Source organism: Hemiscyllium ocellatum, chromosome 1 (assembly GCF_020745735.1).
Source record: "Hemiscyllium ocellatum isolate sHemOce1 chromosome 1, sHemOce1.pat.X.cur, whole genome shotgun sequence".
Taxonomy (NCBI): domain Eukaryota; kingdom Metazoa; phylum Chordata; class Chondrichthyes; order Orectolobiformes; family Hemiscylliidae; genus Hemiscyllium; species Hemiscyllium ocellatum.
This window is the reverse complement of record NC_083401.1, coordinates 141285156-141429334: the sequence shown is the minus strand read 5'-3', so window position 1 is coordinate 141429334 and position 144179 is coordinate 141285156. Positions and strand designations below refer to the sequence as shown.

The following is a 144179-nucleotide window of genomic DNA, read 5'->3' as shown; positions in this document are numbered from 1 at the left end:
AAACCGTCTCTCTTGTAGAATTTATGCTTACCACAAAATATACCCCAGTGATCCAAGAACTTAAATCCTTGCTTCCTGCACCAGTTCCCCAAACACACATTTAAGTCCATTATCTCCCTGTTTCTGGCCACATCAGCCAGAGGAACTGGAAGCAAACCGGAGATAACCACCTTTGGATGTCCTGCTTTTCAGCCTTCTTCCTAGTTCTCCAAAGACCCGCTGTAGTATGTTCCTCCTCTCCTTCCCGACATCATTTGTGCCGACATGTACCACAACCTCTGGCTCTTCACCCTCATCCTTGAGGATTTCCCACACTCTATCCGCGATGTCTTTCACCCTAGCACCAGGAAGGCAACACACCATCCTTAAATCCCGTCTGCTGCCACAAAAACTCCGGTCAGTTCCTCTCACGATGGAGTCCCCTATTACCACAGCTCTGTGCGATGTCCGACTCTTCCGCTCTGGCTCTGCGCCAACTTTTGATTGACAGATATGGCCGCCTTACGAACTGGCAGTGTCATCAGTCTCTACTGTTTCCAAAAGCTTCAACTTGTTCCTGACAGGTACTTCTCCCGGTGCACCTGTCTCCTCTCTACCTTCCTCATCGTTTGCTCTCTTCTGCTGTCTTCTGGCATGATTGGTGTAATAACCTCGCTGAAGGTCTTGTCTAGAAAGATCTCGTTCTCTCGGATGAGCCTAAGGTCCTCGAGTTCTTTCATCAGCGCTGCAGTATGCTCAGTCAATAGCTGAATGTGCACACACTTTCCACACATATACAAGCCAGACACACCAGAGTCGTTGACCTCCCACATCAAGCACGTAGCGCACTGAACCAGCTGGGCTGTCATGTCTTCACCCTCTTCAACTGCGGCGTAATCACTTCACTCAACCTCCTTGTTAAAGACTCCTGAGCTGAAGCCTCACTCTTCGATCCAAACTTCCTTAGACCCTCTTTTTGTGGCAAGTCTGTGGATTCTTAATTTAGGTTAGAGGAGGAGGGAGGGAGGGAGACCCTACTTTGTAGGACCTGGGGTTTAGAACACACCCACTCTAATAGCAATCACTCACCTTCCCGACCGGCTTTGCGCTCCGCCTGAACCTCCACCCAGCTCTCTGTTGCGAAAAAAAGACGATGCCATGCTTTGCATACGCCCACCAAAACAAATAATATTTTTTAAAAATCTACCACAGCAAATCTTCCAGTTGCATTGAAGACCTCAATTAACGTATACCTTAGTCTTCTTTTCTCAAGGAAATACAAATGTAGTTTGTGCAACAAGATAATTTTAGGACATTTTAGCGATCAATGTAGGTGGTCTTGCTGCAAAGGATCACATTTAATTAAGACACTAACAACAAACAGAATTACCAGCTATTCATCTAAATAAACATAAGCACTAGTGTCCAATTATTTCCTTAATTTTTAATGAGCCTTCCTGTAGATCCAAAAGCTGCGGAAGTCTTACATTGTGATTCCAGTCTCTAATGCATTGGTTGGGTATTGTTAATCCATTAGGGAACTGGAAGGGAAATTATTTGTTTGCCATTTTTGGTGGTTGCAGTATAGAGCAGGTGGTAAGGGATTGGAAAATTATGCAAAGATCACTCTCAGTGTACCTATTCCCAGTCCTCATGATACGTAAAGTTTTAGTTGGCCTAAAGTACAATAGAACAAAAATTAAAGGAATAGATAATTAGCCAAAATAATATTCCATTTCAACTTGAAAATTGAGTTCATTTCTGGGCAACTTGCTGTTTGACATGGATGACATAGAATGTACACTTTAGTTCATGAAGAACTGGATTAAACACCTGAATTTTGAATGTGTGAGGGATATTTACATTGGAAAAATGAAGTAATAAAGATCTTCAAAGCAATGAATAAACCAGATCTCTGAATAATGTTTAAATATGAAGTTCCAAGCAAGTGTTGCAAGTCTCCTAGAATAATGTGCAGCACTGGTGAAATATAAATATATATCATGTATTTTCTTGTTTTTATCCATTTGGACTGGTTGGGGATGATATGGACTGAAGTATTGCAGGTAGGTGTCTCTATGGATCCTTGATAAAGTTTTGTTTGAAAATTGGAAAATCTCACAACTTTCAGAGCAGAACAGTCTCAACAAAGGGACATAAGAGAAGATTACGGCAGAATTGAGATGTACCTTCATACTTGGAAGCAGTAGATGCAAGGAAAAAAATAAGCAAAAGACTTGCAATTATATAATGTCTTTTAAGGATATCTCAAGTATCGTACAATTGCTGAAATACTTTTGAGATATAATCACGATTTTGATGCAGGAAAATGCCAGCCAGTTTGTGTACAAGCAAGCTACCCAAGCAGTAATGTGATCATTTTTCTTCTGATATACAGTTTGCGACATTGAGAATAACATCCCTGCTCTTCAAAAAAAAAGGTCATGGACATTTTATGTTCACATTAGAAAGCAGACAGACATACCTTTAATGTATCATCCAAAAGATAACCACTCTGACAATGCAGCACTACCTCAGTGTAGCACAGCAATGTTAGCATACATTTTTGCACTCAAGCAGGTAAGATAAATCATAAGAGGTTAATGTATACATTTTTGAGAGATAATGCTACTAAGCAGAATGACAAACTAAATAAGATGAAAAATGCTTTTACATTTAAAACTGGTCTTGTTTGCTTTTAAATGGCATGTGAGGGGAAGTGAAAATTAGTATGTGTGCATTATCTTAAATTATAGCTAACTATGTTCTCCTGGAGTTTCTTTGTTTTCCAAAGGGAGTTAAGAAGAAATGACCTATAAGTCATTTGTCAATTTTTTTTTTGCCTGTCGGGAGTTAAGAAAAGAGAAAGCAGTAGATGTAATATATAGTAAAGCTTTCATTATCTGGGACCCTGTTATCTGAATTCTCATGCAATTACCAATCGAAGGTAATACATTTCCTCTCTCAGAGGACTGACTGTTTTGATGTTTCTCTCCCTCCTTTTGATTAAACGCTTCTAATGTTATTTATGAGTGATCCAGGCTGCAACTGGCAAGTTCCCTGTGCATACTGGATACAAGGGAGTTTCCTGTATTTGGATTTCAAAAAAGCATTGATAAGTTAGCACACATTAGACTATTTAATAAGATAAGAACTTGTGGTGTTAGAGGTAGTATATTAGCACAGATAGAGGATTGACTAACTAATAGTAGACAAAGTGTTGGAGTGAGGGGGTACTTACCAAGATGCCAACCTGTAACTAGTGGAATGCCAGAGGGATCAGTGCTGGGGCCACAGGAATTTACAATATATATTAATGATTTGGATGAGGAAGGTAAATGTACAATAGCCATGATTGTACAGAACACAAAAGCTTGCAGGAAAGCAAGTGGTGAAGGTGACACAAGGAGCCTGCAGAAGGATGTAGGAAGGTTAAGTCAGTTAGCAAAATTTAGGCAGATGGAATATAGGGGGGAAAATGTGAAGTCATATACATCAACAGGAAGCATAGAGGAACTGTATTTATTTACATGGAGAAAGAATGAAGAAAGCTACAGATTGAGGTATTTTGGGAGCCCTTGTTCATGAATCAGAAAAGGCTAACATCTAAGTTTGGTGTGCGTTATGGAAGACAATTGGAATATTAGCCTTTGTTTCAAAGCAAATGAGATATAGAAAGTATGGGGGTTTCACCAAAATTGTAGAAGGCACTGGTCAGAGTAAAGCTGTAATACTATGAACAGCTTTAATCTAATCCAAAGAAAAGTAGCCTGGGGAAAGGTCATTAAACGGATACCAATATGGAACAATTGTCTTATGGGGAGTGATTGAGTAGGTTTGGACCTGTGCTCATTAGAATTTAAAAGCATGAGTGATACCCTTTTTGAAATATATAAGAATTCTTGGAGGGTGTGACAGGGTAGATTTAGAAAAGTTGTTTCCCCTTGTGGGAGAATCTAAGGCCATTAAGCATAATCACAGAATAAGGGCTCACATATTTCAGTCAGAGATGTGGGAGGAATTTCTTCTCTCAGAGATTGCTAAGTCTGTGGAATTATTTACCACAGAAGGCTTCTACTGAGCCTGGGTCATAAGGTATATTCAAGGCTGACATGGACAGATTTTTAAACAGTGAGAGAATCAAGGGTTATGGGGTAAAGTTAGGAAAATGAAGTTGAGAATTATCAGATTAGCCAGGATCTCTTTGAATGACAAATCATCTAGAGAAGCTGAATGGCCCACTACACCTTATGGTCTTTTGAGAAAGACGATGCATGAGGTTGTACCATTTAATGGGTAGGATGAACATAGTTGGGAGCAAAGGTTTGTTTTTCATAAGTAAAAATGAATATGAAGAGACTTTCCCAACAGCATACTTCTTAGAAAATCATTCATTGACAGAATCTTCACCATCAGTGTAATGAAATGAAAAATCATCTTCACATTTACCAACCACAGTGGTTATACACACTCTAACACCAATTGCTGCTTAAGTCAACTGTTATGGACCCCATTCCATTCAATAGGTATTCTTTATTCTACAATGTCCTGAGGAAACTTTCCAACTATAGTTGAAATCAACAATTGAATTTTCATACTTTTCTTTGTTATCTTTATGCATATACATAAGGTAATTTACTCCAGTTCTTTTCCTGATGACAAGTGCATGTACATTTCCCCAGTTCATTGTTGAAAAAGTCAGATTGGCATGCAATGAACTTACCACCGATTGATTTGGCCACTTCACAAGATTTCCCATTATTGGTTAATTTTTTGCTGGAGACCTTCTGAACCAGACAAGAAAGAGGTAGGAAAACAATTCTCAGGTTTTTGTGAAGTTCCAATACTCTCCATCTATGATTGAAACTTTGGAGATCCTTATTAGTTTCTTTTGCTGAGTTAGCGCACTGACAGGATAAGAACACTCTCAAGGGTATAAATATGAAAAAAATATTTACTTCCCTTGGAGATATCATAAATAATTTCATGTTCTGAATACTGTTTTATCTACATTATATAATAATAGAAAATGTTTAATCATGGGATGCCAGAGACAACTCAGTGAGTTTGCGCAACAATTCCAGCACACTGATTTAAAAAGTTGTCTACTCTTTGTAAGCAAATGTTAAAAATTTCACCATTCACAGTGAAATTGAGTTTCAGCACTGACAAAGAAATGTTAGTTCAGCAGTTTGTCCCATGGTAAAGTTAATGAGTACATCAGACTTTCCACCTATTTCTTAGTTCTTATTTTAAAGGTCGTAGTAGTATTTCTATAGTAAGAACTAATTTATATTCATGCCCTTTTAGTCAAAGGTTATTGGCCAGTTAAATATTTAACTACTTCAGGGAATTTCCAAATTGATTGAACATATAAATCAGCAATACAGTTCAATTATTATCACATTTAATTTGTCAATGTATTATGTTGTGTAAATGACACTATTTACTGTATTTATAGAAATAAATGGGGAAGAGTGCAGACATGACTAAGCATAAAATATTAAGAAGGACTGTTGTAGTGCTCTCTGCTTCTTAGGAGAAAGTTAGGACTGCAGATGCTGGAGATCAGAGCTGAAAAATGTGTTGCTGGAAAAGCGCAGCAGGTCAGGCAGCATCCAAGGAGCAGGGGAATCGACGTTTCGGGCATAAGCCCTTCTTACCCAGGCTCAAGCCCCATCTGCTCCAGAGGTGTTTAATACAATCTCTGAACAGGATTATTGGAAAATATCAAATGATCGGAAGGCAGGTAAGAGCAAAAGAAAACACATATGTCTACTTTTTTGCACAATTTCCCTACATAAAAAATTGAGAAACTTTAAGCATAAATTACATCCAGCCCAGATTGAGTGTCTGCAAATATTCATGCTGGTTTAAAAAATAATTATTAACAAAGTATGCCCACAGACTGAATTAATCGACACCACATGTTTCTGATAATCACTCCCATTTGCTGACAAATGAGAAGGTTCTTACAATCAAGCTTCTTTTTTAATGTTGTAAAGAACAGGAAATGGTTGTTAATAGGCTTTTAAAAATCATTTTCAGTTATTCAAAATGAAATTATTTGGAAGTGGTGGAATAGACCCAATGATCAAAAATGCTTTTTTTGTGTGATAAAAACAATTTCTTTGGCATTAATAAACCCAAATAAGGTTATCACTCTGACAATGTTATCAGAAAATCCTTGATATCAGAATTTTTTTAAATATTAATTTTAATAAATTATTAAAAATCAATATAGTATCAATTGACATTTATGTTCCCCTACGTTTTGCATGTACACAGGTTTCCTTATTTTACTCCTGAAAATTATGTCTCCATTTTTTAACTCTGCCACTTGTCTTGCAAAAATAGATTATCTCTGTCTATCATAAACATTGATTTAATATCTTGAAAATGTCCATCAAATCATCCCTAACCTTCTAAATTCTAAGGAATATAATCACTTCTGTATTTTCTCCTGGTAATTTAATTATTGAATTCTGAAGAACATATTCAGCACTCTTTCCAAGACCAGAATATATTCTTACTGAAGTTTGGTGTCCAGAACTCTTCATACTCTTTGCTGCAGGCTTTGTGTAACTAGGGCTTTGAGTAGATGCAACATGACTTATTCCTTATATTCTATTCTTTCTTTTCATTTCAATAGCCTGTAAATTTGTTTCACACCTATTCATCACATTTTAATGATATGTGTGTGAACCGCCACCCCATGAATCCCAACTACTTAAATGTATGAGGCCTCCACTGTTTCCAGCTTTTCTCCATTTAGAAATTGTCCCATTTGACCCTTTGTAGGTCCAAACTGAACAACACAGATTTGCTTATATTGAAGTCTTTAGGTCACAGTTTTGCACATTCGCTTTATCCATCTGTATCTCTGTAGCTTTGTGTTTCCATTGATATTGCCTTCATGCCATTTATGTGAACATCAAGATAAAAGCAGGAGTAAGACACTCAGCTCCTGGAGCCTGCACCGCCATTCAATGGCTGAGCTGATTACTCCACATTTCTAACTATCCAGTATAAGCTTTCACCCTTTCTTTTCAATAATCTATTTCTTTTCACTTTAAAATATTTAACATCTCTGCTTCCTACACACTTTTGGGAGGAAAATTCTAAAAACTTCAATAAGGCAAAAATTTTGCAAATCTCTGTCTTAAATGGGTGGCCCCTTATTTTTAACCACATTCTGTAATTCTAGACTGTCCCATGACAGGTTGCCTTTTATCCACCCCAACCAAATGCTGACACCTTGGTGGGAGGCATAGAAATAAAGAGTGCAGGAGCACAATCTGGTGAGCATCCCACAGCAACAACTCTGCATTGTCTAAGGAGGAAATACTTCAGGCTGTTCACACTCAGGGGCAACCAGAGATCAAACATCTGCTTAGTCGCAGGCAGGAGATAATACTATGGTAAATATAATTGGGGACTCCACATGCACAAGGAGGAATAGGAACAGCAGACATGTGTGTAGGACACAATGGTCCTCAGTGCCCAGTAGCTGCAATAGTGCAGTGAGTCCATAAAACCATAAGACATAGGAGTGGAAGTAAGGCCATTCGGCCCATCGAGTCCACTCTGCAATTCAATCATGGCTGATGGGCATTTCAACTCCATTTACCCGCATTCTCCCCGTAGTCCTTAATTCCTCGAGACAACAAGAATCTATCGACCTCTGCCTTGAAGACATTTAGCGTCCCAGCCTCCACTGCACTCTGCGGCAATGAATTCCACAGGCCCACCACTCTCTGGCTGAAGAAATGTCTCTGCATTCCTGTTCTGAATTTACCCCCTTTAATTTTAAGGCTGTGTCCACGGGTCCTAGTCTCCTCGCCTAACGGAAACAACTTCCTAGCATCCACCCTTTCCAAGCCATGTATTATCTTGTAACGTCTCTATTAAGGCTCCCCTTAATCTTCTAAATTCCAATGAATACAATCCCAGGGTCCTCAGCCGTTCCTCATGTGTTAGACCACTTGGCTTCCTCCATGGACAGGTTGATGGCTGGCATGGATAGCGAGGCCCAGCACCTCAGGCATTGGTGGAGAGGCACACAAACCTACACTCCCATTGTTCCTCAGAACCAAAGACATGGTGACAAAGGCAAGTGGAACCTGTCATGTGCTTCAGATGACCCTTTCTCCACAAGAAAATTGGTCAGTGATGGAGCCACCCAAACAGAGGAGAAACTACACTCAAGCCCCTCTCAATTTCTTTTCAGGGCAGTGCAAAGGTGGTCTATTCCTCCACCATCATGCTGCCAACTCCCTCTCCCATCCAAACATTCAGAATACAAGCTGAAGAGGGGCAAATCACCTCTGCTATAAAGCCCCTGATCTTAATGTGCCCTGTCTAGAATTAAATCCCCCTGGTTTCACCCCAATAAACCTTCAAATCTAATGGGCTCCAAAGCTGAGCAGGCACCCTCCAAACCAATGGCAGAACCAGGGAATACACCAAGACAAAATGGGAATAACAAAAGAACAATATGTATTGAATGCACTGTGGTGGCGCAGGTGATAATGGTTTTCACACGACTCCAGCTTATATATAGATGTTTATCTTTTAATGTACATATCGTTGTTAGTCTCTCTGTGTTGGCCCAAAATACATTGCTGCACTGTCTAGAATCTCATCACCACCGCAGGCTCAATGAATAGAGGCCTGGATTGAGAGCTCACTGCACCATCTAGAAGCAGGGGAACAATGTGTACAAATGGCGCTGGGTCATGCTGAGAACTTTGGCCTTCCTCATTCAACATTCTTAATGTTTAACTTCCTCTGTGTGCAAAGGTGTAGCTATGAGATGATATCAAACAGCATTTCTAGGCTGTTCACAACGAGCAAGGTATTTATTGTACACAAACTGCCAACACTTGCAGAACCCAAGATGCAGTGCTCAACATTGAATGCCATTCCATAAGTGTACAGTAGCTCCAACACAACTAAATAAGTGGCAGCCATTCTCTCATTGATTTATCAGGGCAACGCCTTAACAAATTAGAATCAACCTGCCTTGTTTAAAATTTACAAAAGCTTTATACTTAACTGTCCATCATCTAAATGATGTATTGTCCATATGAACACTTCTGCTAATCAGAGTCCAACTGCCAACCAATAGGCACTCAGCTCTCATACAGTATGAATGTTGCTTTTCCTTTACTGCAAATACTCGCAAATAATCCTGATAGTGCAAGACAAAGAAATTTGACAAAATTTTTTTTATCAAATGATCAAACAATAAAAGTACATTATGTTATTCTTCTTACTTGTAATTAACCTTTTGCATCATGTGATTGATCCCATCTTTCTTGACAACTGAGGCCCTTACTATATTTTATTGCCTGTTAAATGGGGAACACCACAGCCTATCAAGGTTGAACAGCAAGCTCATGTAACATCACATTCCTTTATTCCATTAAAAAAATGTCCTTATCAAACATACGGCAGAGAAAGTCTTACTATGCAAAAAATAAACTGTTTTTACGTTGGAGTAGCTCAGATTTGTAATGTTTCAGATTTGATGCTTAATGAACATTCTCTACATTGTGACATTAGACAGTCTGCTACTGCCTGAATGATTGAAATCTCAAATGAACAAATAAATGTTCTGTGATTGCCAAAAATGCATAGTCGTACCGTCTTTAATTGTGATGGATGGTTAAGAAACTAGCCAAAGAATGCAGATCCATAGATACCTAAACTTAATGATGAAACAGCCCAATGTCAGTGTAACAAATAGAGCTGAACCATTTGGAACCATATTTTGCCAGAAGTACCAAATAAATGATCAATCTTGCTAACCTCCAGATGTTACCAGAATTACAAATGTTGTACTTAGTCTTTCAATTCAGTTCACATGATGTTAAGAAATTGTTAACATACAATTTATGTTATACAATATTTCTAGTTTAGTACTGAAGATTTGTACACCAAAACTATTTGCTCCCCAAGACATACTGTTCCAGTATACCTGACAACATTGAATGTTTGTCAAGTATACCCTGTCCAAAAAAAATGGACAAATACAGTCTGATCAATGGCCTGTCAAATAGTCTTAAGTCAATTATCAAAAGTGATGGAAGGTATTGTGCATAATGCAGTTAACTGGCAATTACAGCTCACAGATGTTCAGTTGGGATTCTACTCATGCTACTCAGCTACAGACCTTGTTATAGCTGTACTTCAAACTTGAATAAAAGAGCTGAATTCATTATGTGAGGTGATGGTGACTGCCTTTGACAACTTGGTAGCATTTGATTGAAACTAGAAGAAGCCATAATAAAACTGAAGTCAATAGAAATCAGAGAGATCACTCCTTCGTGGTTGAGGAAAGTGGTTGTTGGAGGACAATCATCTCAGTCCTAAGGCATCAATGCATGAGTTCCTCAATGTAATATCCCAGATTTAAACATCCTCAGCTGCTTCATCAATGACAGTTCCTTCATTGTAAGGTCATGGGTGGTGATATTCACCAGTAACATGTTTATTGGTTCAGAGGCTTGAGTATCCCCTCCCCTATCAGCGTTCTGCAAAGACCACTCCCTTCGTGACTCCCTCGTCAGGTCCACACCCCCCACCAACCCAACCTCCACTCCCGGCACCTTCCCCTGCAACCGCAGGAAATGTAAAACTTGCGCCCACACCTCCTCCCTCACTTCCCTCCAAGGCCCCAAGGGATCCTTCCATATCCGCCACAAGTTCACCTGTACCTCCACACACATCATCTATTGCATCCGCTGCACCCGATGTGGCCTCCTCTACATTGGGGAGACGGGCCGCCTACTTGCGGAACGCTTCAGAGAACACCTCAGGGACGCCCGGACCAACCAACCCATGGCTCAACACTTTAACTCTCCCTCCCACTCCACCAAGGATATGCAGGTCCTTGGGCTCGTCCACCGGCAAAACATAACAACACGACGGTTGGAGAAAGAGCGCCTCATCTTCCGCCTGGGAACCCTCCAACCACAAGGGATGAACTCAGATTTCTCCAGTTTCCTCATTTCCCCTCCCCCCACCTTGTCTCAGTCGGTTCCCTCAACTCAGCGCCGCCCTCCTAACCTGCAATCTTCTTCCTAACCTCTCCGCCCCCACCCCACTCCGGCCTATCACCCTCACCTTGACCTCCTTCCACCTATCACATCTCCATCGCCCCTCCCCCAAGTCCCTCCTCCCTACCTTTTATCTTAACCTGCCTGGCACCCTCTCCTCATTCCTGATGAAGGGCTTATGCCCGAAACGTCGAATTTCCTATTCCTTGGATGCTGCCTGACCTGCTGTGCTTTAACCAGCAACACATGTTCAACTGTGATCTCCAGCATCTGCAGACCTCATTTTTTATCACTGGTATAGCCAGCAATAGTTGCTTAATCCCAATCGCCCTGAAGAAGGTAGTGGTAAACTTCCAGTCCTCCTGATCACAGTGCTGAATGAATGACATAGATATGGGTGGTTTGGAAAGGAATCTGCAGGTGATGGAGGCAGCAAAGATCTACCAAAACGTACATTATGTTTGAGTCAAAATCCTGGAATTCCCTCTCTAATAGCACCATAGGTGTATCTACATGGTCACCAATGCTTCAACAATGCAGTTCACAACCACCTAGCCAAGTGCACTTCAGGCTGGGTAATAAACACTAGCCTTGGCAGCAATGGTCACACCTTGTGAAGGATTTAAAAAAAGTAATTGCGAATAATACCACCAGCAATTCCTCAACTACATCTGAAAACCTCTGCCATCATTACTCCCTGGATGATAAAATCAACATATCAGTTTGGTAACTTAAGAATTTTTTGAGTGCAACTAAATAGCAATGATATTATCTAAACCAGTATTCTATTTTATATGAGGAGTTCTTAACTCCTGCAACAGTCTATTCTATTATTGTTAATCTGGGAGAATGACCTGTTCTTCCCTTGTCGAAGAAAGCGTGAAGAATGAGGGGAAAGAAGTTTAAGGCATTTACTGTGGTAAGAATATTTTGTTCTGGCGCTACCTGCTAATGCATCACAGTGTTAAGCTGCCATATTAACTAAAGTAGGTTACTCTACCTAACAAAGTTGTCGGGTTGACTGTACTGAAACAAAATCTGCCAGATTCCAACACAATAAAGCAGGAAGATTTAATTATCCATTTAAATATGTAGTATCCGTTTGCAAATAAACACTCATCTATTCCATAAATCTAGAAATCAGCCAACCAGCATTTTGCTGGAATCTTTTAAAGCTCACCCCAAAAAGAGAGAAGATCTGATCAATTGAACATAAACCTAAAGAATATTGGTTTTCAAAGACTGCTGCAGCATTAAAATGAAGTTATTTGTTCTGTGTTCAATGTGGAAGCATCAGGTATCACATTTACGTAAGCATGTATAATGGGCTTGTAACCAACACAGCTCTTAAATCATTAACTAAGCAACAGTAAGCTCAAGAAATGTTGTCATGTAGGAGAGTGTGTAGATGCATTTCAATTGTAATTATCTTCATCACGTGAGAAACATGAATAAATGTTGCATTTACTGTCAGGCAGGGACTGAGAAGGTTGTGTCAATCTTTCAACCATTTTTTCTTGGGAATTTGAGGCATCAATTAATGTATACTTGCATGCTGAAAGGATTTAAACATTAATGAGGCTCTCGTCTTGCTTAGCCTTAGGAAAGTAGATGGCTTACTTACTTTAATTATAATTAGCTACAAATGATTTTAACAATGCATTTTAAAAGATTTCAGAATCAGGACATCAGACCCTTTTTGGTTTTAGTAATAAAAATGAGATTCCTGTTCCATTCTATTGCAGTCACTACACAACAAAATTGTTGTCTTTTGTCTGAACCATTCTACTGAATGCACAGAATTCTGCTTGTTCCTCTAGAGACAGCTCAAAGTGCTCTGCAAACAGCAATCACTAGCTTATCTATGTTAACCCTGAAAGTATGTGTTATTGCTTTAACATCACTGACAATGTCAAATTCCAGCTAAATTCAGTAGGGTAAGGGTTACACAATAACAATTGATACATTCTTCAAGCAGATACATGGCACAGTTATCTCTGGTCTCAAGTGAACACTGATATTAGATGATACATTATTTTCAGTTAAAGAGACTTGTATCATCTAGCAGCAAAAAAAGAAGCCTGATACTGGGAGGAAATAAAACCAATAACAATGGGCTATTTTGGTAATTTTCTTGGTAGTTTTAGGCTGTCATTCTTTGTCTTAAAACATTAAATTGTACAACTTTTCACTTACATTTTAGTGTAAAAGTGTTATTTTAGTATTGTTGCAATGATGATGCAATACTGATAAATTTATGTTTGTGTCTCCAAGGAATAGAAATAAATGGATTTTGTGTCATACTGATTACCGATTGTTTTGGCCCACTCCCAAAAAAGTAGTTAAAAGTTTCAGTCACTGATTCATTTGCAGTTATTTTGCTAAGTTTGATAGTTCTTGATTAGACCATTAGGTGGGAAGAACAGTGCAGTACCATCCCATCCATTTTGTGTCTTACACTTGCTTAACCTGTTGGTTATTAAGTGATCTAATTTAATTGAATTATCTGTTAACTACTCACATCTAAGGAAGTTTGTTCATTTGAAGTAAAGTTTAATTGTTTTTCTTTAAAGATATCAATTATTTTAGTACCTTGATCTAAAAGTTGCATTTCCTGTCAGATATTCTCTGTACTGTAAACAAGCTTTGCTTCCTTCTGTAGCTGGCTTTATTTACTCATGCAAATAAATCATCAATCCTCTTATAGGATTAGGGGAGTTAGTTTTACACATTTGTTGCCTGAGAGGGATCGGGTGGGAGGTTCTCTGTAAAAGTGTGAAACTGGATATGTCTATGGAGAACAGATAAAGTACTTTACACTAATATGTATAAAGAATTAGATTAACATGTTAATATTTCTCAAATATACTAATCAGTTCTGCTGAGCCATTGTTTACTGATTTGGTATAGATTTCAGGAAATTTACATGATGTGATTACATCCTTGTTGGTTATCTACACACTGGAAAAACAAACTCTGCTGCCTTGCTTAAAGTGGCCTTTTGAAAACCTCTGTTTAATTAGGATTTCCATCAATCTGCCAATTTGAATAAATTTGAGACTACCAACATAACCGGAGCTGCAAAGCTTCTACTTATTCTTAGCTTTCTCCAATCTGCTGCTGGGTCCAGTGGCAATTAGAGTAAGGCATTGTCCTGGAGAAAATAGCTCACAATAGTTGTCTTTGAGTTGGGGTAAGCATTTCTGGCATTGTGACATTATTTGGGGCATTTGAGTTGTTCAACCCTTTTTCAACTGTCAAAGGCAAAAGTACCAGACATTTAAAATTCCACAGCTCCATCCTCCTGGTCTCAATTCAATTGATACAGCTGGAAAATGTGTGTGTTCATGTGTATATGTGACTGCTCATTGCATGAGGGCAGATTGGATTTGATTGCAATGCCTTTCATGTTGAATAGCCTTCCAATGTTCATTTGCCTGAATCTACTGATTGGCTGGTGAGTTTGAAGGCATAGATGCATTTAAAATACAATGATTGCTTCTCCCACCAATGTAGCTTAGTGAATGCTGCATTTTGAAAACATTGAGGGCAGGGCCAGGAAGGGGACCCCATCCATCCAAAGTCCAATTAAGGCTCTTATGTGGTGACCAAAGCCTACCTTGGTCGTTGGTGAGATTTTAGAGTCCACATTGAAGGATAAGAATGCAGTGTATATGGCCATACTTGTAAAATAGGGTTGAATCAGCATGGTGAGTCAAGGTGAGATCATGCCTGATAAATCTGTTAGAATTCACTGCGGATATAATGAGCAAGTTAAACAAAGGAGATTCAGTGGACATGATCTATTTGGTTTTCAAGACAACCTTTGACAAGGTGCTACACAGCAGGCTGCAAAATAAGATAAGAGGCTGGTGTTAGGGGCAAGTCACTAGTGTGGATAAAGGATTGGTTGACTGGCAGAGAATAGGAATAGAGGAGTCTTTTTCAGGAAGACAGCTGATGTCTAGTGGATCTCTGCAGTGCTGTGTTGGGATCACAACTACATTCATGAAGCAACCAAGGGTATTGTTGTGAAGATTGCAAATTACACAAAGATAGGTGAATGGAAAGGTGGGCAGGCTGCAATAGGACTTGGACAGGTTAAGAGAGTTGGCAAGTAAGTGGCAGATGGAAGACAATGTGAGAATGTGTGAGGTTGTACAGTTTGGTAGGAAAAATAAAGGCATAGACTGTAGTGATTGTAACAAGTCAACTAGGAGGACTTCATAGAATATGTGTTCCCTGACTGGGGCTATTAATCTGTCCAGTGGGGAGTCCTGGTTGACAGATAAAAAGAGGAGTGTTAGACATTCTGACACTTTGAGAGCTGGCTCTGAGGGAGCTGGACCAGTGTCAAGAACTTCATATGCATAAGTAAAGAGTGACTTAGTGGTGAGATACTGGTCTCTGTAGAGTTATTTCAGTGGCAATGAGAATAAAGCATTGTCCTGGAGAAAATAGCTCACAATAGTTGTCTTTGGGTTGGGGTTAGCATTTCTGGCATCGTGCCATTATTTGGGAAGTTTAAGTTTCTTGACCCTGCTGAGGCAGTTGGTTCAGTTCTCACTGATTGTAGTGAAAAGCTCAGGACCAGGCTTGATGGGGTTGACAGAGATTTCCCCATATTGGCTTGCCATTTTCAATTAGAAAATGGCTGCCTGAGGGAAATCCTAATTAAATACCCAGAAGTCTTTAATTCTAGGGAAGTCGAGGGACTATCAAAGGAGCCAAGGCATTTGGAGTGTTGACCAGGGAACAATTCCATGATTCTGCAAAGCCTGCCAAGTACTATTTGTCTTCAGGGCAAAAGTAGAGGCAGAAATCAGAATGCTGGGAAGAGAAGGAATCATCAAACCAGTCCAGTTTGCAGCACCAGATGTACCTAACGTAAAGCCCAGTGGGTCAGTTTGCCTTTGTGGGGATTTTTAAAAAATGGTAAACTGCTTTTTGCAGCTGGATGATTACCCAATTCCTCACATAGAGAATTTATGCAAAGCTGGCAGAGACCCTTTCCTTCACGAATCTGGACATAAGTCATGTGGACTTACAATTGTGGTTAGATGAGTATACCTAAAAATATGCTACAATTAATAGACATAAAAAATTGTATGAATTTATGAGACCATTATTTGGAGTATCATCAGTCTGTACAATTTCCCAGCAGCTGATAGAAAACATTTTGCAAAATCTACCCAAGGTCACCATTTATCTTGATGACATGTTAATAACAGGAAAGATCAATAAGAAGCACTTACAGAACATAGTCATAGAGATGTACAGCATAGAAACAGACCCTGCGGTCCAACCCGTCCATGCCGACCAGATATCCCAACCCAATCTAGTCCCACCTGCCAGCACCCGGCCCATATACCTCCAAACCCTTCCTATTCATAAACCCATCCAAATGCCTTTTAAATGTTGCAATTGTACCAGCCTCCACCACATCCTCTGGCAGCTCATTCCATACACGTACCACCCTCTGTGTGAAAAAGTTGGGCCTTAGGTCTCTTATATTTTTCCCCTCTCACCCTAAACCTATGCCCTCTATTTTTGGACTCCCGATCCCAGGGAAAAGTCTTTGTCTATTTATCCTATTCATGCCCCTCATGATTTTGTAAACCTCTATAAGGTCACCCCATAACCTCCGACACTCCAGGGAAAACAGCCCCAGCCTGTTCAGCATATCACCATAGCTCAAATCCTCCAATCCTGGCAACATCCTTGTAAATCTTTTCTGAACCCTTTCAAGTTTCACAACATCTTTCCGATAGGAAGGGGACCAGAATTGCACACAATAATCCAACAGTGGCCTAACCAATGTCCTGAAAAGCCGCAACATGACCTCCCAACTCCTGTACTCAACACTCGGACCAATAAAGGAAAGCATACCAAATGCCTTCTTCACTATCCTATCTATCCGCGACTCCACTTTCAAGGAGCTATGAACCTGCACCTCAAGGTCTCTTTGTTCGGCAACACCCCACAGGACCTTACAATTAAGTGTATAAGTCCTGCTAAGATTTGCTTTCCCAAAATGCAGCACCTCACATTTATCTGAATAATACTCTATCTGCCACTTCTCAGCCCATTGGCCCATTTGATCAAGATCCTGTTGTTGTCTAAGTTAACCTTCTTTGCTGTCTACTACACTTCCAATTTTGGTGTCATCTGCAAAATTACTAACTGTACCACTTACGCGCACATCCAAATCATTTATGTAAATGACAAAAAGTAGAGGACCCAGCACTGATCCTTGTGGCACTCCACTGGTCACAGGCCTCCAGTCTGAAAAACAACCCTCCACCACCTTTGAGCCAGTTCTGTATCCAAATGGCTAGTTCTCCTTGTATTCTGTGAGATCTAACCTTGCTAACCAGTCTCCCATGGGGAACCTTGTCGAACGCCTTATTGAAGTCCATATAGATCACATCAATCCTCTTTGTTACTTCTTCAAAAAACTCAATCAAGTTTATGAGACATGATTTCCCATGCACAAAGCCATGTTGACTATCCCTAATCAGTCCTTACCTTTCCAAATACATGTACATCCTGTCTCTCAGGATTCCCTTCAACAACTTGCCCACCACCGACGTCAGGCTCACTGGTTTATAGTTCCCTGACTTGTCCTTACCACCCTTCTTAAACAGTGGCACCACATTAGCCAACTTCTGACACCTCACCTATGACTATTGATGATACAAATATTTCAGCAAGATGCCCAGCAATCACTTCTCTAGCTTCCCACAGAGTTCTCGGGTACACCTGATCAGGTCCTGGGGATTTATCCACCTTTATACACTTCCAGACATCCAGCACTTCTTCCTCTGTAATCTGGACATTTTGCAATGTCACCATCTATTTCCCTACATTCTACATCTTCCATATTCTTTTCCATAGTAAATACTGATGCAAAATATTCATTTAGTACCTCCCCCATTTTCTGCGGCTCCACACAAAGGCTGCCTTGCTGATCTTTGAGGGGCCCTATTCTCTCCCTAGTTACCCTTTTGTCCTTAATGTATTTGTAAAAACCCCTTGGATTCTCCTTAATTATATTTCCCAAAGCTCTCCTGATTTCCCTCTTAAGTATACTCCTACTGCCTTTATACTCTTCCAAGGATTCACTCGATCCATCTTGTCTATACTTTACATGTGCTTCCTTCTTTTTCTTAACCAAACCCTCAATTTCTTTCATCATCCAGCATTCCCCATACCTACCAGCCTTTCCTTTTACCCTGACAGGAATATACTTTCTCTGGATTCTCGTTATCTCATTCCTGAAGGCTTTTTCCCATTTTCCAGCCCTGAGGCATTTTTCTTAAATATGTGTTCCACGTACCCCAAGTGACCTACTGGGCTACAAAGTCAATTAGACTAGGGTCATACCTATTTGAAGATAAAGTGAGGGCGAGGGTGATCAAAGATGCCCTGTCTCCCACATCTGTCAGCCTTGGAAATGGTCATAGTTTTCAGAGAAATGAAAAAACAACTATCATCCTGTGATTCCAAGCAAGATCTGGTATTGACATGCGGTGCCTTTTTGTATGGAATCGGGGCAGTATTAACTTTTAGGTGGCCCAGTTGGGAAGAACACCCAATTGCTTACGCATCTAAGACTTTGGCAAATAACAGCATAAATATGGTGAGATGAAAAAAAAAGGTTCTGCAGTCATATGTGAAGATGGAAGTTTCGCCAATAGCTTTATTGATGTAAACTTGGAATAATAATAGACCACAAATCCCTACTAGGTCTATTTAAAGAGGGCAAGGAGTGCCACTCATAGCTTCAGGCCAAAGTCATCCGTGGCACTAAAGTGCATATAATTACAAGCTGAAACACTATCTGGGAGGCAAGTATCAAATGCAGATACATTGAGTTGCCTCCCACTGGCACATACACCACCGGAGGTGCCACCACTGGATGAGTCTGTCATGGTTTTAAATTTTCTGGACACACTTCCAGTCACAGCTGACAATATCAGACCTTGGATGCAGAAAGATCTGGTCCTAACAAAACCACAAGACCTGGTGGTGGAAACAACCAGAATTGAAACCTTTTTGGATCCGGAGAGACCAGATCATGGTAGAGGATGGAAAATTATTATGGCGAGCAATGGATATTATGACTATCCCGTGTAAAGGTCATTACCAGATACTGTCTGAACTCCAAAATGGTCATTCAAGATCTACAAAAATGAGGATATTGGCTAGAAGTTATTCTGGTAGCCAGGCTTAGATGCAAAAATAACTGCATTGGTTGAGCAGTGCCAAAGGGACAAACATTGCCACCAGCAGATTCTGCCATATTCATGGGAATAGAATAGGGTAGATATGAAGAAGAAGATTTGTAGAGACTATGACTTGAAGGCACAGCCTCAGAGTGAAGGGATGACCCTGTAAAACACAGATGAGGAGAGCCAGAGATTGGCGAGTCTATTCTCCTCATTGCTGCGGAAGGCTGTGAAGGCCAAGTTCTTGAGTTTGTCATAGTGATGTACAGCATGGAAACAGACCTTTTGGTCCAACTCATCCATGCTGACCAGATATCTCAACCCAATCTAGTCCCACCTTATTGAGTATATCTAGGACTTGATTCTTAATTAAGACTTGATATGTTCCTGATTAGTAAGGGTTTCAAGGGTTACCTGAGAAGGCAGAAGAATGGGGTTGAGAAACATTTCTGCCATGGCCAAATGGTGGAGCAGACACGATGGACCAAATGGCCTAATTCTACTCCTACAATTTATAGTCTTACATCACCTCTTGTACTTTCCATTGTTCCCCTAGTGACATTTGTTCAATCTTATGATCAGCTGTGCACAAGTCATCTCTCATGTCTTCTAGGACTGCCACTTATGTCCACTTTGCTTCTAATGAGGCAGGTCAGAATAAAAACGCTCTCAGTTTGATTTAATCCCCATACTCCGCCTTCACTTTTTGCACACAAACATTGCCCTATTGGGCCTTGCTTGTCACTGGTTCCCTGGCCATGTGGGTGTTTTTCCTGGTGGTGGAAACACTGAATAAAGTTATATGCACAATTGTGTCTTCCCTGAGTCCCTGCACTTACACATACGCAACATAGATGCTGTGGGGAGAAATAAGCTATGCAGCAGTAGAGTGGGGGTAACAAAAAAAGCAGGAAAAAAAGGTGCCCTCAGGTTTACTGACCTGCCTGAAATCCTACAGGTAAAAGGGGTGATAAATTGCATATATAAGGCTTTCAAGGCACCTTCAGATCAACCAATAAATCTTTATCAATGGAAAATGATTCCATACCATTAACATGCAGCTGGTCTGCAAACATCAAAAAATTATCTTGTATAAGATATTGAGAATGCTGCCCTGATGCCTTTATTTTGCACCACCCAAGTCTCCCAGGGATATTCACACCTTGAATTAGGGTGAGATTGTTGTTTTATTGTCAAGAACTACTAAAGCCATGGCTGATGATACATATGAGGAACCCGATAACTGACTTGCAGGAAAGGTACAATCCCAGCGACATGGTCATGGAGCAAACCATCTGAATACTGTATTTAGATGCATTGGCAAAACTAGCAACAACAGGCTGTCCAGAATCATAGTGCACAGTATCCTATAGCAGTGAGGACTGGAGCTGTGGCAGCAAATCTGTTTGCCGTATATTTTTAGAGGAGGAGTCGCAATAAGAGATGAGGGAGGAGCCTGATTTAGCCAGGGTGGTTCAGCAGTTAGTTGTTGAGGATGCTGGAACAGATTCATTCAGGCATGCTCCAGCTAATCTGAAGCAGTGCAGCTGTCTGACACAGTAGTGTTTAATTCAATGCACTATCCCCGAATCCCCGCCCTCCCCCACTCCGAACCACTCCCTCCCCCAATCCCTCTCACAGCCCCACAGTCAACAATCCATCCCTGTCATTGACACCCATTGCTCTTCTCCCGTTCTGGTCATACCATCTTCCTCATTTGGCTGAAAGTCACTTGGCAGGTGGCAGGCAACAATGGGAGGACAAACAAAAATTTGTATTTATGTAGTATTTGTATAGGATGGGACAATGGACCTTTCATGGCTCGTAAACATTGAACATAAAAGTGACAATTTAACGAAATGAAAAACAAAAGGGTTGATTTTGAGTGAAAAGGAAATGATAAATTGGGTAGGGTGTAAAATGGACAGCTGACTCACTACTTGCTGTTTCTTAATCTAGAACAATCAGACATAATGTTAAGGTGTTTTTAATGAAACAGGGAAGCTTAGTAAAAAATCTAATAGGAGTAGTTGATATTTTGATGGGCTTCAGAGAAGAAATAGTGAAAGATTGTTTTCAAAAGTTGTTAAATTGGTTACAAAGGGCCATAATGTAGTGGACAGTGAAGAAGTTTCTCACAGAATACAACGATATCTTGATCAAATGGACCAATTAGCAGAAGATTGTCAGATGGAGTTCAGTTTAGATAAATGTGAGGCATTTCATTTTGGTCAGGTAAACCAGGGCAGGACTTGTACAGTTAATGATAGTGTCCTGGGGAGTATTGCCAAACAAAAAGACTTAAGGGTGCAGGTGCATAGTACCCTGAAAATGGGAGTCACAGGTAGACAGGCTGGTGAAGAAAGCATTTGGCAGCCTGCCTTCATTGGTCAGTGCACTGAGTGTTGGAGTTGGGAGGTCATGTTAGGGCTATACAGGACATTGGTGAGACCACTTTTAGAATGCTGCATATAATTCTGGTCGCCTTTCTATCGGAAAGATGTTGTTAAACTTGAAAGGAAGAGAAAGATTTACAAGAATGTTGCCAAGACTGGAGGGTTTGAGTTATAAAGAGTGACTGGATAGACTTGACATTTTTCCCTCCATCATTGGAGGCTGAGGGATGACCTTACAGAGGGGCATAGATAGGATAAATAGACAAAGACTTTTCCTTGGAGTGGGGGAGTTCATAACCAGAGAACATAGGTTTAGGGTCAGAGGGGTACAATTTGAAAGGGACCTAAGGGGTGGGGGGAATTCTTTGACACAGAGGGTGGTGCACGTATGGAATGAACTGCCAGAAAAAGTGGTGGAGGCTGATAAAATTACAACATTTAAAAGGGGTCTGGATGGGTATAAGAATAGGAGGGGTTTAGCGGTAGATGGGCCAAATGCTGGCAAATGGGACCAGATTAGTTTAGGATATCTCGTTGACATGGGTGAGTTGAACCGAAGAGTCTGTTTCCATGCTATATATCTCTATGACTATTAGTGAAATATAGGTTATGGTCCTGCTATGGCCAAATCATGTCTAACATTTTTTTTTGAAAGCTGGATTAAACTTTAATAATAATATCAAAGTATAGATCAAAAAGCAGGTAAGCAGACTTCCACTGGATCACAACTATCACTGACTGTACATATGTATAATTGAGCGTGCATGCTCTTCACTTGAACATTGGGAAGACAAAATCCTTTATTTTTAGTCCATGGCTAATTACTCAAACTTAACCAGATTGCAAACACCTCAGAATCCTGTATGACTTCAAATCCTACAGGCTGTCCCTCACTAAATCTGCTTCCTACCATCTTAGAAATATTGTCTGCTTCAGCTCCACCTCACTTCCACAGATATGAGGACAATTATCCCATTTTTGTCAATTTCATACTAAATCTCCTCGTGATTTTCATTGTCAAGAATTCAATTGACTATAACTTGGTCTATTTTTCCATCATATTATTCTTGATCACTTAGCTCTGTGTACTTCAGAAATTGAATCTAATATCCTCAGACTTGTATATGGATTCTTCATGTTTAAACACAACTCTTCCTGCTTTACTGTGTTGTCTTTCCTCTGAATCTAGCTTTCTAAGGACCTTTCAGCTTATTTAAACCCACTATGTGGAACTCCCACACTATAAACTATTTCCTTCTTTCCACATTTAAAAGTCTCATTTGAAATTAGACATACAGAGTGAACAAAAACAGTCAAATAATTTTGGTGCTTGTTTCAGGACATACTCAATGCTTCATTTCTATTGAAATTAATTAAACTAAATATCCATTGGGGTATGTAACAGGTAAATGACATGATACAGCTTGTTTCGTATTCCCTCCCAGACACCCCTAAAATCCTACCTCATGACCAGACCTTCTCTTTCCCTTATACAACATCTCTATTAAGATTTAGCAACCATTTCCTTCCTCTGTGAATTGCCTTGGGATGTTTTTCCACAGTCAAAACATGTGTTGTTGACATCAATGCCAGAAGACTCGTACCCATTATGGTTTGATAGCCCTAGGGTTAAGTGTAATATGAGATAGGCAACAAGATGGAGTTAAGGACACAATCAGATTACCTATGGTTGTATTGATTGGTACAGCAGATCTGAAAGACCAAGTGGCCTATTATTATTCTTATTTATAATTTTATGATTCTTACAAGTCTTTGCTGGTGTCACATACCAGAGATGTATCAATTAGTGGTGTTGTGATCCCAGTTATTGGTAAGATCGAGCAAGTCAAATCTCACCGTGAAACCTGGCTTGATGGACCTTTTTTTTGTTTACTGGGAGGACAATCATTAAACATACTTAAAAATAGCTGCTGAGTAGTTTTAACAAATCAGCATTAAAACTTTGTTAGACAAAAGCAAAATAAAACTACATTACATTAGAGGAGACCTATTGGAGCACTTCTCATTACAAACATTAAAAATAAAGATTCACCTCTTTTACCAAAGCATCACTCTTACTGACACTCAAATTCCAGTAAAGAGTTACCCCTAATCCAGGCTAAACATGTTGCTTAGTTGGCATGACTGTAATTGGTTTATTAATTTGGTAAATCTCGGTGCATTCATTTGATGCTATTTGTTGAGATAATATCTAGCCCCAAGATCCTTAAAACAAATTATAATCTGAACTTGCATAGTTCTTAACAAGCATTCCATAAACTCAAATCTTTGACCTGTAGCCTGTCCATTGCCTTCTGCTGTTGCATCTTGTTGACTTTAAATGAACCTGAGACTTGTCCTTGCCCAGCTTGGAGACTTCTTATAACAACATCTATTCTGTTATGGGCTTTCTACCCTGTATGAAGCTGCTTCTGGTCTCCTCTATCTATCCATCGCTCTCTCTCTCTCTGTCGGAAAAGTCAAGACAGCCTATATATATGACTCCAGTCTGTCATCAGTGTGGTTCACTCCTATGTGTTTTCTCAACTGGCTGAGCCAACCATCTTTTTAAGGACAATTAGAGATAAGAAGGGCGGTAAGGACAAGCCAGGGAACTATAGACCGGTGAGCCTGACCTCGGTGGTAGGCAAGTTGTTGGAGGGAATCCTGATGGACAGGATGTACATGAATTTGGAAGGCAAGGACTGATTAGAGATAGTCAACATGGCTTTGTGCGTGTGAAATTATGTCTCACAAACTTGATTGAGTTTTTTGAAGAAGTAACAAAGAGGATTGATGAGGGCAGAGCAGTAGATGTGATCTATATGGACTTTAGTAAGGCATTCGACAAGGTTCCCCATGGGAGACTGGTTAGCAAGGATAGATCTCATAGAATACAGGAAGAACTAGCCATTTGGATACAGAACTGGCTCAAAGGTAGAGGACAGAGGGTGGTGGTGGAGGGTTGTTTTTCAGACTGGAGGCCTGTGACCAGTGGAGTGCCACAAGGATCAGTGCTGGGTCCTCTACTTTTTGTAATTTACATAAATGGTTTGGATGCGAGCATAAGAGGTACAGTTAATAAGTTTGCAGATGACACCAAAATTGGAGGTGTAGTGTACAGTGAAGAAGTTACCTCCGATTAGAACAGGATCTGGCCGAGATGAGCCAATGAGCTAAGAAGTGGCAGATGGAGTTTAATTCAGATAAATGCAAGGTGCTGAATTTTGGGAAAGCAAATCTTAGCAGGACTTATACACTTAATGGGAAGGTCCTAGGGAGTATTGCTGAACAAAGAGATCTTGGAGTGCAGGTTCATAGCTTCTTGAAAGTGGAGTCGCAGATAGATAGAATAGTGAAAAAGGCGTTTGGTATGCTTTCCTTTATTGGTCAGAGTATTGAGTACAGGAGTTGGGAGGTCATGTTGCGGCTGTACAGGACATTGGTTAGGCCACTGTTGGAATATTGTGGGCAATTCTGGTCTCCTTCCTATCAGAAAGATGTTGTGAAACTTGAAAGGGTTCAGAAAAGATTTACAAGGATGTTACCAGGGTTGGAGGTTTTGAGCTATAGGGAGAGGTTGAATAGGCTGCAGCTGTTTTCCCTGGAGCATCGAAGGCTGAGGGGTGACCTTAAAGAGGTTTACAAAATTATGAGGGGCCATGGATAGGGTAAATACGCAAAATCTTTTCCCTGGGGTTGCGGAGTCCAGAACTAGAGGGCATAGGTTTAGGGTGAGAGGGAAAAGATATAAAAGAGACCTAAGGGGCAACTTTTTCACACAGAGGGTGTTACAGGTATGGAATGGGCACCAGAGGAAGAAATGGAGGCTGTTTCAATTGCAACATTTAAGAGGCATGTGGATGGGTATATGAATAGGAAGGGTTTGGAGGTATATGGGCCGGGTGCTGGCAGGTGGGACTAGATTGGGTTAGGATATCTGGTCAGCATGGTTGGGTTGGATCGAAGGGTCTGTTTCCATGCTGTACATCTCTATGACTCTATATCCAACAAATAGACTTAGCCTGAAATGTCCCCATCCTGTGAAAATGTTAAAATACAAATGAGCTAGTAGTCTTGGGTCATTGGGTCATGAGATGACTTCATGAATCATGCTCAAGTTTAAAGCAGGTTTGTATCAATAATAGATTCTACACTTTGGTTAATGTTTTCCCTGATGTTATAAGAAGGAAGTAACAGTCTCATGCTTACCAAGAAAAATTATAAAATGATTGAGCTCATGGTACTCTAGTTCCCTGAATGTAGAGAAGAATTGTGGGCGGCACGGTGGCACAGTGGGTGGGCGGCACGGTGGCACAGTGGTTAGCACTGCTGCCTCACAGCGCCTGAAGACCCGGGTTCAATTCCCGACTCAGGCGACTGACTGTGTGGAGTTTGCACGTTCTCCCCGTGTCTGCGTGGGTTTCCTCCGGGTGCTCCGGTTTCCTCCCACAGTCCAAAGATGTGCGGGTCAGGTGAATTGGCCATGCTAAATTGCCCGTAGTGTTAGGTAAGGGGTAATGTAGGGGTATGGGTGGGTTTCGCTTCGGCGGGTCGGTGTGGACTTGTTGGGCCGAAGGGCCTGTTTCCACACTGTAAGTCTAATCTAATCTAAAAATTGACATAACTCAGAGATTCAGAGGTTTTACTGAAGGGATTGTTGGAATGAGAGTGGACAGTGAGCTGTTTAACTTTGGAATAGAAGGTCTAAAACTGATAGGATGATACCACTTGTCAATTGTATCTCTGATTCTTCCAGTATTAGTGCTCATCATTCTGCAGCCTGCCAAAAATGGGAAACTAGAATTTAAAAACGCCAGTTTCTATGGATTCTTGAAATAAGGGCTAGTTCTTTTCTCAATTGATCATTGTCTGGTGGGTCTGTTTGTTTTGAGGGAAATAAAGGAAATGTGTGGTGAACTTTGTTTTGGAGCATAAGCATTATTTATCTATGGAAATTTCAGAATTAACTTCTGAAAATGTTTTCAGCTTAGTGAACTTAAATGACGATATTTGATTTCTGTATCATGGAGACAAGATTGAAAAATCTATCAGAATTTAGATTTGTAGGAGGTAGTTGTACAAATATGCTGCAGGACAGTTACGAAATGGGCTAATACTTCTCAAATTTCATCATCTGGGAGTTTCATGGACTGTAACAAGTTTTAAACAAAACTGTCTTAAAATGGCAACAGCAAGCAACTGACCACACAGATGACACAATTTACACAAAATAAATGTGGAAAATATTCATTTAGTGAATTAGATTAAACAGAAATTAACACTTTTATCCAAAAAATACTGAAATTAGTCCAGTATCAATAAATTTAATTCCTGTTGGGATTTACAGCCTATCATAGTTACCTGTGTGGTAAACTAAAGATAAAAGACATCATCTGCAAATATAAAGGTTGGAAACAATGAATTCAGACATTGAAATTCAGAAACCAGCTATATTTCAGGGAATTGTTTTTAACAGAGCTAAGGAGATGGATTTATGATTAGAACCAGCTGGCGGAAGTACTTTCTTGGCCTCCCAACAAGAAGAAACAATAAACAGAAAGGACAATACACTGCTTGTTGAGAATAGAAGACATGAATTAAACAACTGTGATCTCAGGTAAAAATCTTTACACTTCAAAGGTGTCTTTAGGGTATTAAACTGTATATTTTTAAATTTTCCATATGAACAGACAAACAAATGAAGAAGGCGTAGAAGTAGTAGTCTATTTGTTCCCTTGAGCCTGTTGTGTCATTCGATAAGATCATGGCTAATCTCATGTATTTTGAATTCCCTTCAATCTTTGATGCTCTTGCCTAACCATTTCTGCATTAAAAATATATAATGAGCCCACCGTCATTGTCTCCTGTGGCAGAGACTTCCAAAGTTATTCAGTCCTCTGACAGAAAAACAAATTATCCTCATTTCTATCAAAAAAGGGTGGCTCCTAATTTTAAAACAATGATCTCTGGTTCTGGTCTAAGCACATGATGATGAAAAATCCTCTCCACATCCATTTTCTGTAAAGGATATTATTCCTCTTTTAACAATGTATTCCTCTTTTAACAATAATAAAAATGCCTCATTTCACTCAGGAAAACCTTATAATTGGTTTCTTACTGATGTGCTGACATTGGGTAACTATGTTTTTATCAGGCAGAGGTACAGTCTTGTTCTGGGAGGACATAAATCTTTTGATAACTGCACCTCCATGGCTATGTGCAATGGAGCTTGATGAAGTGGGAATCAATTTGTCTGCACTGACCTGGCCATCACAAGTTTAATTGGGTTTAAAAGTTTTATTTACCAAGAATATTTAGTTATGATTTATTCTTTTCTGTCTTTAATTACAGATGAAGAATTGCCTGACTTCATGATCATCTTCCTCTGGATGGAGGTATGGGGTGTTTTTTTGCCAACTTCATTAACATATGCATCTCTGAGAGCTTCAAGCAAATCTTTCTGTACACTCATATTCTGTAGGACACTACAGACCAAAAGAACCCTGGAAGCTCTTAATGGGTTCAACCAGATTTGTCTAGTACCTAAAATAACACTTTAAAATGCTAGTTGTTTGCACTGTGACACTTTTTGTATTCCCATGAGCCTTATTTGTTGAATCCAGTCAATGATTACACCTTCATGAATATAGGCAATATCATAGATTAAACACATATAGATCAGAGTCATCTGAGATATTACTGTGAATACACACATGTTGAACATGTTATGGTGGTATCCAGTGTAGTGTATATTAACTTACAGGGTAAAGTGACTGGCATTGTGCAACTACCCCATCAAATTAAGTTATTATTGTTCATAATGTTGAAGAATATGTAATACATCCAAGGGCAAATAAATGTAGCCTATACCTTTGAGGATGTTGCTGGTTTGTAGAATGAATTGTACTCTCCTTTCCATGGGTCCTGTGCTGAAACTACACGATTTGCCTAAAGAGGGGATCAATTACTTTACTTGTACAATGATGAATTGCTGCCTGAAAGGATCAAATAGCAAAACAAAATAAGTGGTCAATTAAACTATGAGAGGCAATGCACTTCTCCTTATTGAAGTGAGTTGTAGCAGTTGGTATGATTACATAATATCTCTGAAGGATGCACAGCCAAGCAGAACATTTTGTGTAAAATCTTTGAGGTTTACAGATCTAATGGCATAGGTATCTGCATAATGCAAGCAGAAGTCTGGTGATGCCTCAAAGTTTCTTTAATGTCACCTCTTTCGTAACCTCTTCTTTCTCTTCTGCATAGCACAGAAGAAAATGATTCCAACTAGGAATCCCCTTCTCCAGATCAAAATGTACCTTTGACCAGTGCACACATAAACTACAGTAAATGTTTTAATCAACAAGGAGAAGGGAGTCAACAAGAGTAAACAAAATAAATTGTTGCATGTAAAAGTTTCACAAAACTCATGTACTTCAAGCCTTCTAAGTTCTTAAATGCTGCTTATATAATCTCTTACATAGCAACAGTGTTTTGAGAGGTCAGCTTTGGGTTGGTAACTGGGGCAATTTCATAGACATTGGTTATACTCTCCTGCTGTCATTTACTCATGGACCTCAATAGCTGATACTGCAGAATGATAGGTTCTAAATAATTTATTCAAATTATTCAACCTTACATTTCAGTATTTTGTGACTATTTTACTCATTGTTGTCTGGATCTTCCACATTGTCGCAGAAGCTAGAAAATTTCCCCAAACTTTTCAAATTCCTACTTTTTCAAACTATTCTCAAATGCATATATCTGATCTTCATTTCATAGTGTCTTCTCAATCTTTCCAACAACAGAAAATCAAAGATAGTTTAGATGTAATTACTTTGCATAATAAGTAATTAGTGAATCTAGAAAATAGGTTGCCAAAGAAAGATTGACAGCTTATTTTCATAAAAGAAATGAAGAGTGGATCATTATGAAAAAATAAATATAAAGAAGAACATGATATTTCCTAGATATTTAGATTAGCCAGATGAAGCAAAATAGCTTTTATGGGTCCTGTGTATTTTTATGTTCCTAGCCATAAATATTATTTTTATATTATTTTGTCTGGAAAATCTTAACATTGTTAGTTATCATAGTTGTAGAAAGTTAGCATTAATGCTGTCCACATCTAATTATTTGGCACTTTTTGACGCTTTTTTGTTGAAAAAAATGGAGCATGTAGTATAGTGGTGGAAATTACTGGTGTAGCAGTCCAGAGGCCCTGATTAATGCAATGGAGATCAGAATTCAAATCCGATGATGCCAAGTGAGAATTTAAATTCTATTAATTCAAAAGGTAAAGGGGGGGTGGGGGGTGGCCCAAGGGGGCTGAGAGATAAATGGGAGAAGGGTTGTGGTGGGGGGGAGGTGGTGTGTGGTGGTGATAGTAGCTGATGATGTGATAGGTAGGTGAATTTGGGTGTAAAGATGATAAGGTCACCCCCAACTTCATGTACCTATTGCATCCTTAGCTACTTCCCTGCCCCTCCTCCCCCCAGCCCCACCCACCTCCCATTTTTCTTTCAGCCCCCTTGGGCCACCACCGCATTCCTGATGAAGAGCCTATGCTTGAGATGAAGATTTTTCTGCACCTCGGATGCCATCCGACCTGCTGTGCTTTTCCAGCACCACACTCTTGACTCTGATCTCCAACATCTGCAGTCCTCACTTTCTCCCAAAACACAATCCATTTGTATCAAACTGCTGCAGTGAAGTGAAAGTAACTCCACCATATAGACTGCCACTGATCATCTAATTTAGTATCCTGTTCCTACCCTGCCTCCCCCACCCCCTTTACCTTTGATACCTTCAGCCCTAAGAACCATATGTAACTCCTTGAAAACACTCAATGTTTGACCTGAACTATTTTCTGTGGCAATGAATTCGCAGGCTCACTACTCTCTGGGTGTAGAAATTTCTCCTTATCTCAGTGTCATCACCTTCTCAAGGGAATTAGTGTTGGACAACAAATGCCGGCTCAGCCAGTGAATGAGTTAATCCAAAGAATTAATTAAAGAAAACATTCTGCAGTCAAACAAAGATCACTTAGCAAACGAAGGTTAATGCACAGTTAATATCCACCAATATTTATGCTACCTATCTAAGCAAGTCTCTGTCATCATTGATCTTGGACTACGTGACATCATGGTTGCTATGATATGTCCTGATCTGCTTATATTTCTAAAGTACATTCCAGTGCAGCCAAATGAGCTGGTGTCATTTGGGGAACTGAACAATATCATGCTGTGCTACACAGTGAACTCTTTATAAATCATTCATTTAAAATGTCATGGAGCTTAACTGACATCTTTCCTATCTTTTCCTTCCATTTCTTCCTAACCTTATATTGTTTTAGATTTCAACATAATTCTCCATTATTATTCAAGTTATTTTGTATCAAATTAGAAAACAGTGATCTAGAAATGTCTACACTGGACTTGCCAAAACTACAGGTTTATTCTGCAATTGGCCAAATTTTCGAGTCAATAAACTTTAAAGTTAGCAAAACCAAAATATTGCGATACTATATCTGAAATCTGACAACAGGTCATTGACCTGAAATATTGGGCTGATCTTACACTGGTGTGTTTGAAGGCAGAGGGTTGATAAAACCCAGCAATGGCCTGCCCCCTGCCTATGACACTTGCCCTGACCTGTCTGAAATTGTATGGTGGGGTGGGGGAGGTGGTCTCCCTGCTTAGGCCAATTGAGGCCCTTAAAAATCTGCTATACCCAGAGAGGAGCTGTGCTTAAAGAAATCAAGAGTTAGAAATAGAGCTGTCTCCCCAGTTCTATAAACCACAGTTCCTGGAAGCACAAAATTTAATGTCTTTTGCTTACTGTGTTTGAACCAGATGCTTTTGTTTAAGATGTTACAGTTGGGTCTGGTGATGATGTTTCCACACCACTATTGCATCGGAAATCCCTCGGACTTTGGACCTACCACAGTGAAGTAAATGAACAGTGACAAATTCTCCAATTTGAAATGATGTGTGACTTTTAAGAGAACTTGGAGGTAATGTTATTGCCAAGCATCTTCTGCATTTGCCTTTTTAGATATTGGAGATCAAGTGTCCAGAAGATAGTGTCAAAGAAGTATAATGGACTCAGTTCATTCATGGACAATGATTCAATAAATATCATGCAATACATGTCGATATTTTTCATGTACAGTAAATTTTCATTTTTTAAAACTCTGATATTATTGATTCTTACTACTTTGAAGTAGTCTTTGAACTAGTCCTAGCAAAAGGACATAAAACAGGGAGGAATGTTTAAGTCCCTGGCATGGTGAGAAGAATGACAGATGGATAAATTTACTTCAGTGCAAGGCAAAAAAAAAATCAGATGCTCACCTTTGAGATAAACATCAGCAATCAAGTTCTTCAGAGGGCAATGGATCACACCGCCAGTAGTTGGCAAGAAGTCTACATCTATGTCCTGGCATCTAATTAAAAGCACAGTTTGCTGGGATGAAGCTTAACCTTCCCAATTAACTTCTATCCAATTGAGAAACTCAATGCTTCCAAAACCCAGCAGCAAAAAAGCTGGCATGTAATTGGAAAGTTGTATTTCTTTGACCACCTCAGATTAAGTACTTTCCACTTTGTCTCTATAGTGATCTGGCTTTAAATGATGCTTGCAGTCACTTGCGCTACCATTTCTTCAAGTGCAATCAACATGCTCAAGTCGAGTAAGGTAGCTCCAAACCCAACTAGCAGATGGCCAACAAGGAGTTACTTATGGTTGAAGGGCACGTTTCAGCACACATTGCAAAGGGCTACTTGTGACTGAATTGCATGGAACTGTGCAAGTGAGCTTGTCTGTGTCTGTATGGCATGGAACCACAAAAGCAGTGAAGGGGCTGAAGAATAAGTTGGGCAAAGGTGTTCCAAGTGGGGGATGTGCTGCAATCACTTTAGAGGACTGGGCTCCAGTCAGTCTGGTGGAGTTGGAATGGGGCTCCAATCAGTGTGAGATTTAGGTTCCAGTCAGTTCAGGGTATGCCATGTAGACAGTACCATTATGCCAAGGCCACATTTTTATGCTTCTGCCTTCAGTTGCCCTGAAGATAAGCTGATGTGATTGGTATGTGAAGGCAAAAAGATAAGCTGATATAATTTGTATGTGAAGATGTCAGTACCGTGGGCAATGCACACTGTCATCATACGCATGTCACAGTGTTCACAAGGAACTGTTCTTTAAAACTATTTGAGGATGCATGTGGCTTGAGGAGTTGACCAGGTGAAGTTTCTCTGAGGCATGATGTGGTAACTGGCAGTGTGAAAGTCCACGGGATCCTATGAATGTGAGGGCACAATGCAGAGATGGCACTTACCCTTGTGGAGGGCAGGAGACTGTTCACCTACTTCCTACTTCTCTGATTCCTACTTTAAGCCCCTATTCCTATCCAACCTTGGTCCAGGCTGGTCCACTCTGATGACTGGGGCTTCTTTCTGCCAACGGTGGGAAAGAAAATTTCTTTTCTGCCTGAATTGAGTGGAGCAAAGTGCCTAGAAAGGATTCCATCTTCTGTTGTCTCACAGTCATCTCTGGATGGTCTGCAGTGTTGAAATGGCGGGAGTGGGGTGATGGGGTTATAATGATGATGTCAGGCAACAAGTGAAAAGGTTGGGCAGGGGGATGGAGCCTTTAAATATGTCTCCAGAACTTTTAACCGCACAATCCGCTGGTGGAAACGAGAACCTCTGCCTGCCAGCTGCACGTGAAATATAATGTGGTGACTCATCCAGAAAATTTGCCACATCCTTGGTAGGAGCGACACCATCTAAGAAGCCTGCCACCATACTATAAAGCCAAAATGGGAAATCCTGGATATGGTCTGAACTGGTATGCCAACACAGCAGTTGGAGAGCAGTGCTGAGTGCTCAGATGTTTCAGTCACTTTTGAATTCAAGAAAAGATGGAATAAAGTGGGACATGCTTTTCACAACATTACCTGTCATGTTCAAAGTTTTTTTTTAAATTATCAAATTTTTCAAGGGGTTGTTGAGTGAGTCAGTGGGTGAAGTAGGTGACTGTGACATTTGGATACAAATAGTTATGGTGGTGGGGGAATAATTCAATAGGAAGATAATTGCTTCGGTTTTGGGGTAGCTTAGTGGGGATGGTAGTCAGGTCAAATAAAGGTCAGTGGGATAGCTACGCTGGGTCAAGTGGAAGATAATTCATGAGGTCAGTTGTAGTTGTTAGTTCAGTTACACTGGCTAAGCAAGGCATTGAACCAGGTATTATTCAGTGTAACATTTTCATAATAGGAACATAGGTAAGTCCCATATATTTGTCCCACATCCCTTGCACTGAAGTTATTGCTGGAGACTGTCATGGAGTGTCTCAGGCAGCAGAAGTCAATCCATCACAAATTAAATACCCCAAGCAATTTCAACACATGAGTGTAGGATGCCCACAGAGCTCTGACATTACTTCCCAATGTTCTCCCATCTCTGAGGACCAGGAAACTGGAAGATTTGGGAAATGATGTCTGATATTGGAATGTCATATGTGAATTCTAGGTTCCTCAATGCATGAAAAATAGGCAAGTATGATCAGATCCATATTTTCCTGCAAAGATTTGGTTTAAAAACAATGCCTCATATTGATTACAATACTGTGCTCCTTGAATACATTTGCGTTTTTCACTTTTTGGCAAGACTGATGTCAACAGCAATGCCAGTCAAGAACTTACTTTGCAATTAATAATTGTGTTACATAACTTGAGTATTGCTGGAAAAAAAGGCATTTTATCCAAGCTTTTAATCTTGCCTTCATCAGGATAATTTCAAGAAAACCAACATTTATAGTTAAGAGAGAAAAGTAATGACTGTTTGGCAAGTGGACTTTGATGAATAGAGGTATTTCCATGATGAATGCAGCAGTTAATGATGATTGATTGTTAACTGCCAGGTTTTTTTATGTTTTACACTATGCGGGCTGATATTATATGTTTCTGTATTGGCTACATAGCATAAGAGGATAAACACTTGATTAGCTGGCATAATTTTATTAATCTCTGCTTCCTCCCTCAAAAGAATAGTTCAAAGTATCACATTACATTCTTTGGGACATTTTAGAGCAATGTAATTTTGTGGACAACATGTACTGCTGGTTACATAAACTCAAGTGAACAGGGTCAGAGCAGCCAAAAAAAATGGCTCCCTGCCTATTTATGCTGGCCATTGATCTCAAAGGGGCTTTCTGCTGGAGTGCCTGTCTCTTGTAGATGGTATCGCCTTTTAATATGCTGATCACATTATCATCTGCACATAGAACACAATAACTTACTGATAGCCTGTAGTAAGATGGTATTGACAGCCGTAGGATTCTGATATTTAAATGTTAGAAAGAGTAATTCTAAAACTTGATTTCAGTCTGAAAATATAGTCAGAATCTCTTGTCAATGCCAGTTTTAACTCATCTTATCCCTCTTCCTATATCTTTAGAACTGTAAACGGGGAACTCTGAACTCAAAATCTCAGAGCAAAGCTGTACTCAAACTTTAAATGTCAAAACTGGTGTGAAGCAAATCACACAAAGAACATTCAGATTGGGAAATTTCTCAGAGGGCCCCTTAACTCAGCCAAGCACCAACATTTATAAACCATTACCCTGGATTCAGTCTCGATAAGGGAATGTTTTCATATATTGATCTAATTTTCAGCTCCGGAGTAATTAAAGTTGCTGCTGGTTTCCTGTAGCTCCATTTCCTGTAAATCTTCTTACATTACTCATTTTCAAGTTAATTTGTAATCCTTAATTTTTTTAATCACAAGTCACATATCATGTTTCCAGATGTTGTTGATCTTGGTCACCTTCTTCTAATACAACCTTGCATCTTTAACTATTCCACCCATCTTTCTTCTCAGAATTATGGTTGTTCATCCACTAGCAGGTTCTGATTCCAGTCATTATTCAGTGAGGACTGGTTGTCTGTGGTGTCTGGATGATCTGTGTCACCTGCCTATGTCTAAAAAGTCACCACTAAGCTCACCCAGGTAAAAAAAAACCGTTGCGCAAAATGGGTGACAGTAAACTGACAGCTCATTTTACCATCTGCCCAATCTTCTTTCTTATTGAAATCTAAGTTACTCAAGAATCAAACAGGCAATTGATTAATTATTGCCTAACTTGTATGACTTTCCACAATGAATTTTACCGCTTTCATACCAGAAGTTACAGACTTAATTTTTTTCACGTTTTAAATAGAAATCATTTATACTTTTGATTGAACTGTATTAACATTAGTTTCCCAAAAGATGTCAGTTTCAAATAACTTCCCTATTTGATATGTTTATATTGTTTTATTTTTTAAAATTGCTGTTCTTAACATCAAAGAAGTGAGTATAAGGAAGTAGATGTTATACTGCAACTACACAAACCTTGGTAAGACCCCAGTTCAAGGACTGTGAGCAGATCTGAGCATCTCACCTTAGTAAGGATATATTGACCTTGCAGGGAGTATGACAGAAGTATGCAACTATGATACTTGGACTTCAGGGGTTGCTTGATGAGGAGAGATTACACAAATTAGGCTTGCTTTCATTATAATTTAGAAAGTCAGGGGTGATCTGATCAAAGTTTTCAAGATAATAATAGGAAATGACAGGGTAGTTAGAGATAAACTAATTTTACTGGTTGGAGATTCTAGAACTAGGAAGCATAGTCGAAAAATTAAGGTCAGATTGTTTCGGAGAGACGATAGGAAGCATTTCTTTGGAACGTAGTAGAGGTTTGAAGCTTACTTCCATAAGCAGCAGTGGTTGCGAGGTCATTTCTTAACTTTAAATCTGAGATAGATACATTTTTGTTGAGCAAAGTCATTTAGGTATATGGAGTTAGGCCCAAGAAAGCCATGATCTCCCTGAATGGCAGAATAAGCTTGAGGGGCTGAATGGCCTACACCTGTTCCTACGAAAAGACTTGTGTACCTATGATGTTGTCATTTTGATATGCTTGTTAGACTTTGGAATTTTGTAATCAAAATTCTGCAGGGTCTGCCCACTTGCTAAAACAGGAAATTGGCCAACAGCAAAGGAGTTCTTCATTGGGATCCTCCAAAAAGGCATTGTTGGAGACTGCAAATTAAAATTATTACTCAACACATTTTTCCAGTATTTGCATTTTGTTTTGGAACATGTTGCTTTCTAAAATATGCAAGGGTGCTGTTTTCTGTGACTTTCTTAAGTCTCTGTGATAAAAAATTTAAAAATGACCAGGTAAATACTGATCTGACAGAAGACAGGTTACGCAGAAATGTATGAAATGGATGAGCAAGTATATGAAGGACAATCATGTTTACTGAGCTTAGCTTATTTTAGAAAATGGCCAACCAGTGGAAGCAGCAACAAAATAATGAAATGCTAATATGGGCCAATGCATGCTACTCTGAGAACTCACAATGGGCTATTGACAGGCAAAGAATTATGCTTTATACCAGTGAACCTTTCATCACAACACTGGTCACTTGTTCAATTTCTTTGCCGCTCAGGACTAAAAATGTAATTAGTCATCACCCTGCAATATTTTCTTCTTTACTCCTATATTCTGAAAGAAAAATGGACCAAAGTTATCTTCCGATCCCCAGCTACCTTAGTAGGTTCAGAAATGTTCAAGTAAATTTCAGTACTTGTCTCATTGTTTAGTAAGCAAGCCAGTAACTATTAGCCACAGACATATGGCTCCTTTCTTACTGTTCAATTTTCTAAATTTGAACAGAGATCTGTTCTATCAGTTTACTCTTTTGCTCCAATACATGTCCAAGTGTCCACCAAAGTTTCCAGGTTGAGTACTAGTGCTATGGAGGACACAGATGTTCACTTTTTGGTACCAGAATATTAAAAAAGGTTCATGGAATTTAACGTAACAGAACCTCTACTGACACCTCTAAAAGGATCCACTGAAGTTCACATTGCTGCCTTCAAATCTCATGGCTGTTGTCACTTCCGGTGAAGCACTCCTCCATGAAACAATTTATGAATGCTCTGACAGGTGAGCAAAATGGTGCTTACTGATTCACCACTTACCCATGCTCCCGGTCAAAGGTGATTAAGATTTTAAAGAGTTTTTGTCATCACTCCAAAGGTTGTAATTTGCCTACATTGTTTGTATAAAGGTGGCACAAAGATGAGTGCAGGATAGCAATGTCAAAACTACTGTCAGTGTGTTGAGTAAGGATTTATATTATGTGCTGTCTGGGACTGCAAACCAACCATGTTCTGACAGATTGATTGATACTAAAATGGTAATAAGGTGCATAAAGGTAAAATGCCATCTTTGTACATCTGTTATCTGGGCAAAGCCTAGTGCTGGCTTCATTCTGGGGTTAGGATTCCCAAATCTGGGTATCTGCCTGTTAGGATCAATAAATTATTGTTTTAAAAATGACAAAATTTGAAATCATGATGACTTGCTAAAAGAAAATCATAAATTTCCTTCGTTATCAAGATAAACAAAATTAAATTGACAATAATACATCAGAAAAAGAAAACAAGATACAATATCTATCTTATGCTCTAACACACTTAACACGTGGTAAATAAAAATTAACAAAGGGTGGCAAGTACAAACAATGCAGATACCATGGATTTGTTCCTGAAGAAGTTATACCTGAAACGTTGACTTCTCCACCTTCTGATGCTGCCTGGCTTGCTGTGTTCTTTCAGCCTCCTGCTTGTCTGCTTTGGATTCCAGAACCTGTAGTTTTTTGTTTCTAACAAAGATAGTATGGTGGCCAGAATGGGAGTAGTTGTAGTTGGTGGGGTGGGGAGTTGTCACTGTCGGAGAGTGGGGCCTGTCAATGTAAGTGACTGTTGGGGACGTATCTCTGTAGTTACCAAGGAGTATGATTTTTCTATATAACATTTCCTCAGTAACTGTTCGGGTAAGTCTAACGGAATTGTTTGAAGTCTCTGACTCTAATTAACTCTTTTTAAAAGGGCAGTCGGAAGTATAGAAATTACCTCTCAGAAGTAAAATGTCCTAGGCAATTCTAGAGTCAACAAGTCTGGATTTCCATGAGGTCCTGACCTGCATCTTTGGTTTCCTATACTCTGGAGACTGGAGGATCTGGGTTAAAATGTAATTTTTTCTCTTGGATTAGACAGCCTTAATGATACACAGTGTAGTGGAAATTAGAAGATGTTGTTGAAAATCTGTTGCAGTCAGCATAAAAGCCAAGGACCAATTTTAACTCTAACAGCTATAACATTGCTGTTTGTGGCCTGCATCAAGGTTCAGGTAATGTTTATAACAGGTTGTGTATCTTGGTTACAGACTCATTAGTGAGGTCAGGGTATTTGAGAAATTGGTCCAGAGGAAAGCTGCATATTGTCTGAATATCCGGTGTGGAAATATTATCCCATACAGTATCCTCCTTTGATGTCAACACTGATTTGCATTGTCCTTTAGCCCTGAAACTGTCCCACTGTTCATGATTGCAACCAAACTAGCTGAGAAGTGGCAAATAGTGGCACATCAGTGAACTATTGTTGCTCCTGGATGAAGTGAACTTTTGGAATGGTGAAATTCATCGTATAAACCAGAAGTGAACCAGCAATCTGAAATTACAGACCAATAAATAACCTGTAATTAAATTGTGCAATGAAACATCATTAATAGGTTTACCAATGTAAGTTAAAAAAATGTTTTCCACAGCAGTTTGACATAAAATAGTTAAATATTATCTCTTTGCACTTGTCTGCCCAACATCAAATACATGTTAGAGCACATTGGAATGCTTCTTCATGAACATTATTTTTGGACAGAATGAAAATCTGGGCTAATTTTGAAATTGGTTGCAGCAAACATATCTTGTTTAAAATTTCCCAGTTTCAATGCTTTTAATACATTCTTTTTCTTGCTCAGTCTATCTAGTGATGTAGCAATATACCAGGCCATCTTTCACACACATTACGATGAGTTTTTTTCTTTTTTAAATTTTTTTTATTGTTTACCGCCCCCCCCCCATTACCGCCTAACTACAGTAGTACTTATCTTTTCCCACAGCACCCATGTTGTGTGTGTGCAGGTGTGAGACATAGTGAAAGACACAAGGTGCCCGAACCTATATTCAGTTTCCATCACCAGGAAGAAAGGAAACACCCAAGTGGCCAGTGACAAGCAGTGCCCTACGTGATCAAACAGTGAAGGGGAGGGCAGGGGTTAAATCAAAATAGAATTGGACGGGGAATGATTGGCTGTAGCAAAGTACAATATATATGATACACCTTGTCCCCTTGCAATTAAACAAGAAAAAAAAAGGAACTGTGGATGTTGGCAATCAGGACAAAAACCGAAACTGCTGGAAAAAAATTAGGATACACTATCAGTCATAATCATAACCTGAACCTGGAGTCAGGCCATTCAAGTAGTGGGGGTTGGACAGGATAAGGAAGAGAGAGGGTGAGAAATTGATAAGATGGAGAAGGAACCTTTCAGACCCTAAAAGGGTCCCTTCAGTCCTGAAGCATGGTCACTGGACCCAAAATGTTAACTTTGCCTTCTCTGGCTGTATCTGTAGAGATAAGGCAGACTTAACATTTTGAGTCCAGTGACCATTCTTCAGAACTGAAGTGATCCTTTTAGGGTCTGAAGGGTTCCTTCTCCACCTTATCAATTTCTCACCTTTTTTCTTCCCCTATTCTGTCCACCCCCAACTATTTGATTACTCCCTCTCCCCTTTCCTTCTCCATTCCTCTTCTTCCCATCCACCTTACCACCACATCTTATTTGCTCACGGAATATGAATATTGCTCACCAGGTCAACATTTGTGCCTATTGCTGACTGCCAAAGAGAAAATGATAATTGGCTAGACTCATTGTACTTGTTGGGGTGCAGGGGCAACCACAGTCCTGTTAGGAAGTGATTTTAACCACTCCCTCCTTCCATTTTTCCTCCCATAAACACCTCTTACTACTCCTTACATTCCTCTAAACTTCATCAAGCTCTTTCCCATTTCCATTCCTGTCCACCTTTCTTGCTACCTTTTTATCCTGTTTCAGCTTCTTTCCAGGATGATTCTTGTTCACTTCCTTTATCCCCATCTTCTTTTTTCTTTGCTTCCCTTTACCTACCCTTTCCTACCTCATCCTTTCCTTTCCCAACTTTTACTTTTGCACCTTCCCCAATTCATGCTATTCCTCCTCCAATTTATTTACTTATATTCAGCCTTTCTTTCTCACTTCTCCTCTTCCAGCCACACATGCATTGTCTTCCAGTCCCACACACTATTCCTCTTCAACTCATCTCCCTCCCATCCATCCTTCCCCAACTCCTCTTCCTCTCTTCATTTCACTATTCTACCCATCTCTCCTTTGTTGCCCATTTCTGCTCCAGTTCTTGTACATCTCACAGACTAGATTAGATTACTTACAGTGTAGATTAGATTACTTACTGTGTGGAAACAGGCCCTTTGGGCCAACAAGTCGACACCGACCCGCCGAAGTGCCACCCATCTAGACCTATTCCCCTACATTTACCCCTTCACCTAACACTATGGGTAATTTAGCATGGTCAATTCACCTGCACATCTTTGGACTGTGGGAGGAAACCGCAGCACCCAGAGAAAACCCACGCAGACACGGGGAGAATGTGCAAACTCCACACAGTCAGTCGCCTGAGGCGGGAATTGAACCCGGGTCTGTGGCGCTGTGAGGCAGCAGTGCTAACCACTGTGCCACCGTGCCGCCCTTCATTGTTTCTTTCCCACACTTTCATCCCCCTTCCACTTGCCCATCTTCCCCCGTGCTCCCTCTACTCCATTCCCCATTCCTCTCCATCCTTTACTCCTTCCCTCACGGCATTACTATTCATTCCCCACTCTCGCCTTTTCCCTCATCACTCTCCTCAAAGCACTTTTTCCTCCCCTATTCCTTGCCCAATTCCACTCACTCATCCCTCCTTCCAATTCCACGCGTCCCCGTACTCCCACCTCTCTCATCTTCCCGCTCCCACTCCATCCAGACTCCCCTTCTCCCATATCATCCAGACTTTCCTGCCCTCACACTATCCAGATTCCCCTGCTCCCATACCATCCAGACTTTTCTGCCCTCACACCATCCAGACTCCCCTTCTCCCACGCAATCCAGACTACCCCATCCTCAGACCATTCAGACTCCCCCGACTCCCACTACAACCAGACTGCCCCACCTCCCATTCCATCCAGACTCACCCCCACCACTATCTAGAACCCTCCACCCTAACACCATCCAGACTCCCTCCACTCCCATCACTCCATCCAGACTCCCCCACACTCTATCTAGAATCCCCACCTCCCACTCCATCTGGACCCTCCCCATTCCCACTCCACCCAGACTCATCCCCAACTCTATCCAGAACCCTCCACTCCACTGAGATTCTTCCACCTCCACACCATCCAGACTCCCCACACTCCATCCAGACTCCCCCACTTTCCATCCAAACCTCTCAACTCCACTCCATCCAGACACTCCCGACGTCCACTCTACTCAACACCATCCAGACTCTCCTGCTTCCCCCAATCCTTGCTCTACACAATCCAGACTCCCCCAGCACCATCCTGACTCTCTCCTCTGCCCCGCATCATCCAACCTTCAAACTCCACCCCCCCTCGCACCATCCAGACTCCTCCCAACTCCAATCAGACCCCCTACCTCCACAACATCCAAACTCTCCCCAACTCCATCCAGATCCCCACTGCCACTCCATCCAGACTACCTCCACCCCAATTCCAGTCAGACCCCCCAACTCCACCCAGACCCACACTGACTCCACTCAGTCCATGCACCCCCCATTCCATTCAGTCCTCCCTACTCCATCAGAACCCCAACACCCCCCAACACCATCCAGACTCCCCCCACCTCCCCAATCCATCCAGACTCACACACTCCATCCTGACCCACCCAGCCACCACTCCTTTTTAACTCCTTCAAACACCACTCCACCCACAACCCCACACCCCACCCCGTTCAGACTCCCCTGACCATCCAGTCTCCCCGTCAACACCATCCAGAATTCCCCCACATCCAGATTCATTCCCACACCATCCAGACTCTCCCCTTATTTCTACTCCATCCAGGCTTCCCTCCCCCAATCCATTCAGGACATGCTCTAAAATACCATTCAGGCTCCCCCCGCTCTCCTATCCCCCACAAACACCATCCAGGCTCTCCACCTCCAAATACACCACCCAGGCTTGCCTCCCCCGCATAACACCATCAGGGTTAGCCCCCCACCAACACCATCTAAACTCGCCCACCCGCAACATCATCCAGATTTGCCCCCATCATCCAGATTCACCCCTTCAACATCATCTAGACTTGCTCCCTCAATACTATCTAGACTTCCTCCCCATCATCCAAACTCCCCCCCCCACATAATCCAGACTCCCCCTTCTTCAACACCATACAGACATCCCCCCATCATTCAGACCGACCCAACATCATCCAGACTCCCCCAACATTATCCAGAATTCCCCAACATCCAGACTCCCTCCCGACATCATCCACATTTCCCCCATCATTCTGCCCCTGCCCCCACCCCCCCCAAACATCATCCTGACCCCTCCAACATCCAGACTCTTTCTCCAGTTTTCCCAAACACACCCATGTTACCCTCCTCAGCACGTGGTCCCTCCGAGCTCCCGCTGCTTCCTCCGCCCCGTACTGCGCGTGATGTCAGAAAGGGTTGGAGGCGGAGCTCGCGCTCTGACAGGAGGTCGGTGAAGACCGGAGCGAGAGCGGGAAGAGCTCGAGGGTGCGCGCGGGGAGCCCGAGTTCAAACAACGGACAGCCGGTAAGAGAGGGGGCGGGGAGGAGAGGGGGGAAACAGGCAATCCTTCCCGCTCGGGCGGGGGCGACGATGTTAGGAGCTCCTCATCATTAATCCCCTTCTTTGGCGATGCCGCCGCGAGACAACTTTGTTTTAAGAGAACCTGAGCCAAGTCCAGTTACCTGTAACGGTCCCGGGGCTCCCGGTACCGGACATCCCCGTTCAGACCGGGGGTTGCTCCTGAGTTTATCCGGGAGGGGTGAGTGGGGAACGGGGTCCGAGTTTCCCACCGAGAAGTCCTGTTCAAACTTCTCGAGCAACAGGTGAGCTGCTGGGAGAAGCAGGGCAGCAAACGGAGCCGTTAAGGATGTAGCCGGCTCGGTACCGGAGTCAGAGAGAGGGAGAGGGGGTCTGCCCCTCCGTCCCAGCTCCACTGCAACACGTTATGTTGGCTCAGGTCCCGGGATCTTTCCGCGGGGACTGTTGCTGGATGTGGTCGTAGGGCATGGTCTTCCCGTGAAACGGCACCAACTCCAAGATCAGCATTTAAAAAAAAAGACAGTTCTGAACCGCCCCGTGGTTTTCCCATTCTCCAAAATATAAACAAAGCTTATCCTTGACACAGGGTGCACCTGCCTGGAAGCGGGAGAGCTCTCGTTTTGCAGATGCACAGCTTCATGACCAGTTGTACCTTGTCATTCGATTTGCATCTGTACTGGTTGCATCATCTCTTATTTTTTTTGGAGAGCTCGGCAACCTTTTGTGTTTGAAGCACTAGCCTTTGCGCCAGGTACGAAGCCGCCCCTGTAGTGCATTCATTGGAAACTTCCTGAAGGTTGTCTGACAGCTCTTGCTCTCCAATGCTGTGCGAGCCAGTTTGTTAACCTGGCTTCTTGGATCTTACAACTTCCCAGCTGCTGATGTGCCATTGAAATTGCTTCTGTGTTGCTACTGAATCAATAACGCATTTGGCTGTTCAAGTTAAATGTCGATGATCTACTGGTCGTGTGTGGAAACGTGAGCATGTGCAGCTAAAAAAGCCCTATCTTCAGAATCATCATTTATCACATTGCTCCGCTTCACTTTCAAATACTATCAGTGTGTGAACCCTGAAGTACCTTGTTGCACTTTAATCAACTTAGAGCGCCTAATATTCTTTGAAATGCCGCGACTTTTGGATTAACAGTTGTGAAATGTTTGTTTGCAGTATCTGATACATTTACGATGGTTGTGATTTTTCAAGTCTAATTTCATATTTGAAAGCCTCTTCAAGTTATTAAATCAATTTTGAATTACTGTTGAAAATGATTTTATCCCCTCAAATTTTCTGGCAGAGCTGGTTAGCCATCTGAGGTTTTTCTTTCCCCAACAAATGCAACCATTTACTTTACCCTATAATTTGTTTTCACTTCACATGTTCATTCAGTTGACATATGAAAGTTGTGATTGAATCTGTTTCTACCTCAATATCAATTCATTTTTTTTCCTTATTGCTTCTGTTTCTTGTGTCACACACCACATACATTTGTCCTTTAGTTTATCAATATTCCAGTAATATAAAACAGTTTTCTTTATTTCTGCATATTCTTCATGATTTTATATACCTCCATTAAATCTATTTTCCTTGCTCTAAAATAGTAACTTTTAAAATTTTTTTAATCTAAGATTAACTAACCCTGCATCCCCAAAACCATTGTAGTAAATTTCTTGTGTCCTCTCCAAAACATTTGTTCTTCCTGACAAATTCAGCCATAAATGGGGGCTGAATTATTGTTTATTTTTTATATAGGCTGAACATAACTTCCTGGCTTTTGTACCATCTATATCTATTCATAATGCTCCTCTGTTTAAAGTCCAGTGACCAAATGCATTGTAGACTGTTTTGGTAATCGGTCTTAACTACCTTCAATATACAAAGACTCTTACATTCACTGTCTTGGCATCAAATGAACAAATGATCTCCAATTATTTAAAGAGGGAAAGTACTTTGAATTTCTACTCTTGATCTAACCAGCTGCTACTACTTGGTATTTATGTGTATGCTCATGAGCACATAATCTGTATTGACGCTGACCATTTTTTATGATTCTTTCCTGACTGTCAATATTCTGCTGCTGTTTGCAAAAAAAATGCAGCTTTCCCAAGTTTTGTTGTAGAGTTGCAGTCTGTATCCATTTGTTTACGTGGTTGGCTGCTGGATGTGTCGTTGACTGTTCTTTTCATTTGTGCTATGGATGCTGATCTAATAGTGTGTCCAACAGCTTTCCTTTGTTCCTGCATTTTGACAACAGAAAATATTGTTGAATCAGCTCTAGTTGTGTTGCATAGAACACCACGCAGAAGCCTATACATGCATGAATTTGCAGGCTTGTAGAGTACCATAACTGCTAAGAATGAAAGTTGGAGGTGGCCTGGGGCTACATGTTGGACTCTGTGGGTCAGCAGTTGCAGCTTGACGAGCTGTAGGCGTATGTGGAAATGTACTGCAGCATGATTCTCTAAATTCTGGTGGAATAAGGGAGGGGAAAGTGGGGATTGGGGGAGAGATATGTGGGTGAAACTGGAAAGAAATAACTTTTCTAACTAACAGTTGCTTGATTTTATAATTCAAATTGGAATATCAATTTATTCTGTTTTCAACAGGGCTAAATAAAAACATTGTTTTTAAATCGGCAACTATATTAAAAAAAACTGTGCTTCTAGAACTGTTATAGCACTAGCATTTTTGTCCATGTGGTATGGACACCTTTTGCCACCTTTGTGGTATTTATAGTGTATTTACACAAAGTAGTAATTAGATATACCAAATGAAATGATGTAAGCACCTTTGCAAGAATTGAATTAAATTGTTACTTTCACATTTGTTGCATATATACTGAGGCAAAATGTAACTTTTATAATTTTGTTTTTTTTTAATTAGAAGGACTTACTCTTAATATTGACTAGTATTTGTATGCATTTTAGTGACTTCCATTTCAAATGTTGCAATATTACTGTGGCAATATTGTTTTTAAATATGGTGAGTTGCCATATTTTAATAAGGAGTTGATTGTACTGGACAGGGTCCAGATGAGATTCACTAGAATGTTGCCTAGGCTGGAGCAACTTAGCAATGAAGAGATACTAGGTAAGTTGGGGTTATTTTTCTTTTAGCAGAAAAGGCTGAGGGATGATTTAGTTGAGGTGTATAAAGTTTGGAGGGTCACGAAAGATTGGAGGCTTAGAGGAAAGACTTTTTCACCCATAGCATGGTTGGGATTTGGAACACTCTTGTCTTGAGAAGGTAGTTCAGGTGGGATCCCTGATGTCCTTTTTAAAAAATACTTGAATGAGCACTTGAAGTGTCACAATATTCAATGCTATGGGTCTAGCCTGGGAAAGTGGGACTGGTTTAAGTAGTAATATATTTTTGGTGGTATACATTGGATTGATTGAAGGGCCTCTTCTGTAGAGATGATTCTTTGGAGAGGGTAATTAGGGAGAAACCTTTCCCTTTAAAGGGCCATTTCACAAGGGGCAGAGTTTTAAGGTAAAGATTGACAGGATTTGAGGACATTACCCTTCACCCAGAATTGTGGATACCTGGAAATTCCTGCCCGAAAGGATGATAGAGGCAGGAACCTTCAAGACATTTGAAGAACAATTTAGACGAGCACTTGAAAAGCTATAGCATGTGAACCAAGTATTTCAAAATGGAATTTAAATAAATGGATGTTTGACTGGCACAGACTTGCTGGGCCAAAGATTATCTTACTGAGCTGTAAAAAATTACTCCATGGCATACTCCTCAGCTGTTTGATATTTTGTAACTCTACTAATGTAGCTTTTCTTAAGTTACAGTTTGAGATGTACATTGAAAATATTATCAATTGTATGCTCACGTTTTTACAAATGATTGTGAACAAGGAAAAAGACTCTAAGTTGAGTTCAAGTGACCTATTTAAACCTTGAATGAAACTTGAGTGATTCCTTGGTGTCATTTGAACCCAATGATACATTTGTATTTTTACCTGCTGTATGATGTTTTTAGATGCAGCAGTTGTAAATAAGACAATGCTAATATAGCTAAGTATTGATAAAATTACATTGAAGTTGTAAATCTCTAAAGGATTTCAGAGCAAAGTATGGTAATTACTAGAAGGGTGCCGAAAGAGATTTGTTTCATTTCCTAAGTAACTTGATAAGTAATAGTTTAAGGCCTGGTAATCATACCTCTAGATTGGGCATTTTATTGTTTACAATTGGAATACAGATATTTGGAGCAGAGAGAAAATAATATCAGGGCAGATATTTGAGCGACCAAATCTCACAGCGTCATCAAAGCATTGTTTCTTTTCTTGATTTTTAGCTCTGTTATGCTGGTATCAGCACATCTCTACATTCTTCCAGAGCTACGCTGGTACAATATGGATCTGGATAGATTACACCACCAGACTGATACTGATAAGTTAGAGTGCACAACATAGCTGGCTATTCTTGTGTTACCTGTTTGTGATTTAGAATGGAGGAATTGGATCTGGTCAGTGCTGGTAAGAGTTGCACTCATCTTTGCATCTCTTGCATATATCTCCCTTCTCGGGAGTAGACCTGAGGATTAGATGTAATTATATATCCAAACTCATTGTGGGCACTGATTTCTTCTTAAAATAGTTGGTTTGGAGAAGGGTCATTATTCTCACTGATGCCACTTTTTGTTCATCATTCATCTGACAGGGAACGTCAGAAACTCTTAAAAGGTATTCACGGTGATGCAAATTACACTGTAAATCATGGTGATGAATTGATTCTAGATTTTTTTTCTCTTTCCTGATATTTTAGGGAGCTAGATTTTCTTCCATGTTCCTATTGTAGTTCAATTAACAACACAGTTGAACCCCATTTGTAAAAGAACAATGATTTAGTCCAAAAACATTTTGATAAAAGGTAAGAGTTGAAAAAAGATCTAAAATTATGAAAAATTAACTGAGAGTTGGCCTTGTCATGAGTAATTGCAGTTAACATTTCAAACCAGTGAGAAGAAAATGCTGCATAAAAGTGACTCCTTCTTGGAAAGGCATTAGTAATGTTTCAAGATATTTTGTAAGAAGTTGTTCCAGTTCCTGTAGATTTACCTGTTGCTTTTTTTCATCTTTGAGTATAATTTAAACTACAGAGCTGAAAGAAATGTATCAGTATTTTATTTAAACTTAATTACATTTTAAGAGTTGAAACTGGTAATTTTTAAAACTATACTTGCATCCCAATAAAAGCACTAAAACGCACCATAACTGCCTCTGGTCTCTTCTCCTCTTCCGTCTCTGAAGTGTGCTAAATTGCTATACTAATGCGCACAACATACTTGTACCCTTCTGATACTGTACATGGTACAGAATTTGTGCACAATTGTTACAATGTTGTAAATATCAGTGCAATTTATCTTGCAAGAAGAAATAAAATAAGGAACAGTGACTATGGTTAAATATTTTGTTTTTGCTGTGTTACCATTGTAACTTGTTTGTACAATTGACTTCTTGAAATAATGTGCTTTAAATCATGCATTACATTTGTATACATTAACATCTCCTTCCTTAAAAGAAAAACTGCTAATTCACACCTGTCCTGTTCAGTTGACAGTACTATCAATTATTTTGACTGCAGCACAAAGTATATGCTGGCCCTCAACAAGCAATCCCAGTGATGCAATTGTGCCTAACAGTGTCCACTACTGATTACAACAACAAATTATACCTTGCCAGTATTCCCTTCAGTGAAGTAAAAAGATATGTTTCATGTGAATATTAGATTTATCAAATACAAAAAGTTTTCAAACTTATACAAAACAAAATTATTACAGCAAGTTACACATTATCCAACCATCTCCTCTATCCTTATTTCAATCAATGGTGGATAAGCAAAGACGAGGAAGATGAGGGAGTACTTGTAAGGTACAACTACTTGTTTTCTATCTGGAAGAAGACTTGTCTTAGTTGTATCTCAGGTCACAGACCTTAGTTTGGGTAACTAAGTATCATTATGAACTCTTTGAATACTGAAAACCCTCCATGATTAACATGGCCAATGAATATCATGGACAAGTGTTGGTGTAGCTTTAGCGGTAGCTGGCTTTTTTGCATGCAACTAAATCATACTGTTCTTGTTAGGTTATAAGCTTTGGATGTATTCTCATAATCCTAGAAAATGGATGTTTACTTTTCCTATGTTAATTGTTTCAGTGACTTTCATTTTGATTTTCCATGTAGCTGTGAATATTATTTCCATATGTAACTTAATAAGTGATAACAGTCCTGAAATCACACCATTTAAAGAGATTGATTTTTGTATCAGATTTGTCAAAGAATGTGGATAATATAGAAATGTCTGCAGACTGATTTTTTTTGTGTTTTTGGTTACTAGTTTGCTTTCACAGATCTGGCTGAAAGGAAAACTGGATGGAACCTTGTGCTTAGGCTGTTAATTCATGTGCATTCTACCCCTAAGATTATAGTTAACAATTTGGCAAGATTTGATATGATGTAAGATTCAAGCCCTCTAACTGTCCAAAATGGTGATTTATGAATCAGATTTTAGGTAATATCAATCAACATTTAATCCTTGTACATTTGACTCTACCTTACAACTACTCCCTCATCTTCCTTGTCTTTGCTTATCCACCATTGATTGAAATAAGAATAGAGGAGATGGTTTGATAATGTGTAACTTGCTGTAATAATTTTGTTTTGTATAAGTTTGAAAACTTTCTTTTGTATTTGATAAATCTAATATTCACATGAAACATATCTTTTTACTGAAGGGAATACTGGCAAGATGTAATTTGTTGTTGTAATCAGTAGTGGAAACTGTTAGGCACAATTGCATCTCTGGGATTGCTTGTTGAGGGTCAGCATATACTTTGTGCTGCAGTCAAAATAATTGATAGTACCGTCAACTGAACAGAAAAGGTGTGAATTCACAGTTTTTCTTATAAGAATTCCAGTTGATGAAATGCAGTTTTCTGGTGTCTTTGGAGAGAAGAAAGCTAAAACGAGATCTTGCTGAAGTTTTAAAAATTATGAGGGGGCGGTTTGCATAGAGTGGACAGGGAGAAACTGTTCATTCAATGAGGCAGAGTATGGTTTTGTGAAAGAAAAATAATGGACTAACAAGATATACTAATAATATCCAGAATGGACATTGTGCACTGTATGTACCTATGTAATAGTAATTTGCAAAAAAAATTTTAAAAGTATGGGTTGCCTTTTACAGAAGTAATAGTTTGAAGTGGTTAAAATCCACCCTCTTCCCATTACCTTGCAGTGTAGTGTTGCCAAATTGATTGTAGGCAAGCAGGAGGGTGGAAGAACACAGCAAGCTAAGCAGCATCAGGAGGTGGAGAATTCAGCATTTTGGGTGTAACCCTTCTTCCTGGCTCACTGAGTTCTTCCAGCCTCCTGCTTGTCTACTTTGGATTCCAGCAACTACAGTTTTTTTTGCCTGTGGGTTAATGATTTGTTTCTGCTCGTCTTTTTCCTAAATCGTAGAACAGGAGCCAAGAACTATGGACTATTGAATTATTATTTATAGACAAAATCTCCATGATCTTTTTGTGCACTTTGTTAATCAAAAACAAAAGCGAAAGGTACAGATTTATTCAATTTTTAATAGTATAGATACACATGCTACTTAGCAGAGTACGTGCTGAGCATATATTAAACTCCATTTTTAGAACCATACAACACACCTCGCACTAATGTTTGAATGATATCATCATATGGATCAACAGCATCATCTTTATCACCGACATGTCACCATTGGCCCTATCATCTTGCCATCAGTGTTTCAGATATCTCACTCTTTTTAATAATTTAATAGCAGTCTATTTTGTTTTATTCCACACTCAGCAAGCTATTCAGTGTGTCTACCTTCTGAGCTGATGTTCTTCCTTATTTGGTAAATATTATCTCCTTGAGTCATTCAGTTTTTTTCTAATATTGTTGAAGGGCTTGGCTAAAGAAAGATCCAGTGGTTGAACAACACTGTTTAGACCACTGACATTCGCTACAATATCAGTATGCTATGATCGAACTTGAGCAACATTATTGGTGAGATCTAATTTGAACATGTCCGAGATAAGACTGTTTGCTTTGTGTGATCCTTCATGAAAACTTCAGGCTTTCTTTTGTCATATTTTCAAAATTTTTTTTAATCCATCCATCTTTTATTGTGAATTTGGATGACTACTTCTTTTGAAAATTCATGTTTGTGAAAGTTGTTGTCTTGAAAATCACAGTTAGATTGAGCTTTGTTCAGTGAGACATAATGCAGAACATCAATTCTGTTATTTTCATGGCCAGTTAATTTTCCTAATGTTATTTTCTCTTCAACTTTTTTGACTATTTATGTCAAAATTCATGGAATTCTTGCCTTTGTAGGCAAATCTACATTCCTTCAAATTGATAATGTTCTTCTCTCCCTGGAACACTCCAACTGCTGCACAATATTTATTCTGTAAAGGCGATGATTTGAAGTTTGAACTATGCATTCTATCTGCCATTTTTCTGACATACATGCAATCATATTGGACAGTAGGAAAAGTAGGATTACAGTGCACACCTGTCTTGGTGTCAATTGTTGATGTGGACAATCATGTGCAGCTGGACGGTTCCTTTCAGTGGCATGTTATTCTATGATTCTATAGATTTTGAACAAGTAGGTATGCACCAAGGCAAGCTTGACTTCATCAATCAGGTGATGATTACAAACAGTTTGATTTTTTTTGGATAAAAGTTGGATGTCACAATTTGAATTAAATTAACCTTATTCATATGCAGTATTTTGATTTCCAAAAGGTCTTGGTGTCACAAACATTTATTGTAGAAGGCAAGAGTTCATGTTGTTAAGGTTAGGTAAGTAAATTGACAAGCTAACAGGGAACAAAATCTGGATAATTGGATCAATTTTGGGCTATTTAACTGTAACCAGTGGAGTGTTTCAGGGATGAGTACTGCGTTACTTAACTTTATATATTAAAGACTTGGATGAAGAGATGGACTTTTATAGCTGAATTTGCTAATGAAGTCTTGTGATTGCAAAGATTTAAATAGCTCAATTGGTTTATGGTCCATCTGCCATTTTTTAATGTATAGGAATGAGGTAGTCCACTTTGGCAGGAAGAATAGGAAAGTACAACATTATTTAAGCTGAGAGGGGCTGTTGAATGCCAAATACAGATGGATCTGGGTGTCCATGCACATCAACCAAACATAATGACAAGGAGTTTCCAAACCGTCTGTCTCTGTTTCATCCTGGACAAAAGAGTAGATCAAAACTCATTGGCTGTTATAACAACACTGTATCATAATAGCTTCTTACTTGCATCTTAGCTCAAGTGTTCACTCAGTATATGTGATCACAACTAAGTTCAGAAGCTTCACTTATTATCCAGGATCCATCCGTAAACAGAAACTCTGAGAACCAAATTCTGAAAGAAGCTGCAAGTCATCAAGTAACCAGTATTTAACCAGCTTCATTTTCAAAGGTCATTAAGCATTTATTTTTGTGCTTTTGATTGTGGATTGAAATGGGTAGAAGGACTTTTTTAAAATAGAGGATTGTGGAAAGCATTTAGACATATGAACAGACAGGGAATATAGGGATATGGACCTTGGGCAAGCAAGTGGGATTAGTTTAGACTGGCATCATACTCAGTGCATGTTGGGTCGAAGGGCCTATTCCTGTGCTGTACCGTTCTACGTACCTTTTATGATTTGTGCTCTTTTTACAAGCAAGTTACCCAATATTCATTCTAAGTGCTGCTTGCATTGCTGTTTGTTCAAACAGTTGGGAAATTACTATAAATGAGTTGGAACTCTGAGATATGTTCAGTAGGAGATTCTGCAGGTAGTAAGTAGCTGATTGCTATGGAGTGATGACTGCTCATTAAAGACAGACTTCTACCTGTGCACAGCTATGGAATGATTCCCAGGTCACTGAATAGCGTAAGGATGTGAATGTCTTAGCAGGAGTCTTTGGGCCTCCAAAATAGAAGATATGCATTCTCTGGGTATTTTTTTAAAGAAAACACTTCTCAAGACTGAAGAAAGCCTGTTTATTTTTACTTGTAAGGAGCTGTAAACTGTGGCTCTTGACCAATATGTCAGAAACATTGTAAATTATGAACCAGTCACCCTGTACCACTTGGAGGAGGAATGTTTTGGAGCAACAGGACCTGACCAGCCAAAATCACCATCTCAGAAAACATTGAGCAGGAACTGTGGAATTGCATTAGTAGTCTTGCTCTGCACCCATAACGTGCATATTTATATAGGAGTTTTACTGCATTTTAAGCAGTAGAGTGTTTATCAATAACTAGAATCTATTTATTTGCAAATAGTCATTCTGTTTAAGTACAAAAATTTGATCTGTGCTTTGTCAACCTGAGTCTAAAAGATAGGCAAATCAGGATACTATGCATCATTTTATAAAAAACTTTAAGTTTTGTGACAACACTGGGAATAGTGGCCTGATTTCCAGTATGCTATCCCAGTAATCTGTAATAGTCACCAAAGAACCAATCTCCCAGCTATTTGACAACAAGAAACCTCAACTTGCTGTGAATACTTTGCTTTATTAGACCATCACTTCAACTTTAAGTCACAGAATCCATTCAAGAAACCAAGAGACATGCTAAGTCGAAGACTGGGAAGCATAAAGCAAAAATTGAGTTAACAGTAATTAAACGTGTCTTCATCCAATCTGAGAGTTTGCTGTGTGACCAAGTGTGAGATGTTGCATTAATTATTTATAAAGCGTTCAAAAAGATACTGGCCTTACTTTAAATCACAAGCTTCCTCCTGAGATAGTTATTTGATATGGGGTATATATGCACTTCTTTCTGTACACAACACAGATTATGGTCGGTGAGGGAGGAATGTATTCTGTCCATGACACATTGCCCAGTGATTCAAGAACAGTTAATTTGCTTCAAGTGGATGCATCTCATTTTAAAGTTGTCATTAATAGATACTTAAATTTTCAAATCCTCCTGTTTTTCCTAAATTATGCTGAAATCTTAAGCTTTTGTGATTTTGTTTTTGTTTTACCAGCTTTCAAGGAGCCATAAAAAATGTGAATTGTAAATGAAGATCTATTTGTCTTGCGGTTTGTCATAGGTTGGGGATACTTCATGTTTTATGTCTCCCATTTAACCAGGTAGTTTTCAGTGTTCATTTTCCTAAAGAACTGGAGATGATTCTTTTTGACCAGAAGTTTATTGGCTAACTTCTGCTTTTTGTTGAAATAACTGATTTCACCTGAGAGGGAATTGAAAAAGAAAATTGATAAAAAATATTTCCTGAAGCATAAAATAGTGGCAAATTCTCTAAAGCCATAATAAATATTTATTTAACACAACTGTGTCTTCCAGATTCCTGCTTCCATGGTAATGTACTAAAATTCTGCTGTGAATTGTTTGTATCTGTTCAAAATTTCTGGGCAGCCAGCTTATGGGATTTCTGAACTAGCGAGACTTATAGTGCATGGAAATTTGGATAAAAATTATATTTGGCTTGATGTTGGCCTCTAGCAGCTTATTTACTTTTTGGGATAACAATTGTGCATCCACCTTTGTAAGCTGCAGGTGACTTTGAACATGTGAGAATCTTTAGGGAGATGTGGAGAAAATTATTGATGTTGAAACTTGTGTACATTTAACTGTGTATTGGAAAAGTCTGTTCTGTTGGAACCTGTACTAATGTTTTGATTGTCAATTCGTTTGAATGATACATTATTATACATTGTAACTTAGGAACCCTAGTTTTAGACCTTGTTTTTGAGAAAGTCGGCATTAGCTCTGTCAACCTTCGCTCAACTCCTTTGAATAGGTGACTTATGAGAATCTCAGCTTCCACTACAGCAATTCTAATGTATGGGATGAAAAAGTGGACAAATGCTCACCACTGTCACTGAATCCAACTGATTCACTCACTAATTATCAACAATCTGTGCAAGATGCGAGCAAGGAAACTGCACACATTTCTTAGAAGTAAAGAACAAAAACTGCTGGACGTTGCGTGCATAGTTACAATTTCACCAGGTTATCCAGAATTTTTTTTTGTTGTACTAAATGCAACGAACATGCATGATGAGATGGAAAAAAGCTGCATGTACATCAGCAAAGAGAATAACTCCATTTGAGAGGAAAAGAATGGGAGGTTATGATCGACTGTAACCAACAGTTGGAGAGATGGCTGGAACAAACTTGTCATCTAGAGAGATCAGTCACCAGTGGAACTCTGAGCAACATAGAGAGCCAACCTGTAATGCAAGAGTTTGATACTGAACCAAAAGTACAGGAGATCAACCAGAGAGTCATTTGGTTTGTAATATGCAACCTCCGGGTCCTGATACTGTGCAAAGTAGACTGGCACTCCATTGCATAACTTATCCCTGTAGAGAGATGAGGCACTGCCTCAATGTGTAATGCAAGGATTGCTACCCTGTAGAAGAACAAGGATGGCAATTGCAGCAACTACCATGACATTTGTTTGCTGAACATGTTGGAATAAACATTTGCCTGTGTGGCCCTTGTCAGACTACAGATGTTGCCCTGAATACATCCATCTCAAATCCCAGTCTTGCAGAAGTGGAAAATCCATAATTAACATGCCATTTCAGCAACTGGAAAAGCAATATTTTGAATAAAGGGGATCTCCACCTATACTATTTGAATAGCTGCCCACTAAAGTAGTCAATGTGATTCTTTCTTTCTATGATACTATCATGGACAAAATTAGACCCATTTGAAATCTGCAGTGATGTCAGATAGAATTGCATTCCATTGTAAATATTTTTTTCCTTTTGGTGTTTTCTTTGTCATGTGCCTTCAGTTCCTACACAAGTGGACACCCTTTGTTGATCAGAAATGACAAAGCTCTTCAACCTTATCTTCCTGAAACCCACAACAAATGTATACTAAATCCTCAGTTGCTTTAGTCTCATGCTGTGCTTGAAGTTTATAATGGTTGCAGCAAATGGACAGATTTTCTTATGCCTACAAAGAGCTTTGTTCAGGATATCGCATTACCCTCTCTATCAGCATTGATAATGTGACATTGGAGCTTGATAGTTTCATGGGTACGTTCCATAATCATAAAGGTCAATTGATACTAAAATCCACATCCGCTGCAAAGGCAGCAGCTCTTGGTTTAGACACATGTGTGTGCAAGACAACAGAAACCTAACCAAGACGGCAGATTGGATCTATCAAGCTGCATCATCTGTGCACTTTGCTGTATAGTAGTGACTACTTCTTTAAAACATTGCTTAGTAGGAGGAAAAGACCTGAAGAGTTTCCACCTTTGCTGTCTTGAACCTACTCTTTATCTCTTTTGGAAAGGCAAGGTCAGCAACTGAGGTCTTGGAGTATATCACATGTTAATTCCATCAGCATGTGGTCATTACTAAGTGAGCAATGTCTGTTGTGAATTTCCCTATCGATCGTATACCCAAAACGTCCTAGAAAGCGAACTGATACTTGTTCATGATTTGCTGGGCATCCTACATATATCCAGGAGGACGTTGACTGTTTGAAAGGGTATTGGAAGAGGTGAACCGAACCCAGAAAACTCACCTGGCCAAGAGAGCCCAGAAAAGGCAATGGCTAGAAAATAGAGTACCTTCTCAGCCTACTGTTCTTACCTGAAAATGTGACAGACAAGCTTCTGAACTATACCACCTGATGTTTAATGCAGAGTTGACCAATAATGGATCTACTATTACGTCACAAGATGAAAGGCAGCAGAGAATAACATGTAGTTCTCTGCTTGTAATGGTAAAGTTAATGTAAATTTGCACAGATGTGCTTTGAAAAGGAATTTCCTGTATTCTGCCTTGAAATTCTGAAAAATAAATATGGTAATAGAAGAAAAGATACAAGAGAACAAGACTGAATATGTTGCATTTATTGCGATGTGGGTGGTTTGAAAGCATGCAGATTGTATGGGTAGACAAAGAATGTATAGTCCATGGTCTTAACCTTGCTGCCCACACTTCTATGCTGCTGAGGCCTTAGCCATTGCCCACACTTCTTTTGCAATTTGGGTGCTTTCTTTTTTGTGTCTATAATATAGTTAGTATAACTGTTTAAATTTCATTATGAAGCAAGATTGAATTGTTGGGGTAGAGTTATTCCTTTAAAAATCTAGGCCTGTGGGATACTTCCAGCTGAATGAATGATTTCACCAGCATGAAGATGTTGTGATATCTTAAATTTTTCAACCAAAATATTATATAGTGTACATGTTTATGCAATTCATTAAAGGAACAATCACCCTAAGTATTGACATTTGAAGCACAGTAGGAGTTTGTGTGGCTACATTTCATGGTTGCTTCTTCATCTTCTAGGAGAAAGTGAGGACTGCAGATGCTGGAGATCAGAGCTGAAACTATGTTGCTGGAAAAGCGTAGCAGGTCAGGCAGCATCCAAAGAGCAGGAGAATCGACGTTTCGGGCATGAGCCCTTCTTCAGGAATAAGGAGAGTGTGCCAAGCAGACTAAGATAAAAGGGGGAGAGGCCCCTCCCTATCTTTTATCTTGGCCTGCTTGGTGCACCCTCCTCATTCCTAAAGAAGGCCCCCATGCCCGAAACGTCGATTCTCCTGCTCCTTGGATGCTGCCTGACCTGCTGCGCTTTTCCAGCAACACATTTTCAGCTCTGCTTCTTTATCTTGACTTCCCTGTGACGTTTACTGCAGTCAACATTCCATTGTTTCCCAGGGTTGGGATTAGGGCTGGGGATGGCAATAATCCTGCATAACTCCTATAATTGGAGTTCCTTTGATTTCATTTCGTTTCCAAGCTTGGAATCAGCTTAAATTTATATGAGAGTGACTCCCAAATTTGGTCATCAGTTTTGAGAGTTATTGTGAACTTTTCAACAATATCCTGTTTAGTATTACATGTAGTCAGAATATCTAGCAGTTTAACATTGACTTGTTTCAGTTAATGGTATTTAGATGTTCAGTTCAGTAGCCTGCAGTTTCACCTAGTTTGGTCATTTTGTGTACAGCCTTTATATCATGTCCATCCTCGCCCTGAGCTCTTAAACTCTACATTCGCTGTTATCACTGGTGTTGTTTGCATTTACATTGTGAATATGGCTTTTCCAAGTCATGTTTTTATGGATATTGCTGCCATCGTTAATATTTTTGTAACCACCTGTTCTTAAAAAATATATATTTTAACCTTTTTTAGTGTTACTTTTGTTGGTTTGCAGTGCTGTATAGTACTTGGGTAAAGTTGCACTCATTCAGAACTCTGACAGAAAGATATAATCTGTTTATTTATATTATTGACTTAGATGAAAGGACCACATGTTCGTAGCAAAATTTTGCTGACAATGCCACAATAGCCAGGAAAAGCAAGTTGTCAGGAGATTGTAAAAGGTGCATAGGTGAGGTCCATGTTGGCAGTAAAAATGGAAAAGTCAAATAGTGTTCAAATTTGAGAAATCTGCAGAATGCTGTGGAGCAGAGATCTTGGTGTTCTCATATGGAACTCACACAGGTAGCATGCAAATACAGCAAGGAAATAGGATGAAGAAAGAAAACATTTGTAATGTTAAAGTAGGGAATCTTATTGTAGAAGACCTTGGTAAAACCACAACTTGGATGCTGCATACAATTTTGGGACTTACTCCTTTGGATATCCAATGTTAGAAGTGGTTTAAAGAAGGTGATTCCTGGAAAGAAGGGTTTGTTTTATCAGGGATGGTTAGACTTATACTTGAAGTTTAGAAGAAGAATGAGAGATGATCTCATTAAAACACACTGGTTCTGAGGAGGCTTGAAATGGAAGATGTTGAGAGGATGCTTTCTTTAGTATGTGAATCCTAAACTTGGGGGCACGGTTTCAAAATAAGCTCTCATTGGAATTTCATCTATGAAGATCATTAATCTTTGGAATTCTGCTTGCTTAAATTGACTAATTGCACCTGACTGCAGTGGTTTGAAAATCCTTGCAATTAGGCATCAGTTACTCTTTATTTTTAGACATTTTTGCAGTGAGCTTGTTTTGCTGGGCTCCACTTGCATAAACGCTCACTAATTTGCAACTCTGAGCACTTTTTCCTAATCTGAATCCTTAACAGGACATAAAATTCATGACATTATTTACTATGTCTTTGAGTTCCTCATGTCCTGACTAACTTTTCTACTTTGATCAACAGTACTGCAATTGATCATCTGCTTATTTCCATGCTGTTTGTGGGACCTTGCTGTATGCAGACTGGCTGCTGTGTGCTCCACAGTGTAAAGGGCTCATTTAAAGAGTTAACTTTTTTTGACAACTCTGGGAGTAGCAAGACTTTATTTTCTGTGTGCTACACCAGTGAGATGTGATAGCTATAATTACTCTGGTTATTGAGACAGGGTATGCATGCTTGTAATATGCATCCCTGTAAATTTGTAAAGATTAATTTCAGTAATATCAATCGGTAGGTGACCATTTTGAATGAAACAAGTTTCTGTGGCTGTTATATGGATCGTTCTGGATTACATGTAAATTTATCAATCCAAATGTGGTCACTTCTCATTTGCCTTCATTCTAGTTTTTCAATCTGTTTTTCTTTCACTCAATTCAACCTCCTGAGTTTAATCTGGGTACTCTTCTGTACTGTGGCTGGGACTTAGTTCCTTTACCAACCAGAACTGAACATAATATTGAAGATTTAAGCTTGCCCGGTTACAGTGGTGTTTACTTTTGAGCATGGTGGTACCTGTTGATGCTGCTTTCCATTGTTTTCGCAATAACAGGATGTCTTCATTTAGTTTAAGATTGTGTTTGTGAAAATTTTAAGTGAGGAAGACAAAGTTCCATAGCCTTCCTTAGCAGCAAAATACTGTTAAATACTAAATTGCTAAATTCCTACATTGATAAATTAAATAACTGTTAAAGTAAGTTTTGAGAAAAAAACGTAAGGTACACAAACTGCTGTCGTGTCTACTCATCAGGTTCCAAGTTGCTTGTTGGGGCAACACTTCTTCTCCCTGGGGCTGCTCCTATTGGCTGGCTGCAGATCATAGAGATGTACAGCGCATTGGCATTTTGGGTGGGCAGGAAGACCATGGATATGCCTGTGTTGATGGATTCAGTGGCTCCTCTGCATTGTTCTAGGGAAGAGGATTGGGGATTTATTGCAACATTCTGGTCAGATACAGCATTGTAGTAAACTCTATTCAAACAAGTCTCTCTATGCTCAACAAGATTTCCGGTTGCTATAACCTATCAACATTAAAGTGAAACAAAGTCTAATCTGGCAATGTTAAAAGTGGACTCTATTTTTAATTGGCTTAAGCATCTTGGCACAGCTTTTCAGTTTTATCAAAAGCTTCTGGAAGTCATGGCATACTAAAATCTCCTCTTTATATATTTAAGTGATAATTCAAACCTTTATTAATTTAAAAATAGATTGCAAATATTTAGTTTGTGATAAACCTATATCTAATGTGAGAGCCAAGATTTTCAACAATTGATACTGAATAAACAGAACCGTTTGATAGTTTAATACTGTAATGTCAGTATCTTTGCAAACACAAGCATTTAAACAGGTCTGATTTATTGGCTTTTTTTTTGAAAAAGAAAAATTCAAGGCAAAATAGATTTTTAGAGCTGTCTCAAAATTCTGCAAATGGGTAGCTGATAGAAAAATAGATTGATTTACCGGTTAGACTTTAAACCTTTCCCAGCTGGTAATTTAGAATATTTCTCTAATGTATTCACTCAGTGTGGGCATGAGGTAGCATTTATTGATGTTGAAGGTGTTGAGTTGCCTGGCTGACACAATGCATTGTAAAGGTAGTCCCATAGCATGATTTAGGTTGGGAATTGCAGGATATTGACATCAGATCCATATTTTGTTATACAGTGATACAGGTGATTAGCACTACTACCTCCCAGTGCCAGGAACCCAGGTTTGATGCCAGCCTTGGGTAACTGTTTGTGCGGAGTTTGTGGGAGTTTGTATGTTCTCCCAGTGTCTGTATGATGGATATGGGCAATGTTTTAGCATGGCCAAGTGTCCAGGCACGTGTAGCCATGGCGAATGCAGAGTTACACAGGGAGGATAGGGAGCCATGTCTGGGTTTGATGCTCTCTCTAGGGTCTGTGTGGACTCAATGGGTTAAGTGCTCTGTTTCCACACTTCAGGGATTTTGATACTTCCAAGTCAATATGATATGTAACTTTGGAAACTGAATCAATGCAGGTTTTTTTACGTTTTTGGTCTGAGCTACGAGAGATTTTGGGATTTGTCGTTGGTGCGTCATTTCTGCTTGCTTCTACTTGTAGAAATTGTGGTCTGAATCGTCTAGGTAGTGACAATTACTATTGCATTGCTCCGATCTTGGCATTTTCAGAAGTATGGAACACACCTTCTATGATCTTCTCATACAGGATACACTGAGGAAGTTGTGCCACACTCTATTATGGTGCTAATTGTTACATTCAGTTAGAGTTTAAATGCCCCAAATTGTTAGTTGTTGCGCTTCCAATAATGTTTCACAGCAGAAACCATTTAGAAAGCCTGGTGTCCACAGTGATTTTAATTATCTTGTGACCAGTATTTCTTTAAGGACCTGTTTTCCTCGTAAATATTCCTCCCACCCCTGCCATGACTTAATAGTGTTCACCTCCCTCCATCCCCATTTTCTGACACTTTTTTAAAATCCTGTGCTCTCACCCTCCCCAATCTAAGGAAATGTTGAACCATCTCATGACTGCCCTCCTTTTGACATCAGCTGGACAGGAGCCAAGAATTCCAGGAGGTTGTGCCACTAAGGATTGGGATGAGCGCTGATTACTGTCTGTGTTTTGGCTTGGTTTGTGTGGTTCTTGCTGACTGATCTTATTGATTTTAAAAATCACACAACACCAAGTTATAGTCCAACAGGTTTAATTGGAAGCACACTAGCTTTCGGAGCGGCACTCCTTCATCAGTGGTAGTGGAGGGCTCAATCCTAACACACAGAATTTATAGCATAAATTTACAGTGTGATGTAACTGAAATTATACATTGAAAAATTGATTGTCTGTTAAGCCTTTCATCTGTTAGAATACAGTGATAGTTTCACTTCTTTCATGTATAAGTCACAAGACCTTTTATTTAAAAAGTTACATTCTCGGGTTAGCTGTTAACAACGGAGATAGCTAGACAATATGTTGAAGGTGTTGGTCCCCTGTGTTCTCTAGGAGAAAGTGAGGACTGCAAATGCTGGAGATCAGAGCTGAAAATGGTTGCTGGAAAAGCACAGCAGGTCAGGCAGCATCCAAGGAGCAGGAGAATCGATGTTTTGGGCATGAGCCCTTCAGGAATGAGGAGAGTGTGCCAAGCAGGCTAAGATAAAAGGTAGGGAGGAGGGACTTGGGGGAGGGGCGTTGGAAACGCGATAGGTGGAAGAAGGTTAATGTGAGGGTGATAGGCTGGAGTGTGGGTGGGGGCAGAGAGGTCAGGAAGAAGATTGCAGGTTAGGAACGTGGTGCTGAATTCGAGAGTTGGGACTGAGACAAGGTGGGGGGAAGGGAAATGAAGAAATCTGAGTTCATCCTTTGTGGTTAGAGGGCTCCTAGGCGGAAGATGAGGCGCTCTTCCTCCAGCTGTCGTGTTTCTATGGTCTGGCGATGGAGGAGTCCAAGGACTTGCATGTCCTTGGTGGACTGGGAGGGGGAATTGAAGTGTTGAGCCACGGGGTGGTTGAGTTTGTTGGTCCGGGTGTCCCAGAGGTGTTCTCTAAAACGTTCTGCAAGTAGGCGGCCTGTCTCCCCAATATAGAGGGGGCCACATCGGATGCTATAAATGACGTGTGTGGAGGTGCAGGTGAATTTGTGGCGGATATGGAAGGATCCCTTGGGGCCTTGGAGGAAAGTAAGGGGGGAGGTGTGGGCGCAAGTTTTGCGTTTCTTTCATTTCTGCCAGGACCCAAGGGATCCTTCCATATCTGCTATATCTTGGATGCTGCCTGACCTGCTACGCTTTTCCAGCAACACATTTTCATCCCTGTGTTCTTTGTCTATGCCATGATGATTAGATTGATTCTAATCTAAAAAGTAAGGTAACGGAGTTCTACATGAATGCATGCAGTTTTTGAACAAAATACAATGTAACCCTGCAAGTACAAATTCACCCCACAAAATATGTGTGCATGTGGGTCTTTGTCTGCCTGCGTGTGTGTCTGTCTGGGTTAGGGGTTATGAATGTGAGAAAGTGGTATGTGTGTGTGTATTGAGTGCAGAGTGTCTTAAGTCTGTGAGGGGGTGCATGAGAGTGTGGGAGTGTTTTTGTGTGTGTGTGTGTGTGTGTGTGTGTGTACACAGGGCAATAGTGGTCACCTGTAATGTGACATGAACCCAAGGTTGAGGCCCTCCCTATGGGTACCGAACTTAGCTATCAGCCTTTGCTCGGCAACTTTTCTCTGCTTAGTAAAAAATGAGGTCTGCGGATGCTGGAGATCACAGCTGAAAATGTGTTGCTGGTTAAAGCACAGCAGGTTAGGCAGCATCTCAGGAATAGGGAATTCGACGTTTCGAGCATAAGCCCTTCATCAGGAATGAGAGAGTGTAGCCAAGCAGGCTAAGATAAAAGGTAGGGAGGAGGGACTTGGGGGAGGGGCGATGGAGGTGGGATAGGTGGAAGGAGGTCAAGGTGAGGGTGATAGGCTGGAGTGGGGTGGGGGCGGAGAGGTCAGGAAGAAGATTGCAGGTTAGGAGGGCGGTGCTGAGTTGAGGGAACCGACTGAGACAAGGTGGGGGGAGGGGAAATGAGGAAACTGGAGAAATCTGAATTCATACCTTGTGGTTGGAGGGTTCCCAGGCGGAATATGAGGCGCTCCTCCTCCAGCCGTCGTGTTGTTATGTTCTGCCGGTGGAGGAGTCCAAGGACCTGCATGTCCTCGGTGGAGTGGGAGGGAGAGTTAGTGTTGAGCCACGGGGTGGTTGGGTTGGTTGGTCCGGGCGGCCCAGAGGTGTTCTCTGAAGCGTTCCGCAAGTAAGCGGCCTGTCTCCCCAATATAGAGGAGGCCACATCGGGTGCAGCGGATGCAATAGATGATGTGTGTGGAGGTACAGGTGGGCTTATGCTCGAAACCTCGAATTCCCTATTCCTGAGATGCTGCCTAACCTGCTGTGCTTTAACCAGCAACTTTTCTCTGCTTCCTGTCCCGAAATCCACCTTGGAGGATGGTCACCCGAAGGTCCAAGGCTGAATGTCCTGGACCACTGAAGTGCTCCCAACTGGGAGGGAACCCTCCTGTCTGTTGATTGTTGTGTGGTGCCCATTCATCTGTTGTCGTAGCCTTTGCTCGGTTTCCCCAGTGTACCATGCCTCCGGGCATCTTTGCCTGCAACGTATAAGATAGACAACGTTGGCTGAGTCACATGAGTACCTGCCATGTACAAGGTGGGAGGTGTCCCCACGCATGATGGTGGTATCTATGTCCACACTCTGACACGCCTTGCAGTGTCCACCTTGACAGGGTTGTATGGAGTTGTCCTGAGAGCTAGGCAGCTTGCTACGAACAATGATCTGTTTGAGTTTTGGCGGTTGTTTAAAGGCAAGTAGTGGAGGTGTGGCGAAGGTTTTTGTGAGGTGCTCATGGACATTGGTAATGTGTTGCAGGTCACGAAGAACATGGCGTAATTTTTCAGCTCCTGGGAAATACTGAACAATGATGGGTACCCTGTCGGTTGCAGCACGTGTCTGTCTCCATTATCTCTCTCTTTAGATTAGAATCAATCTAAACATCTTGGCATAGACAGAGAACACAGGGGGCCAACATCTTCATATTGTCTAGCTATCACCATTGTTAACAGCTAACCTCAGAATGCAACCTTTTTTTTAAAAAAAGGTTTTGTGATTTACACATGAAAGAAATGAAACTATCACTGTATTCTTACAGATGAAAGGCTTAACAGACAATCAATTTTTCCATGTATAATTTCAGTTACATCACACTGTAAATTTTTGCTATAAATTCTGTGTTAGGGTTTGGGAGAAGATTTGTAGCTCGGGTGCTCGTTGTTGTGGTTCTGTTCGCCGAGCTGGGAGTTTGTGTTGCAAATGTTTCGTCCCCTTTCTAGGTGACATCCTCGGTGCTTGGGAGCCTCCTGTGAAGCACTTCTGTGATGTTTCCTCCGGCATTTATAGTGGCTAGTCTCTGCCGCTTCCGGTTGTCAGTTCTTGCTGTCCACTGCAACAAACACATCGACTTGGACCCAATATACCGGCCACTGCAGCGGACAGCAAGAACTGACAACCAGAAGCGGCAGAGATAAGCCTCTAAATGCCGGAGGAAACATTACAGAAGTGCTTCATAGGAGGCTTCCAAGCACTGAGGATGTCACCTAGAAAGGGGACGAAACGTTTGCAACACAAACTCCCAGCTTGGCGAACAGAACCACAACATTCTGTGTTAGGATTGAGCACTCCACTACCACCTGATGAAGGAGTGTTGCTCTGAAAGCTAGTGTGCTTCCAATTAAACCTGTTGGACTATAACCTGGTGTTGTGTGATTTTTAACTTTGTACACCCCAGTCCAACATCGGAATCTCCAAATTGATCTTATTGATGTTGGAGTCAGGAGTGTGGTTAGGGTAAAACTGTCAATTGAAATGAAGCAAATCAATGGTAATAAGTTGAAGCTGATGGCTCCTCTCCAGTCTGAAGATTTGATTTTTGTTATTTGAAAGCTTAAGCCAATAACATCTCGTACAGACCAATTGGTTTTGGCAGAACAATTGTTTGATGTGCTTGCAATGTACATTTTCTGAAAGTAATGCCCACTGAACACTGGATGATTCAGTAATTGATTCATTGATGATCCTTCATATTCGCAATAGCAGTTAGGCAGTTAAATTTAAAAAAAATGCATTTTTTGAGCAAAGTATGGAGGCTTATTACACAGGGGCCTTTTGTCAGAAATTCCTAGTTGCTTTGTGTTTCACGTCCTACACTATTTCTCATCTGTCTCACGTCATGATTTTAAAATAGCTGCAGACACCTACTTCAAATACTTTCACAAATTTTAGTTTGGATATCTGTATATTTGGAATGAAATGGTTCATGCAGTTGGAAGGCTTTTATTCTGATGTCAGAAGTCAGTCACCGTTTTCAGTCAAGTCCTCTTGATCAATCTTACGAACAAAATAAGTGTAGTCTGCACAAAATTTGAAATTTTCTTAGAAATTTCTATCCATTTACACCACGAGTAGAACCTCTTGGGTATGGGTTAAGAATGTAGGAATGTGTGTACTGTGGAGATTTTTAAACCAGAACTTTGAGTCATTTTGAGGTCAGCCTAACTGGTTTTAGAATATAACCTCTGTTTTACACCTACGAATCTCTTGACCTATTTGCTGTTAATTTGTGTTCAGTTTTATTTACAACTCCTCATTATTAAATAGCCCATGACTTAATGTTGTAAAACCTAAACAGTGCTCCGATTTGGGATGAGCATTAATAGATGTTTGGTTATGGCTTTACACTTGAATCACAATGACCAGCAAGAGTCCAATTATCCTTTCTAGATATTGTAACTATTTTATGATCTACCTCATCACCACTAACATTGGTATCACCATTTACAACAAATCTAATTGGCTAATCGCATAAAATAGCCATGGGAGTAGCTCAGAGGCTAGGTATCTGTTGGTGAGTGTCTCATTACCTGCCATCCGTCTTTTCATCACGTTGTGCACATGGTAGTGTAATGGAATGCTCTCTCTTCATTTGGATGAAAGCAGATTCAATAATATTCTAAAATTTATTTCCATCCAGTACAAAGCAGCCTGCTTCATCAAACAACAACCATCATCTGATGTATTCATTTCCTTCACATTTGGCATGCTGTGGCTGCAGTGTGTATGACCTACAAAATGTGCTTCCCTGACTCTCTATGTACTGTAGCCATACATTACCACTGGATTCATTGGTCCAGTTATCTTTCAAACACCATATACCATCTTCCATTGTTTTTAGTCTTTACTTGAAAATTTAACACCTGTATCCTACCCTAATGTGCAGTAAATCCAGTTTGGCCGTACTCCTGTTCTTACTGATATTTTTGCACTTCACACACCAATTCAAAGTTTCTACCCTTGTGTTTTTCACTGAAACTCACAGAAATATAACCTTAAATATCCAGTGAAGCTGTTGAAGGCTGTCACTGTAATATGTGGAAAGTCAAAATCGATTGCACCTTAAAATTTCAGAAAGTTATTGTTAATATTTTAAATTTGGTATTGAGATATCAATATTAGCTAGCACACTGCTGGGAACTCTTCTACTTTCTAAATGTGCTGCAAGTTTGTATTCATCTGGTGGGAAATCTCAGCATTGATTAATGATTTAAAAAGCAGCTGTAGTTGCAGCAATCTTAACACTGTTATATGGAAGTATTCCTTTAAATTATGAGCATGCATCCTGGAGTGAGGCATAAACATTAAGATTACGCCACACAGAGTAAGGAAGCCTTTGCTTGCTTGAGACAGTGTAATGGAATTTGAGTCAAAGCGGGAGTTTGAGGTAGAGGGGAAGAAATGCTTTAGTCCAGAAAACAGTGAGAAATGAGCAAAAAAGGAAATAAAAGGCTGACAGGGGCCCACTTGTATTGATGCTTCAGGTGAGATAATGTCACAAGTGCAAGGTAAATGACTGATTTCATGAGTAGGCATGGTCAGTATTTTGAATCTCTAGTAAAATTTGGCTATTCAGTTTGTGTTAATGTCTCCTTAGACCTTCCTTTTTCTCTTCCTGAGAAATAGCTGAAGTTCTCATGGCAAGTTCAAATGTATTCTAAGGGTAACAAATTAGAATTATGGGATGACTGGTTAGCAGGGCCAAGTGGAGTGTACATCCTGCTGTATGTGTATAGTCATGGATATACATAATGTCACCAGCTGTACCAGCTTGAGTTCTGGGTTTCAGAGTTAGCATCAACTGGAATCACTTTACATCCATGTAGGTAGTACATATAATCACCACAGATTAGAAGCCTATAGCACAGAGGGAATGACTAACTACCAGGTAGCCTAAGAAAACTGAGCAGGTAGTGTAGGAGTGCGCTGGTTTAAACTCTTGGAGGATAGGGTTACCCTTCAGGATCCTAATTGGAAGGGAATAAAGTTGGTAATAGAAGTTACCAACGGTGATCCCAGGGAGAATAGAAGTCCATTCTTATTCACTCTTTCCATATCCAAAATATATCTCCTCAAAATAAGGGAGGTAACAATTACACACAATGTTCCAAATGTGATAAAATAAGACAGGAGTGTTGATGCTGGAATGCAAGAAGTGAGACCATGTTGGAGAAACTGAGCAGGACTGGAAGCATCTGTAGAAAGAGAAACAATTAACTTTTTAAGTCCTGTGACTGTTTGTCAGAACTAAAGGCAGATGGGAATAGAGCATAAAATGAGAACTAGGAGCAGAAGCAGGCAATTCAGCCGAGTGAGCCTGCTGTGCCATTCAGCACAATCGTGGGTGATCTCATCTTGGTCTCTACTCCACTTTTTGCCTGCTGCTCATAACACTTCAATCTGTTGCTGGTTTAAATACATTCAAAGAGAGAGTTTTTTTTATAATGTTCTGGATCCACCCAACTCTAGGTGAGTGAATTCCACATATTTGCGACTGTTTGAGAGAAGTAATTTCTCCTTGTCTGTTTTAAATCTGCTAACCCCTATCCTAAAACTACGACCCCTCATTCTCTGTACATCTACTTTAATTGCTTTTAGCATCTTGTGTACCTCAATTAAATCTCTCTCTTCTAAGCTCAAGAATATAAGCATAAACTGCTCAATCTCTCTTCATAAAACAAAACCTTCCCCTCTGGGATCAATTTAATAAATCTTATCTGAACTGCTCCAAATCGGCTACATTTTTCCTCAAGGGGATCAAAACCACGTGCAATACTCCACATGCAGTCTCATTAATGCCTTGTATAGTTGTAGCAACATTTTCCTAATTTATATTCTCTTTCTCTAGCAAATGATGTTTGGCATATATTGCCTATCCTTTATTACCTGCTGGACCTGCATACTAGTTCTCCGCAACTAAACAATTGTTGTGGTTCTGTTCGCCGAGCTGGGAATTTGTGTTGCAGACATTTCGTCCCCTGTCTAGGTGACATCCTCAGTGCTTGGGAGCCTCCTCTGAAGCGCTTCTGTGATGTTTCCTTCAGCATTTGTAGTGGTTTGAATCTGCCACTTCCAGTTATCAGTTCCAGCTGTCCGTTGCAGTGGTCGGTATATTGGGTCCAGGTCGATGTGCTTATTGATTGAATCTGTGAATGAGTGCCATGCTTCTAGTAATTCCCTGGCTGTTCTCAGTTTGGCTTGTCCTATAATAGTAGTGTTGTCCCAGTCAAATTCATGTTGCTTGTCATCTGTATGTGTGGCTACTAAGGATAGCTGGTTGTGTCGTTTCGTAGCTAGTTGGTGTTTGTGGATGTGGATCGTCAGCTGTCTTCCTGTTTGTCCTATGTAGTGTTTTGTGCAGTCCTTGCGTGGGATTTTGTACACTACATTGGTTTTGCTCATGCTGGGTATCGGGTCCTTCATTCTGGTGAGTTGTTGTCCGAGAGTGGCTGTTGGTTTGTGTGCTGTTATGAGTCCTAGTGGTCGCAGTGGTCTAGCTGTCAGTTTGGAAATGCTCTTGATGTATGGTAGTGTGGCTAGTCCTTTGGGTTGCGGCATGTCCTCGTTCCGTTGTCTTCCCTTAGGCATCTGTTGATAAAATTGCGTGGGTATCCGTTTTTAGCGAATACATTGTATAGGTGTTCTTCATCTTTTTGCAATTCTGGTGTACTGCAGTATGTTGTGGCCCTTTTGAATAGTGTCTTGATGCACTTCTTTTGTGTGTGTCGGGGTGGTTGCTTTCGTATTTCAAGACTAGGTCGGTGTGTGTGGCTTTCCTGTATACCTTTGTGGTGAATTCTCCATTCGGTATTCTCAGTAACATCACGTCTATGATTGGGAGTTGGTTGCCTTTTTCTTCTTCTAGTGAATCGGATTCCTGTGAGTGTGGCATTGATGATCGGTGTGTGAAATAGAAATAGAGAACACACAATCCCATGTCAGGACTGCACAAAACACTACATAGGAGAAACAGGAAGACAGCTGACGATCCGCATCCATGAACACCAACTAGCCACGAAACGACACGACCAGCCATCCTGAGTAGCCACATGCAGATGACAAGCTACATGAATTTGACTGGGGCAACACTACTATTATAGGACAAGCCAAACTGAGAACAGCCATGGAATTCCTAGAGGCATGGCAATCATCCACAGATTCAATCAATAAGCACATCGACCTGGACCCAATATACGGACCACTGCAACGGACAGCTGGAACTGACAACCGGAAGTGGCAGATTCGAACCACTACAAATGCCGGAGGAAAGATCACAGAAGTGCTTCACAGGAGGCTCCCAAGCACTGAGGATTTCACCTAGAAAGGGGACGAAACGTCTGCAACACAAATTCCCAGCTCGGCGAACAGAACCACAACAACGAGCACCCGAGCTACAAATCTTCTCTCAAACTTTTGAATTAAACAATTATATGGTCATTAGGAAATTTTTGCCAGCGTGTTGTGACAGTGGTTATAATGAGGCATCATTTACATTCCAGATGCTGTCTGCCATGCTGAGTATCCGCATGGGCCCCAGGGGGTGCTCAAATATTTCCCTTTCTCCTGTCTTCGACTGGGCACTCGGCCATGTCTGATCCATTTCCTAAACTTCTGCCCTCACCACCGCAACAATAGGGTTTCCTGGTTCTCACTTTCCACCCCAACAACCTCAGCATCCAAAGGATCATAAGTTGCTATTTCTGCCATCTCCAGAAATCTAACTACACTGAATGCAGTGTATGATGTTTGCTTACATTATTGTCTTCTCGACATTGAGGAAATGAAATGCAGACTGGGTGACCACAGAACATGATACTCTGTTGATTAAAGATGACAATGACCTTTCAATGGCATGCCATTTTTAACACCCCACTATTCCCATGGCAATATATTTGCTCCTACAAGGCTCAAAGCATACTCGTGGAACAACATCTCATTGTTTCCCGAGATACCTTGCATCCTTCAGGACTCAATATCGAGTGACAATTTTTCAAACAAGAACACTCTCTTCCATGTTTGTCTGATGACTCGACCCTCCCCTTCCCCCACTCTTTCCACCCCCCCCCCACTTCCCCCTTCTCTACTCCCTCTCCCCCTTTCTCTACTCTCCTCTGTCGCTCTGTGTCTCTGTGTTTGTTAAACACTTACTGTGAAGTAACCCCATCCTTTTTTAGAAAAGAAATAACAAAAACTAATATCTGCCTGTGGTATTACTTTGACCTCTGGTAATGAATTTTGCTTCATCATTGCTTTGGTCATGACATATGATGGCAAACTATCTGGAACATGTTTCTGTACCTATTCTGTCTTATAACTACTATCTTTTTTAAACATCTAATGCTTTTATAAGGTACACGTTACCTGACACTCTCACTGTAAGTGCTGCTTTCACTGCTATTTGTCAAGCACTGGGTGACGAATCCAAATGAGCTGGAGCTTATGGGAGATTTGTCTGGTAGTAATTGCTGATTGGAACAAAAACAAATTACTAGAGAAACTCAGATCTGGCAGCATCTGTGGAGAGAAAGCAGAGTCACTGGACTTGAAATGATCTGCTGAGTCTCACCAGCAATTTGTGTTTTTATTAAAGCTTTCTAGCTTTTTGCAGGATGTACATGTATTTGGAAAGGCAAGTACTGATCAGGGATAGTCAACATGGCTTTGTGCATGGGAAATCATGTCTCAGATTTGATTGAGTTTTTTGAGGAAGTAAAAAAGAGGATTGATGAGGGCAGGGTGGTAGATGTGATCTATATGGACTTCAATAAGGCGTTTGACAAGGTTCCCCATAGAAGACTGGTTAGCAAGGTTAGATCTCATGGAATACAGGGAGAACTAGCCATTTGGATACAGAACTGGCTCAAAGGTAGAAGCCAGAGGGTGGTGGTGGAGGCATGTTTTTCAGACTGGAGGCCTGTGACCAGTGGAGTGCCACAAGGATCGGTGCTGGGTCCTCTACTTTTTGTCATTTACATAAATGATTTGGATGCGAGCATAAGAGGTACAGTTTGTGTGTTTGCAGATGACACCAAAATTGGAGGTGTAGTGGACAGCGAAGAGGGTTATCTCAGATTACAACAGGATCTGGCCCAGATGAGCCAATGTGCTGAGAAGTGGCAGATGGAGTTTAATTCAGATAAATGCGAGGTGCTGCATTTTGGGAAAGTAAATCTTAGCAGGACTTATACACTTAATGGTAAGGTCCTAGGGAGCGTTGCTGAATAAAAAGACCTTGGAGTGCAGGTTCATAGCTCCTTGAAAGTGGAGTCGCAGGTAGTTAAGATAGTGAAGAATGCATTTGGTATGTTTTCCTTTATTGGTCAGAGAATTGAGTACAGGAGTTGGGAGGTCATGTTGCGGCTGTACAGGACATTGGTCAGGCCACTGTTTGAATATTGTGTGCTATTCTGGTCTCCTTCCTATTGGAAAGGTGTTGTGAAACTTGAAAGGGTTCAGAAAAGATTTACAAAGATGTTGCCAGGGTTGGAGGATTTGAGCTGTGGGGAGAGAGGCTGAACAGACTGAGGCTGTTTTCCCTGGAACATCGGTGGCTGAGGGGTGACCTTATAGAGGTTTACAAAATTATGGGGGGCATGGATAGGATAAATAGACAATGTCTTTTCCCTGTGGTGGGGGAGTCCAGAACTAGAGGGCATAGATTTAGGGTGAGGGGGAAAGATATAAAAGAGACCTATAGGGTAACAGTTCACACATGTGTATGAAATGGGCTGCCAGAGGATGTGGTGGAGGCTGGTACAATTGCAACATTTAAGAGGCATTTGGATGGGTATATGATTAGGAAGGGTTTGGAAGGATATGGGCCGGGTGCTGGCATGTGGGACTAGATTGGGTTGGGATATCTGGTTGGCATGGACGGTTGGACCGAAGGGTCTGTTTCCATGCTGCACATCTGACTCTTTGACTCTATTTTATGAATGGCTAATTGGTTTTTAGAGTGGTAATCAATTGTCAGTGTTGATGAGCAGAAGGTCTTCGTCACTGTGAAAGGCTGTTTGACTACCTGGGAGCCAGAGTGAGAGAATTTTAGAATAGGCTTTTAGAGGAAGAAATTGTCCATTTTTCTGCATTTTAAGAAAAATAACTTGAAGAAAACCAATTTTATTTTAGCCCATCAGTTTCTATAATTCGCGGCTCTTAACCAGTAAGCCAGAGATTTTATAAGTGAATTGGTTGCCTTGTGTATCCCTGCATGCAGCTGGAAGTACCCAGAGAGGAAGTAACCCTTGACAAGTCACAAGGGCCATCCCAATGGCTCCAGTGGAGTGGAACCAATAACCTGCCTTTCCAATTTTTCTGTTTATTTGAAACACCTACTCTGTGTGTTTGTGTGTGTATGTGTTTGTGTGTTGGGGGGGTGTGGAGTTGTGGGTGGGAGTTTTCTAAAGAGGTTAAGCTTATATCAGTGGTACACAATTGTTTATGTGTAGCTTGAATCTATTTTTGTCATAATTTAATTCGTAGTCCAGAAATTTGTTCTGTGCATTGTCAACCTGGGTCTAAATCAGTAAAGTGAGGAATTGTGCATACATTTATGAAGTCTTTTTAATTTTTGTGATGTGTCCAGGAAGACAAGTTCTTCATTTCCAGTGCACTACCCAAGTGAGGCTTAATGGTCCCTGTGCTTTATTTAGACTTTACGTGATTAGGGTTGAATTAATAAGCTTTATTCCAAAGACTATAGTCCAAAAAATGGAAAGAATGTGATCTGTTACTCAATTCATTTACATCTTGCCAGTGATAAAGGTCCATTCATGCACACTGTTTTCTGCCAGCCAGTTAATACTCTAACTATTCTAACATGTAATTCCCATACTTCTGTAATTTTGTTTTCCAAAACAGCTTTTCATCTGTTGTCATATGTCTTGTGGAAATCAAAGTAAAGTACATCTATCAACTTCCCAACACTGTACATGTTGTTCCTTTAAAGAAATTTTAATAAATTGACTAAATCTGATTTCCTATTCACAAAACCTGTTCACCCTTTCTGAATTTTACCTGTGTTTCTAAGTGTACATAACATTCTTAATGAGCAATCTTGATATTTGTCAAGTGACAAATATCAAGGTAGCTGGCCTATAGTTTCCTATGTTCTGCTTTTCTTCCTACTTATTGCCTATTTTCTACTTTCTAATACAATGAAACTTTTCCTGAATCTAGAGAATTTTAAATTAACATTAGTACATCTTCTGCTTCATTAACTATCTATTTTAAAACCATAATATGATGCAGGATGCGTAAACCTGTCTCAGCAGATTGCAAAAGTACCCCAAATGAAGGCCAGGTGTGTTTTGTTGTTCTATACTTTCGCTGCACATAGTATTTGTTTGATTTTATAATAGTGATCATGCTTTTTAAGCAATGTTTTGACTTTGAATTAATTTTTTTTGGCACCACATCAAAAAATTAAATAATTTTGGGAGATTTTAAACCTGACGTTAATATTAATACATGTTCTTACTGATTATTGTATAAACTTCATGTCCTCCTTTTAGATTAAAAAGATAGAACTTTGTATGATTATTAACTATTCTAGATAAACACATTTGTGTATGTAATTTGTGCTGATGTTGTTTTTATTGTATTTTCAGCCATGAAGTTATATTTCCAAATCCTCATGCTACTTTGGTGCTTTATGGATATATCAAAGGCTGCCAAAATTGTGATTGTGCCGCCGATTATGTTTGAAAGCCATCTCTACATTTTCAAGACTCTAGCTAAAGCTTTGCATGAGCATGGACATGATACTGTGTTTGCAGTATCAGAAGGTAGAGAAATCCCTTCATCAGATTATTTTAGATTGCTGCGGTATCCTGGTTTCTTCAATAGCACAACAGCAGATGAATTTTTGCAATCTAAGATGCGAAACATTTTCTCAGGAAGACTAACGGCACTAGAACTTTTTGACATTCTGGAGCATTACTCCAAGAACTGTGACATCATGGTTGGCAGTCAGAGTTTCATTGCACAGCTCAAAGAGGAAAAGTTTGACTTGCTTTTGGTGGACCCAAATGAAATGTGTGGCTTTGTCATTGCGCATCTTCTGGGAGTGAAATATGCAGTCTTTTCTACTGGTCTCTGGTACCCAACAGAAGTTGGTGCTCCAACACCGTTAGCCTACGTACCAGAATTCAACTCTCTCCTTACAGACGAGATGAATTTATTTCAACGAATTACAAATATTGCAGTATATTTGGTGTCACGCTTTGGTGTGAATTTTCTGTTCTTGCCAAAATATGAGAGAATTATGCTGAAATATAAAATTGAGCCTGAACGCTCCATGTACGATTTAATACAGGGTTCCAGTTTATGGATGCTTTGCACGGATATAGCACTGGAGTTTCCTCGGCCGACTTTGCCCAATGTTGTGTATGTGGGAGGAATTTTGACTAAACCTGCAAGCCTTCTACCAGAAGTAAGGTTTGCTTGTTATTCGCACAGCTCGAGGGCTCTGTTACTTTCAATATCACGGTAAAGGCAGAATGTGATCCTTGAAGGCTCCAGATAATGAGCAAATTAATGAGAATAAAAGACTATGGTAGGAATAGAAGGCAAAGGTTTGTGCCTAAATAGAATGTAAAACATAATTTTGATGTATTTATGTTACAAAAGAAAGAAGCTTCAGAACCTTTTTGACGACATCAACAGAAATCGTTTTTAAAATAAATCATTAGTCTAGCGTGATAATATATAGTTAATAGGTGGCTTGCATATGAAGTATTTTTTGGTTGTGCATTGAAGGTTGAAATCTAAAATCTGTATTGTAACTTGGATGTTTTATCACAAATTGACTATTAGACATAATTCTTTGCCTGTTAACCCCTTACCCGGCAAAGACGAGTTAACTTGTCTTCACCCAATTTGTCTTTTTCAGAGTGCACCGAGTAAACTCGTCCAAAGCATATAATTTCTAAAACAGCCACAGACGAGTTTATACGTCAATTCTCAGTATTTCTGGGCCATTCTCAGCTAGAGACGAGTATACTCGGTGACTCATACGTCTAGTAACTATGTTTCTTCTGCCTCAGGCATTGCAAGAAGCGTCGACGCACCGCTTTTGGGCACACGTTGTTATTTGTTTTTTTCTGTTTTTTTTTTACAAATTACGCCCAGATGTCGAGCTCCGAAGATGACGATGAGTATGAACCTTCTATTAGAAGCTTGGATACATCAGATGAGAGTGCAAGCATTAAAAATACGATTTTAAAAAAAAAGCAATACAAAACTTCGTCTGAAAATGAAACGTTTTCTCCAAAAAAAAGTTGCCGGGGAAGGGGTTAAGGCCTACCAAGATGATATGGCCTATCATTGAGCAGAAAAGTGAAAATACAATACATTGGAGTACAATACATTTTGAAATCTTGTTTAGATTACTTTCCTTTATTTTAAAGGTGAAATAATAACTTCATTGAACAATTGTCAATTTATCAATTTTCAACAGATTGAGTCTGTATGATGTAAAAATTTTCATGGGTTCTCATCTATCAAGTTGCCCCAGCACCTTAGCTCCAGGACTGAGTTGAAATACAAGTTTGTTTTTGAAAAGCAACAGCAGTTATAGATTCATTGGGCAAGCATCAACCATTTTGTTTTAATTACTGTACCAATCACCATGCTCACAACTGTTAATTTTCAATCCTAGAAAGCATGGATTGTTGTTTAAAAAGTTATTTTATATTTTACCTAATACACCAGGTAATTTCAGTTGCTATTTTAGCTTTGCCAGCCCTTAAATGTTTTAAAGGCCCTCATTTTCCTTCTCAAGGACGGAATATAGATAATGCCAATTGTTTATCATCCTTGGTGTTTGGCAAACAATCCATTATTCACTCTCCTTTCCCATCGCTCCCTCTGACCTATGAATAGATTTAAATTCTGAATGCAGTTGTTTTGCATTGGCTGCACTCTGTCTTTCTTTCTCATATGTTCCAAAATGGGACATTGCTGAATATAATCCCATAAATTTAATAATGCCTGTGCTGTTAAATCTGAGACAAAATGTCTGCCATGGAAATCAGTTGAGGAGAGGTAAAGTTCTTTTTGAGGAAAGAGCCCACAGAAGTCCAGTCTAGACACCAGCACAAGTACGAAGAACTTTCTTGTTATAAGATTTATATGACATGGGTTTACTTGGAATCCTGTTGGACTCTAATCTGGTGTCACATGATTTCTTTGTCCACCTCAGTTCAACAGTGGCACCTCTATGTTTAAGTTTTGTTGTAATTAAAGAACAACAACCTGAATGATCCTCTTAAAAGCAGAATTTGAGTAGAAGTATTTAGAGGATCAGCAATAAATCCAACACTTCGCTCAAAAAGGTGTGGAAGGAAAAAGTAGAATTTTAAGTGTTGTTTGGATATTATAAGTTTTATGTTTGGACCTTTTTCATGTTAATTCATGAGATGTTGACCTCATTGATAGCTGACATTTATTGCTTATTTCTAATTTAACCTTAAAGATGGCTGAAAGTTTTCTCTTGAGCTGATACAGACTGTATGATCAATGTGGTAGTGTTTCAAGATTTTTATCCAGTGACAATGAGGGAGCAGTGATATTTTTCCATTGGGATGGTTTTCGTGAAGGGTTTCTTGTCAGGCAATGGCTATCCTTTGTGTCTGCTCTCTCTCATCCTCCTTAGCTGTATTATTGAGGGTTTGGAATGTGTTTTTTAAATTCTGAAATATTGCAATGGTACATATGCTATAATTAAAAGTGCAAATTTTAAGGTGATAGTGCCAGTTAAGTTCACTACTCAGTAGTGTTGATCACCTTGAGTGATATTCAGAGCTGCACTTGGCTTGCACTGAGGTCTTTGCCCTGAAAATCCAAGCAAGTGAGATGTTAGACTTCCCCAGTCTTGTAATAATCTGAAGTTGTAACCTCATACTCCTCATCTAGATGTTTCACAACTTAACTTTTTTTCTTCCTCTGAGGTAAATTTTATTCACTTAATTATTGAGAACAATTTTCTTGCCAGGAGAAACTATTCTTTGTTAGATCTCCTTTGAACTTCCCAAAAACTCTGGATTTTATTTTCAAACTGAGAACAATTTTCGATTTGTTCAAAAGCCAGCTAATATCTTTCAACATTTTCTCTGTCCTGTCATAAAACTCACAGAATAACCAAAATTCCATTTAACAATTTGAAGGTGCACATACAAATTTAAAACTTTTCTGAAATGCCTGACCTAGTTGATTTTAAACCCCTTCACAAAAATAAACCAACTTACATATGTCACTAGTTTTAAAATCCAAATTCTTTCATATTGTATATAAGGTCTTTCACCTTTTATCACAGTTGGATCTTGGATAAGGTTAAAAGTTTTTTGGAACTTTTTAATCTAGTGAAATGGAATTATAGCCCCTCACCCCAAACTAGTCAGAGGGGTATTGAGATACAAACTTGTAAGGAGATCTCAGCTATCTGTAAGAATAATAGGGGTAGTTATGGTAGGGGATTTTAACTTTCCAAACATTGACTGGGACTGCCATAGTGTTAAAGGTTTAGGTGGAGAGGGATTACTTAAGTGTGTACAAGACAATTTTCTGATTTAGAATGTGGATGTCCCTACTAGAGAAGGTGCAAAACTTGAGAAATAAGGCAGAGCAGGTAACTGAGGTGTCAGTGGGGGAGCACTTTGGGGCCAGCGACCATAATTCTATTCGTTTTAAAATAGTGATGAAAAAGGATCGACCAGATCTAAAAGTTGAAGTTCTAAATTGGAGCAAGGCCACTTTTGATGGTATGAGGCAAGAACTTTCGAAAGCTGACTGGAGGCAGATGTCCGCAGGTAAAGGGGTGGCTGGAAAATGGGAAGCCTTCAGAAGTGAGATAACAACATGAATCCAGAGAAGGTATATTCCTGTCAGGGGGAAAGGAAAGGCTGGTAGGGAATGCTGGATGACTAAAGAAATTGAGGGTTTGGTTAAGAAAAAGAAGGAAGCATATGTCAGGTATAGACAGGAGAGATCAAGTGAATCCTTAGAGTATAAAGAAAGTAGAAGTATACTTAAGAGGGAAATCAGGAGGGCTGAACGGGGACATGAGATAGCTTTGGATTCTCCTTAATTTTATTTGCCAAACGGTTTTTACAAATATATTAAGGACAAAAGGGTAGGGAGGACAAAAGGACTAGGGAGAGAATAGGGCCCCTCAAAGATCAGCAAGGTGGCCATTGTGTGGAGCCACAGAAAATGGGGGAGACAGTAAATGAATATTTTGCATCAGTATTTACTGTGGAAAAGGATATGGAAGATATAGACTGTAGGGAAATAAATGGTGACATCTTGCAAAATTACAGATTACGGGGGAGGAAGTGCTGGATGTCTTGAAATGGTTAAAGGTGGATAAATCTCCAGGACCTGATCAGGTGTACCTGAGAACTCTGGGAAGCTAGAGAAGTGATTGCTGGGCCTCTTGCTGACATATTTGTATCATCGATAGTCACAGGTGAGGTGCTGAAAGACTGAAGGTTGGCAAATGGGGTGCCACTGTTTAAGAAGGGTGGTAAAGACAAGTCAGGGAACTATAGACCAGTGAGCCTGACCTCGGTGGTGGGCAAGTTGTTGGAGGGAATCCTGAGGGACAGGACGTGCATGTATTTGGAAAGGCAAGGACTGATTCGGGATAGTCAACATGGCTTTGTGTGTGGGAAATCATGTCTCACAAACTTGATTGAGGTTTTTGAAGAAGTAACAAAGAGGATCGATGAGGGCAGAGCAGTAGATGTGATCTATAATGAACTTCAGTAAGGCGTTCGACAAGGTTCCCCATGGGAGACTGGTTAGCAAGGGTAGATCTCATGGAATACAGGAAGAACTAGACATTTTGGATATATAACTGGCTCAAAGGTAGAAGACAGAAGGTGGTGGTGGAGGGTTGTTTTTCAGACTGGAGGCCTGTGACCAGTGGAGTGCCACAAGGATCGGTGCTGGGTCCTCTACTTTTTGTCATTTACATAAATGATTTGGATGCGAGCATAGATACAGTTTTTAAGTTTGCAGATGACACTAAAATTGGAGGTGTAGTAGACAGCGAAGAGGGTTACCTCTGATTACAACAGGATCTGGCTCAGATGAGCCAATATGCTGAGAAGTGGCAGATGGAGTTTAATTCAGATAAATGTGAGGTGCTGCATTTTGGGAAAGTAAATCTTAGCAGGACTTATACACTTAATGGTAAGGTCCTAGGGAGTGTTGCTGAATAAAGAGACCTTGGAGCTATGAACCTGCCCTCCCTGAAAGTGGAGTCGCAGGTAGATAGGATAGTGAAGAATGCGTTTAGTATGCTTTTCATTATTGGTCAGAGAATTGAGTACAGGAGTTGGGAGGTCATGTTGCGGCTGTACAGGACATTGGTTAGGCCACTGTTGGAATATTGTGTGCAATTCTGGTCTCCTTCCTATTGGAAAGATGTTGTGAAACTTGAAAGGGGTCAGAAAAGATTTACAAGGATGTTGCCAGGGTTGGAGGATCTGAGCCACAGGGAGAGGCTGAACAGGCTGGGGCTGTTTTCCCTGGAGCATCGGAGGCTGAGGGGTGACCGTATAGAGGTTTGCTAAATTATGAGGGGCATGGATAGGATAGATAGATGAAGTCTTTTCCCTGGGATCAGGGAGTCCAGAACTAGAGGGCATAGGTTTCGGGTGAGAGGGGAAAGATATGAGACCTAAGAGGCAATGTTTTCACACAGGGTGGTACGTATATGGAATGAGCTGACAGAGGATGTGGTGGAGGCTGGTACAATTGCAACATTTAAGAGGCATTTGGATGGGTATATGAATAGGAAGGGTTTGGAGGGATATGGGCTGGGTGCTGGCAGGTGGGACTAGGTTGGGTTAGGATATCTGGTCGGCATGGACGGGTTGGACCGAAGGGTCTGTTTCCATGCTGTACATCTCTATGAATCTATGATTCTATGACTCTAAATGCTAAATGGGGTTATCTAATATATTCTAAAGCTTCTGCTTTCATTTGACATTCTGATTTTATCTTGTTTAACACTGTTTAACATTTGTCTTTCCACTTCTGACTCCGTCCATTACTTGTATCTTTCTGAAGTAGAAGGATGCTGCTACAGTTTCTAACATTGCTTGATTATGAATTGGCTAATAATGCTTTGTATGCTCACAAATATGTGAAATCTTAATTAGAATTTCGAAGATGTTTTATCAAGTCTTAGTCAATTAATGTTGGAGACTTTCCCATGTCTGGTGGCACATGTGACATAAAACTGAGCTTCTGTCAGTTTTTGTAGCTAGCTTTTCCTGGAACAGGTTGTTAGATTGTTGGAGCTTTTAGATTGGCAGGGTGCAACTCTGCAGGTGAGCATCACTAACCAAGAGACTCTCCTGTGCTTACTGCATGTCAGAGATATCAGAAAGATTTGTACATTGATCAAGCTGTTTGACTTTGTTATGAATGCATCTTTTACAAAGTCCCAGTTGGACATGAATCTAGGGTTTGTTGTTCAGAGAAAGGGGTCTGACCACTCTATCATAACACACTTAATTGCTTTTAGAAAGAAAAGAATATACGAGGTTTTAATGTTGATTCTTGAGAATTATTATGTATATTGAGAGTGTTGAGGTAGCCGAATCCAATATGCGTACTGAAGAAGATATGTAAGAATTTTGTTTTGGACTTGTGTTCTTTTTTTAAAACCTAAGCTGATTTATTGAAAGTGCTTCTCCAGGAATTTTAGTTTTTGCTGCAACAATCAGCCTGGCAGTGAATGTGATGAATTATACTTTGTGGTTGCCTTTCTGCAATGACTACTTTGGTCAAGATTCTGGATGTCTAAGTTAGTAATGGGAATGGAGAAGATGGGCATTAAAACAAGGTGATTAAAGTTACTTGCAAATTTTGAAAAATAGAATGCTGATTATTATTTGATGAAGGAATAAAACTTCCAGTCAATAAGATTTATCTTGCCATTCACAAGATATTTACACTGGAATGGAGAAGCCTGAGCTTTGCCTGGAGAGTTTATTCTGATTTGAGGGAAGTATGAGAGCTTCATACACTGACTTATTTGGACACTGAGTCATGGTGGAATATCATGCAACTTCTGAGGGAGTAGGGCATTTCAGATGTTAAACACAAGTTAGAAATGTTCAGTATCCAAAGTTGTCATATTTCCTGGTAAAAAGGCAACATAGTTGTGCTGTTTATTTCTTTAGCATAATTCAGTGCAGTATTGTTATTTGAGCTTTAGTTAACATACTTTCATTGGTGATTTTTAAAGCAGTGATTTTTTAAAAATAACTAAGACATTGGATAGGAAATTTGTATTTTGTAATTTGGGAAAATATCTGCTTAAGAATTGCTTGCAGTGGCACTACGAGCATTTTATAGTTTTGTAGATATTCCAGAATAAGCAAGTTATGAAGTACAGTTGTTTGGATTGCAGGAAAGTTTTTTTTAAATGCCTCAAATGTTTGCATTGTTTCATTTTAAAAAAAAACTAGATCCAAAGTATCTTGCTACCAGTTAGTGTCAGCCTGTGCCTGGCTCGATAGTTACAGCTGTGTATTTATTAAGTGTTTACTGTTCTAGCAATGGTTAGACTTGAATAACTGCACCCTGGTAGTGAGCATTATCAGCTATAATACAATTTCTAAAGCCTAAATTTTCTTTTGTGACATGGTTTGAAATGCTTTTGGTCATGCACAAATGATTGTACTTATAGTAAATTTTTAAAAAAGGCTTTTCTTTGAAGCAGAAGCAAGTATCTTCTGCTTTGACTGAGTTTTTTTTTGTGTGGGGCAGTATTGTTTCAATTTTAGGTTCACTAATGAGCAAAGCTAATTTACAAAGCTACCAGTCATCTTTCTGCCTCTTAGTTTTGCTGATAACCAGACTAGTGAAGTTATATCTACGATTAAAATGTAAGTAGGTGCATTAGAAGTAAGTTAAAGTATGCTAGCTTTTGCGCTTATTATTGGAAATTGACAAGTGTTACAATGACACATTATTAAATTGATTTGAAGTTGAAATTGCCTGGGTGCACATCACAAGAAAACACCCCATGATGAAATTATATTTGGAAAAACTCACTAATACATGAACAAACTATTGCTTACCATTAAGCCTTTGTAGGACTCGAGTTTCTCCCGGGTTTACTCTAAACATCCTCATAAAACATTGTCATTTGCATCCTTAACTTTTAAATGTATTGTATTAAATTTTCAGTCTTAAAATTGCAATAATTAAAAAAAATTGCATTCTTTTACTTTAGTAGCACATAATATTTTTCTTGCAACTAGCTATATGTATATGGCAAGTTAATTTCATAAATCTTGAATTTGGAAGATTTGTACAAAATCACTTGAATTTGAGAGGAAACTTCTGTGGGTTTTAGACCTGTCTCTTTTTTGTAGAGAATGCAAGCAACAACTCTGGGAAGTTAAGGCTGTAACTGGATGAATTGTGACATTAGATTTTTTAAAATTTGTAAGTATAGTTTTACAAGTTTTATTTGTTTATTTATTTTCTTCTACTCTGCAAAAAAAAACGAGAACAGTATTACGGAAGCTGAAGAAATATTTGTGGAGAGGGAGTGACTCCAAGTTGAGACCATGTCATTTTGTGTTTTAATAGTTGTTTCATGCAGTTCAATAATTCAAATAGTCAACTAGCCTGGCATTATTTTGCATTTATATCGAAGTAGCTCCTGTAATGTTTGAATAATTTTAGGTAAAGTCACATCACTCGTTCAATTTTCACAAAGTGTAGACACGTTAAATTCCTCTCTTGCTCAGATCTCTTGTATTTTAATTAGCAATGGAATTATCTTGAAGTAGTGATACTCCAGTTAGCTTTAACATTCTGACTACACTCTTCTCTAAATAACTATTCTAATTCTTAATGTGCTCAACCAAAGTTTTAACCTCCTTGTTGTCATGCTAATGCCCAGTTGAATTAATTGCATTGCTATTAATCAGTGTAATCCTTCATGATGCTTTAATTGATTGATTTTTGGAAATGTTCTGACCCATCTCTGGAACAGATAGGATTTGAACCAAAATAGTATGGCCAAGAGGAAGGGGTACTACCACTACATCATAGAGCCTCAGAGACTGGCTGAGTGAATTTCATTTTGGGTGCATTCAGGAAATTTCGCCTGTAGATATTTTTAAATGATTTGTTTAGACATGTAGTGACATATCTCTGGGACAGAGTCTGTGTTCAAGTATCACCTGTTCCCGAGGAAAGCTTGCTATCACTGCACCGTAACGACCATTATAACCCTTTATTCTTTGATTAACTAGCTCGGCCATAAATTGCACAAAATACGGAGGCATGGGATTGAGGGTGATTTAGTGGTTTGAATCCAAAATTGGCCATCTGAAAGAAGACCAAGTAGTGGGTGATGATTGATGGGAAATATTCATTCTGAAGTTCAGTTACTGGTGGTGTACTGCAAGAATCTGTTTTGGGTCCACTGTTGTTTGTCATTTTTATAAATGACCTGGATGAGGGCATAGAAGAATGGCTTAGTAAATTTGTGGATGATGACTAAGGATGTTGTACATTAAAGGGACATGCATAAGCTTCAGAGCTGGGTTGAGAAGTGGCAAATGGAGTTTAATGTGCAAAAATGTGAGGTGATTCACTTTGGAAGGAGTAACAGGAATGCAGAGTATTGGGCTACTGGTAAGATTTTTGGTTGTGTAGATGAGCAAAGAGATTTACGTCTATGTACATAGATCCCTGAAAGTTGCCACTCCGGTTGATTGGGTTGATAAGAAGGCATACAGTGTGTTAGCTTTTATTGTTAGAAGGATTGAGTTTTGGAACTGAGATCATGCTGCAGCTGTACAAAACTCTGGTGCGGCCACATTTGGAGCATTACATACAGTTCTGGTCACTACATTATAGGAAGGATGTGGAAGCTTTGGAAAGGGTTCAGAGGAGATTTACTAGGTTGCTGCATGGTATGGAAGGAAAGTCTTACAAGGAAAGGCTGAGGGTCTTAACTTTTTTGTTAGAGAGAAGAAAGTTGAAAGGTGACCTAATTGAGACATAAGATAATCAGAGGGTTAGATAGGTTGGACAGTGAGAGCCTTTTTCCCTGGATGGTGATGGCTAGCACGAGGGGACATACCTTTAAATTGAGGGGTGATAGATATAGGACAAATGTCAGAGATAGTTTCTTTACTCAGTGTAGTAGGGGCGTGGAATGTACTGCTTGCAACAGCAGTAGACTCACCAAATTTAAGGACATTTAAAATGGCCTTTGGGTAAGCATATGGACGAGAATGGAATAGTGTAGGTTAGCTGGGCTTCGGATTGATTTCACAGGTTGATGCAACATCGAGGGCCAAAGGGTCTGTATTGCGCTGTAATGTTCTATGTTCTATCTATATTCTATAAATTGCCTTTGGTGTTAATGCACCAAATTTGAGTCCACAACAAAAATCCTTCATCCTTGGTAGTTTCTTAGTGCATTCAAACAATCAGAAGATTATTGTAAATTTGAGTACCTAAAGCTGTGCATAATGTCCCAACTGTGTTTCAAGGGTGTTAAACAGGCTCAAAATTATCTCTGCTTTTGTTTCTCTTGTACAGTCTGTCTGCTATAACACTTGTTTCTTCAAAACTAATTAGCTTTAACGTGATTGAAGAATTTATACTATTATTTACAGAACAAAAATCTTATCTGTAATTACTATAACGTGATTATGGCTTTGTTAATTAAAATGCTGCAGCTACTATACAATTTTCTTACAACATGAGATCTGTACTATTCTTATATAAGAACTGACAGTACACCAATTGGATTTGAGGTTTACCATAAATGAATAGTGTGTGTTTGGTTACCCTCTGCAGAAATTTCCAGAACAATTTTGGTAAACTACTTCATTAATTTTCAGAAATATAGATGCAATTTGGAGTGATTGAAGATGCCTGTTATTATTAACCAGAGAATGACGCTGAGTGGAGTTCCTCATGATTGAGTTCTTACTCATTATTTTGTTAATGATCTTATGGGCATTCTTATTAAATGTACAACTAATGTAAAAGTTCACCATTGAGTTTAGGTTCTTGATAATTTTAATTGGCTGAAATATATCATTTGATATACTGTACTATATGCAAAACATGCTGCTGATGCCCTAATGGTATTATCATTCGACTATTAATCTAGCCACCCATGTAATGTTCTGGAGACCCCAGTTCAAGCCCCACCATGGCAGTTGTGGAATTTGAATTCAATACAAAACCCTGGTGTTAAAGCTCTAATAACGACATGAAGCTGTTGTTGATTATCAGAAAAGCCTATCTGGTTCACTAATGCCCATTGTAGGCATTACCCGTTCCTACTTGGTTTGGCCCACATGTGACTCTAGACCAACAGCAATTTGACTGACTGGACTGCGCTTTACGCAATAAATGCAAGCTTAGACAGGGACACGCATATCCTGAGAATGAATTTATTTATTTTTTCAAAGTCCCAAAAAATAAATAAGAAAGTTGCAGTTTTATAATGGATGCCACTATGTTTACTCTCTCAAATGACTTGTTTTGTGCCCAGTTCATGTTTTGCAGATTCTTCTGTAATACAGTTATGGGATGTACTGTCATGCTGCAGATGATTGTAAACTTTTACTTCAGCATACCTTAAACACATTGAATCAAGGGAAATAAGATCCTTTGGCTTTATAAAATCATAGAATCCTAGTCGAGGTCAAATTGAGTACAGGAGTAGTGAAGTCTTGCTTCATTGTATGAAAACCACAACCAGAGTGTATTCAATTTTGGTCTTATCTCAGAAAAAATATTACCTCAGAGGAAGTGCACAAAGATTCATCAGGTTGTTCCTGCAATGGCCTAATGAGGCTGGGCAAACTGGGTTTGTATTCTTTTAAGTATTTTTGAAGTTTCAATGAAATTGCTTCACACTCTTCAAATGCTAAAGGGATAAAGGGGGTTGATCTATATAAGATGTTTCCTCTGGATGGAGAGTCTAGAACTAGGGAGCTCAATTTAAAAATAAGGGGTTATTACTTGGGTCTGAAATGAGGAGAAATTCTTTTGTTTGGAGGATTATGAAACAATGAAATTCTCTACTACAGAGGGCTGTGCAGGCCAAGTCTTGAGTATGTTGAAGGTAGAAATTGATAATTTCTGGTTACTAATTTGTACGGGGAATGGTGTGAGTAAAAGGCACTGAAGAGTTTCATTAGCAATTATCATACTGAATGGCAGAATATGCTTGATGGTCTGAATGACCCACTTCCTATATTACTAGATTATAAACCGCTTGACAGATTCACTGTGTGATATTGTCAGTGCAGATTCTTTTGCTTAAAGTCAGCTAACACCATATCAGTCTTAGGTTTTGAAGAGCCTCCAGCCTAATTGGTGTGTCAAAGGTTGTTCAATTGGTAGCAGTCTGACCTTTTGCGAGGTTGTGAGTTCAAGACCCATCAAATTTGTGCATATTAATATGGACTGCAATATTAAGTGAGTACTGTCCTTTCAGAGCTGGTGTCTTTTAGGTTAGTTGACTAGTGAACCAGCTGTTGCACTATTTATCGAAGATAAGTGCACACCAATTGGCATTTTTGTCAGTACTATGGTACAAAGTTACTTGATTGGCTGTAAAGCACCATGAGACATCTGGTGGTTATGAAAAGTACAATATAAAAGCAAGTTTTTAAAAAATCTATGATCTGTTTGAATTCAGAGAATATCTCTGTGCAGCACAGATTGCAAATTTTTCTTAAACCAGCGATGTTAGCACCTGGAGTAAGTATTTATTCATACAGTTTAGCCATTCATCAGAACAATTTGCACCCAGCACCCTGGATTTTCCAGTCAGTGGCAATGTGGTGCCAATCACCGTTGAACTTGAAGAAAAGTCCTGCAGTCTGTATGGTGTGGATTTCACCCTTTTCTGGCCAGAGGGTTTTCTGGACCATTTTTAGTAATGGTAGTATCAATAAAGCAGGGATAAGCAGACAATCTCTCAAACAAGTTCTCAAACAGCAAATTTAGAATTAAAATGCACTGATTGCCCTTCACTTTATATTAAATTTTAAAAAGTGGAATAAACAATTGGGACATCTACATTAGAAGCTAAAGTGTAGGCATCCAATATATTGTTATGCATTAGAAGATTTGACATGCCACTAGTTTAAAATTGCATTTTCATGCCAAAAGGGCTAATTAGCTTGTTCACAATGCACTTGCATCAAGGCATAATTTTTCCAAGAGTTTTTAACGATAAGACTAATATAAAAGTGGAAGTTCTTATCTTTAAGTAATTCTTAGCTGATGTTAGTCCAGGGATTTCAGTCCACTATTGGGGAGTGTGAAATAAGTGATTTGTAGAATCACCATTGACTGTAGTTGAACATCCCAGAATACAAATACTTATTCCTAGTGTTGATGTTGTTGGTTAAGAGTGATCTGTCGAAGAAAACTAAATACACTCTAGATTCCTGACTGATTTCACATTCTTTTTCAAACAAAAACTTGTATTTGTAGAGCACCCTTGTATAACCCACTAGATGTCTCAATATGTTGATGTATTTGGCATCTTTACATCTCAAAAACTGTCAGATTTGCTTTCATTATTCCTATAATAAACCAACTAATTAGTACAGTTGCCACAAACATGTAAACAGTTTCCTGTTGGTGGAAACTTGAGTAATGGATCCATTCTGACCTTGTGAATTTTTAAAATCCTATTTACACATTGCTTGCATATATGGTTCCCAAGTCTTATTGAAATACATATTTGTGTGCGGCACGGTGGCACTGCTGCCTCACAGCGCCAGAGACCTGGGTTCAATTCCCGACTCAGGCAACTGACTGTGTGGAGTTGCGTGGGTTTCTTCCGGGTGCTCCGGTTTCCTCCCACAGACCAAAAATGTGCAGATAGGTGAATTGGCCATGCTAAATTGCCCGTAGTGTTAGGTGAAGGGGTAAAGGTAGGGGTATGGGTGGGTTGCGCTTCGGCGGGTCGGTGTGGTCTTTTTGGGCCGAAGGGCCTGTTTCCACACTGTAAGTAATCTATATCTATATTGGTGAAGTTTTTCACATACTACTGTAATGAGTTAGGTGAATGTCTTTGCTATGCAAAGGAAACAGTAGTACTGTGTCTAATTTGTACAACATTTTTTTGGTGTCTTTGTGGTCTTAAACATATGTCTCTTTACTTCTGATGTGTGGAAACTGCTGAGGATACGCTTCTCATCTTGCAGTGGATTGTTTGTGCTAATGCTGTCTAGGTTTCAAGATTTAGTTGTGTATATGGAAGGTGAGTCCATCTTAGGTTTTCTTTTCGATGTGCTTTGAGTTTGCAAGTGTTCTATTTTGCAGTGTTTTTTCTACATTTTTAACTGTCATTACTATTTTGAAATTTTTACATGAATAAAATTTGAGTAAAAACAATAGAATCCTGCATCATGCTTTTTAGGAAATATGGACTGTGAGCTTTTTATTAAAAGATTTTATAAAATCTTAATTCCAATATATTTTGTACTTGGGTTCTCATTGCATGTTTCCAGTGGTATTGTTAGTGTATAAGAATATCAAATATGGCAACACAGGTGATTATTTGGTTCATAATGCCTTTTCAATCCTCTTGAGTCATTCCAGTTGATCATATTCTTCTGCTCTTTCATCAACCTATACAAATATTACTCTTCAAATATTCATCTAATTTTGAAAATTATAATTGAATCAGTTTCCAGTATTTCAGGTAGTGTATTCCAAGTAATGCTTCAATTTTTCCTTTCATCATTTCTGGTACTTTTGCCAATTACTCTTTTTTTTTAAAAAACCTGTCCTTTTTGCTACTGTTCTGTTACTGGAAACAAGTTTTCAATCATTGTCAAAGTTGTTCTTGCTTGTGAACACTCTATTCCCTTAATTTTTTCTGCTCCAGTGAAAATAATCCTAGCTTTGTTAGTCTGTTTCTATAACTGAAGTCTCACAATATGGTATCATTTCAGTAAATTTCCTCCGCAGTCTAACACCTCAACGCTCTTCTGAAGTGTTGTGTTCAGAATTGACACTACTCAGCTATGATTCATAAAAGTTTAGCATAATCCCTTGCAATTCTATTCTCATCCTTAATTAATAGAACAGAAGCTCATTAAGTGCATCCAACTTTTTCAATAAATAAACATGGAAAAAATTCTGGATGCTGGAAATCAAACAAAAATAGAAACTGGTGGACAAGCTCAGCAGGTCTGGTAACATCTGTGGAGAGAAATGTCACAATTTCTAGTTCTGAGGTAGGGTTACTGGACCTAAAATGTTAACTCTGATTTCTTTCCACTGACACACCTGCTGAGCTCTTCTGACAGTTTCTGTTTTTGTGATTTTTTTTCACATCTTTGGTACAGCTATCCAACTGTAGAACCAATATTATTATTTTTAACAACCATGCACTTTTATATATTTAAAAGGATAAGGCTGATTTGGTTGACTTTGGAATCAATTTTGTTGCTTGTAATGTCAGTTCCTCATTGTTGTCCTGGCTGACGGAGGATCAAAGCGAAACATTTAGATTTTGTGGTTTTGTCAATTTTAGTCAGTAAGCTTTTTGTATTCCCTATTTGATTTTTTGCTTTCAATTTTGCAAAGCAATGAAGAAACTCTCAGTATGCTACCAGGGAAAGACATGCATGCAAAAGTGTTTCCATGTTACCCTGTCATTCATTTCAGCTCCAGCTTCTTCTACAAATTCCAGATCTTGGTCTATGCTTCTTTAGTGCCTGTGCTGCTGTGCATCCAAAGTAAACACTCTTTGCCAAAGCATTATGTTTCTGATTCTTGGACTGTCATCTTTTAGGCTTTCAAAGGAGGCAACTACTGCAGAAAACTTCAAAAATCCACACAGTTGTCTGATACCATTGGTCACAAATATCAGGATGTGTTGGATCGGGGTGGACAAAGTTAAAAATCACACAACACCAGGTTATAGTCCAACACGTTTATTTAAAAGCACTGGCTTTCGGAGTGCTGCTCCTTCATCAGGGAAGGAGCAATGCTCCAAAAACTAGTGCTTCCAAATAAACCTGCTAGACTATAACCTGGTGTTGTGTAACAAATATCAGGAGCAGAGGGGTTAATGACATGGACAAAGTAAGGATGGTCACCATAGGCATGGCAACAAAACAGTATCCAGCAAAAAAAGGCTAATTTAAACAAGATTAACCATGGTGTCTGTGAAAAAGTACAATACAGCCCCAGAAAAAAATAGTTCTTGGGATTTTTGTATGTATGGTTAGTTCATACAACTGACCTGAATCTTGGTCGTAGTCAAGTTGTTCGGAGCTTCAATATTTCTGGACAGAAACCTAATGCTTTGTAAGTTGTATCCACTGGAACCGCAGCAACTGGAGTCTTGAGAATCTGAGCTCACAATTAACTGACATTTCTACAGTATATTGCAAAATTTGATTATATTGATTTTTATACCATCTTTTGGAAATGTCGATGAAGTTAGTTCAATGATGCCAGCAATGGACACCGGAAAATAGTGAGCATGAGATAGATCACCTCTAAATGAAATTTTAAAAAAACACTGAAGAAAATTGTGACAAGTTTTTGGAACTCAGTTGATTTTGGGGAAGTTTCAGTAATTTGAAAGATGGAGTACCCGCAATTCAGGTACACAACATGTACGAACAGTATGTAATGAAAAAGTTAGCACAGGAGATATATTTTGGGATAATTGAAGCCAGCTGCGAGGTGACTAATTTAATTGTGAATGAAGGTTACACATTTGCCTGAAAGTAACTAACACAGGATATTAGGAAAAAGTCAAATATTTTTTATATAACTTTTAATCAATGTTCAAGATGCACATCACCCAGTTCAGTAGAATGCTGGAATTCATGAAATTTTGAATTAGTTAAGACTCAACAATAAATGAAATTGGCATGGTGTCAAATTCCACAAAAGGAAACTATTAGCAAGTAAGACTATTATTTACATTCTAAAATTATCCTCACCCTTCTCTATCGGTATGGTGTGAACGTAGTTCAAAGTCAGAGATGTACAGCATGGAAACAGACCTTTTGATCCAACTCGTCCATGCTGACCAGATAATCGTCCCATTTGCCAGCACTTGGCCCATAGCCCTCCATATTCATTAACCCATCCAGATGCCTTTTAAATGTCATAATTGTACCAGCCCCCAATTCATCTGGCAGCTCATTCCATACACCCACCACCCTTTGCATGAAAAGGTTTGCTCCTTAGGTCCTTTTTAAATCTTTCCCCTCTATGCCCTGTAGTTTTGGACTCTCCTAATACACAAAAAAGAACTTGACTATTTATCCTATCCATGCCCCTTATGGTTATATAAACCTCTATAAGGTCACCCCTCAGCCTCTGATGCTCCAGGGAAAACAGCCCAGTCAATTCAGCTTCTCCCTGTAGCTCAAATCCATCAACCCTGGCAACATTCTTGTAAATCTTTTCTGAACCTTTTCAAATTCCACAGTATCCTTCCTGTGGGAAGGCCAATGTCCTGTACAGCTGCAACATGATCTCCCAACACCAATACTCAATGTGCTGACCAATGTCGTCTTCACTATCCTATTTATCTGTGACTGCACTTTCAAGGAGTTATGAACCCACACTCAAAGGTCTCTTTGTTCAGCAACATTTCCCAGGACTTTACCATTAAGTGTGTAAGTCCTGCCCTGATTTGCCTTTCCAAATGCAGCACCTCACATTTATCTAAATTAAACTCCATCTCCACTCCTCTGTCCATCTGATCCAGATGCTGTTGTACTCTGAGGGAACCTTCTTCGCTGTCCACAATACCTCCAATTTTGATGTCATCTGCAAAATTACTAACCATACCACCTATGTTCACATCCAAATCATTCCTGTAAATGACAAAAAGCTGCGGATCCAGCACTGCTCATTGTGGCACATGGCTGTTCGCAAGCCTCCATTCTGAAAAGTAACCATCCTCCACCACCATCCACTGTCTTCTACCTTTTTGAGCCAGTTCTGTATCCAAATGGCAAGTTCTCCCTGCATTCTGTGAGCTGATCTTGTTAACTAGTCCACTATGAGGAAACTTGTCAAACGCCGTACTGGAGTTCATATAGATCATGTCCACCGCTCTGCCCTCAACAATGCTATTTGTTACTACTTCAAAAGAATTCAATCAAGATTGTGAGACATGATTTCCCATGTTCAAAACTATGTTGATTATCCCATATCAGTCCTTGCCCATCCAAATACATGTAAATCTTGTTCCTCAGTATTCCCTCGAACAACTTGTCCATCACTGACTCACTAGTCTATAGTTCCCTGGCTTTTCCTTACCATCTTAATTAGTAGCATTATGTTAGCCAACCTCCAGTCTTCTGGCATGTCATCTGAGACTATTAATGATCCAAATGTTTTGGCAAGGGGCCCAGAATCATTTACCTAGCTTCACAGAGTTCTAGGGTACACCTGGTCAGATCCTGGGGATTTGTCCGCTTTTATGCATTTTAAGACATCCAGCACCACCACTTTTGACATGTTGAAAAATATCCATATTACACCAGCTATTTCCCTATATTCTGTATCTTTCATGTCCTTCTCCACAGTCAATACTGATGCAATGTACTCGTTTATCATCGCCCCCATCTCTTGCAGTTCCACACCTGGGCTGCCTTGCTGTTCTTAGAAGGGTCCTATTCTATCCCTAGTTACCTTTTTTTCCTTAATGTATTTATAAAATCCCTTTGGATTCTCGTTAATGTTATTTGTCAAAGCTATCTCATGTTCTTTTTTTGCCCTCTTAAGTATACTCCTACTGCCTTTTATATCATCTTAGGAATCACTCTATCTCTGCTGTCTATACCTGACTTTTGCTTCCTTCTTTCTCTTGACTAAAACCTCAATTTCTCTCGTCATCCAGCATCCCCTACACCTACCAGCCATGGCTTCCACCCTAACAGGAACATACTGTCTCTGGACTCTAACTCATTTTGAAGGTTTCCCATTTTCTAGCCATCTCTTTACCTGCGAACATCTGCACCTAATCAACATCTGAAAGTTCTTGCCTAATACCATCAAAATTGGCCTATCTCCAGTTTAGAACTTCAACTTTTAGACCTGATCTATTCCTTTTCCAGCACTACTTTAAAACTAATAGAATTATGGCCCTAAGTGCTCCCCCACTGACACCTCAGTTACTTGCTCATGTTAAGATTGATTTTCAGAAAACCAAACAAACAAAGTACAGGCCAACGTTTTGACCAATGCAATAAATTAACATGGAATGCCCACAATTAGGCCACAATCTGTTAGGGTACAGTTAGAAATTTAAAATAACAAAAACTATAGTTCATTTACATAAAATGTTGACTTTTATTTCCTTGTGCAGTTATTTCCTGACCTGAGAAAAGATGTCTCTTCTGTCAAAGCACAGTTTTCTCTGTCTCCTCAAACTCATTTTATCAAAGCTTTTTGTCTTGCACTCATCAGAACAATTTACAAAAAATACCGATGTAAGGGGAAAACACTTGTGCTGTATAAGAAATGAATCCTGATTGTCTACCAAATAGGATCCAGTTGCCAAGCAAAGTTAAAACACTCTCAACACCAATTTATAGTCTAATAGGTTTAATTGGAAGCACTAGCTTTTGGAGTGCTGTTCCTTCATTAGGTGGTTGACAACCATCTGATGAAGTAGCAGTGCTCTGAAAGCTCGTACTTCCAATTAAGCCTGTTGGACTATAATCTGGTGTTGTGATTTTTAACTTTGTAAACCCCAGTCTAACACCAGTATCTCCAAATCATGACTGTTTGGTAGACACATTGCCATACCTGGACTTACTAAGGCAACATCTTTGTCAATTACATGGCTTATATTTGTAAAGTACAAAAGATGTTTTTCCTCTTAAACAAAATACCATGCTGGAAATCTGGAGGAACTCAGCTCGTCTGTCAGCATCTGTGGAGAGAAAAACAATTGAAATTTCAAGTCTGACTAATCCTACTGGATTCTAAATGTTTTCTACATTTCTCTGTCTCTCTCTCTCCACAGATGCTGCTAGACCTGCTGTATTTATCCAGCCTGCTGTTTTCTTTCCCCCCCCCCCACATTGGCATTTCTTGTGAGTGGAAAGATGCTGAGAGATAAATTAACCATAGCTAACCAAAAGTTAGTGTTGTAAGAAAAAACATTTAAGGAGACTCAAGACAGGGATGCAATCAGAATCTGGCAAAGGAGCATTGAAAAGCTGATAGAGAAAATAAACTGAGGGCAAACTAGTGATGAATAGAAAAACTGACAATAAGCTTTGCGTATATAAAAAGGAAGAGTGTTAAAGTGAACAGACACTCCTTCGAAAATAGAATTGGGAGACTGGTATGAGGAGCAAGGAAATGGCAAACTAGTTGAGCAGATACTTTGCTTCAGTCTTAAGTGGAAGATATTTTGGTCATCTCATTAAATTTAAAGAATATGGGGAAAGAATTAAGTACCATCACTAGAGAAGTAGTATTTGGGCTAAAAGCTGCTGATGGGCTAAAGGTAGATATTTTCCTTGACTTTGATAGGTTACATCCAAGGATTCTAAAAGAAGTAGCTACAGAGGTCATGGATGCATTAGTTCTAATTTTCCAAAAAATTTTTGGATTCTGGAGAAATACTGGAGGATTGAAAACTGTCAAATGTGACACCTCTATTCAAAAAAAAGGCACAAAACAGGCAACTAGATGAACTAGCCTGGAAAATTATAATCTAATTGAGCTGAGTCAGCATGGCTTCATGAAAACAAGATCATGTCTGACTAATTTGTTAGAGTTTTCAAGGAAGTCTAAACCAGAGTAGATAGAGAAGACCTGTATATATGTTGTATTTGGACTACCAGAAGTTGTTTTGACAAGTACCTTGCAAAAGGTTAAGTCAGAAAGAGTAAATTGGCATGGATAGAGAATTGGCTTCTGGGCAGGAAACAATGAGTGGGGATAAGAGACTTTTTTGGGATTGGTGATTTGTAACCAATGGAAACAGTGCTGGGGCCGTACCTTGGAAGGAAGTTGCCAGTACGGTCATTACATTTGCAGACGACACAAGTAGATGGAAAGCCAAGTTGTCTGAGGGATATAAACAGTTCTCCCTACAAACAGCATGACTTATTAATAAATCCAGTGGGCAAAAAATTGGTAATACATGAAGGTGTGATTTTCATTCTGGAGGAGATAACAAAATAATAGTTTTATTTAAAAGAAGAAAAGCTGCAACACAGAGGATTTGGTACTTGTGCACAAAATAAAGCTAGCACATGGGTACAGCAGGTAAACTGGAAGGTTGTGCATGGTCAGGAAGGAAAGGTCACATCCAAACTGAGATAGCCTAAGCGAGTATATGGTTTGGGAATTTGGAAGGAATGTCTGAATTCAGTGTACGTGGGAAGAGATGTTTTTCCCTTGCTTTTTTTTTGGCTCATAGTTTGTCAGGTTTTCTAACAGGATAAATTAAAAGTCATGATCAGAAGCCCAGCTCAAGAATGACATCATAGGAAAACCATAAGTTCACTGGTGATAGCTACTAATTTGACAATTATATGTTACTTAGGATTGAAGATAAATAAGGGAAATGTTTACACGTTACAAACTAAAAGACCAGTAGGAAACTTTTAAAAAAATATTAAGAATCCAGTAAATTAAATAGTTGTGGGGCCAGGTGATATGTTGTACCTGAATGATGTGGGAGCTGGTGGATTCTATTGTAGTTCATAGTGACTACATTTGGAGCAAGAGGAACTCTAGTTCAGAGTTGATGAACTTGAGTCTGAGCTTCTAACACTGCAACAGGGAGGAGGAGAGTTATCTTGATGCTGTATTTCAGGTAGAAGTCACATCCCTTAGATTAGTTACCTTGAATTTGTTGAATGGTCAGGGACAGGAGGATGTAACAATGAGCAAGGCAGTTCTAGACATCCAGGAGGTAGTGTGAAAGGATTCTAAACCCTTGAGCTTGTCTAACAGATTTGAGCTGCTTCTTCCCTGTGTGGGCAAGAGTGGGGGCTGTAGAGAGGATAGGCAAACTGACCATAGTGCAGTTGTATAAGGACCCATTCAAGAGGAGGGAAAAAAGAGAAATGTAATTATAATCGGGGATGATATAGTAAGGGGAATAGACATTGTTCTTTGTGGTCAGGATTTAGAGTCCCAAAGTTGCCTGCCTGATGCCTGGGTACAGGATATCTCTTCTGGGATACAGGAATTTTGAGTTGAAGGGGAAAGATTCATTTGTTGTGGTCCATGTTGCTACCACTGATACAGGTAAAAAGGGACTGTGCTGAGGGAGTATCAGCAGCTACGTGCTAAATTACCAAGCAGAACCAAAAGGTGGCAATCTCTCTGGATTACAACCTGAGCCATTAGATGATTAACACAGAGTCTACAGATTAAAGGGGTAAATGTATGGCTCAAAGGTAGGTGTGGGAAAAACTGGTTTAAGTTCATGGCACACAGGTGCCAGTACTGAAAAAGGAGGGAGCTGTTCTGAGGGCATGGGCTTCACCTGAATCATGCTGGGACCAGAACCTGGTGAATTGCACAACTAGTGCTGTAGATAGGACTTAAACTAAATAGTGGAGGGGGAAATTTATGGAAAAAGTTAAAGGAGGGGAGGCTCAGCAGAGGTTATTAAAGTTTTCAAAATAAGTAAGAGGACAACATATGAAAAGGGTTAGGAATCTAACTTTGGGCTTAGCAGATCAGGGGACAACTATGGGGATGTGGTGGAGCAGTCAATGTCAGACAGGGTGCTGCACTTCATTGCAAACAGTATATGAAATAAGGTAATTGAGCTTGTAGCGCAGATTGAAATCAGGTATGAACTGGGTGTCCCAGCTGTCTTTGAAAGGAGATCAAGGCTGGTAAGTAAACATCAAAAGACATGCATCCTATTAAGAGGACAAACAGATGGACAGAGGGGGTGAGGTTGTCCCCTTAGTAAGAAATAAAATTAAATCACTAGCAAGAAACGATAGAATCAGAAGGTGTAAATCTGTTAGGGTACCTTTTGAGGAACCACAAAAGAGAACATTCCCTAATGGAAGTTATGTACAGATCTCCCAGCAGAAATCAGGATATGGGGAAGAAAATAAATCGAGATGAGAAAAGGCTTGTAAACAAGGCACTATTTCAATAATCATAGGGGTCTTCAATATGCAAATGAAGTGGAAAAATCAGGTTGGTGACCTCAAGAAAATAAATTCTTGGAATGTCCTTGAGATGGTTTTTGAAGCAGGTTGTGGTGGGGCCTACAAGGGAACAGGCAGTTCAGAATTTCGTGATGTAATGAGGCAGATTGAGCTTGAGTTATAGGAACCCAAAGGGAATAGTGACCATAATATGATAGAATTCACCCTGCAACTGGAGGGGGCAAAGCTGGAGTCAGATGTAATGGTATTACAATTGAATGAAAGTAACTACAAAGACATGAGTGAACAGCTGGATGGAGTTGATTAGAAGGGGTGAATAGCAGGGGAGACGGCAGTGTCACAATGGCAGGAGTTTCTGCTGGGGAGGGGGGGAAGATGGGGCTAATCTGGGAGGCACAGCAGAAATTCTTCCTAAGGAAGAGAAAAATCTGCTAAGGGGAGGGCAAATGAATCATGGCTGATAAGGGAAGTCAGGGACAGCTTAAAAGCAAAAGCATACATTGTGGTGGAGTTGAATGGGAAGCCTGAGGATTGGGAAACTTTTCCTATATAAAAAAAATAGAGGATAACTGAAAAAAGCAATGTGAGGAGAATATGAAATATGGTAAGTTAGTTAGTAATATAAAAGATTGCAAGTGTGTACTTCTTTTTAATGTTGACTACAAGCAACACTAACATCATTTACATAATACCTTGCAAGGACTGTAACAAACACTATATTGAACAAACAGGTAGAAAAGTAGCCACCAGGATACATGAACATCGACTAGCCACAATAGGGCATGACCCACTATCACTAGTATCCTTACCTACAGATGAGGAAAGACATCACTTCATCTGGGACAATACATCCATCCTAGGACAAGCCAAACAGAGAATAGCACGAGAATTCCTAGAAGCATGGCATTCTAACCAGAACTCTCTTAACAAACATATCGACTTGGACCCCATTTACCACCCTCTGAGAAAAAGAGCAGGAAATGATATCACCACAGGAAATGACATCACCAGCCCAAGGAAACCTAAACACACAAATAAAAAGTAGGTGATAACACTAGTGCTTCATTGTGGACTTGCTGCTGATGTTACCTATTATGGTAACAAACCTTCCAGCAAGCAAACTTAGATCCAGAATAATGGCAATATTACAAAGAAGTGCTGTACTTTAAGCCCTGTACTAAATGCAAATAATCATGTGATGCTATAATGTGAAAAAAACGCATTTTGCAAAGATATGTCTGACATACATTTCTTTTTTCAGTGAAGTGTGACTTGAGCCATTAATGTTGAGTGAAGCATTGTTTAACTTGTATCCCTTTTATATAAATGTCAGGACTTTATGACCTGGGCAGATGATGCTAAGGAGGAAGGCTTTGTCCTCGTATCTTTTGGAGCCGGTGTGAAGTATCTGTCAGATGATGTTGCGCACAAGTTGGCAGGAGCTCTGGCACGGCTTCCTCAGAAAGTAGTGTGGAGGTATGTACATAATAGGTGACATGGAGGGTGAGTGTTGGTGAAAGAAAACACTGTGCAACTGTTCTTCAACAGATTGGAACATTTCAAATGGTAAAATCAGTTTTCAGTTTAAAATGCAAATAATGAACCGTCTCAAGTAAATTAAGGTAATTTTGTCATTTATAAATTAAAACAAAATGATCGAAAAATTTACTTAATTGTAGAGTGATTTACATTGACTGTTTTATTTCTATTCAAAAAGAATATAATGCAGAATCTTGTGTATTGACACTATGGGTTATCTTGGTCTAAAGGTTATGCCTCTAAGCGCAAACAGATCAAAAATATTTATTCCAGACTACAGAGCTCTCATGGTGCTGTTCATGGTAAATTAGATGGCATGGGTTGATGGGGACAGGGAATTGAGATGAGGGCTCACTTCTCCACTGACTTGATTTTATTTTAAAGCTGGTACCTTACCACCTCCTTTCGATGTTTATTGATTAACTCCTGGAATGTTGTTTAGCCATTACAGACATAAAGTTTTTATTTATTTTCAGCAGTTTTCATATCCTTTTGAGGAAAAGGTTTTTTTTTACTCCAAATATGTGGGTGGCACGTTGGCACAGTGGTTAGCTTCTAAACATGTGTAGCATTGGCCAAAGTAGTCGCAGACAATCTCTTGGTTGACTCTGCATGGTGGCACAGTGGTTAGCACTGCTGCTTCACTGCACCAGAGACCTGGATTCAATTCCTAACTCAGGCAACAGCTGTGTGGAGTTTGCACGTTCTCCCCATGCCTGCATGGGTTTCTCTGGGTGCTCCAGTTTCCTCCCACAATCCAAAAATGTGCAGGTTAGGTGAATTGGCCATGCTAAATTGCCAGTAGTGTTAGGTGAAGGGGTAAATGTTGGGGAATGGGTCTGGGTTGGTTGCGCCTCGACGGGTCGGTGTGGACTTGTTGGGCCGAAGAGCCTGTGACCACACTAAGTACTCTAATCTAATCATATCATAGGCGAATTCTCATGTTTTCTTTATTAGCATTTGCCTTAATCATTATCCTTCAAAAGATTTTGGATGTACAGTAACAAATACGGTGGCACAGTGGGTGGCACGGTGGCACAGTGGTTAGCACTGCTGCCTCACAGCGCCTGTAGACCCGGGTTCAATTCCCGACTCAGGCGACTGACTGTGTGGAGTTTGCACGTTCTCCCCGTGTCTGCGTGGGTTTCCTCCGGGTGCTCCGGTTTCCTCCCACAGTCCAAAGATGTGCGGGTCAGGTGAATTGGCCAAGCTAAATTGCCCGTAGTGTTAGGTAAGGGGTAAATGTAGGGGTTTGCGCTTCGGCGGGTCGGTGTGGACTTGTTGGGCCGAAGGGCCTGTTTCCACACTGTAAGTCTAATCTAATAATAAAAAAAAATAGGATTTGTCATTCCCCAATACCCCCATTGAAACTTGAATAATACTTAAACCTTTGAGGAATTTCTGCTGTGGCATGTGAACATATGAATTAACCACGTTAAAGAATTTAAGAGCTGAAAATGTATTGCTGAAAAAGCGCAGCAGGTCAGGCAGCATCCAAGGAGCAGGAGATTCGACGTTTCGGGCATAAGCCCTTCTTCAGGAATGAGGACTGTCCTCATTCCTGAAGAAGGGCTTATGCCCGAAACGTCGAATCTCCTGCTCCTTGGATGCTGCCTGACCTGCTGCGCTTTTCCAGCAACATATTTACAGCTCTGATCTCCAGCATCTGCAGACCTCACTTTCTCCTTAAAGAATTTAAGATACAATACAAATGGACCCTGCTCATTTGAATGAAGAAAGTGTCAATAGTTGCAAGTAACTAACTGTATTTGCTGACGTAGGGACCTCTGCGAATTTAATCTGTAACATTTTTTCTTGAAAACTATTGTAGAAAATGTTGATTATCTGGGTTATACCATTTTCTTAAAAGCAATTTAATTCTATTTGCACTACTAAATGTGTTGCTTGGGGATTTTGATCGACTGGCTGGAGTAGAAATGAAGGTCCTCATTTTAAATGCAATCATTTTTATATAAAACCTGCTTTCAAGTTTTGCAAAGTTACAAGTGAACTATTGTTCAGTAACTTCCTAGGATTCTCAAGAATATCTGAATCCAACTTTTAACAGACTTGCAAAAGTTACCATCTTTTAGGTTTGTATCATTGAATGTAATTCCTGTGTTATAAATGTTTGCTTTTCATACAGCGAAGATAGTGACTGAAACATGGCCTAGATTTTTTGATTGCCATCAGAACAGATTTTAATGCTTGTAGTTCTCTTTAGGATTATTAATTTATCTGTTAATGAATGTTCTGTCCAGAATTTTAAATGTGGCCTACCCTGAATGCTATTGGAAGAAATTAAGGAGAAATTCATTTAGTTAGCAAAGTTGTTCCATGCTAGGAAATACATTGTTAAAATTATATTTGCCTCAAGTATTTCAGAAGTTCAATCATAGAATTGTAGAATCCCTACAGCACGGATACAGGCCATTTGGTCCATGAGTCCGCACTGACCCTCTGAAGAGCATACCATCCAGATCCAGTCCCGAACTTATCCCCATAACTGCAAATTTACCAAGACTAATTCACCTAGCCTGCTCATTCCTAGTCACTATGTGGCAATTTAGCAAGGCTAATCCACCTCACCAGCACATCTTTGGACTTTGGGAGAAAACAAGAGTTTCTGGCAGAAACTTATGCAGACTCAGGGACAACATGCAAAACTCCACATGGACAGTTACCCAAGGCTGGAATCAAACCCAGGTCCCTGGGTTTAATTGTTATAAGTTCCCAAAGTCACTTTGACAGTCACTGCAAAATGGTAAGTGAGAGGGTAGGGTGATAGCTGGCTAAAGGAAAGAAAATGCCGTTTGAATGAGGTTATGTTGCTGGTTGGGTGGATAGAAGGCCGTGTAATTGGATATCTCTGCTTAGGATAGTGTGCAAGGGGCAAGACATCCAGAGGTGTCAGACCTGGAATGTGGTGTAGGGTTGTGCAGTGTTAGGGTGGGCATGTATTGTCTAGAGGTGTTGGCTGGTCTTTGGTTTGGCAGTGCCAGGAGTTAGGGTTCTTGACCCTGGCAGGGCCAGGCAGTTGTGTGGTCTAGGGAGCACATTTCATCAGGCCAAACAGGTGGATTGTTGTTACATTGAGCCATGGAGGGGAGTGGTAATGTTTATGGAGGTTTGGAGAGATGTGGGGATGTTGGGGCCATCATGCTTGGCGAGCTTGTCAGGAGAAGTTAATGGTGTGTTCGGGGGTTTACTTGGACAATTATCCAAAAAATTGTAGGAGGTTTTTAGTCTCCTAACATTTCCTAGACAACTAGTAAATTCGGATCAGAACTCTACGGAGAAAGTCTCTAAAAGTCAGATTTCTGAGAGTTCCAAATGCATGAGAATTGCTCCAAGAAAATCTCTTAATTACTGTCTTTACAATGAGAATGTTAATAAAATTCTTTGAAGAATAAAGCATTTAATGGTTTCATGAAAAAAAGTGGTACTTTCAACATAGTGAATCAGTTTGGATTTTATAAATATGAAAATGGATGCCACATGGAATTGGAGACCCATAAGTTGAAAGAGAATGACGAGAGATTGGAATGTTCTCTTAAGGGACTGAAAGCTTTGCCAACGTTGGTATGGTAAAAAGGATGCAGGCAAATAATACTAGGGGCATTGAGCAAGAGTCATGCAAGACTAGACAACATTACAGATGTAGGGAGGCGTGCAGGGCAATGGTTTTGACAGAATAGGTTTTGAATAGAGAGCCAAAGCACATATCTAAGGATGAAGGTTGTGGAAAGGGAAGATTCAATATGGGGCAGTTGTAAGACAGATTTATTAAGATTCATTTAATTTCAGATGATTGAATTTCAGATGTTTTAAGTTTGTGTAATGGAAGTACAAAATGTCTGTTGAAATAATTGTTGATGACAAAGCATAAAAGTTATGTCAAAGTTTGTCGAGGTGGAAATAAGTGTTCTTGGCGATTGAACATTTTGTATGGATCTAGATTTGTACTCCAGTTACCTGTCTCTTCATGGTCAACGTTGAATAGTGAGATCAACAGTGAACCTGACTCTCCTTTTGTAAATTTACTTGAAAATTAACCGTGGTGCTGGAAACTTTATTGTTCTGGAAAGTACAACTACACTGTCCACCTTTCCATGGTTTTTAGGAGAAAGTTCTCTTTATATTGAACATTAAAACTGTGTGTTCAGGTGTAGATAAAGGGCTAGTGAAAAGTGGGATCTTTTTGTTTCTATGTACAGTCAATGCTAATCATCATACTGTGGGTTTCATTGATATTCACTTGCCTTATTTATATTTTATTTGTTGTGTAACGGATATTCCAGGTTACTTCAATTTCAAGATTGGAATTTAAGCCACCATAAAGTTAATTGGTTGCTTAATAATTCTATGTAGACCTGATGAGTCATAGTGTATGCCCTTTTCTTGTAAGTTTAAGACTTAGTGACTGGAGATGATATCTGATTCACTCATTTTATTATTACAGTTTCTAAATGCATTTTAGCAACTTTGCTTTAGTTTACTTTGGTATTTCTAGTTTCATTGTAGCACAAATATAACATTGAAAATGCTTTGGTTCTATTTGTACATTTTGCTGTTACCTTTATTTTAGGTATGCCCTCTAGTTATTATGGAATGTTACACAATTTATTCATATGGGAAATTAATCATGTGTAGACTGTTTATATAATATAATTTGCTAACTTGGTCAGATCCAGTCCAGGTTAATCCTTGTAAGTTATATAGGTCAATATGTAGGTTCCAAGGTTTATTAAAATTGTACAAGAGAAATGCCTGAGTGTGGCAAAATTGATGTTAGAAGGCACAGTAATAGATCACTTGTTTCTTCCAGATGGTTCCATTCTTTTTATGTGATAGTATATCTTTTCTGTTTATTCAGTTCTCCTGACCTATTACCAATCCTTGATTAAGGTCTGTCATAGGCATATCATGTAATGGTTGTATTATATGCCCATAAGCCTCTGGAAAAGATGGGCATTTTACTTTGAAAAGGTAACATGGAATATGGAAGGTTTACTGTGACAAAATGAACTTTGGAATTCAGGTGCTTTTTTTCAATGCTTTAGTTTTATTTTTATGGTCTGAACACATTTCTCAAAAGCTATTCAAATTTAAATAATGGCAAAGAACCTTGAATTCAACATTACTATATATTTGCTGACCCCCATGAAAATGGGACTATAAATGAAGACATTTTAGATGCTTTTGGCTTAACTGTTGATGACTTGTTAAGTACCTACATTGTGTGATGAATTGTTCAGTCATCAACCTGTTTGGTTGGAGAATAAAACATCAATACAATGGCTTGTAATAGGAAAATGCTGCCTTCATAAGTGCAGATCTACACATCTCCACTGAGGAAGAGGTTTTGCCCAGAAAAATGAAAGAACTCTGCCTTAAAAAGATAGTCCTCTTAGATGAAGTGAGGCTATTTAATTTCACCTGCAAGATTATTGGTGACAGAGACTTTACCACAAATTTAAAATGAAAAATATTCAGGAGGTTTCAGTCTCTAAACTCCATTGTTCTCTCTCTCAACCAAGAGAGAAAATCCTTCAGCCCTGCAGTGTTTCAACTGTCATCTTGCAAACTATTTATTAAGTGCTGTTTCTTTTAACTTTCGAAATGACCTAAGTGCAAACCTCAGAAATTCATCTGTTTGAGTCTATAGCTGGTGTGCATGGTGATTGTTGCAATTGCATTTTGGGTGTTCTGAAACATAAATGTTTATTCTTCTATTTTAAATTTGCAGAAATGCTTGTTTTGTCTGCTCAGTACTCAAGGCATTAAAATTGTCCCTCTGTAAAATGCATGTGGGTTAATTTAGTGGTGGAAAAGGGAGAAATTATCCTTTGTCTCTCCCCTTTACAATTCATAACAAAAATTTAAGTATGTAAGAAATGTGAGCAAGAGTAGACAAATACAACCTATTGAGCCCTGGCCACCATTAGTGCAGTCATACCTGACTTTAGTCCAACCTTTTAAAAAAAACTTTTGCTAGCCTATTCTCCATATAACTGAGTCTCTGCAGCAGAAATTAGTCGATCTCAGCCTTGAGTTTTCACAACGATGGAGCTGTCACAATCCTTTCAATAAAAAAAAATTTCTTCTTTTTACGAATACTAATAAATAGCCCCTTCTCCTGACTTCCTCCATGTTTTTCCTGAACCAGGGCAAACAATTCTGTCTACTGTGTTAAGTTGCTTCAGAATCATGTATGTTGAGTGTGTGGATTGAATCTTGAAAGATAGAGGTTAAATTTAGACTTGGGTCTGTTGTAAAAGGACTTTGGAAGGACCCACACAGATGCTATAATTGCCCAGGGAATTATAATCTCTGCCCTGAATTCTGCACATCTCTTGTCTTCAACACTGGAAGGAATGCTTTGAGCTATGTATGCAAAGCTTATTCAGATAGTTGGTGTAAAAAAAAAGTTGCAAAACTTAGCAACTGATTTTCCACCCCTCCAAATTCCATCATATAGTCGGTGATTGTCTCCTTTAACATTCAGTGACATTAACATCATTGAGTCCCCATTATCAACATCTTGGAGGTTACCATTAACCATAAACTCAACTGAGCCAGTTGTGTAAGTACTGTGGATTTATACTCAAACAGCTGCCCCTAATCTCCATTCCCCAGTTCCTGCCTAATATTGTTAAATTATTCAATACTTGGGAAGGCAAGGATTGCTCAGAGATAGTCAGCACAGATTTATTAGAGAAGGAGAACCTGTGTGACTAATTTGAGTTTTTTGAAAGGCTGACTAAATATATCGATTTTAGGGAATGCAGTCGATGTGGTTTGTGTGACCTCAATGAGATCTTTGACACAATTCCACATGGAGGCTGGTCCAAAAGATAAGAGCCCATGGGACCCAAGGCAAGTTAGCAAACAACCCAAAATTAGCTTGCAAATGGGAGGCAAAGGGTGATAGTGGTGGGTTGTTTGTGATTGGAATCCATCTGGTCGGCATGGAGGAGTTGGACTGAAGGGTCTGTTTTTGTGCTGTATATCTCTATAACTCTGTGAATGTTGTCTATGTGGACTTTATCAAGGCATTTGACAAGGTCCCTCATAGCAGAAGGTGAAGTCACATGAAATCCATGGTGATCTGCTAAGGTAGATACAGAACTGGCTTGGTCATAGAAGACAGGAGAGAGAAGTGGTGAAAGAGTATTTTAGGAGTGCTATGGATACTGAGGAGGATTGCCAGATGACACAGCAGGATACAGATAGGCAGGAGACTTGGGTGGAAAAATGGCAGATGAAATTTAATCTGGCTAAATGCGAGATGGTGCGTTTTGGAAGGTATAATGCAGGAGGGAAGTATAGTAAATGGCAGAGCTCTGAGAATCATTAAGTACAGAGGGGTCTAGCATTCAAGACCACAATTACCAGAAAGTGGTAACACCAGTGGATAAAGTAGTCAAGAAGGCATATAGTACGCTTGCCTTCACCTGTTGTGGCATAGAGTATAAAAATTGAAAGTCCTAATGCGGCTGTGTAGAACTTTCTTTGGGTCACATTTGGAATATGGCCACACTACCAGTGATGTGGAGGCTTTGGCAACGGAACAGAAAAGGTTTACCAGGATGTTGCCTGGCTTGGAGGGTATTACCTATAAGTACAAACTTGATTTCTTTTCACTTGAATGGGAGGCTGAGGGGTGGCATGATGGAAGAAAGTAGTAGTGGAGAGGCATAGGTAGAGTAATGGTCTTTTTTTCCCAGGGTAGAAATGCCAGTTACAAGGAGACATAGTTTTAAGGTAAAAGGGGGAAAGTTTAAAAGAGATGAGGTAAATTGTTTTACACAGAAGGCACGAAGTACCTGGAATGTGCTGGTTGTGGAGGTGGCAGAAGCAGATACAGTAGCAATGTTAGAGGCATCTTAACAGATAGGGAATAGAGAGATACAGACTGCGTAGAGACAAAATGTTTTTAGTTTATAAAGATGTCGTGTGTTGGCACAGGCTTGGTGGGCCAGAGGGCTGCTTCCTGTGCTATTCGTTGTTCTTTAATCCCGACCCTTTGGGAAATTATTGAAAAAATTCTGTCACTGATATTAGACAGACTGGTCTGTTCGTACCTGACCCCCCCCTGCTGCCCTTCTTCAACAAAGGAACAATATTATCAATCTTCCAGTTAGCTGGCACATCACCTGTGGCCAGCAAAGTATTGAGTATCTCCACTGGGGCCCCAACAATTTCCTCTCCTGTATCCCCTTGCAGCCTGGGTTACATCTCATCAGGCCCTGTCAATTTATGCACCTTTATGCCCTACTAAAACATCCAATACCATTTTACTAGCTTAACGTGGTCAAGAACCTCATCATCACAAATTTATTCCCTGGCTAAAATGTCTTTCTCCTTTGTGAATAAAGATGAGAAATATTCATTTATGACCTCTGGCTTAATGCACAGATTGCCCCTTTGGCCTCTAATAGGTCCCACTGTTCCCCTAATAAACCTCTTGCTCGCAATATACTTAAAATATCTTGGGGGTTTTTCTTAATTCAATCTGCCAAAGATGTTTTGTGGCTCCTCTTTACTCCTAATTTTTTTAAACAGCTCCCCTACACACACCTTTTTAAAGGGCATTTCCTGTTTTTAATATGCTGCACCTAGCACATGCCGCCTCCTTTTTCTTTACCAAGCTCTTGCTATTCCTTGACATCCAGGGTTCCTTGTACTGTCTGCCCTTGCCCATCACCCTTAGAGGAACATGCTGGCCCTGAATTCTCACTATCCTACTTTTAAAAGACTTCAATTTCCAAATGTAGACTGAGCTGCAAGTAGCTGTTTTTTTTCTCTATAGGTATTAATATTGGCCGCCTTTTATTTGTGCACTGTCCTTATCCTTTTCTATAATGAATTTGAAACTTGGAGTTATGGTCACTATTCCCAAAATGCTCACCCGCTGACACATGAACAACTTGACCAGCATCATTTTCTAGAATTAATCTAGCATGACTCTATCTCTAGAAAGACCATTTACAGGCACAAAAAGTTCTCCTGGATGCATTTCAAAAATTCCACCCTGTCTAATCTTTTCAAACTAAGATGATTTGAACTAATGTTAGCAAAGCTACAATCCCTACAACTTTAACCCTATTTCACTCTATTTTCCTGTGGTTTGCCTCTATATCTGCACTCCAATCTCTCTCTGGCTGATGGGAGGTTGCAGCATAATTTTTTTTACAACTTAGCCGTATAGAAAGGGTCTCATTTGAAGTGATGATTTTCTTAACAATAATAAAAGTCCTTCACCTCTTTTACAATTGTGAGCAGCAAATATAGTAGACAAGATTGAAAGAAGTGCAGGTGAATTGCTGCTTCACCTAGAAGGCCTTGGATAGTGATGAGAGAGGAGATGAAGGGCAAGTGTTTCATTTTTTGTGATTTCATGGAACTTTGTCATGGGGAGTGGAAGACTGGTGGGACACAGGGAATGGCTGGTAATAGTTTCCTGCTGGAGGTGGCAGAAATCGTGTATTGTGATGGTGAGGCTGGTGGATGGAAAGTGAGGACTAGGGGACTCTGTTGTTGTGGGAGGGAAGGGGTGAGCGCAAAAACGCGGGAAATGGGTCAAGCATGGCAGAGGGCCTTATCAACTACTGTGGCAGGGAACCCGCAGTTAAGGAGAAAGGTGAGTATTCCTGAGCAGCCCCTGCAGTAGAAAGTCACATTTTCAGAACAGATGAAACAAAAACTAGGAGAATTGGATGGAATTCTTGTAGGAAGCAGAATGTGAGGATATATAGTTAAGGTAATTGTGAGAATTGGTGGGTTTATAATAGATATCAATGGTCACCTCATTCCTAGAAATGGAAACCAAAGATGGTGATGACAGCAGGGTGGAAATTTGAGTAAAATTGATAAATTCTTCGGATTCTTTTTCTTTTTCTTTTCTGTCTCCCTCTTTGCTCCATAAATACCACTCTTCCGTAACTAATTTCAATTCTGATGAAAGGTCACTGGACTTGATATCAACTCTGTGTTTGTTTCTATTGATGCTTTCAGCATTCTGTTTCTATTCTAGGTTTCCAGCATCTGCAGTTCTTTGTGTTTATTTGATTGCATCTTGACTGGAATGGTGAGCGATCTGCTGCAAAAAAAAAGCCTGCCTTTTAAGCATCTCAAATACTTTCTTCATTGAACCAAATATATTGCAGGCTTGCATTGTTTTCAAATCTACACCCTGGGGAAAAGCAAATATATCCATAGAATTCCTCATTTTTCTAAGACCTAAATTCATTCTACCTTTTGTAATCTTAATTTTGTAATGTACCTTCTGTGATGCTTGAGAATGAGAGTGGGTTTGGTTGTGTATCCAGTAGTGTAGGATAATGAATGTTTTCAGTCTTTAGAAACCTACAAGGTTAACTGATTACCAGTGGCATTCAGGATTATGGTGATAGGTAAGCAAAGGATATTGAAGTATTCAATTAATCATTGTGTTGAATGATGGAGCCATCTCAGTGGGCGGATTGGCCTGTTCCAGTTGTATGTTCTTATATTATTTGTTCCTGACAGTTACAGCCCTTGGGATTAGAAAACATTTTATTTATAAAAGAACACATGCAATTTTGTAGTCAGTTGAGGTGGAAAAGGAGAAAACATCCACTTTAGACATTTTTTAAAAAAATGCTAACTGTGGGATGTGGGCATCACTGACTGGACTAGCATTTATTGCCTATCCCTAGTTATTCCTGTAGAGCAGTTGTCTTGAATCACTGCTGTAGGTAAGCTCTCAATGCTAATAAGTAGCTGTATGACTTTGTCAGTTTCTTCACATAACTGCAGGTAATATATATTAAAAGTTGAAGCAAAGAAGCTGGGAGAAGTGAAGTAGAAAAGTAAAGGTGGTGGTAAATAGGGGATCTGAATGAAATTGAGCTGACTCCAAATTTGCTGATCCATAGCTGGCTCCTGTCTGGCCTGGTCTGTGAAACCCCTTCACTTGAGTTTGGTATGACAACAGAAGGAAAGAACTATTGAATTGTTGGTAGCCTGATTTTAAGCAGAGTTATGAAACAGTTATACATAGTGAAAAAATATAAATTAATTTTACTTGTGACCAGTTTTATCTTGGTCCATTTTGAGAGAGGGTGCAGAAGGTAATTCATCAGTTTTATAAAGTGATGCTCAGTAAAGCCTGAGGCTGCTTGTTGAGGACAAAGGAAGTCAATAGCAGATATAGTAAAACTGTTTCATAAGCTGGCAATGCAATATCACCATCTTCTGGTGGACATGGAGTATTTCTGTCACTGGACCTGACATTTGCTTTGTGAGTCACCTGAGTGCATGCCAGTTAAACTGTCTCTGCATGGAGAAAATATTCTACTTCTCCCTGCATTTTTTTATCAAGATTAAACCAATATGTTTAACTCAAAATTTGTTGACTAAACTACTTAGTTTGCTATAAGATTTTAAAAATATGGTTAGATAATTGATTTAAATATCCTATCTTTATTGCAAAAGTGGGTGGTACAGCTAAGTTGGTTGGACACCTGGCTCACAAGAGCTTCCAACAGTGTGGGTACTATTCCTATCCAAATGGAACTTGTCATGAAGATTCCATCTTCTCAACTATCCCCCCCACCTGAGTTTGGTGACCCATAGGTTAAACCCACAAGCAACTATGTCTGAGAGAGCTGCTCTATGATTGCTGGCACAATAACGGCTTTACATTTTACCTTTATTGAAAACTTTACATTGGACTTACGGTTGTAAAGTATTGGTGGTGATATACTGCCATAATTAAAAGTGAAACTAGTTCTATCACCACCAGATGAATTAACTAATACTATTGCTAAGGCTGACCATTCCACAATCCTTGTTCAGGCAAAGTTTTTTTTCATTTATATTGTGTGCTGGGAGCACTAGGCTAAATGGATTAGGTTCAAAACACAGCAGCTCAAACGTCAGCATCCATAAGGCACTATGGGTCATCAGCAGAATGATTTATTCCTCCAACTGTAATCTCTCAATCCAGTATATCCATCACTCCATCATGACCTGTTCTCTAGGGGTCCAACCCAATGAGGATATAGTGCCACATGCCAGAAGTTAGCACCAAATGTATACCCTGGAGAACTTGGAACACAAGGTAACATGCTTGATGATGATCGACAATTAAATAAGGGGAGTTGATTCCAACAACATTCCTATTCTCAATGAGAATGCTGGGTCCCAAAGTATGAGGCTGAAGTAGTTGCCGAGTGGTGTCTCCAGCTCTGCATCTTCCCAATGTTGCACATGCTAGTTTTCAATCAATTTGATTCACTTTTCATATCAGGAAGTGGCTGTCCATAACTAACACATCTCTGGACTCCAACTACATTTTATTTAAGAGGAGTAAAGATGGCTCGCTTGGGAGAATAAGTAGTGTTTCCAGCTAATAGAACATAGAATACAGTGCAGAACAGGCCCTACAGCCCTTGCGCTGACCTATGAACTAATCTAAGCCCATTCCCCTACACTATCCCATCATCATCCATGTGCTTATCCAAGGATTGTTTAAATCTCCCTAATGTGGCTGAGTTAACTACATTGGCAGGCAGGGTATTCCATGCCCTTAACACTGAGTAAGGAACCTGCCTCTGACATCACCTCTGATTTATTGCCCCTCAATTTGTAGCTATGCTCCCTCGTTAAAGCTGACATCATCCTAGGAAAAAGACTTCCACTGTATACCCTACCTAATCCTCTGATCATCTTTTATGTCTCTATCAGCCGCCCTCTTAGCTGTCGCCTTTCCAATGAGAACGGCATGGCATGGGCGGCATGGTGGCTCAGTGGTTAGCTCTGCAGCCTCACAGCACCAGGGTTCCAGGTTCAATTCCAGCCTTGGGCGACTGTCTGTGTGGAGTTTGCACATTTTCCCCGTGTCTGCTTGGGTTTCCTCAGTGTGCTCTGGTTTCCTCCCACAGTCTAAAGATGTGCAGGTCAGGTGAATTGGCCATGCTAAATTGCCCATAGTGTTAGGTGTATTAGTCAGAGGGAAATAGGTCTGGGTGGGTGTGTTTCGGCGGGTCAGTGTGGACTTGTTGAGCCGAAGGGCCAGTTTCCATGCTGTAAATAATCTAATCAACAGACCAAAGTCTCTCAGCCTTTCTTCATAAGACCTTCTCTCCAGACCAGGCAACATCCTGGTAAATCTCCTCTGCATCTTTTCCAATGCTTCCACATCCTTCCTGTAATGGGGTGACCAGAACTGTACACAGTACTCCAAGTGAGGCCGCACTAGTGTTTTGTATAGTTGCAGCATGACAATACAGCTCTGGAACTCAATCCCTCTACCAATAAAACCTAACACACCGTATGCTGCCTTAACAGCACTATCAACCTGGGTGGCAACTCTCCGGGATCTATGTACATGGACTCCAAGATCCCTCTGCACATCCACACTACCAAGAATCTTTCCATTGACCCAGTATTCTGCCTTCCTGTTATTCTTCCCAAAGTGAATCACCTCACATTTATCTGCATTGAACTCCATTTGCCACACCTCAGCCCAATTCTGCAATTTATCAGAGTCCCCCTGCAACCTGCAACGTTTTTCTACACTGTCCACTACTCCACCAACTTAGTGTCATCTGCAAACTTACTAACCTATCTACCTACGCCTGCATCTTAGTCATGTATAAAAATGACAAACAGCAATGATCCTCAAACAGATCCTTGTGCCACACCACTAGTATCTGGACTCCAGGCTGAATATTTTCCATCAACCACCACTCACTGTCGTCCTACAGAAAGCTAGTTTCTAATCCAAACTGCTAAATCACCCTTAATCCTATGCCTCTGTATTTTCTCCAACAGCCTACCATGTGGAATCTTATCAAATGCTTTACTGAAGTCCATGTCAAATGTCCTACCCTCACTGACATGCTTGGTCACCTTCTCAAAAAACTCAGTGAGGTTTGTTTGACATGGCCTGCCCTTGATAAAACCATGTTGACTATCTGCAATTAAATTGTTGCTTGCTAGATAATTATAAATCCTATCTCTTTTAATCCTTTCCAAAACTTTTCCTACAATAGATATATAGCTAAGAGGCACTTCTGGCAATAAGAGGAAAATGTCCCACATACGTTTAAAACAATGCAGAATGGATCAAATATAGACAGCTGTCCATCTGAATCATCAGCAAAACTATGAATGGTGTTGTAGACTTGACCATCAAGTGGCATGGTTATCAGTAATTTGTTTGCTCAGTTTTGGTTCAGCCAGATATATTCCAAACTTTATTGCTGTCTTCATCCAAACATTATCCTTCGGAATGGAGTTCTTTTATTAATGTCGTAGCAGCATTGACGAAACTAGCAATAAAGAGCCCTAATAAAATTGAAATCAATTCAAATGAGGGCTAGGTACCTATTGGCTGAAATCAAACGTAGTATCCACAATTGATGTGGTGTTTGAAAGCCACTAATCTCAGCTGCAGGAAATACCTGAAGAGGTTCTTCAGGCAAATGTAATTTGCGTAATATCTTCAGTTGCTTTGTCAGTAATCTTTCCTCAATGCTAAACTAATTTGCATATTAGTGTAAATGTGTATCATTTGCAACTCATCAGGAAACTGAAACTCTGTTTCAGGCTGCAACAAGACCTGGGCAACATTCAAGTTTGGACTGATGATATTAGTAAGTCATAGTCCTGCAACACCAATGCTGGGTGATAACCATTTCCAGCAAGCGATAGGAAATCTAGCTGTGTCCCTGTGATATTTAATAACATTACAATCATTGAATTCCCCACCGTCCTGAGGGCTGCATTGGCCAGAGTCTTAACTAAAAGAAGAACACAAATGCTGTGGATAGAAAAGCAGCTCAGAGATCACAATTGTGGTATGTGACTCTGAATCAAAAATGCAATACCTTTCCAACATGTGCAAAACGCAAGTCAAAAGCGTGCTGGAATTGTGTCCACTTGCTTGGATGAGTGTAACTCTAACAGTTCATCCTCTAAAGAAGTCCGAGCATTCACAGAATGAACCAGGAATGTGTTCACCTGCACCCTCCAGTAGTAGAGACTTGCACATCAGTGCTATCTAGTGAACACATCATTGATACTTTGCAGCTGATTGGCAAGAAACATCTGTGGTCTGTAGCATTCGGAAGGCTGCTAAGCTCATGCAGAAGATATGTGATTGTTTCTGGCTGTAAGTAACATGTTCAGCCTGCAGAGACACTCCTGGAACATTGAACAGGTGTGTCAAAGGCCCTCGGTATACTTCATAAAAAGGTGGAGGTGTCTTTCAACATTCTCACTTCTATGATTGCTCTGACATATGCTGACTGTGTATCTAAACAAAGGGTGACAGACACCTTGGAGATGCAATTCCAGCAGACTCTTCAGTCAGACATCTGCTTGGATCTGCTCTTCAACGAATTAGCCATCAAGCACCCATAGTAAGGAAACAGCAGGTGGATCTGTCGCTAGTTAGGTAAGGAGAGAAAAAGAAAGCATACTGAAAACGCTAGTGGCATGGGTCTAAATCATAAGTTATTACTTTTTATCAATTAATTTTCGCTTGCATAAACTACAGTGCTATAATATTTTCACTATAGAACCTGATTTAAGTCAGATCCATGTATCCAGTATCTTCAGACATTCTCAGGATGTAAGAAATTACAAATGTCAAATATTCTCATCTGACATAAGCACCCAAAGTTTTGTTGCCTCATCTGTTGGAGATTTGTGAATCGTGACTTTGAAGACTGCAGACAAGGTGTTACATGTTTATGGAGGGGAAAATGCCAGGGCCTGACGTCCATACGTGCTTTGACACTTATTCTCTCATTCATATGGTTTGTGAGAATACAGGTCAGTATTGATTATATGCCTCTTTAGGAGATGTCCCATACATGAGGTTTATATGGGAACATAGTGGCATTCAAGGCTAAGAGATGGTGGAGTGGGCAGCTCATATGTTCACTGTTCCTCTGAGCATGGTGGTATCGAAGTAAAAGCTACACAAAGCACTGTCAAGTTAAGGCTGTCATAGAGGATGTTCAAGAAAATCACGACAATGTTAGTCTCTACACTGAAGTGTTGGAGTGATGCAAATGAAGGAAGGGTCAAATGAGCTTCGTGATTGATAGCTCTTGAGGAAATGGACTGCAAAAATTATGCCATACCTTGATAGATGATTTCAGAGCTATATAGTTTTAGTCCTATGTAGAACAATCATGCATAGTTGGTTCAATAGAAGGTATTATTGGCACATTGACATAGTATAATATTAAATCAACAAGACAAAAAGTGAGGAACAGAAAACAAACAAATTAGACATATAACTTATGCTGTTAAGGGCCGTCTGCCAGATGAGCAACTTGGATGCATTATCAAATGAAGCCTGAAGCGGAACCCAGCTCAGTCACGCTCGAAGTGGATGGCAATAAAGTAGTCTCTGCACACGCCCCAATCTCTGAAACATTGCTCTGCCATCCTGTTGTTGATAGCCCTCATTATTCACCTGATCTTCAACCTCATTGTATTTCCCATAGAATGTTTTCACTGTCTTATATTGCCCACATTCAGGATGTCCCTGGTTTATTAGCTCCAGTAGTAGATGCAAGAAATTCTGTCTGGACCAAAGTATAAAGCCCTGCTGACATGATTCAAACATTTTAACCTTTCTTTCAGTCTTATGGTCTGTTTCACTATATCCCTGGTGGAAGTATGAACAAGGTTGTACATTAGTTCTGAATGAAATCTATTCCTAATGAAGGGTTTTTGCCTGAATCATCAATTCTCCTCCTTGGATGCTACCTGACCTGCAGTGCTTTTCCAGTACCACACTCTTGACTCTGATCTCTAGCATCTGCAGTCCTCATTTTCTCCTCCAGTAGTTCTGAATCAGCTTAAGTGCTTCGTGGAGGTGCCATTGGGCAAAGCTTTGAGGGGATACCCCTTGATTCCCAGCAGTCAACTTTGGAATGCAATCTGACATTTTCCAGAATGGTTTTTTATTCATTCATGGAATATGGGCAGTGCTGGCTGACCAGTATTTATTGCCTGTCCCTAGTTATTCTTGAGAATGTGATGATGAGCTGCTTCCTTGACCTACTACTGTCCATGTGCTCTAGATAGACCCATTGTACCATTAGGGAGAGAGTTCCAGGTTTTTAATCTTCTGTAACAGTGTTGTTCCAAAATTTCAGAATAACAGCAGTGAAGTCTATAAATCCTAATTTTTACCATCGCTCTTTCTCTCCTTGGTAAATATGTCCTGCTGCTTCCCTCTGAAGATTGCATGGCACATCTAGAAGTTATGTTGTAGCTTGCCTTGAAGTTTTTGTACCTACTATCTCCTCTTCCTGTTCCTTCCCAGTAAAAGCAAGACCAAAAGGAGGGAAGGAAGGCAGACATGGCATCAGACATTTTAGCTCTGTCAAACATAATCTGTTGGGAAAAGTTTGATCACATAGCAATGTTGAAGAGATGCCTGAGCCTTGATAATCTAGTTGAATGACATGCCCTCACACAGGATAGTATGGAGGCTTACCAAGGAGGTTGGCATAATTGTTCAATAAAAAGCTCTGAAGTATGCGAGTTTGCTAATTGTATACGAGCAAACTGTAGTTGTGTTCCAATTGTGAGTAGGCTTCTGCCAATAGCGTTTTAGTACACAAGGTTTTTATTGACAAGACAGAGTTTGCCTGTCTCTAACTTGGACTGAACACCTTGTGTGCTAAAAAGCATGCTAACACAGACAAGAGCTGAAAATGTGTTGCTGGAAAAGCGCAGCAGGTCAGGCAGCATCCAAAGAGCAGGAGAATCAACGTTTCGGGCACGAGCCCTTCTTCAGGGCAGACAAGATCCTAGCTCTAAGTCATTGGTAAAAGTACCATATAAATGCATACAATGTCTGGCTGTGTCTGTGCAAAATGACTTGCCATCAGTGTGCAGATCTATGCTGGTCTTCAACGGCATTGTAAATGTAGGAAACTATCAAGTTGTGAAAAACTGAGGCTGACACCAAGTCTGATGATATGAATCTCGTGCCTTGCTGATTAAAAAACCGAAAGAACGGCAGATGCTGTAAATATGAGTTCCGTGATACTTACTTGCATGTAGAGTCCAGGATGAGTATGCCCATTGACTGTTGAAGAACCTTGTGCCTCATCTAAAGAGAAGCTAGATGGCTGGCACAGAATTTCTACAAGGAGCAATGCATGCTGATAGGTGCAGATATTTGTTTAAATAGTTAAGTTTTTGCACACTAAATTGTGGAGAGAAAGATTGAATGTATGATATTATTACTGATAAGCTCATTTTCGTGTATTTGCATATCAACAAATGGAAAGACTGAGTTCAGTAAGATACAAATGTGAAATTCTTTGAAGTATTTTTTCATTGCAAGTACAAGAATCTTCCTTTGTATGCAGTACGACAAATTCATATCATTTGTTTTTCTAGGTATTCTGGAAAGAAGCCTGTCAATTTGGGAAATAATACAAAGCTTGTGGAATGGATGCCCCAAAATGATTTACTTGGTGAGTGAATCAGGAAAAGGCTGGGTGTTTGGGAGAGATTCATGTAGGACATAAAAGCTGGTATTGCCCTTATTGGGATAAAGGCCTTTTTTTTACACTTTCTATTTCACTTCTGTAGCACTTCTTTGGCTTTGAGGAGCTTTGGAACAGCCAATGCTTATGTAAAATGCGACAGAAATTTGTAACAGCAAAGACTGTTTATCTATCCAATTTCTTTTGGAAAGTATTTACTAATGTTTTCACATCATTTCAGGCAGTGCATACAAGTTTTCTCATGAGATATGTTTTTTCCCTCATATTACAGCTTTCCCAATGAATCTTGAATCTGTTACTGGCCCTTAAATTACAAATGGTTTCTAGTAGTTTATTCTGTTGGAGCTCTTTATGAATTTCAGCAGCTTTATCAGATCTTATTGTAACTTTCTCTGTTAAGAGCAAGGTCAGCTTCTCCTAATCTCTTCACATAATTGAAGTCCTATTACCCTGGTACCATCCAGTAAAACTCCATGTGTGTACTCTCCAAGACCTTAACAGTCAAAACTGTGATGCTGAGAATTTGATGCAGTGCACCAACTGGGTGTTGATATAGTGATTTATTAGTTTATCAAAAAGTTGCTTACTTTTTTATTGTATGCATTCATTTATAAAAGTCAAGGATTCCGTTGGTTTTCAATAAGATGTTCCGATAAACCTGTGAATGTTTGTCTTCCTGAAATCCCTTTAAAATTGTGCCATTTAGTTTGTATTGTCTGTCCTTATCTTATCACCAAAATACACCACTCCATGTTTCTATGTTGAATTGCATCTGTCATATGTCTGCCCATTTAACTGTGCTGTAGTGGTAATCTTCTGGAATAGTAAACCACTCTAAAGGGGAGATGGGTTCAAATCCAACCATGGCAGATGGTGAAATTTGAATTCAGTAATTTAAAAAAAAGTAAAAGCTAGTCTAATTGCACCTTCAATTGTTGTAAAAACCCATCTTGTTCATACATGTCTTTTGGAAGGGAAATCAGTCTTTAACTGGCCCAACTTGGTGTATGTGACTCCAGGCGCACAGTGTTTGACACTTAATTAGCTCTCAAGGCCATTTCAGAGGGCAGTCATTTCCAGGGAAACAAATATAAGCCTTGCCATTGAAACCAATATCCCGTACAAGAATGGAAGAAAAAAAACTTTTGTCACCTCAAAGTGTTCAAATTATGAGGAGGAAAAAGTGAAGACTGTAGATGCTGGAGACCAGAGTCAAAAAGTGTAGTGCTGGAAAAAAGCAGGAATTCCTGATGAAGGGCTAATGCCCAGAATGTTAACACTCCTCCTCAGATGCTGCCTGTCCTGTTGTGCTTTGCCAGCACCACATCTTTTGACAATGTTCAAATTATGCCTAGTACACCAATATATTAATAGACATCACAACATTCTAGTGTTGACTCCTTGATAGCTTCACTGTCCATTTCCTTCAGTTCTGGAAGAAAAGATTTAATATTGCTCTCTGCTTTCTGTTGCAAAACAAGTATTTTCTATCTGCAATGTTGCTTTCCTCTAATTTCATGTATGTCAATTGCACTGACAAGCCTATTGTGTGGTACATCTTCAAACATGTCCAAATGTCCAGGTGTTTTTGATTGATTGGTCAGGCTATTAAATTCCAAATGTATCTAAGTCCAATTCCCTTTGCTTGATTTTAAAGTCCTTTTCTCTATTACAAGTGGTTTGTTTGTTGACAGTTGCATCATTCAGTTCAATTTGCAAAGTCTCCGATAACAATACCATTGCCAAATTCCACATCAACATCTGAGGGCAACCATTGACCAGAACCTGGACCAATCGTATCCATGTATGTCACTACTACTACATTAATGGGTATTCTACAACAAATGGCACACTTGACTTCCTAAAGACGATGCATGGTGTACATGACACAATTTGAGATCTGAATGGAATGTTCTCTTCCTTTGCAACTACAACACTCTAAGTTGGGTGCAATCATCAAACAAGTCTGGCAGTTGACCTACCAGGTTAAACATTTACCAACTCCATTTGCATGCATTGGCTACAGTATGGACTGTTCATGTTGCAGCAAGTAATCAAGGTAGCTTCAGTGACACCTTCCAAGTCCAAAATTGCCACCATATTCAAGGGCATGGGCAGTATGTGAATTAAGACAATATTCATTACCACCTCGACTGTCTATGCCTTCCTGCCTTGGGGACGCAAACAATTCTTCAGTCAGGTTTTTAAAAGCTAAATTCCAAACCATATGGATTTATAAAGAATTTCCTCCACCTCCAGGTTGGTGATTATTGTCACAGCTCTGCTTTTTGTTGAGAACATTGAATAAGGCAATAAAAGACTCGTCGATACCGTAAATATTTTTAAAACGTGGGGTATGTTTCATTTTTAAGCCCTTACTTGGAACAATTCCATCAAATTATGTTAAGTGAATTTTTTTCAGAAATCTTGTGGGTTATTTCTAGCCTCAAGGTTACAATGAATTGTATGTAATGTGAGATAAAAAATGTAATGTGCAATGTGATTTCTCAGTTCAGCATTCCACACAAATTCCTTTTAACAATAAATTCACAGCCAACATTTACAGCAGTGTGGGTATTTTTCTGTAGGAAACTCTGTATGGAAAGTTGGCATGGATTTTCATAGAATGTATGACCTACATATAGTTAGTCTTTGCATTAAGAGACAGCGATCAATTATTTTGGATTACAGGTCATACAAAGTTAATATATAGGGAATAATTGCATCAAGGCTGACAGGATAGCAGAATTCCTCTTTTCCTTCCAACCTCTGCCTCTCTCAATGTTACACCCCAACCTTTGATACATGTTGGATGAATGGAACAGATGTTTACCAAAACTATTTGGTAACAATGAGCACATACCTAAGGGCTCTTACATTGATAGTGCTGTTAAAGTCAGATAAGTGATTCTTACTGTTTTCTGGAGCACCTTTTGTAATTGTGATCTGCATCAATGACTAATCTTCTCATTACTAAGTGGGGTGGAGGAGGGCAAGCTGGTTCTGCATGCTCCCACTTTGGTGCAACAATCACAACATAGGTGCCCTGAACCCATAGGACATCAATTTCTCCTGTTGACTTGGATCCTTTTTCTCTTCTGAATTTTCTGGCTGAATTTTCAGTGGTGTGCCAGATTTCCATAGGTTCCTTCAATTATCTAAATTCTACCTAGCCTAGCATACTTTGTGATATTGCCAAGAATTCAATTTCTTTAATAATATTAATATGCAACAGTTTAGTAGGATATTTAGAAGCTAAGTAAAGCATTGCATTTGCAGAAGAATTCTGATTTTTTTTTTCTTCCGTAATTGGAGAAACAAATCCATTTAAACAGAACTTTTAACATAGTAAACCATTCAAGGCACTTCACTGGAACCTTACCAAATTTCACATCAGGTCAGGCGAAGAGGTGATAGGCAAATGATGAGTAACTTGGCCAGTGATTTGTTTTGAGAGAGAGAAAGCATGTGAAAGACAATGAGACTTTGGGAAGGCTTTTAAAATTGCATTGAATTATTAGCCTATACAGTGCTATCCTGGAATAAACAATGTGTATTGATCAATTGGCAGCATTTCTGTTACAGATGGCTTGTTCAGATCTTGGACAAGTCTCTTTTCTTTTGTTTTATTTTGTTTAGATTTCTTTTCCTGAAGAAAACATACATTTCGTTAAATAGTTTTGTGGTGTTTGCACCAAGTGTTTTGTATGTTAAGTTGGATATATTGTATTGTTTTTGAAAATATTTACTTTTGAATTATATCACACTGACAGCTAATAGATTTATTTGTGTGACAATAGGTCATCCAAACATCAAAGGATTTCTAAGCCATGGTGGTCTGAATGGTATCTTTGAAGCAATGTATCATGGTGTACCTGTAGTTGGGATCCCTCTTTTTGGTGACCACTATGATACAATGACCCGTGTGCATGCCAAAGGCATGGGCATCTCATTAAACTGGAAAACAATGACAGAGCATGATCTATATAATGCAATGTTGACAGTGATTACTGATCCACGGTAAGGGGATGATTTTTCTTCTTGCCAGTATATATTTTTAAAAGATACAGCTGGCTTTTGTTCCTGTAAAAGAAAAGGTGAACAAGAAAGTGTATGGAGATTTTAAAGTTAGTCATAACAGAATTTACAAATGTCTTTTTTTAAAAGTATGCAAAATAGAACGCGTTTTTATAATTTTTCTGAAATCTTTGGTTGCATGTTTGAAGAGTTTGAAAGTGATTTTCACGCAAGTTGCAAGGTGTAAAAGTGCTCTTTCACCAGAATAATGCTGCATATTGAATAGCAACATGATGGGGATGGGTTGCACAAAGGTAGTGTCCTACCTTAAACTTAGGCATGGAAATTATTGATCCATGTATTTAAAGTTGGAAAAGTAATTCAATAGAATAAATACAGTGGGGCCATTTGCTCTGGAGCAATCCTGAAGCAAGGGATGTAAGATTAGAGCAATGGCATTTGAATGAAATCAGGATGCTCTTTCCTCATAACGATGGGTATGTGGAACTCTTTCATCGAAAGGTTCTAGTACACTGAGATAATTGAAATTTACTGTACTAAGGATGATGAATGCTTACAATGCATTTCCCAGGGAGGAGATGATGTTCAAAAGATCAATATATTTTAGCAACTTGATTGACGTTTGTCTAGAAATGAATTGAGAAATTTGGGTCATATAATCCCTACAGTGCAGAAAAAGGCTATTTGGCCCATTGCATCTGCACCAATCCTCCGAAGAGCAGTCCACCACCATTCTATCCCTGTAACCAAACGTTTACCATGGCTAATCCACCTAACCTGCATATCTTTGGACTGTTGGAGGAAACTGGAGCACCTGGCGGAAACTTGCACAGACATTGGGAGAATATGCAAATTCCAGACAGGCAATCATCCAAAGTTGGAATTGAACCATGCCACCCTTGTGTTAGTAAACAGCACATTTTGGTTTGAATTCTGAGACAGACTAGATACCCAAACATTGTACTTTTATGAATTGTGCATTTCAAAAGCTAAATGTAAATTCAAATCTTGAAACATGCCAGTTTGCATTTGAGAGTCTTTATGCCTGTTAATCTATCCTATTGTGCCAAGTAAAATATTATTTCAAAGCATAAACATCATCAATGGTTAACATGATTTTAGAAAATAAGTTGAACAGTTCAATAAAAAGAATTCTGATTGCTATAACGTATGGTGGTTCAAAACTAAAAGTATTACTTTCCAGCATTTACATCCTTGCTTTTCTGTGGGGAAAGGACAGACAAATGGATTCCAAGTTAGTCAAATATTGTCTGCTTTCCACCAAGTATATGTATTACTCTTTTCAGGAATTCAAAAATAGTAATCAAGTGATAAAACCATAAGAGCTAGGAAAAGGAGTAGGCTGTTTGGCTCCTTCAATCTGCTTTGTGACTTGATAGGATCATGGCTAATCCGGCATGCCTCGCATCCATTTTCTTGTCCTTTTCATGAAACCCTTGATTCCCCTATTCATTAAGAATCTATCTCTGCCTTAAATATACTCCTCAAACCCTGTGGTAAGGAGTTCCAATTGCACTCAACTCTCAAAATAAATTCCTTCTTATATTGACATCCCTTTGTCTTGAGATGATGCCCTCTAATCATTGCTTCTCCCATGAGGGAAGCATCCTCTTAGCATTTACTCTGTCAAGCCCCTTTAGAATCCTACACATCTCAATGAGATCACCTCACTCTGCTAAATGTGCTGAGTAGAGTCCGAACCTGTTTAGTTGTATGTTCGTAAGACAATCCCACTCTACCAGGGATCATCCTAGTCAACTGTCTCTGAACTACCTCCAATGAAACAATGTATTTTCTTAAATAAAGGGACTAAAACTGCTCTGAATACTCCAAATGTGTTCTCATCAGCAGCTTGTACAATTGCAATATGACTTCCCTACTCTGTGCTCTAAGCCTTAAATGAATGCTCAAACTTTTCATTAGCCTTTCTGATTACCTACTACATCTGTGTACTAGCTTTCTGTATAGCCCCAAGACCTTGGTGTTGCAGCTTTCTGTCATTCCCTTTCATTTTAAGTAGTATCCTGCTGTTTTGTTGTTCCTTCCAAAATAAACAACTTTTTCCACATATCGTCTATTGCCAACTTAACCATACGACAGTAACATGTAGCAGCAGAACTAGGCCATTCATCCCATTGAGTTTGTTCCACTTTTTGATCACTGCTGGTATTTTTCTCAACTCTATACACCTGCCTTCTCCCCATACCCCTTGATCCCCTTATCAATCAAGAACCTAACAATCTCTGTCTTAAATAAACTCAATGACTTGGCCTTCACAGCATTCTGCTCTCCTTTTCAGCCCTCTTCTTCCCACCCCATCCTCTTTCAGTTTCCTTTTTTCTAGCGGCACACTCGCTGACTTAGTCATATAGATGTACGGCACAGAAACGGACCCTTCGGTCCAACTTGTCCATGCCGACCATACATCTCAACCCAATCTCATCCCACCTGCCAGTATTGGGACATATCCCTCCAAACCTTTCCTATTCATATACTCATCCAGATACTTTTTTAAATGTTGCAATTGTACTAGCCTCCACCACTTCTGGCAGCTCATTCCATACATGTACCATCCCCTGCATGAAACAGCTATTCCTGGTGAAGGGCATTTGCCCGAAACATCGATTTTCCACCACGGATGCTGCCTGAACTGCTGTGCTTTTCCAGTGCCACTCTAATCATGAAAAAGTTGACTTTTGGGTCTCTTTTATATCTTTCCTCTCTCACCTTAAACCTATGCCCTTTAGTTCTGGACTCACCCACCCCAGGGAAAAGACTCCATGCCCCTCATGATTTTATAAACCTCTATAAGGTCACACCTCCACCTCTGACGCTGCAGGGAAAACGGCCCTAGCCTATTCAACCTTTCTGTACAGGTCAAATCCTCCAATCCTGGCAACATCCTTGTAAATCTTTTCTGAACCCTTTAAGTTTCACAACATCTTTCCGATAGGAAGGAAACCAGAATTGCATGCAATATTCCAAAAGTGGCCTAACCAATATCCTGCACAGCTGCATCATGACCTCCCAAAATCTATAGTCAATACTCTGACTAATAAAGGAAAGCATACCAAACTTATCCTTCACTATCCTATATACCTGCGACTCCACTTTCAAGGAGCTATGAACCTGCACTCCAAGGTCTCTTTGTTCAGCAACAATCCCTAGGACCTTACCATTTAACTGTGTAAGTCCTGCTAAGATTTGCTTTCCCAAAATGCAGCACCTCGCACTTATCCGAATTAAACTCCATCTGCCATTTATCAGCCCATTAGCCCATCTGATCAAGATCCTGTTGTAATCTGAGGGAGCCTCCTTCGCTGTCCCCTACACCTCCAATTTTGGACTTGGATGATCACAGATTGTTGTTTTTATTTACAACTTCTCTCTGGTCATTGCTGAGATTAATTTTCCTAAGAGATTGGAATGGCATTTGGGAGTGATGTAACCCCGATATATTTCAAGTATTGGTTAGATAATTTTAAGTTTTCACTGATATTATACATTTTAATGGCTGTCTTGATGCAAAATGTTTTTTCTATTTTTGTTCTTAGTTACAAGCAACGTGCTGAACAGTTATCTCAGATTCATAGAGACCAGCCCGAGCATCCTGTGAGCCGAACGGTTTACTGGATTAACTACATTCTTCGTTACAGTGGAGCAGAACATCTTCGTGCTGCTGTTTATAATATCCGGTTCTATCAGTACTTCTTATTGGATGCAGTTCTGCTTGTTTCATTGAGCTTTTTTGTTGCATTCAAGGTAGTATTGTGGATAGTAAAGCTGATTGCCAAAAGGTTTTCATCTAAATTAGTGCACAGTAAAAGTAATGGACACTACTACAATGGAATAGCAAATGGTAAACATCGGAAGAATGGTCATGTCAAACATGAAAAGAAAGTGAAATGAATAATCTTGTCTATCCTCTAATACTGGAATATATTTAACAGTTAACTATACTGTTGGTATAATACCACCTGTGTAACACACTACTGACAGCATTTAGGAAAATAACTGTTAATGTTTTTCACCATTTAACCTCGTTTTGCCTAAAAATCCATGTGCTGACTAAAGGACCGATGAGCACAATTTAAAATGCAATATTGTATATCTGATTGTTGGCATTTCTGCACAAATTACTTTGGCACTGAAACTATAAGGGCCTTAATTCTTGGAACATTTTATTATGGATTTTTATAAATTGTTTTGCGATTTAAGTGTGTTGTGTGCCCCACTTTTTAAAAAAAAGCAAAACGATGAAGGGTTTGATACTTGGGTAAAATTCATTAAGTTTGATTTATTTTTTTGTTTGTTTTGGTATTGACAAAAGATTATGTTAGCTAGGACTACATTGAATAATACACTAATCCAATTGTGATGGTGGTCTAGTCAATTATTGGACCCATACAAAGATGTTTTACTTGTTGATGCTGAATATTTTCCTTCTAATGAAAAACAGGGTGGTACGATCTGCTGAATACTAAAGGATTGAACGTGCTTTTTCACCATTCAAGATTTTTAAAAATAGGTTGGGCACAAATCCCAGTAACCCTTGCATGTAAATCCTTCACAAAATCAGTCTGAAGTTTAATCATCTTGTCAAGTAGTGCTCAGTGACTACATAATTATCACCTTTTAGTTTTTTTGAACTTAATTACAGATTGTGGAGTTGATGAGGTACAAATAGATTGTGTATCTTAGAACGTGCTATTGTCATAATTCACAATTGAGAAATGAAGCACTGTTATTTAAAACATGAATGAAACAGCATGTTTTTAGGTGCACAATTTTTTTTACTTTGATAAGTGCTCTGCAAATCCCATTTAAAAATACTGCATTTGTGATAGGTGACGACATTTCTGACATCACATTTCACTGAGTTTTGTGTGTATCACCTATTCTACAGAGTTTTTAAAATGTATATTAAAACATGAAATACAGCAGTAACATTATCCATCTGATTTTAGAATATACATTGAATAAAAGTGGTTTGAAAATTAATTTTTCAACTATATGTAGGACGGCTTAGGTTCCATCATGAACGGACATTTTGGATATATGAACCGAGCTGAAAGTTTATATTCTCTTATTTCTGCTACCTCTTCTTGGTCTACTCTGTTTTGATGCATAACCTATAAATGAGAAGGTCATATTTGCTGCACAAATGAAACAGCTCCATGTATTGTTGCCCATCACTTGCCAAAGTATTTTTACGTGGTCTTTATATTTTCCCATTAAAATATAGATGAATTGTATGTCAATGGCTGTTAACTTTCAATGATTTCATCTTGGCAGCTTGTTCTTTTGAACGTCTTTGGGGCACACAATTCACTGTCTTGTAACTACTCTACTTAATGTAGCCCAGTGTTGCTTCCTATATCTGTCATAGTTTGTCTACAGTGTGATGTGTTTACTTGCAATATGTAATAGCCCTGCTGTGAGTGTAAATTTTATTTATTGTAATTAGAATTCACATGTCTGACTAAGAAAAGAGTATTCAATATCACTATTGCCTCCTTGATTTTTACTAATTTGTGACCCAAACAAGGATTGTAACCTACTTCTATCCCACTTGGAGCCACAGGTGACCACTGAATGTAGGAAAATAGACAGGAATATGAACAGCTAATAAATTTAAATAACTGAACAAGGGAAAGTTGATACAAAAATTTAATTACTTTTATTTCTGTTCAATACTGTCTGTGCAATACTGCCATGAAGTGGCCATTGAGAATGCAGGTAAATTGCTTTGGAAGGCAATGAGTAGTGGGGTGGTAACTATGTCCATCTTAACATGTACTGTATGCAGAGATTTGTTTTAAAGTAAAATAACAGATACAGTGTCTCCAGGCTGAAGAAAGTTGGGATAAGCCTAAAGCTGTGATAAAATCGAGCAATAAGCACTGATTACATAGCCTGAAACCTTTTTTATGTATATATAAAAATGTAAATGTCTAATTACAGCTACGGTTTTAAATACATACACTGTTATCTGTTGCAGGAAAGTTAAATAAATGCGAAACATTGATAGTTGTGTGCATGCTTTACAATTGTTATAATTATACGTAGTTGCATCACATGCTTTTATAACCCCAACGTTTTTAGAATATTATATACGTTGCCATTTGCAACTTCACCTTGTATTCAAAAATGTAATGAGGCTTATCTTGAGTAGAATGATAATTTTCATGTAGTACACAGAATTGAGTGCAAAATCTGGTCTGCTCAATGATTTGTAGAGGTGTAGAATCACTTTGCTTTTATACAATGTGCCTTTATTTGTAAACCCAAAGATCCTGTAAGCCATCTTAACAATTGTTTCAACTTGCCTGACCACCTTCAAGGAAGGATTTTAAAGCCCTGGGAAAGAGTGCAAAGGAGATTTACTAGAATGATGCAAGAAATGAGGGATTTTAGATAGGAGGAAAGATTAGGCTTATATCCAACATTTCACAAGCAGCAAAGATATTGGCCAGATCGATTTCAGTGAGTCCTGAGTACTGCTTAGAGATTCTTGGGTGGCACGGTGGCTCAGTGGTTAGCACTGCTGCCTCACAGCACCAGGAACTCCCCTGTCTCAGGCAACTGTGTGGCATTTGCATTTTCTCCCCGTGTCTGCGCGGGTTTCCTCCCATAATCCAAATGATGTGTAGGTCAGGCGAGTTGGCCATGCTAAATTGCCCAAAGTGTTAGGTGCATCAGTTGGGGTAAATATAGGGTAGGGGGATGAGTCTGGGTGGTTATTCTTCGGAGTGTTGGTGTGGATTTGTTGGGACGAAGGGACTGTTTCCATACTTTAGGGAATCTAATATCAATTTAGACTATACTGGAATTTGAGTAGTGCTCAAAATTTCAATCTTCCACCTCCGTGCTCACACTGACTCTGATGGTTCCCATCCATAATCATAGGTGAGTTGAGAATCTTGTAAGAGAGTATCAATAGCCTATTTGCATGTCTTGACATCTCCACTAATTACGTAATGTCTCACTGATATGAAATTTGCTGTTTTTCGAGGTAATGATAGGGAAGCTACATTGTAATAGATCCCAACATGAAGGTCTGAGCAGGTTGCTAGCAGCTCCAGCTTGTCCCATAGTTATTTTGGTCTCAATCCTGGCCAACATTCCAACATCTTAGGACAAGCTCCAGGGACAATGACCACCTGCATTGTTCATCCACAAAGATTGCCATCGTAAATGTACCAGTCTCACCACATCATAATGCATTTCCAACTCTCACTACAGTTTTACCTCCACCACTTCATTTTGCACTGACACCTTTCATGAAGGGTCATCTTTGTGCTCTTAAGCTAACTTAGTACACTCAAATTTAATGCTTACTTTATTTATTGCATCTTTGCATCGCTTTTTAGTGCAAGTACAAAGCTGACCTTGTCATAATTGCCAGCAGTGATCAGTCAAAGGGTTTAGAGATGTTGATCACACCTAAAGTAGGTAATGGTGACAAACACTGGCTCATAACGGTCACGGTTCAAAATCTATGGGGAGTAGTACTCAGTTAAGGGTTGTTGTCACACAGGTCCTCCACAGTATCTGATCTCGGCCCAAAGGCTTGTGTATGGTTAGTAGACCTGTTTTTATATCATTACAGTCTAAACTGGGGCCACAGTCAGTCCTACAGACCCAGTACAATCAGTCAGAGGACTAGTAGTGATGGAAGTTGATGTTTCAAGTCTGGTATGAGTCTGGAAAGTTTTTTTTAAAAATAGTATTGATAGAGAGGAGGAGCTTAACACCACACCTATCCTTCCCCTCCAATGTCGGCCTGCCACAGAGGCCATTCCTTCTGAGAAACCTGACCAACTCTTCTATCACTCCCAACACCACTTCCCTTCCTCCTTAGCATCTTCCCATGTGATTGCAGAAGGTGCAACAGTTGCCCATTCATCTCCCACCTTATCATCTAAGGCCCTGAATGTTACTTTCAGTTGACATGATTTGGAGATGCCGGTGTTGGACTGGGGTGTACAAAGTTAAAAATCTTACAACACCAGATGAAGGAGCTTCGCTCTGAAAACTAGTGTGCTTCCAATTAAACCTGTTGGACTATAACCTGGTGTTGTGATTTTTAACTTTCAGTTGAAAGTGTTTTACTTGTACTGCATTTAATCTTGGCTACAGCATTCACTGCTCACAGTGCAGACTCCTTTATATTGGTGAGACCTAATACAGACTGGGTGACTACATATTAGAAAACTTTTCTCCTTTGTAGATGTGACCTTGCCCTTCCATTTACTTGCCATTTCAAAGAGCCATTTGCTTTCTTGCTAACATTTCCATCCTTGGTCTGCTATAGTATCTCAAGACAGCACTTTTTCCACTTAGTATGGAGTCCTACAGACTGTAAAGTGCCTAAGTTCTATGACATCAGTGAATAACCTTTGCGCGCACACATCCTCGGTAGTATCTTTATCTGAAGATGAGTCACACTGGATTAAAACATTAACTGTTTCTCTGTCAATACATGCTGCCAGACCTGCTGAACCTCTATAGCGGTGTTTTTATTTACAGTTTCCAGCAACTGCAGTATTTTGCTTTTGTGTTGTTGGCTTTGATCTTAGCAGAGCTGACTCATTTTCTCTTTCTTTTTTTGCAGCTAATATTTACACCGGTTTTGTGGGTCTATCACTCCTTTACCACCATTACTTTTGTTTTTGCTTCTCCTCCCACTGTCACTAGTATATATTTTTTTAAAAACCCAGTTCCTTTCAGTTCAGAATGTTCTGGAATCAATGCAAACTCTATATCTGTCTCCATAGATACTGCCATGCTCCTGAGTTTCTCTAGCACGTTTTGATTTTTATTTCAGATTTCCATGATCAGTGGTATTTTTGCTTTTGATTTAGAGTTAAAGCAGTTAGGAAGCTGCAAAGTGAAGAATTGGGACTGACTACTCATCAGTCATAGCTGTCTTTCCAAGTCAGGCAGAAAAATGAGCTATGGTCAATCCTGAGAGTCTGTTTCCTGAAGGTCAAGAGAGTTATCAGCGACCACTGCTATGGTGGGAAAGTTGGAGATGTCCTCTAATAAAGATTTGAGGCAACATTTTTGAATGTGGAAGGGGCAATGTGACAGAAATAGGGGATAATTGGACATGAGAGGAGGGTTCCAGGCTCTGATGGGCACAGTACATCACAATGATTGGCATGTCTGTGTTGTAGGCCTAAGAATTGGTAGTAAAAGTGAGAGGTAGAGTTGATTAGGGGTTTGTGTAACCTTGGAGTTGCTAGAGTTAGCAGGGAGAGCAAGGCAGAAAGGAACATAAAGGCTTGGGGTTTCACCTAGATTAAGAGGATGAGCTTGCCACTCAGATGTGATTTGTGTTGTCTTCCATCCTCTTTCACCTCTCAAATGTGTATTATGAATAAAGGATAAGTTTAGTCACACCTGGCCTGGCTGGAGAATTTCTTTTTCAGTCTGAGGATGCAGACTCTATTGTGATTGAGGCCCTCCAAAGGGCAATTCCATTAGGCACTTGCCTGGTACAGTTTAATATATCTGTAATCCATAGAATTTTGCATGGGGAACCTATGCAGCAGACACTCCAAAGGTCTAATAGGCTGTACAAGGATTAAAGCAAATTTCCTTTCACCTTGAACAATTTGTCAACCTTCTGTCAATGCAAAGCTGCCTTTCTTGGATGATGTGGGCATAAATGGGTGGGGGAGGTGGGAGTAAGGTTTCAGTAATCTTACTGAATTTATCATCTTCTGCATTTGTGTAACATAACTCATGCTGCACACATAGGGTCCACTATGTTCAAGGTCTACATACAAGCATTCCATGGCCGTCTTGTTGTAGTTCAAAGTTTGGGAGAAGATTTGTAGCTCAGGTACTCGTTGTGGTTCTGCTCGCCGAGCTGGGAATTTGTGTTGCAGACGTTTCATCCCCTGTCTAGGTGACATCCTCCGTGCTTGAGAGCCTCCTGTGCGCTTCTGTGATCTTTCCTCCGGCATTTGTCGTGGTTTGAATCTGCCGCTTCCGGTTGTCAGTTCCAGCTGTCCGTTGCAGTGGTCAGTATATTGGGTCCAGCAGTGGTCAGTATATTGGGTCCAGGTCGATGTGCTTATTGATTGAATCTGTGGATGAGTGCCATGCCTCTAGGAATTCCCTGGCTGTTGATGAAATTGTGTGGGTATCCGTTTTTGGCAAATACATTGTATATGTGTTCTTCTTCCTCTTTTTGCAGTTCTGGTGTACTGCAGTGTGTTGTGGCCCTTTTTGAATAGTGTCTTGATGCAACTTCTTTTGTGTGTTGGGGTGGTTGCAAAAAGAGGAAGAAGAACACCTATACAACGTATTCACCAAAAACGGATACCCGCGCAATTTCATCAACAGATGCCTAAGGGAAACGAGGACATGCCGCAACCCAAAGGACTAGCCACACTACCATGCAGCCAGAGCATTTCCAAACTGACAGCCAGACTACTGCGACCACTAGGACTCATAACAGCACACAATCCAACAGCCACTCTCGGACAACAACTCACCAGAACGAAGGACCCAATACCCAGCATGAGCAAAACCAATCTAGTGTACAAAATCCCATGCAAGGACTGCACAAAACACTACATAGGACAAACAGGAAGACAGCTAACGATCGCATTCATGAACACCAACTAGCCACGAAACGATACGACCAGCTATCCTTAGTAGCCACACACGCAGATGACAAGCAACATGAATTCGACTGGGACAACAGCCTTGTTGCAGTGCTCCACATCCCACTTACATTGTGTGATATAAGACCATAAGACATAGGAGTGGAAGTAAGGTCATTCGTCCCATCGAGTCCACGCCACTCCACCATTCAATCATGGCTGATGGGCATTTCAACTCCACTTACCCGCATTCTCCCCGTAGCCCTTAATTCCTCGTGACATCAAGAATCTATCAATCTCTGCCTTGAAGACATTTAGCCTCCCGGCCTCCACTGCACTCTGTGGCAATGAATTCCACAGGCCCACCACACTCTGGCTGAAGAAATGTCTCCGCATTTCTGTTCTGAATTGACCCCCTCTAATTTTAAGGCTGTGGCCACGGGTCCTAGTCTCCTCGCCTAACAGAAAAAATTTCCTAGCGTCCACCCTTTCCAAGCCATGTATTATCTTGTAAGTTTCTATTAAGTCTCCCCTTAATCTTCTAAACTCCAATGAATACAATCCCAGGATCCTCAGCCATTATATGAATAATGAGTGCTCATATAACGAGGACCTTCCCACTTTCAGATATTACCCATACAACTTTAATGGAAATTTGATCAATTGATCTAGTCAGAGGCTACAGTGCAACAAAGATGCAGAAGCAGCAGCACATTAGGCAAGCAAAGGTTCTCTTGGAATGCACCAGAGTTTACTGTCCCTGATGTTGTCATCTCCAGATGAACAAGGTGCTTGCTGCTGGAGACCAGCAATGACCCATAACAAATTGGAGCAGCACTTGTGAACTGAAGGGAACCTATTCCAGTAGCCATCTATGTGAACCCTGCACTCTTTTTTTTGTACAACCACCTGCTGCCAAGAATCCACTGGGGATTCTTGATCCACAAATGTATCAAGACTATTACTGATGCAATTTGTACCAGATCACACCACTTCATCCCATCTCCCCATGACTAATTCTGTGCCAAAGCCCAGGCAGTAAGCTTTTCCAACATAGCTGAATTCCCCCCCAAGTGCAAGGTGCTATAGACTGTGCATGCTTTGTTTCTAGGACAGATGTCTTCTAAGTATGGTTGCTGGGAGATCAGGACCATCTTCCGTAAGCAGGATTATTAACTCCATTATGCAAGCCCCTAACTGAGGCTGAACATAAAAATACAGCACATGGCTCACAATAGCCTTGGTAAGGTAGACAATAGGCTTGTTCAAAATGAGTTTCTGATACCTGGGCCAGTCTGGGGAACCTTGCAGTACAATTCAGAGGACACAGTGTAACACATGCTATACTTTGCACACTAAGCAGATAGGTGATGCTGAAGATCTGGAGAGCAGCAGTAATCTTTTGAGGAAGAAGACAAGGGCATTGAACAGAACATAAAACACCATCAGCAAGACCAGGACTTAGTTGACTCCTGGTTCAGATGTGAGTTGGGCACAATCATCATTTATTGACTACATTCATGTTGCTTGTCATCTGCGTGTGTGGCTACTAAGGATAGCTGGTCGTGTCGTTTCGTGGCTAGTTGGTGTTCATGAATGCGGATCATTAGCTGTCTTCCTGTTTGTCCTATGTAGTGTTTTGTACAGTCCTTGCATGGGATTTTGTACACTACATTGGTTTTGCTCATGCTGGGTATCGGGTCCTACGTTCTGGTGAGTTGTTGTCTGAGAGTGGCTGTTGGTTTGTGTGCTGTTATGAGTCCTAGTGGTCGTAGTAGTCTGGCTGTCAGTTTGGAAATGCTCTTGATGTATGGTAGTGTGGCTAGTCCTTTGGGTTGCGACATGTCCTCGTTCCGTTGTCTTTCCTTTTAGGCATCTGTTGATGAAATTGCGCAGGTATCCATTTTTGGCGAATAATTGTTTAGGTGTTCTTCCTCTTTTTGCAGTTCTGGTGTACTGCAGTATGTTGTGGCCCTTTTGAATAGTGTCTTGATGCAACCTCGTTTGTGTGTGTTAGTAGCCACACACGCAGATGACAAGCAACATAAATTCGACTGGGACAACACTACTGTTATAGGACAAACCAAACAGGGAATTCCAAGAGGCATGGCATTCATCCACAGATTCGATCAATAAGCACATCGACCTGGACCCAATATACCAACCACTGCAACAGACAGCTGGAACTGACAACCGGAAGCGGCAGATACAAACCACTACAAATGCCGGAGGGAACATCACAGAAGCACTTCACAGGAGGCTCCCAAGCACTGAGGATGTCACCTAGACAGGGGATGAAACATCTGCAACACAAATTCCCAACTCAGCAAACAGATCCTTCAGTAATGTAGGAAATGGGACAGCTAATTTTCTTTCAGTGAATTCCCACAAACTGTAACATGATAATGACTGGAGTCTGTTTTAGTGTTATGCTATTTCAGACATGAATATTGCCAAGAGACTGGAGATTATCCTCTTGCTCATCTTCAAAATAGTGCCGGGATTTTTTATGATCATTTGAACAGAATATGGAGTCTTGTGTTAATGTCTCATCTGAAGCATGGCATATGTGACAGTGCAATGCTTCTTCAGTACTACACTGGTTTTACAGCTATGATTTTTGTGCTCAACGATTCAGAGTTGAGAGTGTCACCAACTAAGCCATGCTGTCATTATTAAAAGATTAATAATAATAGTACATCCCAATTTTTTAATACTTTAAAACAAAACTGAGCACATTATGAAATGCTCTGATTATGCAACACTTGCTCAAGCATCTACTGTTCATTTGTTGGAAATAAGAAACTATGACTAACTCCTCTACCCAACTGTGCAGGAATCAAGCTTTTTGGATCTGTTGATGTGTAATGAGGCACATTTAATAAATGATGACAGAGTAAATGATCCCCTAGGAAACAGTGACATTCATGTAGAATGTAGCATTCAGTTTGAGCAGAGGGAACAGGGGTCAGATCCAAAAGCTTAAATAAGAGTAATTAACATGAAATGAGCAAAGAGTTGGCTGGAATGGACGTGGAACGGAGTTTATCTCCAAATACAGTGAAGGAACAAAGGCAGATAATTAAGAAAATAGTTCATGCCTCAGAACAAGGATTTATCCTAGAGGGAAAGAAGAATTCTAGGAAGTGGATAAGCCAGCCATGGTTAAAGAGCAAACCTAAGGCTATCGTCAAAATTGAAAGCAAATGATTTTATAATTTGACAAATGTTAGTGGTAAACTAGAGGATTAGGAAAGAAAACTAGCAAGGAAACCAAAAATACAATAATGGGAGAAAGTCACCTTTAGGATAAATTGCATTTTTGGTTTTAAGATCAGGAAGAAAGAAGCCAAAAGTAATCTAGGCCAATTAGACAGTGAGGCTAGGGAAATAATAATGGTTAACCAGAAAATAGGAGAAGTGTTGAATAAATGCTTTGCATCAGTGTTCACAGTATAAGATGCTAATAAGATTCCAAGATTGCTAAGTAATTAAAGGCCAAAAGGAAGACTGGAGTAAATACAATAACCATTATAGAGAAAACATACCAGAGAAAATAACAGGGCTAAAAATCACAAAATCTTAAAATTGGTATGATGCAGAAGGAGACCATTTGGCCACTTATAGGTCACTCTGCTATAATGTACATTTCATCAACGTAAATTCGCTGTAACGCAATTGACTAATTGGGGATGCTGTTTCTAAAGTGCAAACTTTTAAAGCATGTATTGGCTGTAATGTAATTACATCACCAATACTTTAAACGCTGCTTCTAAATGCGGGTTGCACAAGAATGCAGCCATTGCATTATAGAAGAACTGACTGTGCTTAGTTTTTTTTTATTATTGATTATTATTATTATACTATTATTATTACCTAGTGTCAATCTCTGCCTTTCCCCCCATATCCCTGCATACCATTTCTATCCAAATAGTCATCCAATATTCAGAAATGAGATAAAGAGAGTCCAGAGACAGTATATTCCTGTTAGGGTGAAAGGAAAGGAAAGGCTGGTAGATGTAGAGAATGCTGGATGACTTAAAGATGTTGAGGGTTCAGTTACGAAAAAGAAGGAAGCATATGTCAGGCATAGACAGGACAGGGAGAGTGAATCCTTTGCAGAGTATAAAGGCAGTAGGAGTATACTTAAGAGTGAAATCAGGAGGGCAAAAAGGGAACATGAAATAGCTTGGCAAATAGAGTTAAGGAGAATCCAAAGGATTTGTACAAATACATTAAGGACAAAAGGGTGACTAGGGAGAGAATAGGGCCCCTCAAAGATCAGCCAGGCAGCCTTTGTGTGGAGCTGCAGGAGGTGGGGGAGATACTAAATGAGTATTTTGCATGTGTTTCCTGTGGAAAAGGAACATGGAAGGTATAAAATGTTAGAAATTGATGATGATATCTTGAAAAATGACTATATCACAGAGGAGGAAGTAATGAATGCCTTGAAACACATAAAAGTGGATAAATCCCCAGGACCTGATCAGGTGTACCCTAGAACTCTGGGAAACTGGGGAAGTTATTGCTGGGCCCCTTGCTGAGACATTTGTATCATCAATAGTTACAGGTGAGGTGCAGGAAGACTGGAGGTTGGCTAATGTGGTGCCATTATTTCAGAAAGGTAGTAAGGACAAGCCAGGGAACTATAGACCGGTGAGCCTGACATCAGTAGTGAGCAAGTTGTTGGAGGAGATCCTGAGAAACAGGATGTATCTTTGGAAGGGCAAGGACTGTATAGGGATAGTCAACATGGCTTTGTGCATGGGAAATCATGTCTCACAAACTTGATTGAGTTTTCTGAAGAAGTAACAAAGGCAGAGTGGTAGATGTGATCTATATGGACTTCAGTATGGCGTTCGACAAGGTTCCCCATAGGAGACTGGTTGGCAAGGTTAGCTCTCATGGAATACAGGGAGAATTAGCCATTTGGATATAGAATTGGCTTTAAGGTAGCAGACAGAGGGTGGTAGTGAATGGTTGTTTTTCAGACTGGAGGCCTGTGACCAGTGGAGTGCCACAAAGATCGGTGCTAGGTCCACTACTTTTCAACATTTATACAAATGATTTGGATGTGAGCATAAGAAGTATTGTTAGTAAGTTTGCAAATGACACTAAAATTGGAGATATAATGGACAGTGAAGATTGTCACCTCAAATTACAACAGGATCTTGATCAAATGGGCCAAAGGGCAGATGGAGTTTAATTTAGATAAATGCGAGGTGCTGCACTTTGCGAAAGCAAATCTTAGCAGGACTTATGCACTTAATGGTAAGGTCCTAGGGAGTGTTACTGAACAAAGAGACTTTGGAGTGCAGGTTCATAGCTCCTTGAAAGTAGAGTTGCAGGTAGATAGGGAAGTGAGATGGCATTTGGTATGCTTTCCTTTATTGCTCAGAATCTTGAATACAGGAGTTGAGAGGTCATGTTGCGGCTGTATAGGACATTTGGAATACTGAATGCAATTCTGGTCTCCTTTCTCTTGGAAGGATGTTGTGAAACTTGAAAGGGTGCAGAAAAGATTTAGAAGGATATTGCCAGGGTTGGAGGATTTGAGCTATAGGGTGAGGTTGAATTGGCTGGGGCTGTTTTCCCTGGAGCGTCGGAGGCTGAGGGGTGACCTTATGGAGTTTTATAAAATCATAAGGGATATGGATAGGATAAATAGACAAATTCATTTCCGTGGGGTGGGGGAGTCCAGAACTAGAGGGCATCGGTTTAGGGTGAAAGAGGAAAGATAAACAAGAGACCTAAGAGGCTATTTTTTCATGCAGAGTGTGTGGTGCGTGTATGGAATGAGCTGCCAGAGGAAGTGGTGGAGGCTGATACAATTGCAACATTTAAAAGGCATTTGGATGGATGTATGAATAGGAAGGGTTTGGAGGGATATGGGCTGGGTGCCGGCAGGTGGGACGAGATTGGATTGGGATATCGGGTCGGCATGGACAGGTTGGACCAAAGGTTTGTTTCCATGCTGTACATCTCTATCACTCAATGCCCTCTTGAATTCCTCAATTCAGCCTCCCTCCATGACATTTCCAGGCAGTGCATGCCATAGCTTAAGTATTAACGGTATGAAAAAGCTTTTTTCTCACATCATCCTTGCTTCATTCACATATCACTTTAAACTCTTGTTCCTTTCTGTTTTAGAAACAGGAACAGCTTCTTTCTAACTCCTCCATCCAGTCACACAGTCATGGAGACAGAGGGATGTATGACACAGAAGCAGACCCTTTGGTCCAACTTATCCCTGCCAACCAAATTTCCTAGGTAAATCTAGCCTCATTTGACAGCATTTGGCCTATATCCCTCTACACCCTTCTATTTCATGTACCCATCCAGATGCATTTTAAGTGTTGTAATTGTAACAGTCTCTACCACTTCCTTTGGCAGCTCATTCTATACACGTTCCACCCTCTGTGTGAAAAAGTTGCCTCTTAGATCCCTTTTAAATCTTTTCCTTTTCACCTAAATCTATACCGTCTGGTTTTTGACTCCCACATCCTGGGGAAAAGACCTTATCTATTTACTCTATCATGCCCCTCATGATTTAATAAACCTCTATAAAATCACCCCTCAACGTTCAACTCTCCAGGGAAAATAGCCCCAGCCTATTCAGCTCTTTTGCCCTTTTTGCCTGAAACATTGATTTTCCTGCTCCTCGGATACTGCCTGACCTGCGCTTTTCCAGCACCACTCTAATCATAACCAATGTCTTCCACAGCCACAACATGACCTCTGAACTCCTATACTCAATGCTTTGACCAATAGTGGCAAACATACTAAATGCATTCTTCACTATCCTGTCTACCTGTGACTCCATTTTTGAGGAACTATAAACATGCACTCCAAGTTCTCTTTGTTCAGCAACATTCCCTAGGACATTATCATTAAGTGCATAAGTCCTGCCCTGATTTGCCTTCTCAAAATACAGCAGTACATATTTATCTAAATTAAACTCCATCTGCCACTCCTCGGCCCATTGACCCATCTGATCAAAATACTGTTGTATCTCCAATTTTGGTATCATCTACAAACTTACTAACCATAACCCCTACGTTTCCATTCAAATCCTTTATATAAATGACAAAAAACAGTGGACTCAGCACCAATCCTTGTGGCACAACACTGGTCACAGGCCTCCAGTCTGAAAAGCAACCCTCCACCACCACACTCTGTCTCCCACCTTCGAAGGTAAAAATCACACACCAGGTTATAGTCTAACAGGTTGATTTGGAGGTACTTCCAAATAAACCTGTTAGACTATAATCTGGTGTTGTGTGATTTTTGACTTTGTCCATCCCAGTCCAAAACTAGTACCCCCACATCATTCTACCTTGGAGCCAGTCCTGTATCCAAATGGCTAGTTCAACTTGTATTCCCTGATCATGATTTTGAAAACCTCTAGCAAATATCACAACTTTCTTCTGTCCAAGGAAAACAGCTCCTTCAACAGTTACCAACTTCTTCTATCCTCCTAACTGAAGTTTCTCATCCCTTGAATCATTCTTGTAAACTATTTTTGCTTTGTTACCAATGCATTCACATTTTTCCTATATCATAGCACACCCACAATGTACACAGTAATCCAGTGAGGTGTAACAGGTGTCTTGTACACGTCATCTCCTTGCTCTTGTATTCTATGCCCTTATTAGTAAAACCAAGAATACAGTATGCTTGATTAGCTGGTTTCTTCATTCGTCTAAAGACGGATCAGACCCCTGAATCTGAAGGGATACATCCAAGATATTAAAAAAAATAGTGACAGAGATAGTCAATTCACTGGAAGTAAGGGAAAAGTACTAGAGGATATGGGATCTGCCAATGTAAAATCTGTATTCAAAAAGGGAAGGAGGCAAAACAACTAAGTCTAGGCCAGTTAGCTTAACATCTGCTATTACGAAAATGTTGGAGTCTATTTTAAAGGACGTAATAGCAGAACATTTAGAAATACATTATATGATCAAGCATAGTCGGCATGGCTCCACAGAGGGCAACTAATGTCTGACAAAGTATTTTGAAATCTTTAAGGATGCAACAAACAATATAAAGGGGAAGCAGTGGGTGTAATATATTTGGATTTTCATAAGGAGACATAAGAAGGATTTTTTTCTCTCAGTAGAGAGTAAATCTATTTTAAAATATTCAGAACATTAGCAGTACTATCTTATAATAGCCAGAAAATCTCCAGATGTGGCTTTTTTCCACAAAAACATCATTACCCTGAGCTCCCCAAGGATCTATTGTTCATCCCCGCTTCTTGCTCAACTATTGTTTTTACTGTATTTGCTCTATGACATCCCAAGACATGGGATCAACTTCCACAGGTACCAGGAGGGCACTCAGCTCTGTACCTCTGCCATTTCTTACAGCCTCTTGGTTATCGCTGTGCTATCAGGTTACTTGTCAGACATCCAATCTTGGAAGAGGCAATTTTGACTAGTTAAACATTCATGAAGTCATATCATGAACTCTCCCTCATTGATACCATTCACTTCCTGGCCATTGGCATAGGGTCAACATGGTTATATTCTGTCTAACCTAGAGTTGAGCTTCCAAATTCCAATTGTCTTTTCCATTTCCCTGACACTGCCTGCCTTAGCGGCATGGTGGCACAGTGGTTAGCACTGCTGCCTCACAGTGTCAGAGACCCAGGTTCAATTCCCACCTCAGGCGACTGACTGTGTGGAGTTTGCATATTCTCCCTGTGTCTGCATGGGTTTGCTCCGGTTTCCTCCCACAGTCACAAAGATGTGCAGGTCAGGTGAATTGGCCATGCAAAATTGCCCGTGGTGAAAGGGTATGGATGGGTTGTAGGTCAGTGTGGACTTGTTGGGCCGAAGGGCCTGTTTCCACACTGTAAGTAATTTTAAAAAAAAGTTGTTTCCTTATTTTTACTGCTACATGTCTTTTTATGTCTCATTTATATCTTTATCCCGTCCCCAAATTAACTATTATATTATTTTCTCCTGTCAAACGCCTATCCTTCATTTTTTGTTTCCTTCAGTCACTTTCAAAATTTTCCCGTCAAATTCTTCCCACGCACCCCTTCACCCTGACTGATCAGCATAGAGAATTGTGCCCTGAGCACCTCCAGTTTAAAATCTAATTTTTCTGTTTACATTTTAAAATTTACACCCTTCTCTATCGCTTAAGTGTCATGATATTTATCCCTCCATAAAAGGTCTGCACTCCTACTTTTTGAGTTGTGCATTGTCCGATACCTCTAGCTCATTGTCAGGGGATATGTCTTCAGCCTTAACCATGATATACGGGTGTTTTAAATTGATCTGCAGTGTTATCAACAGGGTATATCTGAAATTTTCTAGGTTTCCCAATTAACAACCGAGTTGCCTGTGAAGCAAGACCCTATTGATTCTGCTTTCTTGCCCACTTTAATCTACGGGAGTTTCTAAATTTAAAGTAAATGGTCTGGCATGAGTCAGAAATAGGCACCTTGTTAAGATGGAGACACCTCATCTAACTCAAGGTTTCAAAGACCCATGGACATGTCACTTTGCTTCCCCTCGATCCTGCCTCCTTTAAAATTGAATTGGAGCATGTTGCGGGCAGATATTTTTCACTTTTTAACATCCCACCTCAAGCAAAAGTCTATTTTCAAAATTATGCTTACCCCCAAGTTCTTAGTGAAATCATTTAGAATATAATGTTGCTATAAAGATGTTGTACATTGACCTCTATGTTATAAAGAATTTGGATAATTTTCCAAAACTATTTCTGTCCACAGTAATAAAAATTACAAAAATTGCATCTTAGGTGATCACCGTCAGTAAGCTATAATCACAGGAAATCTAAGAACTTTAATTCTTTTATAGTCTCACCAAAGATAACATGCTTCTTGTAAGAATTGCATGTAAATGCCAACTACGGTGTGACCAGTGGAAGACCTACCTTATGGAGTTTCTTGGCTTTTCTCAGCTCAGCCATATACCTAATGAGCTATCACTCCTAACAGAAGTGGAGAGAAGTCGGAAAAATGTATGTTGTATTGAACATGACTTCCTAGGGCAATATAGCCGGCATGGAAACACAACAACTAAGATCACTTAGCCTCATCCTGGAAACAGAACAAATTTTCTACGATCTTCCTCACTGATTCTGCTTAGGAACTGTCCTATTCCTATTATAGCTTCATTAATTTACTGAATCATAACCTTGATTGTGATATCCTGTTTAGTTGGCAATGCTGAAATTTATCCAGTAAACAAGTAAGTTGTTGTTTGTGTTCAATGTGGTCCATAAGAATCACTGCAAGTTCAACAGCACAACACAACCCAAATCAAAAGAATACCAACCAGGAAGATACCACTATAACACTGAGGAATTACATCTACAAATGGTGACAGACTTACCATGAGCAGCACATAGTGATCAGCAATTGGTCATTATGATGGTCAGGTTGCAGTTATTAGTGACAAGCCAGACTTTGTCTGAAGTGCAATCAGAGAGCACAATTAGCAATTGGTTTCCTTTGCTGATGCCTGCGGAACTCATAATGGAGATTTATGGAGGCATTGATGGTGATCTTTCCGGGATGACTGGAGGCAGCGAGGATCCTGGAGAACTAGAAAATAGCTAATAATAATAACCCCTATTTAAGAAGGGAGGGAGGCAGAAGATACAAAA

The 144179-nt window shown here is 39.7% G+C and overlaps 1 protein-coding gene across 1 annotated transcript; it reads left to right on the top strand.

The window, feature by feature from the left end:
* Positions 1–43377: 43377 nt before the first annotated feature.
* ugt8 (UDP glycosyltransferase 8) lies at positions 43378–126838 on the top strand. The gene is made up of 6 exons (XM_060832514.1): positions 43378–43459; positions 75206–76029; positions 100107–100249; positions 118742–118818; positions 122652–122871; positions 126465–126838. The coding sequence occupies exons 2-6, from the start codon at positions 75208–75210 to the stop codon at positions 126817–126819; spliced, it is 1617 nt and encodes a 538-aa protein (XP_060688497.1). The 5' UTR covers positions 43378–43459; positions 75206–75207; the 3' UTR covers positions 126820–126838.
* The last annotated feature ends 17341 nt before the right edge of the window (positions 126839–144179 follow it).

Excerpts from the sequence above, each read along its gene's own strand:
- ugt8 (XM_060832514.1), top strand. The coding sequence starts at position 75,208 with ATGAAGTTATATTTCCAAATCCTCATGCTACTTTGGTGCTTTATGGAT. Across the intron at positions 100,250-118,741 it reads CCTCAGAAAGTAGTGTGGAG|GTATTCTGGAAAGAAGCCTG; the intron begins GTATGTACATAA and ends TTGTTTTTCTAG. Across the intron at positions 118,819-122,651 it reads GCCCCAAAATGATTTACTTG|GTCATCCAAACATCAAAGGA; the intron begins GTGAGTGAATCA and ends GTGTGACAATAG.